We start from the raw sequence: 144,179 nt of genomic DNA, 5'->3' as shown, positions 1-144,179 counted from the left end.
TATCGTATCATATCATATTAATAAAATTCCCATTGTACCAATTCAGAAACTGATTCTCCCAAAAATATAGGCAAAAATTTAGTAGGCTATAGATTGAAATAAATTTTCTCAATCCCTCATTTCAAATTTACATATATCGTTTTCAATTTCCTGAAATATCTTGCTATAGATCACAGTTCCCCATTCAACACATTAAAAATGCCTTGCATATACCGTGCAGCATTTCACTGATTGAAGGGTCGCATCCCAGTCAGACCACCAGCTTTCAAAAGTCAATGTTCAGGGCGGGGCTGTGTCAGACAAAGTTCGATGAGAGGAGACATCTCTGTAATGAGGCTTGTACACAGTCACTGGGCATTGTGGAAGTTGAGCATCATGTTTTGTTAGGCACAGGAGGAGAAGACTGTTGCTCTGCGGCTTTTGACCTTTGATCTCTGCCACATCCATTCAGACGCTGTCTGCAATGTGGATCCGATGACACATTTTCGGTCCTTCCAGGCGCTCACCTCAACCAACGAATGCACCCGGCCGATCCAATGCACTACAATGCCAGACTGAGGAAATGGGATCACAGCAAGACAGTTCACTTCCTGCTTTCTCAAAAATGTTTCGTAAAAAAAAAAACAGCCTTTTTTATTTTTATTTGTTTTCAATACCCCTTCCAAATAGCTACTAGCAATACTTGCAAATACAACGTATCAGCAGCTGGAGCGCATCCCGTTCGCAGTTTGTAATCAGTGAAGGCCATCAAACCCTCATCTGCCTTGGAACTCAAACATCAGTTTCTGAAATGACACACTCAGAGAAAAAACAAATATTAAAAATCATTATCATTATGTCAATTTCAAAAACATTTATAACTTCTTATTCAACTATCTTACTTCTAGCCACAGCTGTACAGATGTAGGCATAACCATGTCAACTCAACATAGCTCAAACAAAATACCATTATTTTATCATTATTCTTTATTAATTTGTCCCGAAAAGGGAAAGTTAACAAATTAACCATCTTCATCAATCATTAAAGTGTAAAGACTATTGGCTCAGTCACTATAAAAAAATCAAATCAAAAAATAAAACACTAATTTAATATTCTTCTACAAAAACTCAACAATATCTTTCAAATACTATTACTTATTTTTTTATTGTTTATCATTCCTCTCTTACCATTTTGACAAAGAAAAAATCCCATTACGAGGACACATTATGCTCTAACCCACAGCCCCCTCCTTTTCTTCCAACCTAGAAACGGGGGGAGAAATCTTAACATTATACATCGCAAAACCTATTTTATCACATTCCCATTAATAAAACAAACGCCACTATCACAACAGTCTCATCTCACACAAAAACAACACTAAACTTAGTTAAAAATATTGAAGAAAAACAAACAAAATCACCATATGCACATTTCTCACTCACAATCACAATAATAGCCCCCACCTTTTAGAAGCTAGGTCACACACTCAAATACATACGCACACACTCTTTAATCATTAGAAAATAATAAACGGTTTTATTCTACCAATTCGTTGTCTACAAATCTTATGGCATTTAAACCGCAGTTTTGTACGGTGATTTCAGAACAAACCACCCGTAAACTGCTCCACAAATGCTGGAGTCATTTTAGCATCAAATTCAGCCACTACATCATTACCAACAAAGAAAATACAAAAGTCTGACGTACCATTTTGTCCAGCGAAAACTTTTCATACAATCGATCCATAGTTTGTTTTTTCATTTTATATCGACGTTTTTATTTTTCCGCACGGCTGCGACTCACAAGTACAAGTCCCGACTATAAACCGGAAGCGCATTCAGGACAAACCATTCTGTATCCGGGTCGAAATCGCCTCCATTTTGTTTATAGGCTATTTTTTACTTTCGGTTTCTATTCTACGCAAGTAGTATTAATATTTATCAATACAGTGACGTCTCACTTTTAGTATAATAGTTCAATAGGTTAACACATATGGCCACACAACAGACACACATAAGAATCACGTGACCTCTCGTTTATACACAGCGGTTATCCAATCCCGCTGAGCTAAACTGTTCTCCATATATTGCAAAATTTTTGCAAGGCTCTCATTTTCAAAATAACTTGTCACGCGCTATCGAATTAAACCGTAGAACAAAAGGAATTCATACGGTAATCCTGACCCCAAAACTACAATCGTAGGAGCGCCAAAAAATAAAATAAAATTCACGTAATCTCTCGATTGCAAATACAGTAACACAAATCCAATTATTACTGTAATCAACCTGGACCCCTTGATACTGTTCAATTTCAAACAGGCGCTTTTTCAAAAAACATATTACGTGTAAATGGACGTTCTCACCAAGAGTCATGAGCAAATATGATACTAGTCCCCTAATCGGCCAAACTGCCAAAAAAGACAGAGCGCATACCATAATCTTCGCGATACTTAGTAAAAAGAAATACTTCTTACGTCATCCGGCAAACCCTTTTATTCAATATATATTATGGTCTAAGGATTCTTCGTAGCGTGACGAGAAACAAAACAAATTAAAAAATCAAATTCGCTACTTCATCCCATATAAAAAAAAGCTTCATCTCTTTGAGTCTGCATTTACGTCACTTCTAAATGCACCACCCCACGACGTGTTTAGTTCAATATCGTAGGAATTATCCCAACTATAACGACATCAAACTACAACTTGTTCTCACAGATCTCATTTAAAATTTAGACAATTTGGAAGACGAAAAACCAGTTGCAGCGGACCCAAACAGACAGAACCTCCCTACGTGGATAAAAGTCTCCACTTACCGTACTTTATTTATTTAGGCCTAGAAGTTCCGCCTGTCCGTGAACGCCGCAGCTTGCTCTACGTCAGAATACCACCATCCGTTAGAATTCAGCGGAGGAGGTCACCATTCGTTATAATTCAGCGTCGGGGATCACCATTTGTTAGAGTAGAGAATATTTATATTCTACTCTTTGCGTGTTCAATTAACTGAATGGTGAGATTCTGGTGAAGAAGTCCCTTTGCAAAGGTATCAAAAGCTTTTGATGACAACAATTGAACTCTCTCAAACAGTGTGTTCAGATTGTGTCTCCTCTACTCCGGCACATCATTATTTATTGAAAAGTGGGTGAATACGAAAAGTCTCCTCCCATCAGCCCACATTACATTTGTTTACAACTCAGTGAATACAAGATAATCCCTCTCTCCTCCCTCAGCGAGTTCAACAAGTTCCCATAGGTATAAATCAGATTAGAGAAAAACAATCATACATCAGCCTGTCTCTTCCGACAGGTACCAGACTACATACACTCCCTTCTTTTCTCAGGAGAGTGAGACAGATACAATAGACAATCCCATTCATTGAGCTACACAGCTATAACTAAATCCAAAACGGCTAAAATATAAATTGAAACTGAAAAACAATGTTAATAACTCATCATTACTCACCAAGCCTGGCCGCGGGGCATGACTTCCGAGCAGAAACCAGTTATTCGCTGCTCTCTCGTGAAGGTCCACTGCCGACCAGCCTCCGCGGGTATTGGAGGGAGGGGTTAAAAATTGTAAGGGTGGAGTTCGCTCTGAGCTAGTGACATATAAAACCGATCTGCTGAAGCAGCTCGTTTGAGAGTGCTGTTTAAGCTGTGTTGACACATACTGCCATAGACAAGGGAAACATGGGTCGTTTTCCTTACAACTCTGGGGACTTAGTCAGGGTGGGGGAATGCATATTATGACCTAAAACCTAAAAAAAAATGCAATTTTCATTTCAGGTCTCCTTTTTTTTGGTGACAGATTAGACCTTCCACATTATAAGAAAACAGGGCATTAAATAGTTCATCTGAGAATATGCAGTCTTCTGGTCGTTACTTTTATTATAATATCGCAAGCATTAAAGATAAAAATGACCCGGTGAAAGTTCACCCAGAACTTTTCAATTGGTGCCGTGACCCAGATTTGAGACCTAACTAAACAAAAAGTAAACAATGCTGATTATTTGTTTCGCTGTCAAAGAAAGATGTTTCAGTGCAGTTTTAACAATAAATGAACATTTATAATACATTTGTAGCGTGAGCATCATATATAAGATTGGGCAGGTTTGCGTGTCAATATGTGCACATCATGCAAAACAATGAAACATTAGGGGTTTGGATTTGGCGATAAAGTGAATATTAAAGTTTTGAAATTGCTTAGTAGTGTCATATGCTTATGCGCACACGATGACACAAGACTGACATGAAGCAGGAAGTGTTCAGTCAAACGCAGACAGTGCTGATTGTGCAGCCCGCCGCAACTTGTCTCCGTCTTCCTGAAGGCCATCAGAGATCATATGCCGAAGATCTCGCCCATCCTGTACCGACACATGGACGCAGTCGCGCTCAGACAGCATGGGCTCTAGAGTAAGGTAAATTGATCTCGTTACTCCTCCACTCTCCAAATCATGATTTGAAAAAAAAGATGTCCTTGTTGGGGTTTTTGTCACTTCCTCTCATTTCTGAAAGTTTCCTGCAGCGATGACACTGCACACAATAAATGACAGAAAGTCAAACAGAATGTGTTTCTCATAGGCAACCATACATCATTTGAGTGTTTGCATTGCAATTCCATTCAAACCTACAAATGTAAATATATTGATATACTGTTCATTTGCCTGAGAGAAACGACATTCCATTGTCAAATAAATGTCCTTTTGAGACCATATTTGGTATGATGGGTTCTCTTCTGTCTTTGTTTGCACAGACAAAATCCTGAGCGAGCGTTCAACGTATTTTTTGAGGCAACATATCCTATAGCCAGAGACAAAGGTGAGTCGTGGAACTAGTCAGCCGCAGAAACTGTTCCTCAGACTTTTTATTTTTCTTTAGAGGACAGTGACTGCATACATGCTGGTAAATGTAAAGCATCAATAGCTGAACAACTGCCTGAAATGGATGATATGAACACAATCTGTAAGAATGGGTACTTCCCGTTCTGTGGTTTGAAAACCACAACACTTATGCTGTCACTTTAAAGCAGAAGGTAACATGAATGTGATCTGTTTCCTAGTATGACCCTAAACCTTCTTTTTTATTAATTAACATGTAACATTTATTTACAATATGTTTTATTTCCTGTTTATTAAAGTTGTCATGATCTTGGAAATACAAAAGGTGCCAGTCAGACAGACAACAGGTTCCCATCTCTACCAGATTTTGCCTTTCAAGAACCAACCAGCCAAATGCAGGGCACATATACATAAACAATCATTAACATGCACCAACTTAAGTGTTCAAGTAACCCATTAAATAGCTTGCATGTTTTTGAGTTGTAGGAGAAAGTCAGAGTAAAAGAAGGTCAGAGCCGAAATTCGAAACCCAAACCTGCTGAATGCGAAACAGATATGCCAACTAACCACTCTTCAAGCTATTCTTCCTGTATACTGACCTCATAAATGTACCACTGGTTGCAACAATAACAACAAAATCCACAGCAAGCCTCCAACATCTTGAAAATCTTCCTGTAAGCGTACATGTTACAAAGGGCTCAAACATCATTTTTGTTTTCATATGCATATATGAATTAACTTTTGACACTGCCTGCAACCATATTAGATGCACTGCAAAAACTGAAATCTTAAGTAAGATATAATTTCTTAAATTTAATCTAAATTTGCTCATATTTTTCCTTAAAATAAAAAATTCTGGCAAAATCATTGTGCTTATTTTAAGAAACTTATTACCTAATTATTTTTATTTGATCAAGCAGTCTTGGCATTGAATGTTAACAGCCAGTTTTAAGTACAGTGAGGATTAAAACAAGCATTTCCCACATTTTAAGATGACAACTAAACAACATCAAAGGCCCTGAACTGGGGTTTCATAAATTGTCTTATTTTAGGATTGTGCATAATCTTAGTAATAAGATAAATGGAAAAATACAAGTTGGAAAACAGATGAGTGCAATATGGTTCATTTCGTTTTATATTTACTAAAATCATTTTTCCTTCTTTCAGTACCAGGGCAGTGGTCTAGTGGTAATGTGCCTACCCCCAAACTTGAAGGTTGTGGGTTCAATTCCTGGCTGGGTCATGACAAAGAAAAGGGGACATGTTACTTCCCTGCTTGACACTCAGGCTAAATTATCCAAGCGTAAAAAAAATACTCATGTATTATAAGAAAATAGTTCTATTTATTACAGCTTGAAAAAAGTCGACATTACTTGTTTTTAGTCTGAAAATACTATTTTCAAGACCGCAGTGTTTGATATGGGCTTAGTACTATTTTCTTATTTTTATTTTTTTAAATCTTACAGGTAAATTTAAGTAAAAATTTCTTGTTCTATTAGCAGATAATTGTGCTTATTTAAAGTAATAATTTTCTCATTTTTCTTTTTTTTTTTTCTTAAATTTTCTACAGTCCTTTTTGCAGTGTGTGGTTGTTGAAAAGGGTGGGGTGGGGTTGCAGGGGGGGTTGCATCACCTCCATCCGCCAAGTGTGCAAAACACCTAAGAATAAATTGATCTAGACCTTTTCTTTTTTTAATTGACATCTTATTATCGATTACTCTTGTGTTTGTGTTGAACGTGGATATCTGCTCAGGGCATGGCAGATTTGTTCTAGTGGGATACAGAGCTGTGGGCCACCCCAAATCATGAAAAGTCCCAAACTGTTAGGGTGTTAATGACATTTTTTAAAACAGCCAAAATAACAATAATATAATTGCTTTAATTGATTGGTTCGAGTGCGTTTAATAAAGTTTGTCACTGTCAAAGTGGCCCTTGCATCCTTCAAGTTTTCTCTATGTGACCCTTGAAGGAAACATTTTGGACACCAACTGTAGGTGTTATGGCCAGGTGTCCCAATTAATTACCCATAAATCCTTAGTGTGGTGGTCCGACAAAATACTCTCAAATAGAAATTTAAAAAAAATTAAGTATATACACACACACATAGTTGAATTAGTTGAATACAGCAGTGATTCTCAACTAGGTATGCCGTGTAAGATCATGTGCTGGAGAAAATAATAAATTTTCAGTGTATTTGTCAGATTTTTTTCTCAATTACATGTATATGATTACAATCATATACAATATATTTATTTATCTATCTATGCCAGTGACATATAGTGACAGGCAGAATGCTCTTCTATTAGGTGGCAGAAGGTACAAAAGATCTGTGTATCCACCTGTTGCCATTCACACCAGAGAATAATTCAAAGCTTCTTGTGAGTATATCAGGTTTGCGTTCAACTTAAGGAGGCCTAGATTTCAAACGGAATCAATCAACTTTTTGTGACATTTTTGCTTGGAGGATGCTTAAGATTTTTCTCAGGACTGATAAAGGATAAGGTGATAGGCAGAGTCCGACTTCCACTGTCCGCTGACAAAGTGTCTTGAGGCATGACACACATTTGCTCCCAGCGGGCCTGGCAGCTCCCTGCACTTTATGCACCATATGGCGTAGATAAAGCGCTACACTGTGTGAGTGCCCTCTCTCGCATTAATACAGAAAATGTATGTATTGTGTTACAGATCCCGGTGTGGGTCTACAGTTTCCAGAGGACTTCAGAGAAGAGGTACGCTCTGTACTGTACAGTACTGCACACATCCATCGACTGTCAACTTTGAATCACATGCTTATCACACAAAAATAATGATCTGCTTGTAGGAGTCTTGTCAATCATTATCCAGGTTCTGCTTCCCTTACGACATACAAGGGTAAGTTTTCCATCATAATTACTTTGGCCAAAAGGTGTGCTTTGTTAGTCAGAAAGATACTACACAGCAAACAGAAACTATATTTACATTATATTTACACTATGTTAGCATTTTCTCATTTTGTCTTTGGTAGTTTTGTGTGGCCTCACAATAATGAGGTGCTGGATATAACCGTTACATTTGCGGAAAAAATAATCACACCTGTCATAAAATTTCTCACATACCCAAAAATTCACAATAACACAAATACTCTCACATTAAGCCCCCCAAAAAACTCTCAACACCAATTTACAACAACAACTCTTACATCAAAAAAGTGATCTTAGTCACTAAAAACTACTTTTCAGTGAGAATCAAAATTTGCATGCATGCGTGTGTGTGAGTGTCTGAAATGAAGCTGAAAACTGAAAACCGAAGCAGTCTCAAATCTTGAATGCTGAATGTCTGTACTGTGCGTTCAGACATGTTGCCCGTTTTGGCTCTCATACACAAAAGATTTGATTTTCACTTTGACAAAAAAAGGTCTCACATCAACTACAAAAATTATCTCATAGTAAAATTGCTTGATATGTGTGAGAGGTCGTTTGGTGAGTTTTTGTGAGTGAGATTATTTCTGGTGAGTGTGTTTTTTAGTGTGAGTATGATGTTATTTGCCGTAGGTGAGTGTTTGTGTGTGTTTGAGTTTTTCAGGGTGCAAATTAATTTGGGGGTTTATTTGAGAGTTTTTTTTTTCATGTGAGTGAAAGTTTAGTGAGTTTCCAGGAACGTTTTTTTAATTAAATTTATATATATATATATATATATATATATATAACCTCAAATTATCAGACTCAGCAAAAACAAAACAAAAAATGTATAATAATAATTATTTATATATAAATAATAAAAATGTATATATAAATGTATATATAATATATATATATATATATATATATTATATTATATTATACATTATATATATATATATATATATATATATATTATTGTGTGTTTTTGCTGGGTTAATTTGAGTTTTTTGGGATGAAGTGAGAGTTATTTGGTGAGTGTGAGAGCTTTTTTGGTGCACATAAGATGTAAACGTTGTTTGCTTGTTTGTTTGTGGCTTATACAGTAATGAAGCCCCGTCCATCGTCATCTAGACTACTACCCTGTTTTTGTCAGACTACAAGCCACTAAAAGCAGAAGCTGCATTTTGTTACAATCTGATAGGGCAAACAAATGATGTCCGTCTGCATTTTTGTTTTTTGGGCCAACTTTTTCAGCTTGGTCATGGATTGCACACTGTATTCCTAAGAATTTTTATTTTTTTTCAGGGGGAGGGAGGAAGTAGCTGTGCAGCACTTTACATTTGTTCTGACTGATATTGATGGATGCCAACGCTTTGGCTTCTGCCGCCTCACCAACAGTGCTCAGATGTGCCTTTGCATCCTCAGGTATGAACATATCAGGGAAAATGCCAGGTTAAATCATTCTGTTTATGACACTCTGATTGTATTCACAGTTACCTTCCATGGTTTGAGGTCTTCTATAAATGTCTCAATACCCTTGCTGACTACATCAATAAAGGGCAGGTGAGTTTGTATTGAAGTCAAGTATGGAATGTTCCAAATAAACATGATTACATTTTTTTGTCTGCTGAATAGACCAATGAGATGAAAGTGATGCTCACTGCACTTTACAAGCAACCCATACCACCAGCAGATGGATCTATCACACTGCAGATGGTAAGTCTCTGTTAGTCATCCTTATATACCGTATCAATACATTTTTGATCATTTTATTAGCCCATCCAGTTAGACATCCCGAGGGACAAAAGGTGGTTAAACCATGACAGTTTATGATGTCACTTGCAATTGTAGCCGAGAGCAACTAATGAAAGTACCTGTTAAGTGAAAATACTTTCTTTTAAATTTGAGTGCAAAACTATCACATTTGAATGGCTTAAAAAATAAATAAATACAAAAAAGCCAAAGAACATAACATGAAGCTTCAAAAGAGAGACCTCTTCCCAGCTGTCAAATGCACTGAAAATGTGTCCCACTAAACTTCAGCTGTCACTTAAATGCGTTCGTTTCATACAGACTCAACTGTCTGGAATGTATGCCACTGGGTTACAGTTTATTTGGAGTGTCTTTTATGTGGACGCTCACAACACACAGAGCAAGGCAGTGACAATTGACACCACTGCCGGTCCACTCGCTAACTTGCTAGCCTGCAAGCCAGTGAGTTGCATTAACGTGCGGTAGTGGCGGGGGTGGGGGGGGGGGTTGGTTTAGAGAGAGCGGGCTGGATTGACATTTAAGGCGCGAGCCGAAAAAAATGGGGGTATTTTCATTATTAATTTAAATATTAAATATTATTTAAATATTATTTTATACCACTGTGTAGGTATCAAATTAAAGCGGACATATTCAGGACTGACGCAGGTTGATGCACACACACAGTGTAATGTAACCAGCTCCGTGGTGAGTTAAATGACCACAATCACATGTCCACAAATTTGCCAATACGTTAGAATTTGGTCTCAATTCAGGAGAGGAAAACAATCAACAATTTGCTAAGCCGTGGACAGCCAGCGAGCCATTTATGTTTCTCGTACATCCTGGTTTGAAAGTGACGGATGACATTCTTCCCCGTTTTTGTGATCACTATTTCAGGAGTAGTGGCCACTGGTGAAATGAAGGCATTCAGTAGGCCTACTTATAGTGGAAGAAGTGAGGGGACTCAAGCCAGAAAACCCAAGTGTGTAGCATTTCAGCTACGCCCAAAAACTTATCAGCATTTATCTTCAAACAAACAGTATATAATTTACCAAGTTTAGAAAAATTGGACTTAAATGACATTGCTGCATATTTATTTAGGGTCTCCTGAAACCAACCCTTGGACCTTTTTTCATTCTACCTGTCACCTCAAACTGTATCATTTCCTAAATTGTTGAATCCTGCTCAGGTTCCATACTTCATTGCTCCGGATCCCAGAGGTCTCCCGTCTATTCCTGAAAACGTGAGTATTTTCGATCAAACCTAGCGTCCGAAGTTTTACTTGCTAACAACTCTGCTTTCTTTACATTTACACGTGTGTGTGGGTGTGTGTGTGTGTGTGTGTGTGTGTGCGTGCGTACACCAGAGGAACTTGACAGAGCTGATTGTGGCTGTAGATGTGACGAACATTCTGCAGCTCTATGCCAGCATGCTTTTTGAGAGACGTATCCTCATATTTGCTTGCAAACTCAGCACTGTGCGTATTATTTATTTTATATTGTACATTACGTTTTATAAACTTCACACACATATACATACAACGTGTGTGCTTCTGTGTTGCATATAGCTGACGTCTTGTGTACACGCACTTGGGGCTCTGTTATACCCAATGCACTGGCAGCACATCTTCATCCCAGTCCTGCCCCCTCACCTTCTGGACTATTGCTGGTAAGCCTGTCTGTTAGTCTGTCCTCTGTCATCCGTATTTCTATGTGTCACATCTGGTATTCCCTTTTCCAGTGCACCTATGCCGTACCTTATAGGGGTTCACAGCAGCCTAACCGAGGTACGAAATTGTTTAAAATGGAACAAATGTATGAACGCGCCGACTTAATCAAATCTTGGGTCGAGCAGAAGGTGAGGAGACAAGGGTTGGAGGAAGTTGTCATTTTGAATGTGGATACAAACACATTGGAGACACCCTTCAATGACCTGAAGAAGATACCTTCAGATGTGGTAAGATATATTTTGTGTGTGTGTGAATGTATTTACCTAGCTCGTAGCTGTCCTTCAGTTGGTGTGCGATCATTTCCTACACAATCGCCGTTACGTGGTAGACGGTACACTCCCCTACAAAAGTACTGGCACAGTCAGGACAATTCCTTGAAGCTTGACATCAAAAGATTAATTTCAGGAAAAAAAAAGCTTAACAATTCAGCTTTATTTGCAGGTGGTATACGCAACTTAGACATTCTCTTGGGCGGCCACTCTTTTTTTGCACCACGGACCACATAAGGATATATTTTAGACCGTTGAAGCCGCTCCACAGCAACATGGAGATAATTGTCAAAGCGAAAAGCTCTCCTGCACACGTTTGGCCAACTCATGGCAAAAGTAGCGAATAGTCAAGCCAGCCGTGACAACAGTTGTTGTTGGCTTCTGTGCAACTTGCCGCGAGGGTTAACTTTGACATAAAAGTAAAACAAGTAATAATGTACTGTACATGGATAGCAGTGGCTTATCGACATTTTATTTGAAGTCCGGATTGATCGTTGAAGTTGGTCTCACCTACCCTGTAGTGCGCAGAAGCGCACAGACATACTTGGAACTGGAGCACAATATTCTTCTCAGCCATGTTGTTTGCTTGCTATGTTGTGAAAATAATAATAGAATAATATTTAAATAGCACTGTACCAGCGCCAAATGTCAGATAGCCAGTCCAGCCTGGATGTCAGAAAAACGTCAGGGTTCTGCTAGAAAGCAAAAACAATATCAAGAGAAGCCTACCAAAACATCTGACATCTTTTTGGGGTTTGCTGACTCCCATTTAACACGAATTTGAATGTGACTGATTCTGAACCAGCCACATCCCATTTATAAGAGGGTGTGCAATCATAATATTTCAGTTACTTTCAGATTCCCTCTTTCTTAGATTTTTTTTTCCAATAGAGCACAAATTATAAATCACATTAAGGTGGAAAACGTTTTGCATATCTCGGTCTCTTGCATATCACAAACATCATTTTTGGACTTTTGAAATCTTGCATGTCCTTCATGTCACCAGTTTTGAATGTACAGTATATCCGTCTGCAGATGTCTGGGCTGAAAGTATGTTTGAAGCGTCAGGCAGTTTCTGCTGGTTGTGGGGTCTCACGGGCCTTTCTCAGGGCCCAGTCAGTCCTGTTTGGAGGGTACAAGGATGCTCTGCAGAATCACCAGGTCGGTTTCTTATTAACATTTGGCTTGGAGTGCACGCAAATGTTTTCATAATTATAATAAAGGTTCTAGACAATAGTCTATGCAGTTAGATTTTTTTTTTTTTTTTACGTATCCATCACTGTACTTTCAATGTATTATTTTTTTTTAATACATTTTTATCCTCAATGTGAAATTCAATTTCTTATTATGTTGTATATTGTTGTTGTATGTTGCTGTTGTTGTTTGTTGATGTTAATATTGACATATTGTAATAATTTCTGTGATTTTCCAGAGGGGTGAAGTATGCTTCAGTAAGGATTTGTTTCTAGATCACAAGTCACCCAGTATGAGGCGGTTTCTCCAGAGTGCCATTCATTTACAGTTTTTCAAACAGGTACTGTAAGCGTCTGCTGCTCTCTACTGGACAAAAATATTTAACACTGTACTGTATAAACACTTTGAAAAAAGTCCTCGGGTACAAAATATTTTGCACATTGCAATACCTTTGATTTTATCTTTGCTACTTGTTGTGTACATTAATATAGTTCAATATAAGTAGTCACAATACATATATATATTTATATTTCATTCATGGTCGTATTTCTGTGCGAGGTGTTCACGCCGTACCTGTGTTTTGCATGGGTTTAAAGCCACATCATACATGTGGCTTTATTGAAGACTAAAATGTGAGTGTGAATGATTGTTTTTCTATTTGGTGACTGACCAGTCCAGAGTGCTCTGATAGGCTTAAGCTCACCAGTAAACCTAATGAGCAGTCTAGAAAATGGATGGCTGGTTGGATATTTCATGCAAGATCATGTTTCTTACTGTTCGGTATTACTACTTGACACACACTGAAATAATTGCTTTACATGTTCATTTTGGTGCTTTACTTAGCAGGACAATAGTAATGCATGCACCTATCTATATCAGTAAATATTGAACGTCCATGTGGTAATAGCGTACATGTTGATTCTGGAGAACAGGTGCAGGGCGACATCCGCTCAGCACCTTGTATCTGTGTTTGCAGTATACAAGTACTGTACTGTACATACTGACTTTGTCTTTTGAGGGACAGAATGGCCCCCTATGAATGTGATTCAAAGACAGAGCCATCCTTGATATAATGTATGACATTAGTATTTTGGGAAATATTTTCAGTTTATAGATGGACGCCTGGATATTCTGAACAGAGGGAAAGTACCACAGGACCTCTTTGAAGAGGAGATCCTTGAGTGTGAAACAACAGGTGCAGTGTGTACAGTTTGTTGTAACATAATGTGATCGTGGAAGCTGTCACTTATCTCCTTGTTGGTGTTTTTTCCCCCAGGAAAAAGTAAATCTTACCTGCAGCTAGTTGATCATTTAAAGGTAAGTTATACGTTAGTACTAGTTATGAAGATTTTTTTTTTTTAATTATTGCACAATTCAGGATGCCCTTGTGCCGTTGACAGAGAGGGGGAGGAGCATTGATCCTCAACATGAAGTCCAAAACAAATAACATACGGGTGAGTGTAAGCCGGGGAGTATCAACACTTGAACTACTTACTGTTTATATACAATAATGATCTTTGTCTTTAAAAGGCAAAAGGTGTCACAACTTCAGGTTTGAAAAGCAGGTTGAAACATAAGGTGAGCTAGTGTAGTGGTCGCATTAAAACTTGGGTACATATCTCTGGCATCGGGCCAAAAAATTGTACCTCCAAAATCGTCACTTTTCAGGAGACCCGAAAAATGTCATGTAACACTTAATCATCAAAGAAAATTTTTTTCAACACTAAACATTGATTAATAAAAAAAAGAAAAACATAATTTAAAAAAAAATCCAATTTGCCAAGTATGTTTCGGCCCGGCGGCAGTGATATGGTGTGATACTTTTGTAGCTCCACCAACAAGTGTGTATATGCGTGTGTGGGTGTGTGTAAGGCAGGCTTTCAGTCAAACCCAGGCCATTCAGAGAGATGGATCTGTATCATGCCATTGTGCTCAGTCGGACTCCCTGCAGAATCGTCTGCCAATCACTCAACACTTTGGAATGGTAACAATAACAGCCACAATATTTCATACAAAATTGATGTCTTTCATTGGAAATCCTTGATATCTAGCTGAAGGACGGTGTACTTATTAGTACGCTATTCATCTTCAATTGTAAGACAATTCAGCGCCTACTACCATAGAATGACTGTGTCTGATTCGTTATGTTTTCCACTAAGAGTGCCACTTTCGGCCTACTAGCACAATTTTAAACCTTATTAGTAAACTACTGTTCTGCACAAGTAATGGCTGGATCAGTCAACAAGAGTTTAGCCCCGTTATTGGCCTGTCTTGCAAAAAGTTTTCCAGACCGAGCCCAACATTGTTTGTCAGGAATAATAAAACTCCTTATAGTGTAACATAATCCACGTTTAAAGATTTTGCGTCAGTAAACCTCGCTATTGCCAAAATGAAATATCTTACGTTTGATTTTTATGGATAATCTTCCATGTAGCGTGACATATCAATGCGAACCCTGCGACATAGAACCTTGATGTCAGCCAATAGGATTGCATCTTGCCACGGTGTTGTCATTTACTCACATGCACCATGGCGAAGAGGGATGAGTGGAACAACGAAATGGAAGAAAAGCTGGTGGACATTCCAGAACAGGATATGGCAGACCGAGCTCGCTCATGTCATCCAAAATCACGATCTTCGGTATGAAATCAAACATAGTTGCACGGTTGAAATGGATTTATGTTATTATGGATTGGACACTTAGATTTTACAGTCACTTCCTGAAGACCATGGATCATTTCTAACAGCGTTGTCTCCATGTCAGCTTGGAAGATTACCGATCTAACTTGAGTGTTCTCGCCAAATTCCAAGCCTGAGAGCATTGAATATTTTGTCGTCAAGAGTGAGCTGCGTTGGGTCGGCCATATGATTGGATTGGGCAACACCTGACATCCCAATATACATATTTTTATTTTGAGCTGATCAAAGGAAGGGTTGAAGAAAACTTTCAAAGACCGTCTCAAGTCCAAATTCAAAATGTACTCCATCGACTGTTACTGAAATAACGGGGACGAGCTGGCCAAAGAACATGTCGGCTGAAAGCAGCTGATCCACCAAGGTGACCTGAGAATTGAGACAAATGGGGACAGCATCCAAGAAAAATACATTTACCAATCAAGCCACATGTAAAATTAATGAAGCCTTCTTTTAAACTGGATTTCAAGGATATGGAAAAAGTGCTCACATGTCTTTCCATACTTGTCAGTTGCATGAGAGAAAAGTAGAGCACAACATCCAATGCCTTAAACTAATGTGTCTGTCAAACCTTGCTTTTTTGTTCGATGCTGGTGATTGTTTTATTTCCACGTTGCATGTCAGCCACGTCCACGTCGACCTGGTTACAAACTTGGTGTCGCCCGAGGCCAGGAAACCAAGGCAGCTTGGAACGGGTGAGAGATGTAAACCTGTTGACAAGTAACGAGATCTGTTACTTTACCAACTCATTAGTGATGGGAAAATGAAGCTTCATGAAACACTTGTGATTTTTTTTACTCCTCTAGATGGTGCTCTTGGTTTATAGGGTTATAGGGATAGTGTAATGGAAATTGATTAAATTATCACTGCATCTTTATACCAACAGTGCCATCTAGGGGAGTAAAAACAAATCACAGGTGCTTCTTGAAGCTTCATTTTCACATCACTACAATTCATTAACCATTTAGCTTACCAATACATATTGGACACAGTAGTTTTGTATTGTGGGAATAGTTTAGGTCAAGTCCTGATTTCATTTTGATTAAACACCTTTGGGATAAACTAGAACAAAGGTGAGTCTGAGTCATCAGGCCCTCTCACAGGATCTAACACTGATCTCACAAACACAGACACACTCCCAAACTGTGTAAAAAAGAAAAAATCCCCAGGTGACTTGAAGGAATAAATGGATGGATTGAAGGATGGATGGATAGGTAGGTAGGTAGATAGATACATAGATAAATAATACTGAAAAGACTGCACAGTGTTCCTTCCCCCTCCTCTCCTCTGTGTCATGTTGTACAGTCGTATGGCTCTGGGAAGCAGCAAAGACCTGCCGCATCTTTTGCACTTGCAGTTCAGTGAGATCAGCCTGTCACTAAAACTGCTCCTCTGCCCCACCACCAGCTTGTGGAGTGGGTGGCTGCTGTTGTCCATGACAGAGAGCGGTTTAAATAGTGCTCTCCGGTCTGCCACCGATGCCAGCTCCACACCAGTAATGGACGAGGCCTTAATGATCCGTTTCTCCAGTCACTGAGTGTCCTTCTGTTTGGCGTTCCCACCCACCCCATAAAAAAGTGCACTCGCCACCACCGAATGATAAAACATCTGCAGCATCCTTTTGCAGACGTTACAAGATGCCAGTTATCTAAGAAAGTACAGCCTGCTCTGTACCTTTCTGTACACTGAGTCACAGTTGGCAGAGTTTATTGTCTAGCTGCAGGCCTAAGTACTTACAAGAGGTGACCAACTCAATCTCCTCACCACAGATGGCGACAGGCAGGGGAGATGTACGGACCGGTGCCTCCTAAAGTCCAGTACCATCTCCTTTGTTTTTGAGGTGTTGAGCTGCAAATAGTTCAAATGACTCCAGGAGGTAAAATCCTTTACAAGGGCCCTGTACTCCCTCTCATCATTCCCCCTGATGAAGGTGTCGTCAAAAAACTTCTGCACATGACACAGTTTGGCGTTCTACGTGAAGTCAGCTGTGTACAGAGTGAAGAGGAGGGGGTGAGCACAGTCCCCTGTGGTGCCCCCGTGTTGCAGGTCACAATGTCTGATGTTACAGACCCTAATCTAGCAAATTGAGGTCTGTCAGTGAGATAGTCTGTGATCCAGGATACAAGGGGTGGGTCAACCTGCATGGTGGTGAGTTTTCCCTACAAGGCGTTGAGGGTGTATGGTGTTAAAGGCGCTTGAGAAATCTATTTAAAAAAAAAGAATTTTCACATAGCCATTCTCTCTGTCCAGGAATGTGTGCAGAAGGTACCACATCCTTAACTCCCACATTCTTCCTGTAGCCAAATTGAAGAGTGTTCTGAGCTTGCTGCACCTGTGGTTTTTAGGGCATTCATCACCAGCCGCTCCCAAATTTTCATCAAATGAGAAATGAGGGCAACAGGTCTGAAGTCCTTCAAATCACTGGGCCGTCCATTCTTTGGTATCGGAATGATACATGATGTTTTCCAGAGGGTGGGTAGGCTCTGGTTGACAATGTACTTCAGGGGTTCAGCCAGTTCTGAAGCGCAGGCCTTTAGCATCCTCAGACACAACCTACCCTCAGACACAGACCAGCTGCCTTCTTGGGGTGGAGTCTCCTGAGCTCCCCCTGGCCTGGTCCACGGTGAACGAGATGGAAGAAGTCGAGGAGTCAGAGCAGTTGAGGGGTAGAGAAGGAGGATGAGTTAGAGGAGGACTGTATAGGGAGGCTAGGGGTGTGTGTGTGTGTGTGTGTGTGGAGGGGGGGGGGCTGAGTGGATGGGCAGGTGTTGAGTCAAACCGATTAAAAAATATGTTAAATTTGTTTGCTTTCTCTACACCCCCCTTCCTCTACCCCAACTTCACTCGCTTACTTTCATTTTCACTTCCTGTTGATGTAATGATGTAATGTACCCCTTAAATACTGCGGCAGAACATGAACGTTTTGTGTACATTCTTGTTTGGCCCTTTGTATCAAGGCCAATATCCAGGCAAGGGGTCAAGGCCGACTCTGAGCTTGAAAAGGATGAAGAGGAGGAGGAAGACTCGCTGTGTGATCTAGAGGAAATGGATCTTCTAAGCGAGATCTTTGACACACTCAGCAGCCGCAGCTCACACGACCGGGGCCTGTTATATGGCACACGCAGCCTGGATCTGTTTGGGCCAGACAGTCATGACTACATTACAAAGGTATGAACATAAAACTGACATACATAATTCCACACCGCAGAAATTAAATCTAACTACAGTATATTATTATTTATTTTTTTTCATCTTAATTAGAATGCATGAAAAAAATCAGGAGATGGCTGCGGACAGCATTATGATTATTATTATTATTATTATAATTTTTTGCAAATCTATCGTATTGGATTACATTGTCCCTTCGTCTTATCCACTTGTGCAGGTCGACCAAGTGTAAATTTGATTAACTACTTGCGTTGTGTTTAGCTTGGTCGAGCCAATCCCAGCCAGGAGAGTCTCTCCCTGTCCACGAGTGGCAGTGGCAGCCTTCACAGCTGGAATCCGGAGCAGTCAGAGGCGGAAACGCTGACTGAGAATTCGGATTGGCTGAGCCGTGACTCATACAAGACTGTCGCCGATGCGTCCGAAATTGTAAGAGAACAAGAAGAGCTGCTGAGAGGCGTTGCAGATAAACAGGAGAAAATTAAGGTTGCGATAAATATGGAACATGGCGTTGAAATCCATAACAGAAATAATTCAAAGGAAGTGAAGTTTGAGGCAGAAAAATGGGAGAATGAACCAGAAAGGAAAGTGAATTTAAAACAAGGTCCTGGGGAGGAAACAGCTGAGCAACGTGAGGAGAAATTGAAAAAGACGGAAGATGGTGCAAATATGAGACAGAATGAGAAGCAATGTGATGAAAGCACATCCACTGCAATACAGACTGATGCAAACGAGGAGGGAAGTGGAAACCTGCTGGAGAAAAGTGAAGAGGAGGTTTTCCAATCTCATGTGTCCAGCGAAGACTACTTGGAGAACTCATGGAACAAGGACTTGGCCGAGACTGACAGAGCAGGCAACAGCAGTGACATTGTTCAAACAGATCAGTCGTATTATTTAAGGGCCCATTCGGATGCTAACAGCACCATCAAGCATGAGCAGGGAGGCGCATCTCCTGTCAAGGTGTCAGAACTCAAAAAGATGTTTGAAGCTTAATAAAGCGGTCACACTGGCTGACCGACTGGGAGACACTTTGTTTCCTCTCGACCATAAGGAAGTCAGCAATGGTGTGCGTATATTCTTTATTTATGTACACGTTATTTTTTCCATACAAAAGTGAATATAATAAAAGTGCATCAGTTATTGCCAGTGTCAATTAGTAACCTTCATGAGTGCAATACATAGTTCATATATTATGTACATATACAGTGTGTGTGTATATAAATAGACAAAATAATTTGAGTGCAGTAAAAACCATCAAACATTTGTTTAAATACACAGCAAAGTTCAGTTCCCTCATGTGGCAGACTGTGGACAACTTCAGATGATAGACTTCACCATGGAACAAAACTTCTGCAGTCAAATGACACGCATTCCTTTTTTTTTTAATGCAGTGAAACTGCTGACAGATTTTAATTAAAAAGATGAATACAAATGAAGAAGTGTATTGTGTGTCAGAAGATTTCTGGTGCAAAACCTATAATAAATCACCAGAACTGAGTGGGCATATTCATCTAAACGGTTGATCAGTGGTGGAGTTCAACATAATGTGGTGGAATCATATGAGGCGTTCTTCTTTGGGCAAAGGAAAAGGCAGGCCATTCTTTTGGGATCCAGCTGCTCCGACCTGTTTCCTCTCTTCTGCGCTGGGACGGTAGGTTCCCTCCATTCGCCTCTTCTTCTTTATGACGCACAGCAGAAGTAGCAGAGGCAAGCCAAGGAGCAGAACCACAGTGGAGATGAGTGCAGACACCGTGGCGGGGAAGGATACCTGCATTGTCATGGTACTGGACAGCTGTGAAAAGGTTTTGAAAATGTTAAGGGAAGAAAAAAAATATTTTCGAATTTTCAGCATTAATTTTGAATGTATACTGCATGATCCTTGCATGATTTAAAAAAAAAATTGTTTAATGGAAGCTACATCGCTAACACTGTCAACAGCACAGAGTGTGCAACAAACCTTAATATATATATATTTTTTTTTTACCTGACACAAACTCAAATGATAACTATGGAATAGTGAATCTGCCTGTGTGAGTGAAGAGAGGTCTAATTAACCAGGAATTAAGTTTCACATGGATGTTACCTCTCTCGGTAATGTGGGATTGGAAGCACAGTCATTTTAATGAGAAGCTATTAGCATAAAGGCCTAGATACACCAATCCGGTCACATTCCCTGTGGCGTCGGCACGTCGCGTAGAAAAATGACGTAAATACACAACGCACCGACCCCGACTATTACATACTTTCAACGCATGCCTGAAGTAATTCCCCTCCATACCATCGGCGGCGGTAGTCATTATTCCTAAAGGCAACCGAAAACTTCTTTAAGGGGGCGGGATATAAAAAAACGTAAGCAATGCGTAAACAAACATGAAGTATAGTTTGTAATTAGTAAATATAATTACTTTTAATTATATTTACTAATTACAAACTATACTTCTCAAGTATAAAGGTAAATCCTACCATAGTTTGGCTTTCATACCTTTGTCGGCATACCCTTTTATCAGCAATATCATACATCTCATCATCATCTTTCTTGAACCAAAGAGACAAAGTAATTTTCCCGATCTTCTGTCCAGACAGACATTGTACGTTCAAATGCGGAGGGTACAGCAAGGGTGACGATGCGCAAAAAGAGCGGGGACAAAAATGGTCCTGGCTTTCTATCAGTACTGTTTATCCGCATTTGTCACTTCCTCTTCTTGCCCAGTGTGCTGATTCGCTAGCTAACAGCCAATCACAGTGATCAAATGCCCCGACGCTGATTCAATATGTCAAATTTACTGAACATGCAATTCAAATTCATTAACAATTTTAGGAAAATTATGTCTCTAAAGTTAAACCATTAACACGTGTAAACAAATCTCCTCAGACTTGCCTTTGACTTTTTCTTTGGCTTTTTGTGGTGACACCTGGCAAATGAAATACTTACTGAGGAAATTACTGTGAGGTAGGAAAAGTTCTGGCTGCACAAAGCAAAACTTTACAGTTACTAAATATCAAATACATACAACGGTTGGTAGGTTTAATCATTCTTCTTTTGACGTTATTTTTCTGTTGAAATTTTCAAAATGGACTATGGTCGACTATGTCCCCAGAACAGAATGCTGTATTTATTACCATACATAAATGCAGAGGTACAGTTCAAAATAGAAGCATGGCTTTGAGGAAAACTCAGTCGGGCTTTGGCATAGAAAACAACATAATTCCACATGGTTAAATGGTCAGAACTTGTAACGTATTAATATCATAGGATCACATCATACTATGTTGTTCCAAGAAACTTCCTTGGGTAATTATGAGAAACTGCAAGATAAGGGGAAAAGAAACAAACACATTTTAGACAATGTGACAATGTTTTACCTCCCCAAAGAAAGGAAAGACACTTTGAGGTCTAGGGCGGCCTTGGACTTTACATTGGAGCCAACAAGCATCAGCTTTTATCATGCAGAATCTGCCAAAAAAAAAAAAGAAGAGCACAACTGGTCAGATGAAAATGACCAGAACCAGCATGTCATTATGTTCTGTATGTATGTATTAGGGCTGGGTGTTCCCAACAACCTAATGATACAATGCGTATCATGATAGGGGGGGGGACGATACCATACGTATAGCTACTTAACGTACATTTGTATCAAAACAGTCATACATATACCCAAATGATATTTTTATGATGCTGAATGGCAAAATTGCTATCTTCTTCTATGTTAGCAGCACTTCCTCCTCCTCTTTACGTGTGTAAAAGCTTATGTTGCCATCCTCCACAAATTTTGCTAAACACCAGCATCAGGCCTGCTAAATTCCAACATTGCCAACACAATGACTAGACTAGAACACTAGAAGCCCATGTATAGAGAATTTACCAATCAGAGGAAAGCTGTTTTCTACATCAAATTAAAGAGAACTGGACCAAATTGTAATTCATTTAAAAATACAATACAATACAATATATACATTGGCAAGCATTCCTATATCCGATAAGTAGAGAAAAACAATGAAAAGACAATGATATTTGGATGAATTTAACCTTCCCTAAAAATGTGAATGCACATGTCCAAATATTCAGTGTTTCGGTATTTTTTACACAGCAGCTTGCTGTTCTCTAATAAAGAAATGGATGGCAAAATTCATGGTGGATCCATGAATCCACTATAGTAAATGTCTACTATTGTGTGTTGGACCAATTCTACATTCACATTTTTACATCCTCACGTTCACATTGATTGAATTATCATTTGGATTGCACCATCCCCGACCTCCGAAATGATCACAAACACCGCTTGATACAGTATCTGTTTTCATATGTAGAGTGGGAAAGTAAAAATCGGGTCCGAGGAACACTCAAGTTGAGCACTGAAACTAAGAAGGCCTAAAGTAACAGTAGATGTGCTGCCCACCACTATAAGATTTTTGCCTTTGCTAGGCCGATATGTGCTGAGTGGCAGATCGGGATGCGGTTCTGCGGCCAGGAAGGAATGCAGCCCGTCCTGATCCACCTGTTCGCTCGGCTGACTGTTGCTGGGAGCCGCCACAAGCAGTAGGAGGAACCGAATTGAGAGCCCTCACCAACACTCGGCTTCTTAGCCGCAGTTAACATTAAGACCTACGACGTTACTTGAGAGAAAAATTACCTGTCCAAGATCCGGGAACCTGTCCAGGTGAAATGAAGCACGTCGTTTGGGAATGCCCCAGCTTAAAGACAGCGAGACATCGACGTGCCCTCAGCACAACCGAAACTATTTGGTACAACACTACCTGTCTGTCTGTATGGAAATAAAGCAGGTCACGTGAATCATATCGACCAATCAGAAGCGTCTCTCATTATCGGTCGAGGAGCCGTTAAAAAACTTTTTGTTTGTTTTACACACCTGGATAATTTTATTAATATAACGTGCGTGCACAACAACTGTTCTAAATAGTAATGATTTAAAAAAGTTTAACAATAAACAACTACAAATATTTAATTGATAAGAGCTATTTCAAACATTTTTTACATTCTAAAAAACGGCTACCAACTAATTTATACCTGCTTTCAAATGTGTTCTGTTCTTTTCTGTGTGTAATTTGCATGTTCTCCCATTTGTAAATTTTGTCCAAGTATTCCTGCTTCCTCCCATATTCTAAACATGCATGTTAGGTTCATTGAAGACGCTAAATCAGGTCTTAAACATACGGCCTGGGGGCCATTTGCGGCCCCCATCTTGACATCAAAGTTTACTGTTAGTGAAGGCTGCAGCCCCCCACATTTTCGTTGTCCTGGGCATTTTGTATGTATGTGTGTTTTTAAATCTCTTGTGGCCGACTTCTGAAGTGGCTCCAGGTGGAATGAAAAGTCACCCACGAGTCCCAATCATGTCTTTTTTTTTTTTAACTGCAGGGAAGAGAAAGGTTGTTGACAAGAACAATTAATTTCAAGCAAAAAGGGGATAAGGAATGATTTTTTTTTTTTAGCATAGGCATGTTTTAAATGCACAGAAAGAGTTGCAGACGTCATGAGAAATGTTGAACTGTAGGCTCTGCAAAAGTAAAATGAAGATGAGAGAGAGGGTTGTATATGCTCTCAGGACTGATTGACTGACCATTTGTAAAATAACCCCAGAATTGGGCCTGCCTAAGGATTTGGCTAGACAGATAGAAGGTAGAGGAGACAAAGATATATATTCACACAAATAAATTTGTGATTTTCACGTGTTTTTCAGATCCACAAACGTATCCGCGATTTTAAACGAGAAACAGAAAGGGCACGTTCCTGTTCAATGGAGACAGTAACACTGTCTCCCCGTGGACGGGGGAGGAACGGGACGGGCACTTAGACTCGTGAATATCTGAGAGCTTGTGTGTGTGAATATCTCGAAACAGCGTGATGTTTGTCTAAAACATAAATGCACGTAATAAAAGAAAAAAAATAAATAAAATAAATGCTCGCACAAAATTCAAAAAGACGTGAAAATCGCGTATACATTTGTGGATCTGAAAAACACATGTGAAAATCAGAAATGTATTTGTGTGTATATTTTTTAGACAAATCTCTCCCCATATCTCTCTGGCGACATCAGCTGATAGTAGGAGGCTGGCAGTGTTTTCTTTTTTTGTGCACTCACTCACACAAACACACACACACACATACATGCATACACGGTCCCGGTTTTAGGATTGACTGCCTTGCAGCAGAATTCTTTATATTATTCTGGGATATTGTTGCTGGTGGCAAGAGAAATATAACTGGTCTCGTTGATCCTGTCACAGTGTGTGTTAACATGATTAAATCTAGACTCCATATTGATTTTAAGTGTTACAAAACCGCTGCAATTTGAAGCTGTGCTCATGAGAATGAATGATTTATTTATTGATAATGTGAGTGGGTTAAATATGTAATTCATTTGTTTTGTTCATGAAAAGAGCAGCAAATAAAGCAAAACATTTAAAAAAAAAATCTCTTTCACTCGCTAGGAGTGGCAGACTGTTTTTTTCTTTAATTCACACAAAGTGAAGTTTTCATTATTTCCTTTCAAGTTTAAACAAAAGGTTCATATAAATAAAAAGTTGAATTGCATTGATCTGAAAAGGTACTTTGTCTGAAAATTGGTCACCATGATGTTGTTTTAGTAAAGATGCCCCAGTTGCAACTTGTTAAATACATCGGTAATCACAATCAGTTAGTTATCACTGCTATACCAGAATGATAATGAACATAATTTAAATTTGTATTTTAATAAACAGAATTTAATGACCAAGTTGATCAATAGAGCCATTTTGAGAAAATCAGTCAAAGGCCATTACATTTACCAAGCACAAGTTTGTCATCGGGGAAATTTCCATGCTGTTGAAACTCCTCAAATGTTTGTCAGTGATTACACAACTTGAACCTTGTGTGCTTGGGCATGTGCAAAAGACATATCGACCCAACAGGCTCAGAAAATGAACATGACTGTATCAACAAAAAAAAGATGCACTTTTGTATATCAGAAAATGTTCATTGGATGTGCGGCTTTTTATTCACTAATGGGAAATTTAGATTAACCTTAATAGCATGTCATTGGGAGGTGGGGAAAAGTCGGAATACCTGGAGAAAACCAACACAACGCGTGTCAACTCCACACATTGTAGATGCTAACGGAATTGTTCATTAAATAGAAATGATGAAAATTATAAATGTACATTTGAGATTCATCCAATCATCTAAACACCTTTGTTTATTTGTGTGTTGTTCTAGACATAGATAAAAGCGCAATATAAGTGCACTCCATTTACCACGTGTGTATTTATGAACCCTTTTCATCAAAAAGAAAGTCAGTTCAACTTTATCTTTCGTGGACCTTGCCAATTTCAGCAGTTTAGCAACTGCTTACGGGAAATGATGTTGCCTACTTTATGTGGACCCAATGGGAGGAGATTGGTCGCGGGGAATATAAAAGTGGAGCGTTGCGGAGCTGAACTCTAAATCGACAGCAGCTCAGGATCAGGGGAACCATGTGTACTCCTCTGTGGCTGCTGGCCTCACTGGCCTTTGCCTATTTGTCTTCTGTGGTTGATGGTGTTCCGCTGTAAGTAGACTTTACACACGCCTTCCAACACTTTCAACAGGATCTGCTTGTACTATCTACAGCAGGGATGGGTAATGTCAACGCTGGAGGGGGCCACAATTTTTCATCAGTGCTACTCGGGGGGCCACATAGGGCCACGTACTTCCTAACAATCAATGGCAAAAATGCCTTTGAAATATGGACAAAATATGTGCAATTGTGCAAGCGTGCACCTTTCTTTACTGAAGGGGTCAATTGGGGCTAGAAGCAGGTTCTTAAATGACCGTCACTCCATTAGTTTCATTACACGTACGTCCGCTAGCAAGCTTCATGATGCTTCCGTCTGCTCCCTCGGTTTCAGGATATTGACCAAATAAATGTGTTCAAGAAAATTTCCATTTTAGCCTCTTATACGTCCGTTTGGATCTTTCTTTTCTGCCTGGAAATTGGGAAGAGTGAACGGAGGTTTACAAGCGTACACTTCAGTCTTCTCGAGCTTTGCAATGGTGTTTTTTTTTTTTTGCCTATAAACTCCATTAGGACAGTTAAAAATGACACCAAGTGCATTTGTTATTTTGTCACTTAAGGCTGAACAACGCTTGCAAGCTTTAAGGAGTGCGGTTACACAAACACTTTCAGCACTCCATTGGCCGCCAAATCAAATGACGGCTTTGTTTGGTAGCAAGTTTTTTTTTAACTTGATTTTCACGCATGCGCAAACGTAATGCGCACTTCCCTTATTAATAACATGAAAGAACTGTAAACATTGGCTTTGCCCACTCGCATAATGATTAGCATACCAGTAGTTTGCAGTTTCACAAGTCAAGGTAATTTGATCAATATGGCCAGTCGTTAGTAGTCGTTAGTCTTTATTTGTGTCGTTACATCAAACACGGTAAACAGTGCAGTGGTGAAATGTAGACTACTTATCAAATGCTGGATTTTAGTCCTTATAATCAATAGTTGACTCATTGTTTGCAGAGTCCGTGTAAGGGCGGGGGCATCTGAGGTTATCTTGAGACACAACATGATGGTGTGTTCAGATCATGGTCGTGACATGATCTAAATAATCAGAGAGGGAGAGAAAAAAAGCTTCTTTTTTTTTTAACTGTTCACTCTAAAAAAATAAAAATAAAAATAAAAAGATTAAACAAATAAGCAATTCCAGTAAATCTGTCCTTTAAAAAAGTATTAGTAACAACATGTTGTTTCTAATATTTTGTGCAATTATAAAGTATATATATATACAGTATAGCCCTGCACCTGCTACTGAGAGTCATTATATTGTGTTGGTGTACCTAATGATGTGACTAGCTTCTAATGAGTCTCACTCTAATGTGCTGCAGGAAGGTGATGTCTTCCCCCAACCTGTTGCGGGTAGGAACAGCAGAAAACATTTTTGTGGAATGTCAAGACTGCACTGGGGGTGACATAAAAGTGGACATAAACGTGATGAACCATCCGACCAAAACCAAAAAGCTTGGGTTGGGTGCGTCTGTGACCCTGACTAGTGCTAACAACTTCCAAGGCTTTGGACAAATTACGGTAAAACAGAGACACTATGATTATACTTTGGATGTCTCTGAACACTTGAATACAACACATCCGTCTTTGTCCTAGATACCGGCAAAGGACTTTAGCACAGACCCCACCATGAAGCAGTATGTGTACCTGCAAGCTCAATTCCCTGACCGGCTGTTGGAGAAAGTTGTGTTAGTCTCCTTCCAGTCTGGATACATCTTCATCCAGACGGACAAGAATCTCTACACCCCCGACAGCACGGGTGCGCAACGGGTGGCGTTATTATCAGCCACGTAGCTCAAAACAACTTATCGCAAATAAAATGTGTCTTGCTGTCTTTCAGTGAACTACAGGATGTTTGGACTGACGCCTAGCATGATACCTATCGAGAAAGATGACCAAAATCAAGATGATGATGCTGCCGCCGTAATCATTGAGATGATGGTTAGCATTTTTATCTCAAATGTTCCCAGCCGGTAGACAGTAGGTGAAAGTGAGGTCATTAGTAGCTAGTAATTCACATCAAATGAAACACTAAAACGAAGAAAAAAAAGATATAATAATTGCGAGTAACATTTATCATACGGAAGTATTAGTATTAGTATGGCGTTTGGATAGAAAAAGCTGACAGCAGAATTGAGGTTGATATTGTTCAACAACAAATGAATTGTTCATCTCATAAGACACATTTCTACATGTTCTGTGTAAACAAATTCAACAGATTTATATTGTTAGGTCTCAACACGCTTAGGAGCTGATCTGTTGTTTAACTAATATGAGCTAATGATGTGTGATCAGTTTTTTGGGTGCTTGGTGGCACTGGGGAAAAACTGGGGTCACTTCTTTACAGGTACCACCTCTTTTGTGACAGATACACATTCAAACCCATCACTATCAGTTGTTTTGTTTTTTAATATCCTCCTCCTCTGACTTGTTATTGCAGTGTGTTGTTCCAATTGTATTGTTGGTAAGGAGCAAATAAGGGGCCCTACGCAAGAGATGAAGTCGTAATAGTGCTTTTTGTCATTGACATGGGCAAATGTCAGGCCGTCTCTTGCCTTCAACTCAGGGCCCGAAACAATTGCCTGGGTTGACCGCCCTGTTGTGGCGTCTTCGCAGCCTATTATGGAGTGGTTCTAATACATGATCAGAAAGAAACGTCAGGCTGATGATGATTTGTTCAATATTCTTTATCCTTAGACCCCTGAAGACATAATTTTACCTCTTGAGTCAGTCTTTTTGAAGGCTGGGATCTACAGTGGAAACTTCAAACTTGCTGAGATAGTCAGGTGATTATGTTTTTTATTTTTACATCATTCTGCTTGTTTTCTTTGACTCAAATATTGAGGAAACTTTGTTTGTTTATCAATGCAAGGTAAATCCTATTTAAAAAAAAAAAAAAAAAAAAAACAAGAGTGTGACCTCTCCCCAGAGTATATTTTTCAAATGAATTTTAAAACCTTGTTTGCATTTCTGTGTAGTCCTGGACTCTGGAAAATAGTGGCCAAGTTCCAAAGTCACCCACAGCAGAGCTACTTTGCAGAGTTTGAGGTCAAAGAGTATGGTGAGAGCCGACCATATTGTAAATCGTTTCACACAAAAGTCTGTTACTTTTTATCCAATTAAAAAAATGAAATGTTTTCATTGCTTTCAGTGCTCCCCAGTTTTGAAGTCAAATTAAAACCTTTGGTCTCCTTCTTCTATCACGATAGTCAAGAGTTCACTGTTGACATCGCAGCCAGGTAAGTGAAAGTCATTTTGGTGCAGAAAAGCGAGTGTCTGTGCTCTACGTTCGTTTATAATCATTGTGAGAATTTCACTTCCTTTCCATGCGATTTAGATATCTATTTGGTAAAGAGGTAGATGGGACGGCCTTTGTGGTGTTTGGGTTTATCAAGGATGGCGAAAAGAGCAGCTTTTCTGAATCTCTTCAGAGAGTGCCTGTAAGTGCATGCAAGACCGCACACCATGATGTACTTTATGTTAGTTCATACATAAATAACTTAATGAGGACAATCACTGATCTACTAATCGGTTGGGGTTTTTGTAACATTATTCCTGTATGAATTAACAGCTAAAAAATACTATGGATAATGTCTTTTCACAGATGTATTCATCTTAAACATACCCTTTTTGCAACAATCGTTTCAACAATTAAATATTGAATATTTTGTTTAAAAAAGGCAAAGAATGAGAAACAAAATAAAAACACAGTGAAGGAAATTATATATATATATATATATATGTGTGTGTGTGTGTGTGTATTTGTGATTTGGACTTTTAGATCGAGAAAGGCCATGGAGTGGCCACACTCAAGAGAGCGCAGATCATCACACCAGCAGTCCCAAACATTAATATATTGATGGGAAGTCACATATTTGTGTCTGCCAGCGTAATGACGTTGAGTGGTAAGAAAATGTTCTGAATGATTGATTTGTCATGTGAGAATTTGTTATGTAACAAATTACAATATCCAACAATCATCAACAACATCATGATACAATAAATATCACAATATGAACCTCAAAATATGAAAATGTTCACGATATTGTGGGGAGGCTATATATATATATATATATATATATATATATATATTTCAGCTCATGATATTGTAAGAAAAAAGAAAATATTGTAAGAAAAAAGAAAACATCTTGGAAAATAATAACAGCAGTGACAAAGAAGTAACTGTCATGTGCTCCGATTGGCTAAGTGGTGTAAAGTATCATTTGTCTATATGTAGTTCACAATGACTACGTTTACATTGGGTTATTGCCTGCATGTAAACATAGTCAATGCTGTGTTCGGCTGAAACAGGCAAAATGTAATGTTATTTGATGGAGATGTTCAAAAATATTTGATGGTATGACTGATTTATTAGAGTGATAATCACCGCAGTGGCTAAAACATTCGTAATTACAAATAAACTGCACTGAAAACTAACCACAAGAGGGTGCTAGAATTGCACAAATGGAATACAACCTCGCTTGTTTAACAGATGTGCTACTTTTAAGATCGTGACATGAAGACGATGATATCGTGACAATTTTAATATCACGATATTGCCATTATTGTTACATCCCTAGTAAGGATTTATTTCTGCTGCCACAGATAATAATTAATTAGTTGCACATACATAGGTATAAAAGTGCATTGTCATGCGTGTTCAATTTGTGTTTACAGGTAGTGAAATGGTGGAAGCAGAGTTGCGAGGCATCCAGATTGTCACATCTCCATACACCATCCAATTCACGAAGACACCCAAATATTACAAACCTGGAATGTCCTTTCATGTTACGGTAAAGAGCATACATACGTAGATGCCTACAATAAAACAATAAGAAAGAAAATTCCAAATAATTTTGATGGCTTCTAAAAGGGGGAATTCATTTTACATTGTTGTACAGGAGGCTTAATAAAAAACAAAACATTTTCACATTGTTTAAATGCTGACCAGTACCTACACATTACCTAATACCGTCCTAGGGGTTGGGGAAAAAAATAATAGAGTAACTGATTTATAGTACTTTCCATACACAACGTAACTGAATATGCGTCACTTACTTTAAAAAAAAGTTAAAAGCAGAGTAAATAAAAATAAATTAAAAATAGCTTGTTAAAATTACTAAAACAGCATGATTTTTGAAAACGTGATTTTAAAAACACACACAGGTACAGGGAAAAAACTGCTTTTTAAGGGTGATTTGGGCTGGGACGTATCATACAGTGGTGCGTGTCATTCACGGGATTTAACGGTAAAACTTGGCTTATGATAATAATATAGAATGAAAAAGTTGAATGTTTGCTGACGAATCAGTTTTTTGTGTCTTGGGAGGCAGTTTAAGGTTATGAATCCTGATGAAACTCCAGCACAAGAAATTCCTGTGGTGGTGAACCCAGACGAGGTGGTCGGCTTCACCGGAAAGAACGGCGTTGCCAAGCTCACTGTCAATACAGCAAACAATCCAAATGCCAATTTGAAGATCAATGTAAGTCTCTTTTATGTTTTAAGTGTGGGTGATCTTAGCAAAGGACATGGACAAAACAGTGCATGTCGGCCTCTGGCCTGTTTGAAATTTCACATAGTTTGTCAACTTATCGTGCAAAATCAACTTCTTCTTTTTTTCTTTTTTTTTAGCTTTTAGCCATATTACAATACTAAATCCTCAACCAAAGTAAGGCTAGATGATTAATCAAAATGTTATCATGATTTCGGTTTTGGCTTCTCTCAATCTTTAAAACGAAATAATAAAATAAATAATAAATAAAAACGATTAATGTGCTTCACGCTGCGGTGTGTTTACAAGTTCCCTTCGTTGTGAAAATACCCTGAATGCACCGCTACCATGTTGCTTGTAGCAACTTAGCCCGGAGCAAATAAATTTGATTCTGCCGTCCCGAAGTGTCCTTTATAGGAGAACTCAACAGGAAAACAGACTCTTGCTCTACCCCTCACTAAGATTTGAAAATGGCGCTCAAAGGGGTTTTTGCCTGGAGGACCGTTGGGTTGCAAATAGGGAGAGGGTAGGGCGTGGTCTGGCTGTGATCGATAACAATTTGCGAAGAAGCCGTTTAAGGAGGCGTGTACGAGAATGAGCCGGTGGACTAGTGGACGGCGGGGGCGGCTACGTCATGCGGAACAAGTGACGTCGTACGTATTGTCTCGTGTAATGCGAGGACAAACAGTCAAATTGCGTTTATCCCAGTGTGTTGCCTGAATATGGCGCCAAACACACGGTTTTAGCCCCAAATTCAAGCTTTCAACAAAAATGCACTAAAATGTCAAAGTAATGACCAGCACATGTAGACAGCATTTGTAGACACCAGTTTATCAGAAAAAAAAGTTGATTTGGTTTTGAGTTATCCTTTAGGCTGTTTAATGATACCCTAGTTGGAGCTAACTGTAAAACTAAACACAGGACAAGAAGAACTACATCAACTGTCTATTTGAATACAAAACATTCTTCATGTTTATAACATCGCTCGCGAGTTATTTTAATATAATTCTTCTTTTCTCATTGTATGTGAGCGTACTCCATGGATGATGCATGGCCCCACACTGCCCCTAAGTGGCCAAAATGCACAGGAACACAAAGTATTTATTTTCTAATGTTATTTTAGTAACTTTGTTACTAATTTTATTTATTGCTGTCCTTTTAAGAAATATTTGAAGCTAAGTTTTCAAGGATTCAATATTTATTTCCTATACCTATTCAAGGACACAAATATCTTAGGATTTGTGTTTATTTTTGTCATACCAACACACATTTCCACATGACAAAGCACAAAATACAATCTGAGGTCCCAGGTTACCCCACTAAGTCCCCAGACTTGTGAAAATAACATAAGATAAAATAAATATAATAAAGAGAGTAATGCAATGCTTAAGTTTGAAAATGAAGATTGAAAATACAAGAGGCTTAAATTTCATATGATAATTACAAGGTGATTTTATACTTGACAAAAGGAATAATGTTCAAAAATAAAGTGTTCAACGTAAAGGGATGAATGGGCGTAAGGCTATGACCATAGTTGTGAGTAGTTTAGTTTTAGTAGTTGAAAAAAATTATTGATTTAAATTCAATAATCGTTTTATTAATTGTGATTTCAATCCAAAGCACCCCCAAAGTGGTGTATTCCTCCATTCACGCATCTCTGAGCATTCCTGCTCTCCAAGCACCAGCCTCTCACAACCCAAGAAAATGACTGGGTTTTACTTCGCGATGTAGAAAAATAACACCCACCCACTTTTATCTGAGCAGCCTGCGGACACCAGACAAGTGTATCCGGGAAAGAGGTGCTATGACCCGGCCTCCCCGGCATTTGTCGCCTGGCGAACCTTGGCCAGTTCCATTACGCATTGGCCGGAGAAATTAAACCTTAAAACTGGCGCATTTACCACAATTAAACCTGACGGGAGTAAATCAGTAAATCAAATCCCTAACTAGATGATGACATCATATTAACATTAAAGTGCTAATGTTAGCTTTGTTGCATAAAAAAATTAACTTACTTGACACAGATTAGCATGTGCATGGATGAATAGTACATCAATGCCGTTTAAAGACTGCCACTTGACTCTGGATCGAGGAACCAGCAGATGTCTTGGGGACAACATTATGAAAGGGGCGTGACAGCCACATGGGGAGAGGCGGGGTTTTAGTGGACTATAATAACAATAATAATGCATCAGGTGTCTTACTTCTGGGGTTGGTGAAAGATTCTGGTTGGTAACCCGGAGGGTAGTAGGTGATGTCTGGTCGGTGCTGGATTTCACTTTTCTTTCTCTTCTTTGATCGTTCCTCGGGTCTCCTGACAACTTTACGACTCTAGCTGGATTCTGAAGTATTTCAAATGTTTATTCAAGAATGAATGGCTTGCGTGACCAAACGCAGAGCTCTAGCAGCCCGTGAAATTTAGAGTCCATTTTAAAAATCGGCTTAAAACCTATCTGTATGTTTCGAGGCCGTTGCGCGAAGCAGCCGGCTCGGACGACGTCATGGGAGGGGCGTGGCAGCCACAGGGGGAGAGGCGGGGTTTTACTGAACCGAACGTTTGACTTCCGGGTAAGAAAAATAGCCACCGAAATAACTCATATTTCATAAGAAATTACATCGCTATTGTGTCAAAGGTAAGATTTCATCATTAAATGTCTATAGTTAACTGTGGAAGGGCTTAAAATACTATGGTGTAGTCCCTTTAAATGTAGAAAGGCTTAAAACAGCGTGATGTGGGTCCTTTAAAAAGATTCACCATAGTCTGCTTGTGTGTCTTCAACAGGTACGGACCAATGACCCAAAAATTACCAGAGAAAGGCAAGCATTTGCTGAAATGGAAGTGTTACCATATAACACCAAAAGCAACAACTACATTCACATCGGTAACAGGACGCGCCGTCATTATTCTATGTACTACATAGCAGAAGCTATTTCAGTATGTCATCTTCATTCAAAGTGTGACTTTTGCAGATGTGGACACAGCTGAACTAGATTTGGGAGGCAACCTAAAATTCAACCTCGTTCTAAACAAGGCACCAACTCAAGATACTGACATCACATACTTGGTGAGAGGTGTTTTCTACCAGTGTGTGTGTGTGTGTGTGTGTGTGTGTGTGTGTGTGTGTGTGTGTGTGTGTGTGTGTGTGTGTGTGTGTGTGTGTGTGTGTGTGTGTGTGTGTGTGTGTGTGTGTTTGATCGTCATTTTCAAAGCTCAACGCCTGACGCTTGCCTCTTCAGGTCATTGGCAGGGGACAACTGGTGAAATATGGCCGTCACAGGATGATAGGCCAATCTTTTATCGCCGTCAATATTCCCATCACCAAAGATATGCTCCCATCATTCCGTATCGTAGCTTACTTCCGTCCAGATAACAGTGAGGTGGTGTCAGACTCTGTTTGGGTGGATGTCAAGGACTCCTGCATGGGAACGGTAAATTCACAGTTAAGCTATCACAGTTCTCACCCATAATTGTGACGTTTTATTCTCAGTATAAAAGATGAAGTGATTTCATGAATTGAAAACATAGATCTGTTTCTCATCATTTATTTAGCTCAAACTGGAACCATCCAGACCGGTACCATCCTATGAACCTCGCAAGATGTTTGGACTAAAGGTCACTGGAGACCCAGGGGCCACTGTGGGCCTGGTGGCAGTTGATAAAGGGGTTTTTGTTCTGAACAAGAAGCACCGTCTGACCCAGAAAAAGGTAAACACTTTTGACTTCTTTGTTTGGTGCTCATTAGGATCAATATGCTTCCAGATGAGAATTCGTTTTGCACAAGTAACTGATCATTTTCATTATTATAATAAATAATCATTGACACAACAATCATACAAATACCGTGCAAAGTAGAAAATGATCAAGCTTCAAATTATAGTAGGTTTGTTAGCTAATTTTAGGTCTATTAACTACCAATTGCTTAACAGGTGTGGGAAACCGTGGAGAAGGACGACCCAGGCTGCACACCAGGTGGAGGCAAGGATGCAATGGGTGTGTTCTATGATGCTGGGCTGGTGTTTGAGACCAGCGCTGGCGATGGAACCCCTTACCGACAAGGTGACAGATTGGGGTGTTTTTCTGTCTAAAGTGCTGCCTCACCTTTGGCAGCACGCTTGGAGCGTGTTTCAGAACACACCTATGATGAGAAACGGGGATTTTAGGGTGACAAGCGTTCTTATGTTTAGTTTTTGTAAAACAAATTTCCTCTCCCCCAATTATTATTTTTTGATTGGGCTCACTTAGAAAGAATGAAAATAGCAAGAAAACTGAAAAATAATGAGGTAAAACTGCAATAGAAGAAGTTATGGTCACAAATGAAAATCCGTAGTAGAGTGAATCTGCAACAACCGAATTGTGAAGTAGTGAGGGAAAACTGTATTACTTTACTTACTTATTCACTTCATGTGAATGGGAAAAAAAGAGCTTCAACAGAATGGGCTGTTTTCTCATTCAGGCAAAAGGACAGGTGCTTATTGATCATTTGCACTGATGTCATGTGATCACGTGACTGACCTATGACGGACGGCGGACGGAAATGATTGTTGAATAGAAGTGGGCGTGACCCGGAGCGACTTAGCGACTTAGCGATTGCTGTTTTACAAATTAAAAGTTATTATTGCCCATTGAGACATGGAATCTACTACTTCAACCGAAGGTCGCCTGTCATCGAAGTTGCACATTTAGTCGGGACTCAGAGAGCGCGATATTTACTTTAGTTGGAGATCGCTAGTTTGAAAACAGCCCCTTACCTTTGGTTACGTGCTGTTTTTACCAAGTTAATCAAATCGTCGACTTTTCCGGAATTCACAGCGTATCATATGTAGTCAATGCCGTCTCTTCTACTTACACTGGGGCTGATTCAAAAGCTTGTCGCTGGGACGAGATGCTACGCTCACACCGGGGGACAATATACCTCGTAATGCAAAGGCAAAACTTGTTTATCATGCTAATTGACTTATTTTTACACAGTCCGTTCTATATTGAAACGCTGTGATGATGTTATGTGACTATGTTTACTAGCATGGAACAAATGACTATCGTAGTGGCAAGCAATGCAGTAATTTCATGAATATGACTCCGGCTCCAGAGTGAAAAAACTCCAAGAAATCCCCCATTAATAAACAGTCAAATGCACTTAATAGTTTTAAAGAAGGTCCATTTAAAAAAACTAAGCTGTGTGTTCGTGCAGTTGGAGTGGACTCTAACTATCTGGCTCGTTAATGTGATTTGAAACACGCAATTCGACACCTCTATAACAATCTTTGTTAGAGCGTACGTTTAGAAGTAATGTATGAACATTTATCTACTAAATCCAACATTTATCTACTAAATCCAACATTTATCTACTAACCTCGCAAAAAATGATTGCTGCAATTCCGTGAATACTTTGTGGGCTGCCAGTCCTTTCTGTTGATTGCTGCTATCAATCAACTTCGTCCTGTCTTCATTAGTAGGTATGCGATAAAAAGCAACATTTGGTTTACTCCTTTGTTTGTCTGTACAACCGACCGCACACCAAGATATGACCATTTTATAAGATAATCGATTGGATAAAGGACTTTACGCTGTACGAGATTCAATGGTTACAATACAGGCAAGTGGCTCTTTTGCCGTCCAGCGTCCCGTAGGGGGCGTTCCCATGAGGGCTGTGTGACATCACGTGCAAAAGGTCAATAGCTTGGTAAGCCACACCCACTTTCTTGAACAAAAGAAAGTTGGTCTGCTCACTCACATTTGTTTATTTGCTGTGAAGTATTCGTCGTGAGCAATGTCACTCTTCGGCGCCTAAAGTCTATCATCACATGAATCATCAAGTTTTTACCACGGCGACAACATAAGTTATTCACTACTATAGTTGCAGTTATTATTTATTTATTTATTTTATAAAGGTTGACTATTGTCTCCTAATTGATTGACTAATATGTTGCCTAACAATGCAGATAACCAACATTTAACCAACAGAGCTAATCTGTATCTGAGTTGTTTTTATGATTAAACTGTGCTACATTTCCAGAGCTGAAATGTCCAACGCCCAGCAGGGGGAAACGGGCTACAACTCTATTACAGCTTACTACAACCTTAGGTAAAGATATCTCTACACTTCTAGTCGACGTATGCCTAACGACTGCGAAACAAAAAAACACTGGCATCAGACATATACCATAAAGATATTGACTGTGGCCTCCGATATTTCGCATTTCCTTGTTTTCAGCGGGTAAATACCGAGGGCAACAGAAGGAATGTTGTTTGGATGGCATGGCGGAAACTCGTCTCTCATACACTTGTGAAACACGCAGCGAGTACATTACTGACGGCGCAAAGTGTGTCGAAGCCTTCTTGTATTGCTGCAAGGAGTTGGAAGGCCAGCGAGCTGAGATGAAGCACGACACCCTTCAAATAGCTCGGAGTAAGAGATGGACACATTTGACATTACGCATAGCCCACTGAAATCATTTTCTCATGTGACTCTTTAAATCTCTTTTTAAGGTGAGAAAAACGACCACATTTACATGGACAACATTGAAATTGTTACCCGCACAAATTTCCCTGAAAGCTGGCTTTGGTCTGAAATCACAATGCCTGCTTGCCCTCAACAAACGCCTAACTGGTAAGGAAACTGATCTATATGCTGTCAACATATACTGAGTAGGTACAACTGCACCTCAAATAAGATCCAACACAAGAGCTGTTTACAAAAAAAAAAACTTCAGATATAATTGACACTTAAGAGAGTTGTTCATTTAACATAGCATTTGGCTTTAGTTTATTATAAGTTCGTAAAGTCCAATTATTTTCCATATAGCACTGAGATATACATACAAAATGCAAAATTGTTGCATGTTTTCTTTGTTTCAGTGACCCCACATCACATTTGAGTTATGTTCCCATGCAAGACTCCATAACAACATGGCAGTTCATGGGTATTAGTCTATCCAAAACACATGGTGAGCAGCCACTCATTTCAAATTCTCCTTAAAACCAAAAGCTGCTACTGTTTAATGTTCTGCTAGCTCTGAATGCTCCTTCCCATTGAACCTTCTTTTTTTTCTATGTGTGCTATCTTTTAGGAATCTGTGTCAGTGAACCTTTAGAAGTGATAGTAAGGAAAGAGTTCTTCATTGACCTCAAGCTTCCTTATTCGGCTGTGCGTGGAGAGCAGATTGAAATCAAGGCGATCCTCCACAACGACAGCCCTGATGAACTCACAGTAAGTCTATGTGTGTGTTCACGTTGCTGTTTTAGAAGAAGAACCCATATTTAAAAGCATAGACATTCTGTTGTTGGCTGTAACAATGTGTGGACACCATAAAACGTGACCATCCTTCAGTTCCCTTCTCCATCTCTGTGTTTGAGGTGCGTGTGGATCTGTTTGAGACGCCGCATGTGTGCAGTTCAGCCTACAAGCGCTCAAAGTTCAGCCAGGAGGTTGACATGGGGCCCCAAACTACGCTAGCTGTGCCCTATATCATCATTCCCATGCATAAAGGAACGTTTGCCATCGAGGTCAAAGCAGCCGTGAGAGGCTCACATCTCTCTGATGGAATAATGAAGCAGCTGAAAGTGGTGGTAAAAGAACATTTAAGAGCGGCCAGTTGGGCTGGGGAAAAAGTCGACCAACTCAGTTGTGCCGACCACTGATATTGGCCATTTTAATGCACGACATACACTTCTCATGCGGGGGTGAGCATGGGACACTTGAACACTCAGTTTCCCCTGAGGCACTCTAAAGCAGCCATGCTAGCCCCAAGTTTCTGTCCGCAAGCTGGCTGTCAAGTCAAATTTGTATGAAGGGAAAAAAGGCTTTATGTCAGCAATCCAAACATATTATAAAATGTATAATGTACTATATTTATATTATAGATTCTCACTGAAGGCATCAAAACTAAGAATGAACACATGTGGAATTATGTACTTAACAAAAAAAAAGGTGAAATAACTGAAAACATGTTTTATATTCTAGTTTCCTCAAAATAGCCACCCATTGCTCTGGTTACTGCTTTGCACACTCTTGGCATTCTCACCTCTTGGAACACCTTCAACACTGTTGGAAAAACATTTCAAGTGACTACTCTTGAAGCTCATCGAGGGAATGCCAAGAGTGTGCACAAATAAAAAAAATCATCAGAGCAAAGAGTGCCTATTTTGAAGAGATAAGTATGTAAAACGTGTTTTCGATTATTTCACCTTTTTTAAGTACATAATTCCACATGTGTTCATTCATAGTTTTGATGCCTTCAGTGAGAATATACAATGTAAATAGTAGTGATGGGAAAATGAAGCTTCGTGAAGCACTTTTTTTAAACTCCTCTAGATGGTGCTCTTGATGTAAAGATAAAGGCTAGGGCAATTGAAATTGATTACATTATCACTCCATCTTTATACCAAGAGTGCCATCTAGGGGAGTAAGAAAAAAAATCACAAAGCTTCATTTTCACATCACTAGAAATTGTAATGCGAATAAACCAATTAACACATTGAGTGTGTCTAAACTTTTGGCCTGTACTCAATGTATGTTTTTAGTTTTAATTTTCTTTTTTTTCCTTTTTTCTTTTCCAGCCTGAAGGCGTCCTGGTTAAGTCTCCCCAGATAATAGAACTTAACCCTGCTAAAAAGGGAATAAGTGAGTTTCCACATTCCACGACTACACTCTGTGGCAAGAAGATTGTAATTGTGTAATATTTGAATAATTTGGCGCCTAATCCTCAAACTTGTGTGTGTACATTGTAGATGGAAAACAAGAAGTCACTATCAACAGTCAAATTCCCACAAAAGATGTGGTACCAGGCACAGAATCTGTCACACAAATCTCTGTGATAGGTGAGCTATTTTGGTTTGATCCAGCCATCTACAAAAACGTGCTGAAACATGAATAAAATATAGAGTTGTATAACAAAATGTGCAACAACAATACAATATGTGTTGGTGATTATTAAACTGTGTATATCTGTGTGCATGCAGGTAGAGAACAAGTTAGTGTACTGGTGGAGAATGCCATTGCTGGGACATCAATGGGTAGTTTGATTCGACAGCCTGGAGGTTGTGGAGAGCAGAACATGATTGGCATGACCCTGCCTGTAATTGCAACCATCTATTTGGACAAAACCAACCAGTGGGAGGCTGTGGGCTTTAAGAAACGTGATGAAGCCCTGCAACACATACAGACTGGTAGGTTTACAATATATTGTTCAAGGAACAGGCGTTAAATAAAATGAGTACAAATCTTAATTACTGTACACCGAGACTGTAACTGGATGTCAACTGTTTTTGGCACAGGCTTCAAAAATCAGCTTGCTTACCGGAGGAAAGATGGTTCTTTTGCTGTGTGGGCCAATAAGGGTAGTAGTAGCAGCTGGTGAGTCAGACGAATAAAAAAAACGATGTATCTGTCATTATTCCTAAATAATAAAGTCAGACTCTTGCATACGCAAATGAATGGAACTTAAGTGTGCCCACTCGTCCTTCAGGCTGACAGCCTATGTTGCCAAAGTGTTTGCCATGGCTGAACAGCTGGTGGCAGTGCCAAGAGATGTGATCTGTGATGCTGTCAAGTTTCTTATTCTCCATGCACAGCAACCTGATGGCATGTTTAGGGAAGTAGGCAATGTAATTCACAGCGAAATGAATGTAAGGGCGATCGTTTTTCATTGCTGTGAATTGATGTTTTTGCCAATGATTCTGATGCTAACGCAGCTTTATCTACATTTCGTGTGCGCGTGCATGTGTGCATGCATGTAGGGTGACGTGAAGGGTGCAGACACAGACGCCTCTATGACGGCCTTCAATCTCATTACAATACAGGAGTCAAGAGCACTTTGTGCTGCCACTGTTAATGTGAGTACCGAACCCAATTTACTTGACATTATTTTTTAACTACTGGCCTCAGGGAGTGACTTCAAAAATGTGATGGACACAAAAATGCTGCATCATATGATTGATAAGGTCATCCTCTCTCTCTTTTTTTTTATCCCCTTTTTGGTTATAAGGATAATCCTTTATTGTCCCAGTGTAGGGAAAAGGTCGCCAACCTTATTAAAATTAAAAGCTACTTTTTGGATCCTGATTAATGCAATGGGCTGCCAGTTTGATACAAACTTCTGAAATAAATTTGCTAAAATTATTAATATTATTAATGATATTCATTTATGTGAAAACGCTGATCATGTTAAAGATGAATGATTACAACGGCGTATTAGGGCCACACACACACACACACACACACACACACACACACACACACACCCCCACACACACACACACACACACACACACACACGTACATATATATATATATATATATATATATTTTTTTTTTTTTTTTTTCAAAGGGGGTGGTAATATTCTAAGAAAAAGTTTCAAATTTGCCACTTTATAAACTCACAAATTTTGCACTTTATAAATTGGCAAATTTGGGAGTTTTTTAGCTAGCTACATAGCTAGTTCATACTATTCAGTACATTGCTATGCCAAGCTCAGTGAAACGAAAGTTACAAATGTAACTACGGTTAAATTCTCTCGGAAAACCTCTGGTGATACCGGAACTTATACCCGTCCTGGGTCATCCACATTCAGTGCTTTTGGGCGATCCTTCCGAATCTGACCAGGACCCGACCACCGCAAAAAAAGACAGTTGGCCCTCACCCATTCACACATTGGCTAATTTAGCATAAAGACTCCTTGTGATGTGAACTATGTGAGCCTGTATCGCACTCAGATGCATTTATGAAAATAAAGACAAAAAATGGGATTATATAGAAAGGCAGGACTCACTCCCATTCATTTGAATGTAACCGATATAGTACGTATGTCGCTTGCCTATATTTTTACCACAAGCTTCGCTATTTCATCTACAGGGTATACATATGAAATTATAAATATGGTTAAGTATTGTTGTAAAACACAAAATATGTACTGTTTATATTGAATTTCTATCGCTTGGCAGTGTGTGTGGCCAGTGGCTTTGTCTTACTCGTTGATAACCTGGAAATTGATTTTGTGCGTTGGTGAAAGCGTTCATGCAGTTTGATTGGCTATAATTGCGACGTTGAAACATCATGCACCTGCGATTGAAATTTAGCAAAACCAGTGACGAGTTGCGTCCACTCGTGAAATTTTGTGGCAGAACTCCACACGATGTATACAAGAATGGATTCTTCCTTGCGCTAGTTAGAAACAAAAAAGGCTTTATATGTTCCAAAAAACATATGCAGTACATTAAATGCTACATTAAACAAAAATAGGTCTCATTTGTCACTTGCTTATAACACTCTTTCCAAGAGTTTTGCACAAAGGTGCTCACCGAAGTGAACAAACTTCTCCACCTTTTTGTATTATGATCTTTTAGCCAAGTCATTTAACTATAATTAAATGACTATTGAGTCATTGGTAGTAGGTAACATCATGATCCCTTTACTTATTTTCTCCTCCCTTTCTCTTCAGAGTTTGGAAGACAGTGAAGCTAAAGCTCTGTCTTACCTTGAAAAAAGTCTGCCCAGCCTCACCAACCCTTATGCTGTAGCCATGACATCATATGCTTTAGCGAATAAGAATAAGCTGAACAAGGAGATCCTCTTCAAGTTCGCTTCCCCAGGTGAATCCTAAAACAGCTTTCATTTGACTCTTTTCTATCATATATTCAAAAGTAACAGATTATCATATAATATATATATATATATATATATATATATATATATATATATATATATATATATATATATATATATATATATATATATATATATATATATATGATAATCTGTTACTTTTGAATATATGATAGAAAAGAGTCAAAGTGTAAATTTGACTCTGTTTAAGTGGGACCAAATAGACTCTGTTTGGAGTAATATTTACCGAATTTACTGTGTATGATCAAACATAAACAGAAAAGAAAACTATTATACAAATTCCATGTCTCCTTTGCAGAGTTGAGCCATTGGCAGGTGCCGAGAGGACATATGTATACACTAGAGGCTACAGCCTATGCTCTTCTGGCTTTGGTTAAGGCTGGGGTAAGTTACTGAGATTAATAGTGGCTACAGAAAAAAAATAGGGACATTTTCTAGAAATAAACTGTGTTTGAGACTGACCTTGTCACCACGTGTATGTCAAAATCAATGTAAAACTTCACTATAATGCACAGGTTTACCATATTGTCCATGCACTATTCAGAATACCACCTTTGACAGTATTGTAGTTGATAGTTCCTACATTTGCTTTGCATCGTTTTTCTTTTCATCTGTTCATAAAGGCCTATGAGGATGCAAGACCACTGGTGAGTTGGTTAAAAAAACAGGGGTTCGTGGGCGGCGGCTATGGATCGACGCAGGTGAGAAAAGATTTTACGGCAATAGTCGTGTCATCTGGGCTCAACTAAAACTTTTTCCTCATTTTCCTCTGTGTAGGCTACAATCATGGTGTATCAAGCCATATCGGAATACTGGGCCAATGCCAAAGAGCCAGACTACGATCTGAAAGTGGACATTGAGGCGCCGGGCAGAGATAAACCACTCAAATATAGCTTTAACAGGCAAAACCAACATGCCACAAGAACATCTAATGTAAGCGTGCCTAATGTTGCATTAAGTAAGCATTCCTGCTACAGTCCAAATTCGTTGATATATAAAGGCCTTTGTGTGCATTTTTAACCCTTAGATGAAGAGTATTAACCAAGATGTGACAGTGATAGCCGAAGGTAGTGGAGAAGCAACATTTACAGTAAGTCAACACATTTTTCATGTTCTGGTAAGCTTGTTGTTAACAGCTACAGTATAGGCCTACTGTAGATTAAAAAAAAAAGATTTTTTTTTTAATTCATACAATAACCATTTTTTGGGATCAGATTTGGGCCATTGCGATTGGCTGGTGACTGATTTAGGGTGTCGCCAGCCCCTTGTCCAAATTCATCTGGGATAGGCTCCAGCTCACCTGCAACCCTAGTTATAAGTTCTGTACTGTTTACAAAAAAGGTTACACAAGAAGAAATCCTTATATGGGAAAAATTCATGTTCATCCCTTTCAAATGAGTTCCATCACATAATTAGCTGTTGTCAATTTAACAGATGGTGTCGTTGTATTATGCCCTGCCTTCTGAAAAAGAAAGTGACTGTAAGAACTTTAACATGTGGGTGCAACTTATCCCAGGTAATTTAAATACTTGACATTAAAACAATTTTTATATTTAATATTGTAATGTGCACATCTGCCTGAATATTTGCATGAACATCTGTGTATGATGTGTTTGTAGAAAAAAATGATCAAGAACAGAAGATATACATGCTAAAAATAGAGATCATGTAAGTACCACGAGAAAAATAAGACTAGCAACTGTAAGGTTGGAAATTTGATCCTTGTCCCCTGCCTTCCCGTTGAAAATATAACAAATAAAATCTGATTCTGTTTTCGTTTCTCATGAAATAATGTGATGTTTTGTGTCTGAGCAGATATATGAGCAGAGAGCATGATGCATCCATGACAATCTTGGACATTGGCTTGTTGACCGGCTTCCGTGTTGATGAGAGAGATCTGGCCTTGGTGCGAGCCCTCACAGACAAACCTTACATTGTTAATAGAGCTTCGGAGAGTTTCTGATTGTATGTTTCCATGTAGCTGTCCAAAGGACACGCCCCCATCATTTCAAAGTATGAGATGAACACAGTCTTGTCAGAGAAGGGCTCTCTCATCATCTACCTGGACAAAGTAAGACGGACAGACATCTCTTCACCTTGCCTGACACTTATGTCCCTTTTGCTCATTTAGAGCTGCTTCCCTTTTGTTTCTTACCTTCTCCACAGGTCTCTCATACGCGTCGTGAAGAAATCAGCTTTCGGATCATCCGAACCCTGAAAGTTGGCATCTTACAACCGGCTGCTGTGTCCGTTTATGAATACTATGATCGTGAGTCACAAAGTCACTCCTGCCTCAGACTGTGGTTTATATTAGTTTGGTTTATGGTTTTATTGAACATATAAACATAAAGAAAACACATTACAAGTCTAAAATATAAATTGAAGTAAAAAAGACGACAAGAATAGGAAGAAAGAAAATAGTTTATGTGTTCAAAAGGGGTTGGAGGAAGTTAAAAACCTATCTAGCCCTACCCCTTATTTGTTTTATGTTGATAAAATGATAAGATAATGTATTTCAACACAAGGAAATGTATAAACCTAATCATATATACAAGCGCACTTTAACATACGCACATCTGCCAGCGACATATGTACATGAAATTCATAGACATATACCATAATACATTTATAAATCATATCCTCATACTCACATATACAATATTCATTGCAGCATATATACATTTTTAACAGCTCATGACTGATGTAAATAGTTTTTATTTATTTTGCTTTTAAACATTTTTCTTTAATTCAGCAAGTGACTGACATCTTTTCAGGTCAGTTCCAAAATAATTCCACAAATTAACACATTTTACAGAAACACACCTTTGCTTAATATTTGTTCTTGTTTTATTATTTTTGTAGACACTTGTACCCCTTAAGTTATAAGGACTCTCTCTAATTTCAAACAGCTTCTGAGTACTGGGGCAAAGTAGATTATTGTGTACTTTATACATTATTTGTACTATTTTAAATTCAACTAAGTCGTAGAATTTCATTGTACAGTATTACAGTAGCAGTACAGTATTGGTTAATCTTTTTCTACTATAAATAGATACATTTTAAAAATGTGGAGTTAATCTAACTTTTTGAAATATTTTAGAGTCTGGGGTTTTTGTCTATTGACATCCATAGATCCAGATGAACTTGAGAATTTGTGAGGTCACTTATGTAATCAATGCACTTATAAATGTTGTTCTAGTTATATCATGTTTGTTCATCTGCACCAAATGAGAATGCTTTTGTGGACTTTGCCTTGTGTATTGGGAACAGAAGAAGGCCTTCCCCAAACAATTGCCACAAAGTTGGAAGCATAGACTTTTCCTAAATGTGTTGATAAGATGAAGAAGAGTCAGGGAGAACTAATTGGTCTTGTCAAATCAGGTTTAATAATTAAATAAGAACGGACTCTTAGTACTTTGGTCCATATACCACAACTTTCTTAACACCACAATTCACAGATAAACAAGACAATAAAAACTGAATATTTGTATTAGATCAACAAAAACTGCTTGTCTATTTGTAGAGACGCATTGTGTGAAATTCTACCATCCCGAGAGGAAAGCTGGTGAGCTGCTGAGACTATGTACAAAGAATGAATGCACCTGTGCTGAAGGTAAGATGGAAGGCAACCTCCAGTTCACTCAGACTGTATCAAGTGAATTTTCTGAGAAATACAGTAAGAACAAATAGGTTCCATGTTTGTACAGATTTACATTTGATATTGAAATCTGGTAAAGTTGTTGCATTAAAACGTTTTTGTAAAGCATTGTTCACATATACGCCATCTAACAATGAGCCACACACGAGTGAACAGCAATTAAATATGTTTTCTCCATGTATAATTTAAATGACCACTACTATATGAACAGTATATTATATGTTACCAAGCAGCTGTAAGATCCTGCTGGACTGGGCAAAAATACATCTTGACTACTAGCAGCATTAACACATCATTATGTCAACTTACCCCCCCCCCCCACCCCCCCCCCCCCCCCCCCACCCCACCACCACCCAGAGAACTGTAGTCTTCAAAAGAAGGGTGAAGTCAGTAATGATTTGCGCATTGAAAAGTCTTGTGAGAGTACCCCAACCAGCAAGATAGACTATGGTAAGATAAATGTACAGTATATTGATTTCATTTGTCGTATTCGAGGATTAACTTAAAGGATAATGTATAACTTGTCTGACCTCAGTGTACCGCATACAATTGGAAGAACTCAAAGATGGCCTGTCAACTGACATCTATGAAGCGCGGGTGACCGAAGTCATCAAAGAAGGTGGGATTTGATGTCCAATGACCTAGGAAATATATTTTCTGTCTTGCATATTCACTGGTGTCAGAAAGATTCCTAGCAGGAAACAAACAAAAAAACAACTTGTTGAGCCACTAATGTTACACCATTAAAGAAAGCAAACTCGTTTCAACACGTTCAACTGGTCAATGAATTGTAAAAATAACAAACCCACATGGGAACTTGCCAATTGCATGGATTTGTAGAAAAATTTGAAAATTGGACATAGGAGCAGGGCTTAAAGTACTCCGGCACGGTACCGGATTTCCGATGTAAGAGCCACTAGCGCAATGACAAATCCAGCAAAGTAAACAGTTTACATGTGGGGAATATTTGACAGGCTGGCAAAACACCGCCAATGCGGAGAGAAGGCCAACTTCAAAATAAATCTTCCCATACCAAGTAATGTGTGGAGCGTGTTAGAAAACGATTTTTTGTTTTCCCGTGTTCACAATGTTGATTATCAAACTCAGACAATGAGATCGGTGAAATCAGGATTTATTTTCACATAAGCTTATGGACACATGAAGTTCGGCCAACGGCGCCATTGTTTCCCCGCATGTGTGTCGCTCCTCCTCCGAGCAAGTCACCAGTATCCTTTCGTGATTCTTCAAACCCCTCCCCTGACTTCTTCGTCCAATCCTCAGCCGTTCTTCTCCTTCCCAGACAGTCACATGATACATCAATACACTCACCAAACTTCCCCCTCCTACAATGATGTTGTTTTCAGAGCCGACCTAGATGTCCCCTCCAACTCCCACAATGATGTTGTGCAGAGATCAGATAAGAATTTGAGTTGTTTTTCAAAGCAGACCTGCTGGCCCCATTTTAAACAAAGAGATCTAATTAACACATTCGCTCTGCTCTCAGTAATGTGAAGAGAAAACCCCCCCTCTTGCTCAACTGGTTTTGTAAAGACAAAGGAATCTATTTAACACATTCGCTTCACACCCCCACATCATCTTAAATTCTCCCACAGTGACATACTGAGTAAATTAAAGCAATTTTGTCCACTTCTAAATAGTAATATTATAAATCAAACAGTTATAATTAAATTAATTCATTTCAAGCGCAATGCCAAGAAACACTTTTATTTTGAAGTTTTCCCCGGGAGAGTTTTGCCAGTTGCGGCACATTGGATGACTTGACTCGTCTTGTGGAACGTGTGTCTGCCAATCTTATTGCCGGCGTAAATTATTGCGACCAAAGTCAACAAAACAACTTTGTACTAAAATCACGTTTGATTGCCAATTAAAGGCACTAAAAGCATTAATTACGCTGACATTGTATTGCACGGTGCCTGTTGCCAGTGTTTAGGGCGTCTACAGTGTTAGCATGCTAACGGTGCTTGCGGCTGCAGCTAGAACCATCGGACTACTTTTCAAAGGCAGTCTAATCGACGTGATGATTTGCACACTTTGATGCTGACAACCGGATACAGTTGCCGTTCCTAGAGATCAGTTTAATAAACTGAGCTCACTCACTGGTGCAGTTGACGGTCGGCAAAATCACAACTGTACTTCTGACGTCACTTTGTCTCACAGACAAAAACTACTCAACTCGGAATTTGATTTCATACAAAATAACACCAAATAAATTAATCATTATCTTATAAAATAACACAAGTAAGTAAGTAAATAAAATTAATTAATTAATAACAAAATACATCAAGCACCATAAAACATCGAAACAATGATGACTCTCATGAGTCAAACGCCAAAGAACAAAGATGTGTTTTAAGAGTATGTAGACAGGGAGGTTTCCTAATATTTAACAAGGTTATTCCAAAATCCATGGGGAGAGATTTGTCGAAAATCTCCTAAACTTTCTAGAGAGGAAAAAATGTGCTTTTAAGCACAATTTAAATTTAAGTTTAAAAAAAAAAGTTGATTATCTAGAAATGAAAGTTGGTCGATCATTATTAAGTGTAAATATATTTTTTATGTCTTCTGTATTCATAATTGTTCTTTCGCCATGCGAAAATATTATTTTTATCCAAATACCTGATTATTCAATAGAATTTTCCGTAGGATATTTGAATACTAAAATATTCGATAACTGCAGCACTATAAAAATACTAATAATAATGCATCGGATTCATATAGCGCTTTTCTAAACACTCAAAGACGCTTTACAATGGAATGCATTACATTATTGAAGCACTCACACATTCACACTGTGGTGGCGGTAAGCTACTCAAGTAGCCACAGCTACGGCCCCTCCAACCACCACCAAACATTCGCACCTTCCATACACCAGTATGAGTAGCACTGGAGGCAATGTGTGTGAAGTGCCTTGCCCAAGGACACAACAACACATGACTCGAGGAGAGCAGGGATCAAACATCGTCTCCACACCCTGAGCAACGACCGCCACTAGAGGGAACTGCAACCCACAGTGCTATAATGTACTTACTATACATAATATAAATGGATAATGAAAGAGATGACCTGACACGTGGGGAGGACTGGCCATCGGGAATTTCATGAGTTTCCCAAAAATGCCAAGTCCATCCACAGCGACGAATCGAATCGTAACGGCTTGATGTTGGTCGAACAACGAATCGCCGCTCCCCAGAAAAAGTTCAGGCTCAGGATTTTTTTTTTAAGCCCTGTAGGAGGTTTTGGCCTGACACTGACAATATTGATGCTCTCATACTGATACTTCTTCCTTCAACGTATTTTCTTTCTTCTCCCGTGCTGCCATTACAGGAAATAAAGATATGGGCGCCCAAGGCAAACTGCGCACATTCCTCAGTTATCCACACTGCAGAGATGCTTTAAAATTGGAGATAGGCAAATCCTATTTAATCATGGGCGCATCAAGAGATATTCACAGAGATAACCAGCGACAAACGTGAGTCTCTAGATGTGTACTGTCTGTGAACGCCCTAAATAGATTGCCTTTTTTGCATCAAGGCTGGTTTTGTAAGGTGTACTTGAAACATGAAATTGTTTTCACCCGTTTGTCTTCAGGTTCCAATATATTCTTGGAGAGTATACCTGGATCGAATACTGGCCTACACCTGCGGAGTGTCAAACCCCAAACCACAGACCAACTTGCTTAGGGATGGAGTTACTGAAAAGCAAATATGAAGGTTTTGGATGCGAGCAATAGTCAAACTCAAGCATATACAATAATTGTTTTTGTTGTTGTTGCAATTTCCATCATGTAAATCCATTCCTTTTATTTCATGAAATGTTATACCGCACTAAATAAAATTAAATGGTTACTAATCTCACTGTGTCTGTTTAACTTTGTAATGAATTAGAAATAGAAAGTCAGTTTGACTAGTGATAAAATTTAAGGGTAGTCTGGAGCCATGCAACTGATTCTTTAGCGTAGTGGTCACCAACCTTTTTATCACTATGGACCAATCAACACTTGACAATTTTACCACGGGCCGTTGGGGGACGTAGAGATTGCTAAACGGGAATCCACTGTGTACTCCTATGCAACTTTATTAGCAGCAGCATTCTCGTAACATTGCGCCAACAACATAACATGAAAGCATGTATTTAACATCAAAGTCTTGGTTAACATCCTCTCTGCCCCCTGAACAAATTACATATTGCTGGTGTTGGACCAAAACCTTGTACCTTCAAAACTTTCACTCTTCAGGAGACCCCAAAAACGACACATTTTTTCAACCATTAACATTGCATCATCAAAAAGAACAAGAAATGTTCATCACTTTAGATGCCACCCACATGTGGACAGATCAAAAGTATTATTTTTTGAAAAAATACCAAATTTACCAAATTGTGACTTACGAGGTTTCAACCCAACGGCAATGATTAAAAAAAAAAAAGTGGAAAAAAAATAAAGAATAAGAACCAGCAATTCCATAGTTCTTTCTCTATTATTAAACACTCCATTAATGTTAATTTTCAACAGCTGAAATAAAGTTGTCAGTTTCAACAATCTCCTCTCCCCTTTTCTCTCACCCACCTTTGTTGGCTACCACTGCCCTCTAACACTCTCTGACTCTGGTCACTATGGTAACATTAAGCATACCTTCAAAATAACATACAGATACACCACAAAAATAACTCAACTCATTTTTTTTTATGAAGCACTTTAAAACAACCATTGCTGCATACAAAGTGCTGTACGTGGAATAGAATTCAGCCATGCAATAAATACAAGTGAAACAAAATAACAAAATAAAATAATTATAAGTAGGTAAAAGCACACAAGTAAATGAAATGAATACATTAATAACAAGTGGGTAAGTGAATAATAATATTAATGCATTGGAATTATATAGCGCTTTTCTAGACACCCAAAGACTCTTTACAATGGAATGGATACATTATTATACATTATTTTATTTTATTTATTTATTTTTTTAGCTGTGATCAATTTTGTACTCACTGAAAGTGAAAGTGACATAGCAGGTGGTGCATCTGCTTTAAACTGTACTACTTTGCACTTTACAGAATTATTAGAAACTGGAGGTTTACTGTGACAATACTTAGCCTGGGGCAATAATATGTTAACTTGTTGCTAACTACTAACAGCAATTGCAGCAGGACACTTACCTGTGAGTGAGTCAATCACGGGCCTCATCACATTGCAAATTTTGTTTTCCCTTCGGCGCCACCTCGGTGTATCAACAAAAGAAAACTCATACGATGTCATCTCACCGCACAGTCGCTTCTTTTTCTTTTAAATTACTGGTGGATCCCATTTCTATGGTGTATACCGCCACGTACTGTGACACTCAATATTTGCAAAAGAACAGATGGAAACGTGCATACGTTGAATGTCCGTTATGCACATTTTCAGTAAAGTAAGTGCTTTAAAATTTTGAAACAGTTGGATGGAAACCCAGCTATAGACAACACTTCGTGAAGAGAACAAAGGGGGTGAAGCAAGGCAGGCCAAATACGGAAAAATAGCCAATTTACGGCAGGCCAAGAATTCCTCACTCAGCGATTAAAAATTCTGAGCCGTTTTTTGTGTCCTTATCTTTCTTTGCCTTGGCAAAACTTTCACTGGTAAAACACAAAACTACCGTATGGATTAAAATCATGACGTTTCATAGTATGTACATGACCACATATCACATATAATGAGCTGTGGGCTCACAGTTTCCTTTAGTGCAGTGCCTCTGTTATTAAAAAAAATTTTTTGTTACATCCCACAGCAAGAAGAACATTTTTCACGCCCCAACCCCCCCATGGTCCGCTGCGACTATAATGTTTGTCTATAATTATTGTTTGTTCAAACTGATAGCCTCTGTTAAACTTAAACAACAACAACAAAAACACACAAAGAGAAGTTTATTTTGTAGTGTCAAAATATCACATCAACCTACCTCAAAATCAGTTGTTTTGATTGCCAGCATCATTGTTTCAATGATAGGTAAAGTTTAACAATGCCGCTTTAGTCCAAGGAAGCAGCTGAGATGAAAATGTGTTTCATCTAGTGGTCAGGAAGAGAATTATGGACGTGGGGCGTCTTACCTAAGGGGGGAAGGTATGAGCCACGCTGCTCTTTTCTATAAGTTGTTATAACTAGAAATGCAACCAAATCTGGTCAAAACTATTAGAAACTGTCAAATTAAAATGACATATCCGTTAGTAAGGGGAGTAAAAATAAAAAAGTTGTCTGAAAAATAAATACTCAAGTTCAAAGTAGTGGTAGTAGTAGTAGTAGTAGTAGTAAAAGTACAATAACAGTATGTTAACATTACAGAAGCAACAAATCCACTTCGGGAAAGACAAGGCCTTTCGGGATAATTAAGTAAAACTTTATTGGAATGATGATATTCATGTTGTAAAATATTACACTCACATTTTTTATGTTGTATGTGTGGCGGGGGTTAACACCAGAGTCTCTCATTTCCTTAGAAGTGTGACAACATACCAGCATTGTGCCTGCTTTGAGTAGAAGTGTCACTGCAGAAACATCGATCAGACACAATATTGTTGGATCATACATGAATTCAAACTTCATTTTGTCCATGTTAGTCAACATTAAATGTGACGTAGATGGGATACAGAAAGTGTGACGCCTTCACAAGTGGGTTACAACAGTACATAAACAAATAGCAATGATTGATTGCTGATGTGGACTTGACATCAGATTCATTAGTCAATAATTCCTCCTCTCTTTATAAAAGAAAAAGTACTGCTCAGTAAGTGAGCAATTGTTGTTTTAGTGTATTGTTCGATAAGCCTCGGTCATTTCATTAGGATACACCGCTTTTGATGAATCATCTCGTTTCAGGGATAGATAAATAAATAAATACATACATAAAGAAAGAAAATAGTGCATGCTGCATGAAAGTGATAGAAATTAGTAAAAAAAAGTAAGAAAAAAAAGTAGTGTACTAAACCTGGGGACACATCCTTTGAGTCATCATGCAGACATTGAAAGGAATCCTGTAGGGGCCAAGACTAAGAATGAAATCATCACAGGGCAATTTCAAATGCGGCACTGAGCCCATACCAGGTGTACGAAAGTCAGCCATGTGAACTACTACCAATCACCCCTTTCCTTTCCCCTCCACATTCATTGTCAAATTCATTAAAAAAAACATAAACTTTATACAAACTACTGCAGATGAAGTGCCTTACAGCACACAACTTTTTGTGTGAAATTCGACTAAAATATTGAGAACTAGTAAGGGAGACAAGGGCTTGCTGTCATACGGGTTAAGTTGTCACATAGCAATTATTTTCTCCACCAGAGGGCGCAACTAAAAAGTGGAATACCCTGTCTGAAAAGAATATAGCACATTATGAACCGGAAGAAGCGGCAGTTAACTATTTTGCAAGGAAAATATTTCAACCTAATATATCGTTGGCATCAGTCCGAAATATTCTACCTCCAAAATAGACACTTTTCAGGAGACCCCCAAAACGGTATGTTTGTTCAACCATTAATATTGCACCATCAACGAGAGCAAAACATTTTTGACACTTTAGCTTGGTCAATGATTTGTATATAAAAAATATATATATAAAAAATAAAATAAATAATATTAAGCAGTTTGGAAAATGGATGGATAACAATAATAATAAATAAATGAATAAATAAATAACACCCACACATGACCAATAGTACAGATTTTTTGAGAAATATAAAATTGACCAACTTGTGACATAAGGTTTCAGCCCAACACATTTTGTACACATTCTAGCAGAAATTCACGTGGACTCGTTAGAGGGAAGGTTCAGAAATCGTTTCATGCCTCAGTCATTTGTCTGTTTTAAGCTAACTTTAACCTAGAGCTGGTATTAGCCAACATCTTAGTTTGAAGCAACATGTCATTTTTTGGGTTAGTTGTCAGACATCCAAAGAATGGGCCAATGAAAAATGCTCTGCTGGCAAACCGGTTTATGCCAGAATTGAATTTTGGATGATAAATCTGACGAGTAAGGAAATTGGTTTGTCAGAGTGTTTAAAAAAATGGATCGCCCAGTTATTGTTGTAACTATGTCCACATTTCAGGACTGGTTTAAGTTTCATGATGAAGCAGCGCTTTCTTTTTGTAATTCAATTTAATCTTGAATTTTCAATCAAAGGAAGGCAAAACTGGCCTTTGAGGCTAAGAGCCATGACCTACATGCCAGCTGTTCCTAAGGACTTGCAAAATGACAAATGTTCAACACATTTTTCAATGTAATTATGAAAATGTTATTTAGCTGACGTAAAAGCTCACTTTCAAGTAAAACAAAAACAATACTTTTGCCCTTGTTTTATTACAAAATACAATGTGCCATTTTACCCCATAGAGTGAGACAACCGACCCGATGGCGGGGCTGCATGTCACATGTTCACACTCGATATTTGATTGCTTATAACTCTGCACTGACACACAATATGAAAATGACATGAATACAAAATATATACCTGATAATTTGGTCTTTCATCTGGTATACATTTTGTTGTACATATGTGATGTATTGATTCCAAAAATATGTAAAAAGTGTAACATCAAGCTCCAGTCTCCCCTAAATGGCGGTGCATCAAAATGTACAGAAGCTATAAAATTACACTAAAAGGCTTTGATGGTTGTTTTGTTTTAGAATGTTTCAAATCTGTTGTCAAAACACTTGCTGTCATAGCTTAAGGAGTGACTGACCACATGTATACACTACACTAAGAACCATGTTAGCCTCTCCAACAGCTAGCTGCAGATGCTTTCGCTTTTCCTGGCCAGCTCAATGCTATGCTCGTTTTTTGTTTTTTTTGTGTGAAACATTACTCCATGGAATAAAACATAAAAAAGAGGTGATGGCTTGAGCTGAGTCGTAGGATATTAAAACACACACACACAAATAAGACCAGCAGCATCAATGACAGATGATCAAAGTGCTCTGATAACACAGAAGCAGTTTTCCTCAGATGGTCCCTTTCAGTTTAAAAACATGCACAGCAGGTGCGATCTGACCGCAGATGACACAACTTTTGTCCACAAAACCAAATGGAAGGGCAAAAACGTGTGGAAGACACGAATCTAAATATCGACAAATTCCCTTTTGTTCCTTTTGAATTCTGACCAGAACTTGACATTTCTCATTCAACATGTTAGCTATGTTTAATCAAATGTCCCCACCGAGTGATATGTTCAAACCTGAGATACCATTACTGTATGTAACATTATGTGTTCCTTCACCAAACTGAGCTCGTTTGTGTTAGTTAGCGTGACATGATTTCACTAAGACACATTTAAACATTTAAAATGGTCGTGAAGATTGATAAAGTTGCCAAGTCGCAATGAGACTAAATACTGACACACACAAGTCATCAAAAAAAGAAGAAAAGCCTATCAAGCCGAATGTGTATCATGTGTGACATGTCTGCAAACCAGCCAATTTATCAACGTAAATTTAGAATTCAGTGCAGACTTGAGCTGGTCCTTATGCAGTGGTCCTCACACATGACCGACAGATGATTCTGACCAATGCATTTGCCTCTCTTGGGCTGCAAACGTGAAAGATGACACCATACCAGCAGGGAGGAAACTGTAGAAGAGATTCTAAACAACCTTTGAATCTGAAGCACACCTTCATTATAAAGGGATCCATAAATGAGACCGAATCATAAAGAAAAGAGAACAGAAAAAGGCAACACTGCTGGTTCTCAGTCTGCTCGCTCGATCCCTTTTCTCTCTTTTTGCAGCTGGTGCTGGTGATTGTGACAGGAGACGGTACGCTCCCCACTTGACCAGCCAAGCTGCGACTCCCCCGGCTTCCTTTTCGACGCCCTCCCTCATTCACTCACTCTAGAACTCAGCAAACTCCTTGGCACATTTCTCATTGAAGGAAATGCGGATCTCCTCTTCCTCGTAGTCGTCAAAGTTGCTGGTGTCGCCTGGCCCCTTAAACTTGGGGACGAATGGAGCTTCCACCTGTTGGTGGACAAAAAAAAAGAAGACATTTCGCCTGCATCTGCACACAGAAATATACAAAACACGGAAAACATACATACTTTTTTCTGATAAATAGCAATCCAATCAGTAGTTGAAAACCACTTGTGTCCCTTAATGTCATTGACCCCGTTCTTCAGGTTTCCATAGCGTTTAGTGAGATCAACCTGAGAATGAGACCAATACATTCCTCCATTAGAAAACAAACACACACACACACACACACACACACAAAAGTGCTTTAGCTGCAACGTTTTACCTGTAGCAGATTTCTCAGGAGATCCTTCAGGTCAGAGCTGAAGTGAGACGGGAAACGCACCTAAGGCAGATAACAAAGTGCTTGCTTTTCTCAAGCCATCACAATTTGTCTTTCTAAAGTTGACCAAGATTGATCTTCACCCTTTAAAGTTGTGTGCCTCACTTGCACAGAGCAAAAAAAATAAAAAAAATAAGATACAAATAAATATTTGTATATATATATATTTAAAAAATAAAATAAAATATTAAGAACACAAGAAAGTGAACAAAAGCATTTCTTGTCGTATTTGCCAAACCAGTCATGACTTGGTATTGGGTGCGCTGCAATTCGACTTTTGAATACTAGAAGGCAGCAAACGTATTCAGTTTGAGACCGTGTAAATTTAAAAGAAGAGCGAAACTATATATAACTATATATATATATGTATATATATTTTATTATGGGGGAATTTACACTTCCATTAAGCCATCAACCCCTCAATGAAAAACATTGTTGTATAACTGCGTAGGTTGTTTTTTTCGGAATAGATCAAATTACAATTCCTACTCAATAATCAGCCGACAGTGATGAATATATACAGTAAGAATCAGTCGGACAGTGAATCATACCTTCCCCGATACAATCTTCTCATAGATCTGAATAGGCTGGTCAGCAAAGAAAGGGGGGTAACCGGCAGCCATCTCATAGACCAATACGCCCAGCGCCCACCAGTCCACTGCCTTGTTGTATCCCTAATTAGGATGACAATATGGTCATGAGGCATCTCATAAACATGCTCATAAATTAAAGTATCAACATTTTCAACTTTAATTTATTAAACACACCAAAATCTGTCACTCATGCAATTGTGCATTATTTATGTGTTACAATTACTTTGAAAAAATATTGTTTTGTAAAATGTGATGAGGCAAATAGTTTGATTTTTCCCCCAAAATATTTATTACATTAAAATAGATGGCATATGGTTTCATTAAATGCTGAGGAACATGACTTGGCTAACATCATTGCATCTTTCTTCTTCTTCTAAATAATAATAATAATAGCTTTACCACCATTCAAGTGAAACAAGGATACATTGTTTTTTATGTCTTAATTAATATATTTGAACAGTTTATGACATTGATAAAAAAAAAAAAGTGTAATACAGCCAGAAGTTCCGATATTAGTTGATATAAAAGATGTAAAAAGAGGAAAACAATGGTTTACCTTGCTAAGGATGATTTCAGGGGCCAGATATTCTGGGGTGCCACACAGTGTCCAGGTCCTGCCCTTTACACGTTTGGCAAAGCCAAAATCTGTCACCTGTGAAGGAAAAAGACCAATGACCCAATGTCCCAGTACTTGTGCTTCCGCCTTTGTGCCCCTCGGTTGCACGTTCCCGTCGCATTTCAGATAGCCAAGACGCCCTCTCGCCGATGAGCAGGAGCGCACAGTTGGGGGGGGGGGGTGTCGAGGGGTGGTGGTGCGAGTGTTGGAACGCGGCCCTGATGTGTAAAACCCGGAAGTCGGAAGTCCGTGGCATCTACCCCATATTGCACTCTAAAACAGTTCGGTCAAAAATAACCCAACTCTAGGTCAAAAATGGACCGATCCTCTACTTGACCCAATTTTGAGTCAAGAAATGGGTCTTTTAGTGTAAAAAAAACTCATAAATATTGGTCAGATCCTTTACTTGGGTCAACAAATTGGGTGATTTTCTATAAAACAACCCAGAAAGCTGGGTGAAATTGACCCATAAAGTGGATCGGTCCATTTTTATTATTATCCCTAATTGGGTTACTTTTGACCCAATTGTTTTTAGAGTGTGTGACCTCTTGCAGCGCACAGGTAGAATAACATAAACCTCCTGACTGCAGACCAGACAATCAAAGAAATTCACACACAAAAAAAGTCAAAAATGCATGACAAAAAAAAAACATTCATAGACACAATTCCTTCAGATTTAACTTTTAAAAAGATGTTAAATACTTCCTTATGTTAGGCACGTTTTGTCCCAACTCTCAGGAATCAGTGATATAATAACACATCATCACAATGTCGCACTTCCTTTAGTATAGTACAAGGGTGGGCTAAATGTACCTGTATGTAGCCCTGTTGATCTATGAGAAGATTTTCCGGCTTCAGATCTCTGTAGATCAAGTCCAAAGCATGAAGGTACTCGAAGGTCAGAACAATTTGAGCAGCGTAGAACCGAGCATGAGGCTCACTGCAAACATAGGCCCACAAACACAGGAGTGCAAATTTGCAGATTAACAATTTTCCGTATGCACCCACCCCCACCCCCCAAATAAAATGCTTCATGTCAACTACATGCTAACCTAAATCTGCCAATTCTCCGTAGATGGGAGAACATCTCTCCACCTGGCACATACTCCATCACCATGTAGAGGTTGGTGTTGTCCTATAGAGGAGGGAGAGTGAAACATGGTCTGTTAATACAAATAAATCTATAACTACTTTTCAAATCATTAAAACAAAAAAAAGGCCTAAAAGTGTGGCTAACCAACAACAATATCATGGTTTGAAAGTTTAGCATTCACATTTATTTTTTTTAATATACATAAATGACAACCTGTTTCTGTATGTAACAACAAACTTTTTTTCACCTCTCCGGGAATACTGGGTTCATTGAGCTTGGGAGTATTGAACTTTGACATCACTAATGTGAAAATCAAGAAGGCATACTTTCAATGCCATTAAAACACTGACTGACATCTTTGATTAAGCGCAGCCCCTATAATGTAGTCCCAGAAATGTGCCACTAGAGGTCACTCGCCACAAAAAGCAGCTAAAATGAAATGCGACTGCAGCAGTCCAGCACCAAAGAAATACGGCAAGTGGATTGATCCAACTGCAGATCATTATTGATATCTTTGCAATCTACAACCATTCTCATTCCATATGCCGCTTATTTGTGTGAAATCTCAGGGAGGCATAAAAAACAGACACTGGGCAAGCCTGCTCTTAATAGGTTTATCTGAGGCATCAAAGTATTCAACCCTGGGGCATTTAAGGTTCATCCAAACAGCTTAAATGGATGAAGCCTTAAGTGAAGAATAGCCAGCTGGGGAACAGGTACAGCGTCAGACAGGCCTGCTGTCGAGGTGTTCCCACATGGCAACAACACACAACCATACGCAACTGTGTCAATAAACACAGACAATCAATATCGCCTTACCTTGAACGAGTACTCTAACCGTACAAGAAAAGGGAAGTTGACGGCCTGGAGAATTCGCTTTTCATTTAGAGTGTGTTCTATCTGCTTGAGCTTCACCACCTAAAATTGGGAGAAAGAGCCGAGTTTAATAGCCTAACAATGAAATAATAGTACATTTGCTTCGTAGTTATGAATTTGGGGTTTGAATCTGGGCTTTGGCCTTCCTGTGTGGAATTTTCAAGTTCTAAGCAATCTTGTGTCTTCCTACCTGTTTGTTTGTTTGTTTGCATGTAGTGTTCAAACTGAGATACCACAGTGGCAAACTTGTATTGAAACGCTGGTTAAATAGTAACAAATAAATAAATAAAATAAAATACTATATATAAATGTGATGGACACTTTGCATACATGCTGCTTTGTTGAGAACATTATGTGCTGCAGAATCATCGACATAAACTGAAAACTCAAGAAAAATGATGGGAATGTGCTTTTTGTTACATCTTCTTAATTACAATCAATCTTAACATTCTACAAAGCTTCCAGTATTAGTGGTCGTGGAATGGATTGCCCATTATTGCTGTAAACATACTAAATATTCAATTAGATTTTATAATGAACCCACGGGCCCGCAAAAAAAAAAAGCATGCAAAAAAAGTAACTATACAGAAGTAATCGTTTCTTAAAGCGTGAAATAATACAGAATACAATACTAAATATGACACAATCATTTTACTGTATTATGCATAATCCTTGTACCGCCAAAATTATCACTTTTCAGAAGACTCCAAAAAACGCATATTTGTTCAATTATTTACATTCCATCATCAAAGAAAGAAGGCCATTTTCAAACGCTCAAGATTGGTGAATAATTTGTAAAATAAATAAATAGATCAATAAATAAAATAACACACATATATGGGAGTCATTGGGGACTGACTAATAGTATAGCTTTTGAAAAAACATGAAATTGATCGAATTGTCACATACATTATGAGGTACAGTTGTGCTTGCATGTATGTAAATGTAAGAGTGCACTGTCTGGTGAGAAAAAGGCTTGGTGCCCATAAAATCCAAAATATGGTGGCAACTGTTTTGATATTTTCGGAGGTTGGAATTGACATGACCAGATATGTGCATGTGAATTTTGGTGACGATTCATAGCAGTTTTGTGTCATTAAGCGACGCTTAACTTTTGTACATTTTCAGTTGTGCTTATAAGTTGACATTCCCCAAGGGTATGTTGGACTGTATCAGCCCAACGGCAGCGATACGCAGGGTCAGTGCTGGTTTTAGCTTGTGTTGGCCCAATAGTGTCGGACGATAATGTAGAAAACCCTGCCAATGCCATAGGAAGGGGCACCCACATTGCCTAACTCATTCACTGCCATTGACGGCTATAGACGTCAAAAATTCATTTGAACTATTTCTATTAGTTTAACGTTTTTTTCCCATTTTTGTTAACAAGAGTATGAAAACCTAGACTTTTTTTTATTGAACATTTAGAACAGATATAAAATGTGTGATTAATTGTGAGTTAACTAGTGAAGTCATGCGATTAATTATGATTAAAAAAATGAATCGCCTGACGCTCCTAATTTTTAATAATCTTTTCCTTTTTCTTATTTAAAAAAAAGAAGAAAAGATTAAAAACAAAAAATATAAATACAATTACTTTTTTTTAAAGAAGATTATTAAAAATTAACGGCGTCAGGCGATTAATTTTTTCACAATTAATCGCATGACTTCATTAGTTAACTCACGATTAATCACAAATTTTATATCTGTTCTAAATGTATTTTTGTCTAGGTTTTCATACTCTTGTTAACAAAAGTGGAACAAAATGTTAAACTAATAGAAATAGTTCAAATGATTTTTTTTACGTCTATAGCCGTCAATGGCAGTGAATGAGTTAATGATTGCAATGTTTTTTGTGCACTTCCAAACACAACATCACCTGTTTGTAAATTGGCATTGTGGCACAGCGTGTACCTTGATCTCCGGCCCGGACTGACCTTCTGCTTGTTGAGGATCTTCATGGCATAATGCTGTCCCGTTTCTCTGTGCCTCACCAGCATAACACGACCAAATGAGCCTGTGCCCAGAGTTTTCAACCTCTCAAACTGCTCCAGGCCAGCAGTGTTCTGAATGAACACAAACACAGAGCTGTCAGTTCGGTCCGTTTTTCTACGACAAAGCGTTTCAAGTATTAAGGTTTGCCAGGGAACTTCCTTTTTCTCATCTATCTGATGAGAGAGGTCTACACTTTTAGCAGACAGCAACAACATTGACAAAATATGAATTACTGTACTACAAAATGTTAAACTATGTCTCATACCGCAATTTGTAATACATTTAGCAGCATTCATTTCAAAGCAGGGCACGGGCTCCCTCCCATGGGAACGGGGATTCCGTTCCCTAACCATGTTGATGGCAGTGAACAAGTTCTGGTTGGATTTGAAACTTCCGCTTCCAATTATAGAAAAGATTTGAATCATAAGGAGTCGAATCATAATAAATCTTTGAATATTGTCGCACGCACTCAATTTCAGAAGGTGGCAATAATGCATCAAAACATTTTAGCAACTGACAAAAGAAAGTACAATAAGAAATAGAAGAAGTGGAATAAGAAGAAGAAGGAAAAATGGAAGAAGAATAAGAAGTAGTCATGGCTACTAATGTGTGACATAGGTCGGTAGTTTGCTGCCGCCTCTCATGGCAACACACGAAAGGACCATTTCACCAGCTAGCTTGCTAGTTTAGCATGCGGCATCCGCTACAACAAGGATTTACTATTTGCAGCACCAAAAGACAAGTAAGGATGAGCGATACTGTATCGGTATCAGTGTTGATACCAGCGAACCATCGGTTCTCGTGACTTTTATGGCCGTTGTATGATCAGGAAGTAGAAAAATTAGTAATGAGAAAAATACAAATTGCCATTCATTTCTAGCCATTTTAACAAAAACTGTTATATTGAGATATATTTAACCTTATTTAACCAATTTTTGCAGCATTTGTGAGCTCACCAACCCCCGAGAATCCATCTTGTACTGAGCCTGCAGTTTCTGCAGCATTGCCCACAGCGAGAGGTGCTTTATGCATTTTTAGCTGGTTAAGATGTTAGTACTTCTTTTCTTTCTTTTTTTACCTACAATGACGATGACGACATTTTCATCTGTTGCCGTGTTTGGTCAAAACAAACGTTTTGTAAGCTCATTGCCCAATCAGCTCGAAGTATTGCACTGAATGTCCCGCCTTTCCCGAGCAGATCACTGGAGAAGTCCCAGATTGATATTCTGGAGAATTTATATGAGTGTTTCACATTATAAACCTGGCTCTTAGTTATTCTTTAAAATTATCTACAGTGTTTTGGAGGGAATTTTATGTACTAATGGTATCGGTTTTTGGTAACGGTGACTACTCAAAGTTAAGTACTCGCACTGTTATCAGTCTGGGGGAAAAATGGTATTGAAAATCCCAATTGATGTATTTTCTTTTTGGCCACAATGCCATGCAACATTCTAATTAAGGTAAGTCATTTAAACTAAAAAGAAAAATGTTTCCGTAGCTTTTGGGTCTAAAAAGGGAAATCTAACATTTATCTATTATTTTGAACTAAAGCAAAGCTTTAAGCATACACAGTAAATTCAGCAGAGTAAATTTGACTCTATTTAGAGTGGGACCAAATAGACTCTGTTTTAGAGTAATATTTACACTTGGAAGAGAGTAAAATGAAGAATTGAGGAAATAAAAATAAAAATAAGTGACTCAACGTTTGAGGAACGATCTCACGACCTTCAGCTTGGAAGAGGGCTACACTACCACCTGAGCTATGCGACTTATACTGTTTGCGGAACTCCAAGAGGTAAAAACTATCGTTTTTTGCTCTTAAAACTCGTTTTTGCTCTTGGAGTTAGGAAGATTCCAGCTGACAGGAACGATATACTCAAATACAGCAGGAGCTGCGTGGCTCAGGGAGTAGATCGGCTGTCTCCCAAGCTGAAGGTTGTGAGTTCGTTCCTCAACCCTTGAGTGACTTTCTTCATTTTACTCTCTTCCGAGTGTAAACATGACTTTAAAGCTGAGTCTATTTGGTCCCACTCTAAATAGAATTGACTGTGTATGCCACTGAGTTACTTGATAAGACAACATTTTGACACGTTTGGACCCATGAAATAGAAAATAAATAAATAAATAAATACATTCCATCTTCCATCCCGGACAACTTCTCGATGTACTGTATGGCGGTTTCTCTCACCTGTTCAGGGCTCTCCCACTTCTTCAGGAAGTCCTCTTTGGCTTTAGCAAGGAACTCCTTGACTGTAGAAGACAGCAATGCTTTATTTATTTACAGTACGTATTTTATTAAGTAAAAAGGTTCAAGGAAAGTCTCATAGTAAACGTACTAAAAGGTGTCATAGTAACTCAATAAACATACTATAAAATGTCATAGCATGCATAATGCAAAAATATTAGGTGCTCGTCCCCATCTTCCCCATCCCCTCACACTGAATGCCAAGTTGTACAGTTTGATAGCACGGGGATATACAGTATCTCATCTCTGTGCTCTTGAGCAAGGCAGTAATCCATCAAATCAAATACCTGCTCAAAGTAACATAGTGAACAGTGGACAGCCCCGTATCCCTATATGACAAATCTTCATATCACAAATCACTATCGTGCTATTTCAATTAAAAAATATATATATATTTAGATTGACTTTGTCATGAAATGTATTTCATGCAATTGCAGAGTGCGAGCTTAGCCAAGTAAACACGCAACAAAGCAAAAGCAATCAATCAGTCACACTAAGCTTTAGTCGCATTCCCCAAACAAGTTGCTCAACAGGCTCCAATAACTTGGAAAACATCAACACACATTGATTTAATTTGTGTTTTAGTGCACTTCAAGATGTCAATATGCTGGGATCTTGTAGTTGAAAATGTAGAAGTAAAGTGTAGTAGTAAATCGTGTTGGACTTAACCACTAACACGTGCACTGTATGTGCACACTGCACAGTCACCGGGCATAAGATTATTACTTACACAATCAAATAAGTGCCAAAAATGGGGAATATTAACATATTGGTGTTTACAATGAGAGTCAGCTTGATTTTTAATGAGCAATATATATTTAGAACATGGGTGGCAAATTTATTTCTGTCGCACACATTGTAGTTATGATTTCCAATCTTCTTTTTTTTATCTCCCACTTCTGCTTACTAGTGTTGAGGGTTACATTCTGGTCACCATCCAATCACAGGCCACTTGTAGACAAAGAACCACTGGACAATTTAAGAGTTTTCAAGTAACCTAGGAAGCATGTTTTTGGAATGTGGGAGGAAGCCAGAGTACCCGGAGAAAAATGGAGGCCTGGAGACAATTTTCAAACCCATAGAAATGTTTAAACGCATCATCATATTATTGTATTACATATTCACAATATGGATAACTAATCATAATTCAATATAAGTAGTTTAAAGGTGCATTATGAAGTTTAAAATGTTAATGCTAAAGCTTTTTCAACACCATTACTCAGTTGAGTACAAAAAGCCATGACTTTTTAATTTTGACTGCGCCTATCAGCTTGTATCTTCCCTTCAGTACATTTTCAGCAGCAAAATCCACCTTTTTTTATCCATCTCAGGAGGCGGCCATTTTGCCACTTGCGTTTGACTGAAAATGACATCACATCACGGTTATTCTGGGATCAGGCTATGACCAATCACGGTTCAGCTTCAGAAAACACGTAATTGGTCATTGCCTGGGCCCTGAGCAACTGTGATGTAATTTTCAGTCGACAGTAAGTGGCAAAATGGCCGCCCCCTGAGATGGATAAAAAAAGGTAGATTTTGCTGTTTTTGTTTTTTTGTGCAGTTTCTTGGGGTGGGGAAGGGTGGAGTGGTGGAAGGTGTTTGTCCTTGTAGTGTTGTGTTAGCGAGCGTACGACACAATTGGGATGAAAATTGAAAAAACAACAACAAGAGGCTGGCTTCGAGCACATCCCAAAATCCATCTTAGACTCCGAGAAAATCGGGAAAAAAAAGAGAAGAAGTTTATTCGAGCACACGTACTCGCAAGCGTCCCATGCACACGTTTGTTACAGAGACTGCAGTTACGCTTTTGGCCAGAGGTGGCAGTTGCGAGTAAGAAAAAAAGTGACCAATTACAAAGCAGTTATAAAAAGCGGAGGTCAATGCAAAAAAATTAATAATACAATTATATGTTCTATGCAGTCTCAGTCGTCTAAACACAGCATCCTGATTCATATTGTGTTTGTAGAATATGAATTAAACAGCAAAATCCACCTTTTTTATCCATCTCAAGGGGCGGCCCTTTTGCCACTGCTGCTGGGCAGGCAATGACCAATTACGGCTCACCTGTTTTCTGAAGCTGAGCCGTGATTGGTCATGACCTGAGCCTAGAATAACTGTGATGTGATGTAATTTTCAGTCGAACACAAGTGGCAAAATGGCCGCCTCCTGAGTTGGATAAAAACAGGTGGATTTTGCTGCTGAAAGTGTACCTCCAGAGTAACATTTCGAGGCTGGGGAAACGGAGCATATATTTTAGAGTTTGAAAAATACCTGGTGTTCACATTTTTGTGTCTAGTCTTACCTTTGTCAAATAATTTGGCTTGTTAATTTTAATACTCGTCACCATGTTTGGGGTTGATGTGAGAGGTCATCACTCGCACCCATTAGTTATTGTTGAGTGAGATTTCCCCTTTAAATATTGCTCAATTTATTTAAAAAAAGGTTTGATGATGAAATACTTGCAATAGCTAATTGTTATTCAAAGTGATGACAAGTAACACAATGCCGACACATGTTTTGCTTTCACGTGCCACATAAAATGATCAGATCTGGCCTACGCACCTTGAGTTAGACTGTGATTTCAAAAGATGTTTACTACTGTGGCTGGCACTTGAAGTGCTGTGCTGTGCGGTTCTGATGGTTTCATTATTATAATCACCATTGCAAACACAAACCACGTCATCGACACACTACTACACGACCTACATTATGTACAGCTCAGATTGTACAGCCGGCTGTGTGTAGCTACTATACATATTAGCAAAGTTTGATGTGGCTCATAATAAATAAATTTTAAGGCCTCCAACGCTGATAGGAAGGCTGGTGCCGGCCAGGTGATGCTCAGGTGTGAAGCGTGCTGCGTTGCTCAACTCACCGCTTTCCATCTCGCTGCCTTTCCTGGCCGTGGGTGCGTTGCCCATGATGACAACCTGTCAACGGGCTCCGCCGAGCAGGTCGATTAGGACTAGTATTTCCTAAATCCAAACAAGGCGTTGATCTTGAACCGAGCCGATAGCCGATATTGAGGCACAATCTCGGGTAGCGGAGGAGCCAGTCTTCTCCTCTGCCTCCTTGCGAGGAGGCCCCCTTGAATTCCCACCGTCACCCCAGCTTCCCCTTACCCAAAAAAAAAAAAAAAAAAAAAAAAAAACAACGGACAGGACGCTGATGCTGTGTTGTCAGTCGAAAGCCTTCGCGCTGGCACCCTGCGGCTTTTTAAAATCAACTGTCCACCAACCGCGACGGGAATTCGCCCAAATCAACATTGGCCCCCTGTAGCCCCGGAGATGAGCTAGATGACGGAACTACAGCCCATTGAACGTCCCGCCCACTCAACTGAATCCGACTTGATTGACAGCTGGGTCTCGGCTCCCCATTGGTCAACGCTCGACAGCGACGTCTGACTCTCCGCTGTGATTGGTATTCAGCAACCCATCGGCAATATCCCACCGCCCTACTAAACTAAGGTGGGGTGGTGGGTGGTATGGGGGTAACGTCACCGATATTTTCCTCTGTCGCTGACCTGGTGTGACAGGACCGTTACAATATTAGGGAGTGCGAGGCTGTCGTTTTGACTGCTGCTGGTACCGCAAATCTTAAATCCCTCCAAAACCGAGCTCCACACTCCTCAGTAGTCTCCCCCCCCCCCCATTCCCCCGCCCTCACCACCGCCGCTAAGCGACTCATACACGTTTCGCCGAGTGACGTCAACCACGAGCTATTTTTAGTAATGTTGGTCAGAATGGAACGCACGCGCGGCGCGGTCTGGCCAGCTTGGCAGGACGCGGCATGGCAGACGGACGCGGGAGGGAGAGAGCGCAGTTTCTGCAGCAACCACCACCAAAATGGAAGCGTCTCATCGGCTACTATATACCTGTGTTCTTCTCATAGACGAACGTGCAAAATCAGTAGGTATATAATGAAGAAATGTATCGTGTACTACGAGGATACATGCAGCTCTGGAAAAAAACAACATACATACAACAAAAAATCACAGACCAAAAGAAAAAGCTGTTCATTTTAGTCAAAGAAACACAAACATCCTGCAGCTGAATCGCAAAGTCAGAGAAATTGATAATTTTGCAGTGGAGGGAGCATATGTGGTCAAATTGCACTTTTAAACAATGAGAGCTTCTTAAGGGGTGTCAACACTTTCATTGATAACATCGTTGTTTCCCTCAGAGGGCTGTTATGACAGTAAAACTCAGAGGTTACTAACCTTTTTAAAACAGAGCGTACTAATAATGCAAATGGCTACAGCTTGATGTGATTTCCGTGTTCATGTTATTACCAGTAATTCACGCTATTCGTCTACGATTCTACATGAAGATACTTACCATCTTAATGATTACACAATCATTACCAACAATTATTTAACAAGGTAGGAAACAGAAAAATATAAAACACTATTTCTATAAATCTCTGCAAGGATTAGCATGACGAAAATGATCCCATATACAACATTTCTAAATCACACCCCATCACTGCTGAGCTATTTTTAGAAAAGGGCTGCGGGCACCATGCTGCTGACCCCTGGATCACCATCATATGACTCTGCCCCTCTATTTCATTAATTGTTTATATATATATATATATATATATATATTGTACACCTGTAAATATTTAGAAATTAGAAATAGAAAATAGTGACAATGAGACTACCCTTCCTAATCCTTTTAATTAAACAATTACATGCGTGAAAGAAAGTTTCCCTCTCCCTGATTCCAACGACCCCACGCCTCTCTCTCTCTCTCTTTATTTATTTTTTTTGCTGCTGTTGCCTAGCAACTTTAGGCCAGAGTGAAAATGGAGTGGCGAGTGATGCTGCATTTTATGAATGAAATATAGAAAAGCAAGGAGGTAGGGGAAGTGAGTGAGCTGACTCTCATTGCATGTCACAGAGCTTCTTTCTGGCCTTACTCGTTAGTAATCAGAAGACCAGCTTTAATCAGCAAATTATGACTTATGTTAGCAAATTTACAATATGTTTAGTTTTAAAATAATATGATTTGATGCATCATTTACCACTTATCAAACTGACTTTCTATTTCTAATTTATTATTTAATTAGAAATGTGTAAAACAGACAGTGAGATTCATAACCATTTCATTTCAATCAGCATGGTGTAACATTTATTGACATAAAGGGAGAAGAATTACACGATGAGAATAGTGAAAAGGTATTTTCGATGACTGCTTGACTTTGACTATTGCTCGCATGCAAAATATTCATGTTTCTTAATCAGGAACTCCATTCCTAAGCAAGTATGACTGTATTCTGGGGTTTGACACTCTGCGGGTGTAGGCCAGTATTCGATCCAGGTTTTCGCTCCAAGTATATAGTTGAACCTGAAGAGAAGCGGGTGAAAACGTCGTCATGTTTCAAGTATACAGTGTTCCCCCGCTATAACGCGGTTCACCTTTCGCGGCCTGTCTGATCGCAGTTTTTTTTAATCGTAATTTTGCATGCATTTTTTTTATTTATAGTAATGTAACTATTTTTTTTATATTTATGAAGGTTTGATTATTGAGAATGTTTAAACAAGGGAACATTTTGAAAAAATGTAAATGCCTCAATTAGAAAAGTGTATAAACTGTGTGGTGAGTTTTTTTATTTATTTATAATAAATGTAAAACATAAAGCTAACTACTGCGGATTTCATTTATTGTGGGTATTTTTTTGGAACCTAACCCCAGCGTAAAACGAGGGAACACCGTACCTGACAAAGCCTTGATACAAATAAAGACAATCAACTTGGGTCTTGCACACACAGGGTGCAAATCCAGAGACTCACGTTTGTGTCTGGTCATCTCTGTCAGTGTGAATATCTTTTGATGCGCCCATGATTAAATAGGATTTGCCTATGTCCAATTCTAACGCATCCCAGCAGTGAGGGTAACTGAGGAATGTGCGCAGTTTCCCTTCGGCACCCATATCAATATTTCCTGTAATGGCAACATGGGAGAAGAAAGAAAATATGTTTATGTATATTTATTAGAGCATCAATATTCTCTGGAAGATATCGTCAGTGTCAGGCCAAACCCTTCTATGTCCAAATTTAATATTTTTCCACAAATCTTTGCAATTGGTCAGTTCCCACATGGGTACGTAAAACATGTACGTAAAAGTGTTGAAACTGGTTTGCTTTCGATGATGATGCAACATTAGTGGCTCAACAAACATGTTTTTTTTTTTTGTTTCCTGCAAAGTGATGGTTTTGGAGATGTGATCGTTCTACCTGACACCAGTGATATGCATGTCAGAAAATATATTTCCTAGATCACTGAAATCAATCAAATCTCACCTTCTTTGATGACTTTGGTCACCCGTGCTGTATGGATGTCAGTTGATCGATTGTTTGGAATTTGTTCCATTTGTATGCGGTACACTGAAGACAGAGTTACACCTACACGTTATCCTTTTACTTACTCTTCTCTCCATCTCGTCCATGGGCCAAAGTAAAAAATGTCACTTATCGGTACCACTCAACGTGGGGAGGCATTTTGCGATTTGGTCTAGTTAATTCACTGCAATTGACGACTATAGACGTCAAAAATTCATGTGAACTATTTCTATTAGTTTAATAATTTTTCATTTCATAATTTTTTTTATGAAAACCTATATTTTTTATTGTACATTAATACGATTAATTATGATTAAACGGCCCTTATTTTTAATATATTTTTTAATTAGGCCTATCAGGCGATTATTTCTTTTTAATTGTAATTAATTACATGACTTCACTAATTAACTAACAATTAATCACAAATTTTATATCTGTTCTAAATCTACAATAAAAAAGATTTCTAGGTTTTCATACTCTTGTTAGCAAAAGTGGAATTTTTTAAAACTAATAGAAATAGTTCAAATGAATTTTTGACGTCTATAGCCGTCAATGGCAGTGAATGAGTTAAGAGTGAAAAAATCAGCACAGCTGATAATGAGTTACGCACAGAGCCATCCATCATCCATCCATCCATCCATTCATCCAGCCATCCATCTGGATGCCAGCCAATCGCAGGGCACACAGAGACGAACAACCATCCACACTCACAATCACACCTAGAGCCAATGATGGTTGAATTAACTTAAATAGCGCGAGACGCACAGTATGATCCGTCCGCTCACCCATGATGAGAAGGTTCATAAAACGAAACATGTACGTAACTAGAGGCATATTTTTGACCAAAATTTTATTTCTAACTTGAAAAGTTTGTAAAATGGGTCGTTTGTAACTTGAGGTTCCACTGTATTTAACCATTCTTTAACTATCATGAAGTCTCTGCAGCTCAACAATTTTTTCGAAGTACAGGCGGGACACCCTACAAGAGTATCGGGGCAAGAGGCGCTACGAAGGAAGCCACCTTGGCTGAGGAGCTGAGCTCCGCGTGTTACAGAGTTAAAATGTACTTAATTTCTTATTTTTCATCCCTCTTAAAATGTTTGCATTTGAATTATTATTTGCTGGTTATTTTTGTCTATTATATATATATTATTTAATCTCAATGAGACATTTAAAAAAATGTATCAGTGTTTGTCAATTTTTGGGTTATCTGCGCACTGTGCTTCCATTCAGCCTCCGTAACCATTTCTGTTTCCCCTCACATTGCACTGCTCTTTTGTTCCTTTATTTTTATTTTTTTAAGAATTGAGCCATTTATGTTGGTGCTACCGTTAAATGTTGTGCAAAGTGATATGTTGCTACGATGTTAAGATCTTTTGTGCTAATTTAATCGACGGTGGAGGTTTTGTGGACAACTTTTATGCTGCATTCACACCAAAACCGAAAACGGCAATTTGGAACGCTTCCTTTGCTAGTGTTTCACCGCGTGGAACTTTTTTGGAACGATTCATTTATGCATTCGCGCATACCGGAGAGGAGGAGGCGTGTCCCTCGGTGAACATAGAACAGTTTAGCGGGTCAACAAAAAAGAGAGCAACGCCGACTACTTCCACTTCTTTCCTGGGACTATACAGCCAGGGCGCTATTTTCTCCAGCAGTGCCTTTTTTTTCAGGTACGCGATAGCACTTCCGCTATTTTAGTGGCAATCCGGCGGTCGGCAGTTGCGCTAAATAGCTTTGGCATGGATGGTAAACACTGCTGCCACCTCGGTACAGTTCAACAGCAAGTAAATACACTTACCAGCACTTGTATGCTACTTCCTTGCTTTTTTATGTTTAGGAAGCAGATCTGCAGATGACGAATAAGACAAACTGTGACCCATTTTGTCTTCTACAAGTATGTTTTATTTGATTGCCATTAGTATGTTTGCCGTTGCTTGTTGCGTGCTCCACCCAGTGCACTTTAGCCAATGGGTGGCATTGTTTTCCCATTTATGGGTCCTTTTTCTTTGGGAAGTTGAAACAAAATATACAAAAACTGTGTTTTCTGTGATTAACTCTGCATAAATTACTGTGTTTACGATACCTTTCCCTTTTTATAAGAATATATGTTATTCTTCTTGGAAAATAAATGCATATAGACATTGCGACACTACTTGCAGTGGGAAGCAGATGTGCAGATGACGAGTTAAAATACTGTGATCCAGGTCCTTTAAAGGAATACAAGACTTATGAAAAACTAACCAGCTATTCTGTGAAATGATAAATTTAAACTCTTCCCTGGAAAAAAATTCAATTTATGTTGAGCAATTATGATTTTATAGCACTTTTTGTGAATATTTTTGCATTAAGTACAGTATCGGCCATTTTGGACAGTCGTGTCGCGTGCGTAAAACATGCATATATGACATGGCCGTTAATGACAACAAAGACACTCGACAGGAATTATTGCGTCCCACGGCGAACATCAAAAGTGGAATTGCACCCTATTGACCATTTGCACCGACGTCACGTGATCACGTGACTGCCCTATGACGGACGACGTAAGGAAATGATTGTTGAATGGAAGTGGACGTGACCCGGAGCGACTTAGCGACTGCTATTTTACAAATTAAAAGTTATTATTGCACATAGAGCCATGGAATCTACTACTTCAAACGAAGGTCGCCTGTCAGTCGAAGTTGCACATTTAGTCGGGGACTCATAGAGCGCGATATAAGTTGGAGATCGCTAGTTTGAAAACAGCCCCTTATCTTCTGTTGCCTGCTGTTTTTACCAAGTTAATCAAATCGCCGACTTTGCCGGAATTCACAGCGCACGACATATATCGTTACGGAGTCAATGCCGTCTCTCCTCCTTACACCGGGACTGATTCAAAAGCTTGTCGCTGGAACGAGATGCTAAGCTCTTCTTTTCTTTTAAGGCGGTCACCCGGAAAGTGCAGGGTCATGGGTACGTATCCCGCTCTGTTTTTTTTAAATTTTCACTATAAATTCTTGATCAGTCTATATGCTCCGAAGGTTATAGTTAGGGTAAGGCTGGTAACACAGATAGCAGCCTATCTTCGGTGGCAAAACAAATTGAAAACTTAGTAAACAGACACAGAATGGGTTGAAGCGAGGAATGAACCCCTCCCAGTGCATGACTTGGTCTGGCGATTGACCAATCAGAGGTGTTCACGGCAAAATGGCCCTAGGAGAGTTGTTGGTCATGGCAAAATATCCACTGCCATTTACATATGGTCTGATAAAGCAGTACACCCGCAAAAGGCTCCGCGAACAAAGTTACAGTTTGGGTGTTTTCAGGGAATAGTCACGTGACGTCCGGATCTCATGACATGTACCTTTTGAAATATTGTTACTAGATTTTGCCACCCTGAGTGGTACCAAATTCTGGTTTGGCCCATGGAATAATCATCTAATACGACAAATGAAATCAATTGAAATCAATATACTGTACAACATTCTCTTACCAAAGTCTATCTTGCTGGTTGAGGTATTCTCACAAGACTTGTCGCTGCGCAAACCAAAACTGATGTTCCTTTGAAGACTGCAGTTCTCTGGGTGTGGGGAAAAAAAGAGAATATTTGAGATGATGAGTCAGGGTTTTACGACGGCGCATTAGGGCCACTTATAAGCATATATTTTTTTAGAGGGCGGGGGGCAATATTTTGAGAAAAAGCCTCGTAAATTTGTAAAGTGTCAAATTTGTGACTTTATAAAGTGGCAGAGAAAAAAACTCAAAAACATACGAGAAATACACGTCGCATACTACTCGGATGTTTATGCCGATACTTTTCGGTCGAGTTTTCAAATAAGGAGATAGTAATGGCTTTAACCATATCATGTTAAACATTCACACTACAAGATGCCTCTCTTCGCGAAGGTCCACACCCTGAGGATCAAGCATTTAAGTTAATTTGTTAAAATAAATATGTGCTTGTAAATTTACGTTTCCAGAATTATTATTTACACATTTATACATTTTGGTATTTTTTTTCTACAAGTAGCTAAGTTGATGTGTCGAATCTGCTGCTCTCCGTCATTCACTTGCGTTTTCCTTAAGTATGCTAGCTTAGTTAATGTTTAGTCAGCTGACAGGGGATCAGCAAGTGTTGTCGCTCTAGCTGCCGTGTATGGCGAGTAAAGTTTAAAGTAAGAATGAATCCGTCTCCATCCTGGCTTGTGTCCCATTAACCACTAAAGAATCCTCACATTAGACTGAGTTTTTTTCTCTCACAAATCTGCCACTTTTTAATTTAGCAAAATTGCCACTTTATAAACTTGCGAATTTGCCACTTTATAAACTCGCAAATTGACAATTGTTTTCTCTCGCAAATTTACGAGTTTATAAAGTGGCAACTTTGTGAGTTTTTTTCTGGGAATATTGCCCCCGCTCAACCCCAACATTTTTTTTTAATTATATGTGGCCCTAATACGCCGTCGTAGGTTTTTTTTTTGTCCAGTCCAACAGGATTTTACAGCTAGCTGCTTGGGGAGATATAATATACTGGCAATTGAAATAATACATGGAGAAAAAATATTTTATCGAACACTGTTGCTGTTCACTCGTGTGGCTCATCGATAGATGGCGTATGTGAACAATGCTTTACAAAAATCTTTTAATGCAACTACTTTACCAGAATTCAATATCAAAAGTGAATAAATTCACTTGATGCAGTCTGAACTGGAAGTTTCCTTCCATCTTACCGTCAGCACAGTCACATACATCGTTTGTACATCGTCTCAGCAGCTGACCAGCTCTCCTCTCGGGATGGTAGAATTTCACACAATGCGTCTCTACAAGTAGACAAGTCGTTTTTAGTGGTCTAACAGACTTGTACAGTTTTTATTGTCTTGTTCATCTGTGAAATATGTAATAATAATAATAATAATAATAATAATAATAATAATAATAATAATAATGAAACTGTCACAATGATTTGTCCGAAAGGAAAAATTAACAAATAATAATAATAATAATAAAAAAGGAGTCGTGTAGAAAGCCTGCTCTATATTAACCAAAGTACGACTTACTTATTATTATTATTAACCCAGATTTGACAAGACCAATTAGTTCCTCTTTACACTTCATCTTATCAGGACACGTAGGACAAGTCTGTGCTTACAACTTGGTGGAAAAAATTTGGGGAAGACAAAGTCCACAAAAGCATTCTTACTTGAATTCAGTGCAGAAGAACTTCAGAGCAAAACATGCGAGATGAACTAGAACAGTGATTATAAGTGCAACATTAGTAACCTTTGACCTCACAAATTCTCAAGTTCATCTGGATCTTTAGATGTCAGTGGACAAAAACCGCACACTCAAAAATCTTGCAGAAAGTTAGGTCAACTCGATCTATAGTAGAAAAATATGTTCTCATTCTCTGCACCAGAGGACCACAGTCTGAGGCAAAAGTGACTTTGTGACTCACGGTCAAAGTATTCATAAACAGACACAGCAGCGGGTTGTAAGATGTCAACTTTCAGGATCTGGATGATCCTAAAACTGATTTCCTCAGGATGCTTATGAGAGACCTGTGGAGGTGGTAAGAAATCAGAACGAGAGAAATATGTCAGAGCAAGGTGAAGAAATGTCTGTCCGTCTAATGCCTTGGTCAGACTACAAGAAAATAGCCCGATTTTGACCCGACAGACGTGTCGCAGACAAACGGGGCATGTCGTAAAGATTTTGAGTTGTCTTGACGCAGCGTGACTCGTGTAGTGTAACCCGTTCAACGATTTGTTGTCTGGGACGGCTCACGATCATCACGACGAAAGTCTAGCATGTCAGAATTTTTGCTCTTCTTCTTTTAAATTACTGGTGGATCACATCTCTATGGTGTATACCGCCACCTACAGCGGTGGAGTCCCATCTCAATATTCGCAACAAAAAAAACTGATGGAAAGGGGCATAAATCGTATGTCCGTTTTGCGCATTATTAGTAAATTTGCTTACAAAAATGAGAAACAATTGGATGGAAACCTGACTATTTAATAAAATAATAAAGCAATACCATCCCCAAATTAATTAACAAAATAAGCTATATTACCCCGACGCATGTAAATACAGTTCTAATTGGCTACTAAATCATATTTTATACACTACTGGGCCGGGAGCGCAAACAATGCTTTTATGTTTTTATACAGTGTGGCACAGCCGCATGCTCCATTCACAGAAATGCTTCCTGTCCTGCCTCTTTTTTTTTGTTCCGCCTCCCTGACAACCAGTGCCGACGCGGTGCTCTTGGCATTAGAGCACGCGATAATCCAATGGTGTCTTGTCGGTTTCACACTTGTAGTGTGACTACACGTCCGGTCCACGACACAGACCAAATGTATCGAGTAATCTGTCGTGAAAGACAAAAAAAGTTGTGTAGTTTGAGCTTAGCCTTACCTTGTCCAGGTAGATGATGAGAGAGCTCTTCTCTGACAAGACTGTGTTCATCTCATACTTTGAAATGGTGGTGGCGTGTCCTTTGGACAGCTACATGGAAACATACAATCAGAAACTCTCCGAAGCTCTATTGACAATGTAAGGTTTGTCTGTGAGGGCTCGTACCGAGGCCAGATCTCTCTCGTCAGCACGGAAGCCGGTCAACAAGCCAATGTCCAAAATTGTCATGGTTGCATCATGCGCTTTGCTCAGATGCCTGCTCAGACACCACACATCACATTATTTCATGATAAACTGAAACAGAATCAGATTTTATTTGTTATATTTTCAGTGGGACTCAGGGAGGGGGCAGGAGGATCAAACTTTCAACTTTAAAGTTGCCAGTCTTCTTGTTCTCATTGTACTTACATGACCTCTATTTTGAGCTTGTATATGTTCGCATCCTCGTCAATCTTTTCTACAAACACATCACACAGAGATGAGCAGATTCATGTTTTCATGCAAACATTCAGGCAGATGAGCACATGATTACATATATTTTTTAATAAAAAAGTATTAAAATTACCTGGGATGAGTTGCACCGACAAGTTAAAGTTCTGACAGTCACTTTCTTTTTGGGCAGGCAGGCCATAATACGACGACACCATCTGTCAGATTGACAACAGCTAAATGATGGCACTCATTTTAAAGGGATGTGAACATTCATCCCTTTCCTCTTATAAAGACATGAACAAATATTCTGGATGTCATATACGCACACATTTATTAAATGCTTTACTTTAATGCATGCAGTTATGTTTGTTGCTCAAACACAACCTGTGCTACCTTTAATGTAACCATCGGCTCTCAGCCTGTCAAGCTAAAGGATCATCTGCGGTCAAAATTAATAGAGTGATTAATCTGTGTTAATACATAATGAATGCGATCATTTTTGGGGATTAATCAATGAGTTAACGCTTTAACTTTGACAGCACATATATATGTGTGTGTGGTCTTGTTTTTATTACACAGGGGGACCAACATTTCGGGATTTCACAGAGTTGTGGGGCCCGCCCGTCCATGTGGGGCCATTTTGGTGGGCCCCGCAAGTTTAGACCTCTTTTTGAGGATCAAGACTTGGTTTTAGAGTTTAGGTTTGAATTGGGTTATGGTTGAGGTTAGGGTAAGGAATAGGGGTAGGCAATCATTTTTGATGGTTGGGGTTAGGGGGAGGGGCTAGGAAATGCATTATGTCAATGAGATGGCCGCACAAAGATAGTAAAACAAACTTGTGTGTGTGTGCGGGCGTGTCTGTATGTACAGTTGCTACTTGACATTGACTTTTCGAGGTGCTGCCCTGCCCGAAGTCACTGCTGCAACCAACAGATGTCTGTACTGTAATATTTTTGGAACACAAATGCGCACTGAGACAACCGAATCTGGCGCGCACATGACTGTCATCAGTGTGCATGTGCACCTCCACCTGTTAATGTGCAGGCCCTGACTATAGCTGTTAACAACAGCTGACCGGAATATGGATAATTAATTGACTTACTGTCAGTGTTGCTTCTCCACTACCTTGGGCTTTCACTGTCACATCTTGGTTAATACTCTTCATCTAAGGGTTCAAAATGCAAACAAAGGCTTTCATATCTTACACAATGTGGACAGTAGCAGGATTGCTTAGTTAATGCAATATTAGGCACTCTTACTTTAAATGTTCTTGTAACATGTTGGTTTTGTCTGTTGAACATAAATTTGAGTGGTATTAGTCTGCCGGGTATCTCAATTTCCACTTCCAGGTCAAAGTTGAGCTCTTTGGCATTGGTGCAGTATTCCAATAAAGCTTGATACACCATTATTGTAACCTAAACAGAGGAAATGGGGGAAAAGTTGCAGCTGAGTCCAGATGACTTTGCCGTAAAATATTTTCTCACCTGCGTTGATCCATAGCCTCCGTCCACAAACGCCTGCTCTCTGAGCCATCTCACCACTGGTCTGGCATCCTCAAAAGCCTTTATGAACACATTAAAAGATTATTTTTATTTTACTGGATGTAAAGTTGGCCTTTTTGTAGGAATAGTGGACAATTTGTTAAACGTTTGCTTAATGTAAAATTTGACATTGATTTTGACATAGTTGTTGTGACAAGGTATGTGTGGGTTTTTTTATTATTTAATTTTAACATCTCTTTAATTCCAAATAGCTTTCATCACTCTGTATAAGTAACGTTATCTTCTTTTTCTATAGCCCATATTAATCAAATTAACTTACCCCAGCTTTCACCAAAGCCAGAAGAGCATAGGCTGTAGCCTCCAGTGTATACATTCGTCCTCGAGGCACAGGCCAATGGGTGAACTCTGCAAAGCAGACATGCAATTTGTCAAATACTTTTCAGTTACCGGTAATATTTAACTCATTTACTGCCATTGACGGCTATAGACGTCAAAAATCCATTTGAACTATTTCTATTAGTTTAACATTTTTTCCACTTTTGTTATCAAGAGTATGAAAACCTAGATTTTTTTCATTGTACATTTAGAACAGATGTAAAATTTGTGATTAATCGTGCGTTAACTAGTGAAGTCATTTGATTAATTACAATTAAAACTTTTAATTGCCTGACGCCCCTAATTTTTTAATAATCTTTTCTTCTTTTTTTAAATGAAGGACTACAGAAATCAGTCACAGTTGATATGCTGAAATCAGAGGATTTGGACAGTTTTACATTTTAAAAAATGTTTCCAAATGATTACTTGATTCTATATATATATATATAAGATTATTAAGAAATGAGGGGTGTCAGGCCATTAAAATGACTTCACTAGTTAATCGCAAATTTTATATCTGTTCTAAATGTATAAAAAAAAAAATCTAGGTTTTAATACTCTTCTTAAAAGTGGAAAAAAATGTTAAACTAATAGAAATAGTTCAAATGGATTTTTGACGTCTATAGCCGTCAATGGCAGTGAATGAGTTAATCATACATAATTATCTACAATACAATAAAACATGGAATTTCATTATAGTCATTCATTATTAGACTGATCAGACGATCTGATCTAATTGGCTTAATCGTGATTGGATGATATTTGGCATTTTATGCAGAATTGGTGATCGACTGTAATGTCGTATTTTGCGTGATCAATCAATTACATCATTGATCGAATCCATTACAACAAAAACAAGTCGCAAGTCGAGTCGTTCTGTGCTGTTCTGTGATAGTGTATATGTGAACCCGAACGCGGATTTATTTTTAGCCTTGTTGCACATCGTGGGACCGGAACCCAATCACAAAGTAATAGCCTTTGTGATGTTTTTTTTCTTCTTCTTTTTTGACCGGGAAAAAGTCAGAGAACCATTTTATAAAATAACTAGCTCCAGTATGCATGTTATTTGTTTAACTTCAACATCTCTTTAATTCCAAATAGCTTTCATTGCTCAGTGTAAATAGCATTAACTTCTGGCCACACACATTCAGCCAACGAGAGGCAACTAGCAGACAGGCGTGTTGTTTGAAACCCAACACGGAAACACATGGAAATACGGACACACTAAACTTTTGCTAAAAGAGGATAGGAGATAAACTATGGTCATATCAAACATTAAGTTGAGCAATTCTCGCGATGAGATCACTTAGAAAGTCAATACAGGTTGCGTAGATAGGGATGAATCTCCACTGAAGCCAAACCAAACGCTTTCACGCAGCGTCCTGTGCAGATAAAACGTGGACAATGTAACACAACCCGTTTCCAATACAAGCCAAAAAGGAGCGGAATGTGGAGCCATGTAGCTGTAAGTAGGTGCATGGACTTGTTGACAAATGTTGAACCAAGAGAGCAATAGTAGCATTAGTTTTAGCAAAAACCCCGGCCACCTGAATGACTGGCGATCATCATGCATTTTTTCCCCATTAATGTCAGAAAAGGAGATGTAGACATATTCAACATTACATGTTGTATTTAATGTTTATAATCGTTATTTTGGTTTGTTTTTATCTTGAGTGTATTTTCCCCCCAATGCAATTCAATGGGCATCAATTATATATGGATTTTTATTTAGGCAGGGGGGAGACTCGTAAATGTACAATTTGTTAAAATGTATATATTTCTCCATTTTCTGATTGAATTGGAGATTGAGTATCATTTTTTCTCAAACTCGCTGATTGACCCTGAAATGCTTGATTATGTAAAGCCTTTTTTTATTTTTTATTTTTTATTTTTTTATACATACAGTAAATAAGTTATTTAAATAAACATATTGCTCCATCTTCTGATCGGATTTGGTTTATTTATTTAACTTTCTGACCGGCGATCTGTGATCGGCTCCAAAAGTCCAGATTGTGTAAAGCCTATTAATTATTGATTTTCTTATAGTGTATCGCTTTTTTCTCTCCATAGTCTCATTATTACGGGTACAGTGTGTCAATTGACATTATCCTTTATGAAGTTAACATCATGCCAAAACCCCACAAACACACAAAACGTGATTTACTTACACCCAGCAAACAAACTCAGTGTGTTTTGCAAATACAAAACATTCATAAACGAATGCATTTTGTTTTGCACATAAGAACTGTAACTATCAAACAAATACAGCATGTTTTACAAATGTCTCCTGTTGGCGATTCAAGGGGAAAGTCATGTTAGCCTTAAACTGATTCAACATCGCCCCCTGCTGTAAAGTTTACTGGCATTTACGTGTGGATCACTGGGCATTTGTGTGTGTGAATCTGCTAGTCGGAATATTAGTGCCAAAAGTCACGTGACCGTTATCCAGGCCCGGCTTGAGAAGGCGGGACATGCAGGCAGTTTCCCGGTGGGCCACCAGAGTTCGCTATTTTGCTCATTTCAAAATCAGCCAATAACGTGCTTTTGGTAAACCTTGACAGCCGCAGAGTGACGAAGTTGGAACAGCGTGAATTTTCCCACTTGGTTGGCCTGATTTATGGAAAGCAGGCCGACCGAGAGGCATGGCCCATTTGGGCCGCTGGCTCGTGCAGCATGAATGAAGCAAGCATTCGCTAAGCAAGCGTCTTCTGTCTGTCTGTTTCTCTGTCTCCCTTTCTCTTTCTCTCTCTCTCTGTATCGTTTGCACGCTGCTCAAATGGCATCCCCACCCCACCTCCCACCGCTCCTTGCTCATTGGCTGACAACAACCAATCAGTATGCTTTGCAAGGAGTTTGAGAAGAGTGCATTCGCTAATCATTGCTTCTGTAATGTCAACTAATAGCTTAGCTTGAACGACTTAATTGCTTAGCTTGACACAACCACGGGAGAGACACACTCAGAAATAAACACGTTAAGATGGAACGCAGAAAGAGTGGCGCCGAAAAGGCTAGAATAAAAGAAAAAAGAGCTTCAGAGGCTGACATTTGCCAAACTTGAATGTTTTTTTTTGTTTTTTTTAATTGTCAGAGTCCTGAAGCGTGAACACTTGACAGGGACGACACGGGTAATATTAATTTGGTTAGAATTGTTCACTTTAACTACAGGGTGACACCAAAAAAACGGGAACTTTTTAACAATCCAATAAAATCATGAGTGACGGAAGAAAAGTATTTTATTCATAGTAATTGAAACCTTATAACAAGCCATTTACAATCAAACAATCCCAACTATCCCAGCTGAGATGTTGCAGCGGTCGATGAGGAATCTCAACAGCAGATTTCAATGGATTGATACAGGAGCATGTCATGTACAGGACATGATAAAAAAAATAAAAAAAAGACAATTCAAACATTGTTTCTTAAATGGAATGTTTTAAGGTTTCAATTACTATGAATCAAATATTTTTCTTCCATCAGTCTTGGATTGTTAAAAGTTCCCGTTTTTTTGTGTCACCCTGTATTTGTTGATCGTTCAAATAAACATTGATTGTGATCTAGGGACGGCATTCAGTTGTTATTTCAATTTTTGATCAAATATACTATAAATATCAATGTGTGAATGTCAAGCTATTTTAGATTGATACACTAATATGCAAAACAAAGTATACATCTTCATTAAAATGATATGAACTCAAATGAAAATGAGCCTGACGTTATCCATAGCTGTAGAATTGCTTTTTTTTTTGGTACTAACGTTTTTCTGGTCTTGCACTTGAAGGATATTCATTTGTAATTGAAGAAATGTCTTTATATGTGTAAAACATGCTGTGTTTGTTTGATAGTTACAGTTCTCATGTACAAAACAAAATGCATTAGCTTGTGAATGGCGTTTTGTACTTTATTTGCAAAACACACAAAAAAAAAGGTGAATTGCTGGGTGTGAGTAAAACATGTGTTGCGTGGTTTTGGGGTTTTGCCATGGTTTTAACTCCATAATCATTTTCTCTATTTTTTTAATAATCTACTATTTACTTTTGAATATATGATACCAAAGACAAAGAGTAAAATAAACGCTGTTTTAGAATTCACCTGTGGAAGCGAACGTGTAGAGGAACTCCTTGTTCAGCTTATTCTCATTCGCTAAAGCATATGATGTCATGGCGACAGCGAAAGGATTGGTGAGGCTGGGCAGTCGTCTTTCAAGGTAAGCAACAGCTTTGGCTTTGCCGTTTTCCAAACTCTGGAGAGAAAGAGAGGAGAAAGTAAAAAGGGGGACCGTGATTGGTACCAGTATTACAGTTAAATGAGTAGGCTAGATGGTCATAATACAAAAATGTGTCTAAGTTCACTTATGTGAGCACCTTTGTGCAAAACTCTGGGAAAGAGTGCTGACAGATGAGAACTATTTTTGTTTAATGTTGTAATTTTATAAACTGTATTTTGTGCATTTTTGGTAGATATAAAGCCACTTGTGTTTATCACTGGCATCAAGATGAATGCAATCTTAATTATTTGTACTTTTATGTGATCCTAATTCAAATGTTTGCTTTCTGGTCATGTCAATAATAAATGTTAGGTATAAATCCGGTGCAGCCAGTCTTCCAGAATCTTCTTGCGTGAACACAGATAATGCGGGATTTATACAACCTAACAGTAGTTATATTTGTAACTTTAATTTCACTGAGCTTGACACTGCAATGTACTGGGTAGCTTTAACTACCGGTAGATATTGTTAAGTTATTAACATTGTTTTTCAGTTTCCATTTATATTTTAGCCGTTTTGGATTTAGTTATAGCTGTGGAGCTCAATGAATGGGATTGTCTATTGTATCTGTCTCACTCTCCTGAGAAAATAAGGGAGTGTATGTAGTCTGGTACCTGTCTCTGTCGGAAGGGAGGCACAGGCTGATTATTGTTTTTCTCTAATCTGATTTATAGCTATGGGAACTTGCAGAAGGGAGGAGAGAGGAATTCTCTTGTATTTACTGAGTTGTAAACAAATGTATTGTGGGCTGATGGGAGGAGACTTTTCGTATTCACCCACTTTTCAATAAATAATGATGTGCCGGAGTAGACGAGACACAATCTGACCAGAACACGGCTTCTGTGTCGTCAGTCTTTGTCATCAGAAGCTTCTGATAATTATAATACCTTTGCAAAGGGACTTCTTCACCAGAATCTCACCATTCAGTTAATTGAACACGCAAAGAGTACAATATTTAATATTGTCGACTCTAACAATATGTAGCACGCATAACTGGAACACTATAGCAATGACATTGCTAAGGCATAGAGACTTGCTCTTGAAACTGCACCATCAATTACATCATCATCAGTCTCATTAAATTAAGACAATAAAGGATTATCCTTATACGCAAAATGTGGATTTGAAAAAAAGAAAAAAAAGAGGGTGACCTGGTCAATCATATGATGTAGCATTTTTATTTCCATCACATTTTGAAGGTACTTTCTGAGGCCACTAGTTAAAAACATGTTGCCAAGTAAATTGGGTTCACTACTCACATTAACAGTAGTGGCAGCACAATGTGCTCTTGACTCCTGCATTGCAATGAGATTGAAGGCTGTCATGGACACGTCCGAGTCTACACCCTGCACACGTACACACGCGCACACAACATGTAGATAAAGCTGCGTTAGCATCAGAATCATTGGCAAAAAGATCAATTCACAGCAATGAAAAACGATCGCCCTTACCATCATCTCGCCGTGAATTCGCTTGCCTACTTCCCTAAACATGCCATCAGGTAGCTGTGTACGGAGAATAAGAAACTTGACAGCATCACAGATCACATGATTTGGCATTGCCACCAGCTGTTTGGACATGGCAAGCACTTTGGCAACATAGGCTGTCAGCCTGAGGACGAGAGGGCACACCACTTAAGTCCTATTCATTTGCATACGCAAAATTCTGACTTTATTATTGAAAGAATGACAGATACGTTGTTTTTTAATTTGTTTGACTCACCAGCTGCTACAAGTAACCCAATTGGCAAAGGCAGCAAAAGAACCATCTATCCTCCGGAGAGCAAGCAGATTTGTGTAGCCTGTGCCCAAACAGACTTTTTAACCACCTTGACATCCAATTACAGTGTCTTTCATCATTGGCAGTTTGAAGACTCCTTAGTGTACAGTATTTAAGATTTGTATTTTATTTACGGTATTTAATGCCTGTACCTTGAACAAAACCTACCTGTCTTTATGTGTTGAAGGGCTTCATTACGTTTCTCAAAGCCCACACTTTCCCATTGGTTGGTTTTGTCCAAATAAGTGGTTGCAATTACATTCAGGGCCATGTGGATCATGTTCTCCTCTCCTGAGCCTTCAGGCTGTCGAATCAAACTACCCATTGATGTCCCAGCAATGACACACTCCACCACTTGTTCTCGACCTGTATGTACACGAATACACACAGTTTAAAAGCACCAGGACATATTGTATTACTGTTGCACATTGTGTTGCACAACTCCATATGTAACTGCCACATTGTCATTTTTGGGAATTTTGTTTTCTTTGCTTTGGGTGTTTGTCGCCACCCACAGCAGAGAGGGCGCTGTAGCGTGGTGGGTGGGTGTATGTTAGCGAGATGAGGAAGAGCTTAGGAAGGAGAGTAAACGATTACAGACAGAGCGAGACTCACACGATGTTAAGTTCGTCTCAGAGAAACCGAAAAACGAAGACAGAAGAAAACAAGCCTGGTTCCCTTTTTGGACATTGCACACAGCCAACGAGGTTAGTTTATTTTGTGTCTGCCAATACTTTTGTGTAAATTAATCTAAATTGTCTATATTTTCTTTATGCTAATTGTTGTTTGTATGTGTGTTTTGCTCCAGTTTCATGGTGGATTTATTGTTGTCAAGAAGTAATAAATTAAGCAGTCAAAAGAAAACTACGTGCGTCTGTGGCTATTACGTGCAACTAATATTAATTTATTTATAGAAAATGTAGATGGCTGGATACAAAATGTCTCACCTTTCAAAAAAATATGTGTGACAGATTTTGATCCTGGTACCACATCTTTCTTGGGAATTTGACTGTTGATAATGACTTCTTGTTTACCATCTACAGTGCACACACACACAAATTTGAGGATTAAATGCCAAACTTTTAAAACATTACACAATTATAATGTTCTTGCTACAGAGTGTAGTGGAATGTGGAAACTCACGTATTCCTTTTTCAGATGGGTTAAGGATTATTAACAGAGGAGATTTAATCAGGATGCCTTCAGGCTGGAAAAAAATAAAAAATAAAAATAAAAACAATCATTTGTAACATGTATTTTTAATATTTTAATATCATTGGATTACTGACATCAAGAAAAAATGTTTTCCCATGTATCTTATTCCTTTTCTTAAAGCTGAATTTTGTAGCACTCAACTGTAGAGATTTGAGGCCCTATTTTCATGTCCGGCGCAAATCTAGCACAAAGCATAGTCTTAAGTGATCGCAAGGGCGAAATTTTCTTTCTTTTGGTATTTTGCTGGACTAGCGCAGGTAGAAGAGGGCGTTTTACACGGATATGCACCGTTGGAGGGAGGGAGCGCAGCCGATTCCAGGCCAATCGAAGCGGCTCCCCTCATTCATCCATTTAAATGCAGCAGAGAAAGGCGCGTGTGCAGTCAACATGTAGAAGGAGTTGCTGATGTCTATGCAAGATCTCCACTTGCAAATGACATCATCAGCCGCGCTTGTGACGCGTGTCGCATTTGGGGCTGGCATGGCTGTTTTAGAGTGCCTCAAGGGAAACAGAGAGTTTAAGCACGCCGGGTCCCATTCTCCCCTTGTCTCTTAACCGCCCGCCCCTGCATGAGGAGTGTGTCACTCTTAAATGTTCTTTTACCACCACTTTCAGCTGCTTCATTATTCCATCAGAGAGATGTGAGCCTCTCACGGTTGCTTTGACCTCGATGGCAAACGTTCCTTTATGCATGGGAATGATGATATAGGGCACAGCTAGCGTAGTTTGGGGCCCCATGTCAACCTCCTGGCTGAACTTTGAGCGCTTGGAGGCTGAACTGCACACAAGCGGCGTCTCAAACAGATCCACACGCACCTCAAACACAGAGATGGAGAAGGGAACTGAAGGATGGTCACATTTTATGGTGTCCACACATTGTTACAGCCAACAACAGAATGTCTATGCTTTTAAATATTGGTTCTTCTTCTAAAACAGCAACGTGAACACACACATAGACTTACTGTGAGTTCATCAGGGCTGTCGTTGTGGAGGATCGCCTTGATTTCAATCTGCTCTCCACGCACAGCCGAATAAGGAAGCTTGAGGTCAATGAAGAACTCTTTCCTTACTATCACTTCTAAAGGTTCACTGACACAGATTCCTAAAAGATAGCACACATAGAAAAAAAAGAAGGTTCAATGGGAAGGAGCATTCAGAGCGAGCAGAACATTAAACAGTAGCAGCTTTTGGTTTTAAGGAGAATTTGAAATGAGTGGCTGCTCACCATGTGTTTTGGATAGACTAATACCCATGAACTGCCATGTTGTTATGGAGTCTTGCATGGGAACATAACTCAAATGTGATGTGGGGTCACTGAAACAAAGACAATTTTTTTTTTTTATTCACAGGGTGTATGTATATCTCTGTGCTATATGGAAAATAATAGGACTTTACGAACTTATAATAAACTAAAGCCAAATGCTATGTTAAATAAACAACTTTCTGAAGTGTCAATTATATCTGAAGTTGTTTTTTTTTTGTAAACAGCTCTTGTATTTTGATCTTTTGCGATGTGCAAGTGTACCTACTCAGTATATGTTGACAGCATATAGACCAGTTTCCTTACCAGTTAGGCATTTGTCCAGGGCAAGCAGGCAATGTGATTTCAGACCAAAGCCAGCTTTCAGGGAAACGCGTGCGGGACACAGTTTCCATGCTGTCCATGTACCAGTCATTGTCATCATTCGCCCCACCTTAAAAAGATATTTAAAGGGTCATGAGAGACGTTGATTTTGGTGGCATTGAGACTGCGTGTCCACAAATGAGATAAATTAGCGTTTAGTACAGTCACTATTTTGATTAACTATTTTTTTAAGACAAAAATATTAAGGTTTGTTGCACACTCTGTTCAGTGTTATGACAGGGTAGCTTTAATAACACTGTCAAAAAAATGCAGAAGGTCCCCGCATTTAATCTCACTTTTTTTTTCTAAATAAACAATATACATTATAAATGTTGAGTTTTACCATTACAACATGTCAAGTAAATAAGGCTGATTTTATTTGAGAAATTATTAAAACACACAGACTGCTAACGTAGTAACAGTGCTGGAGGCTAGCTAGTCACAGTTATTGTTATTTTAATGAAAATAACTTGGGGGAAAAACGTAAACTCATGACTTCAGTTGACCAATTAGAATTACATTTTATTCACTATGGAATGTTGTTTCAACTTTCTGCATTGTAACACTCAGATTTTTGGGTATGGGAGAGGGAACTTAAATTGGAAAAGTCAATGTTGAGAAAAATTACATTATCAAGCTAAGTTTGTCAAGTTATGCCAACTTGAATTTTGTTTTAAGCCTACCAACAGTAAACTTTGAGTGTACATAATGACTTGCTAAGTCAAGTTGATGTAATTAACAACAGTAGAATGGACCCAATGTGTCCATCTCTTACTCCGACGTATTCGAAGGGTTTCTCGCTTCATCCGAGCTCGCTGGCCTTCCAGCTCCTTGCAGCAATGCAGGAAGGCCTCGACACACTCTTTGCCATTCGTATTGTACTCGCTGCGTGTTTCACAAGTGTATGAGCGACGTGTTTCCGCCATGCCATCCAAACAGCATTCCATCTCTTGCCCTTGATATTTACCCGCTGTAAACAAGGAAACATGAAAGACCAGGGGCCACAGTCAATATCTTGATCAAATGATGGCTAATGCCAGTGTCTGTTTTTTCCCCCAGTTGTTTGTCATACAATGCCTACAAGTGTCGAGATATCCTTACCTAAGGTGGTATCGACCCGAGTTAAATCTCGTTTGCTCCTGCTGAGCGATGGACATTTCGGCTCTGGAAATGTAGCACAGTTTAATTATAGATACAGACGATACAGATACAGCTCTAGAAAATATTCAACAACATTCAACATTTATATTAAAAAAAGATCAATAAAATGACAACAACAACAAAAAATGTAATAATAATAATAATAATATCAATGAGACAAGTGTAATGCAAGAAACCGAGAAAGCTTACTCGTGAGCCAGGTGCATCTTGATTATTATTATTTTTTTTTTTCATCCATCCATTTTCTGAACCGCTTGTCCTCACAAGGGTCGCTGGAGCCTATCCCAGCTGGCTTGGGCAGTAGGCGGGGTACACCCTGAACTGGTTGCCAACCAATCGCAGGGCACACAGAGACAAACAACCATCCACACTCACAATCACACCTATGGACAATTTGGAGTGTTCAATTAACCTGCCACGCATGTCTTTAGAATGTGGGAGGAAACCGGAGTACCCAGAGACGGGGAGAACATGCAAACTCCACCCAGGAAGGCCGAAGCCCGGACTCGACTTCACGCCCTCAGCACTGGGAGGCGGACGTGCTAACCAGTCATCGTCACCATGCCGCACTATAATAATAATAATATGTCACCTTCCTTGGTTTTCTTTGGTCCCCTCGGGTCTCCTGACGGCGGTGTTCGGTTTAGGTGAACGGTATGGGATTTTTTCTAATAGGTTTTTGGTGAGCTAACAAATACACGCACGCACGCACGCACACACGCACGCACGCACACACGCACGCACATACACATACTCACCCACATACAATTTTTTTTTTATATATATATATATATATATATAAATAAAAAAATAAAGAGCAATGATGATGACATTTCCGAATGAACAATACTGAGCTCTTTATAAGAATAAAAAAATAAATAATAATAATAATGATAATTATTATTATTATTATTATTGTCAGTCAATCAATTAGTAGACAGTATTCAACTTTATATAAAAATAGATAAATAATAACAATAATAATAATAACTCCGAACACAGCCTGAAAAGGTGATGTGGGTCCCCCTTCCCACGGGATCACCACCCATGGGAGGGGCAGAAGGGGTCGGGTGCGCAGTGAGCTGGGCGGCAGCCAAAGGCGGGGACCTTGGCAGTCCGAGCCCCGGCTACTGAAGCTAGCTCTGGGGACATGGAATGTCACCTCTCTGGTAGGAAAGGAGCCTGGAGCCTGACCTGGTGTGCGAGGCCAAGAAGTTCCGACTAGATATGCAGAGTATTCACATGACATCACAGACCCCCACCTATCGACCCAGCAGGCCTTTGGTGTGGCAAATGGCCAGCAAGACAACGCAAGCAAATGCTGAGGAGCGCTCGTGATGCTTATTGCAAGTCACTTTGATTCATTCATTTTGTTCATTTATTCTGGATTTTCACAAATTGCTTCACAATGGTGCACACGTATGGCTTCATTTGTGCAAAATTGGTCGAACAAAAATGTGAAATGAAACTTCTAGATAGTAATCACATGCTGTCATTTGCCCCAGATTGTGTGCCGATCCATGGAAAACGAAACGACAAATTGTCTGAAATTGCAAAGATACATCAATAGGATTTCCAACCAACAAAGTCTACCAAAGTGTGTTCTGACCATTTTGATTAAGGTAAGTGTCATTGTAAGATAGTGAAAATGCTTTTGCCATAATGCGATCGTGATATATGTGAGCCGCTAGCCGTGGCTTGCTCTGTCTAAAAATAGGTGGTCAAGATGTTTGATTTTGAGATCTCTCCAAATACACTCCTTAAGGTCTGTTATTGTTCTTTCCCAGCAGCCCAAAAGTTGAAATTGTTATTAAAGTGTACAAAAATAAGTGATGAATCAACAATGTTATTGTTGTAACATGCTAGCGTAAAAAATTATGAGAGCTCAGCTTTGTTTTCTCTCTCTCTCTCTCTCTCTCTCTCTCTCTCTCTCTCTCTCTCTCTCTCTCTCTCTCTCTCTCTCTCTCTCTCTCTCTCTCTCTCTCTCTCTCTCTCTCTCTCTCTCTCTCTCTCTCTCTCTCTCATTAATTCACCTGAAACCTGTTAAAAATCCTATACCCTGAACCAAATACTTCAGAATCCCGCTAGAGTCGTGAAATTGTCAGGGGACCAGAGGAAGGATCAAAGAAAAGAAAGATAAAACAAAGTGAAATCCAGCACCAAGCAGACACCACCTACTACCCACAGAGTTACAAACCTGAATCTTTCACCAACCCCAGAAACATCTGAATTCCAACAAATTAGGGAGCCCTCAAGAGACCAAAGGAAAGACTGAGGAAAGGAAGGAAGGATAGATGAAGCAGTGTGAGATCCACAAACACCAGCCTCCACCGATTCAGCAACCAGAGGTGGAAGCAAATTCTGTTTGAATTTCAGTAGATGCTTGTGTGGTGGAATAACCTTGCCCCGCAAGATGAATTCTCACGGTATTTGTGAGTTTCGCAAACTCCCGAGAATACATCTTGTACCGAGCCCGTTGATTTCCACCGATCTGAACCACTGGTGGTTCCGACCAATCACAGAGCAACATTGTGTGGGGGGCGTGATATGTAGCTCAGCTGTGACGAAACCAGGAAGGCAGCGCCGACGCCAGGGCAAATAAACAAACCTAACATGGACGCTGCAATTAATTCTGTTCTTGCAGAATTACTCACCGTTTCCTTGTTGAATGTTGAACAGCGAGAGGAGCTTTGTGCATTTTTAGCTGGTAAGGTAAAGATGTTTGTATATATATATATATATATATATATATATATATAATATTTTAAAAATATATATACGTACTGTGTTTGAGTATCTGAGAAGCATTTGAGTTCTTGTGAGAATTTTGAAACCCTGCTTGAAGTGAATATGTAAAGTGATAGACAGAAAAACACCCCAATCTGTCACCTTGTCGGAAAGGGGTTCCTTGCCCAGCGCTGGTCTCAAACACCAGCCCAGCATCATAGAACACACCCATTGCATCCTTGCCTCCACCTGGTGTGCAGCCTGGGTCGTCCTTCTCCACGGTTTCCCACACCTGTTAAGCAATTGGTAGTTAATAGACCTAAAATTAGCTAACAAACCTACTACAATTTGAAGCTTGATCATTTTCTACTTTGCACGATATTTGTATGATTGTTGTGTCAATGATTATTTATTATGATAATGAAAATGATCAGTTACTTGTGCAAAACGAATTCTCATCTGGAAGCATATTGATCCTAATGAGCAACAAACAAAGAAGTCAAAAGTGTTTACCTTTTTCTGGGTCAGACGGTGCTTCTTGTTCAGAACAAAAACCCCTTTATCAACTGCCACCAGGCCCACAGTGGCCCCTGGGTCTCCAGTGACCTTTAGTCTAAACATCTTGCGAGGTTCATAGGATAGTACCGGTCTGGATGGTTCCAGTTTGAGCTAAATAAATGATGAGAAACAGATCTATGTTTTCAATTCATGAAATCACTTCATCTTTTATACTGAGAATAAAACGTCACAATTATGGGTGAGAACTGTGATAGCTTAACTGTGAATTTACCGTTCCCATGCAGGAGTCCTTGACATCCACCCAAACAGAGTCTGACACCACCTCACTGTTATCTGGACGGTAGTAAGCTACGATACGGAATGATGGGAGCATATCTTTGGTGATGGGAATATTGACGGCGATAAAAGATTGGCCTATCATCCTGTGACGGCCATATTTCACCAGTTGTCCCCTGCCAATGACCTGAAGAGGCAAGCGTCAGGCGTTGAGCTTTGAAAATGACGATCAAACACACACACACACACACACACACACACACACACACACACACACACACACACACACACACACACACACACACACACACACACACACTGGTAGAAAACACCTCTCACCAAGTATGTGATGTCAGTATCTTGAGTTGGCGCCTTGTTTAGAACGAGGTAGAATTTTAGGTTGCCTCCTAAATCTAGTTCAGCTGTGTCCACATCTGCAAAAGTCACACTTTGAATGAAGATGACATACTGAAATAGCTTCTGCAATGTAGTACATAGAATAATGACGGCGCGTCCTGTTACCGATGTGAATGTAGTTGTTGCTTTTGGTGTTATATGGTAACACTTCCATTTCAGCAAATGCTTGCCTTTCTCTGGTAATTTTTGGGTCATTGGTCCGTACCTGTTGAAGACACACAAGCAGACTATGGTGAATCTTTTTAAAGGACCCACATCACGCTGTTTTAAGCCTTTCTACATTTAAAGGGACTACACCATAGTATTTTAAGCCCTTCCACAGTTAACTATAGACATTTAATGATGAAATCTTACCTTTGACACAATAGCGATGTAATCTCTTATGAAATATGAGTTATTTCGGTGGCTATTTTTCTTACCCGGAAGTCAAACGTTCGGTTCAGTAAAACCCCGCCTCTCCCCCTGTGGCTGCCACGCCCCTCCCATGACGTCGTTCGAGCCGGCTGCTTCGCGCAACGGCCACGAAACATACAGATAGGTTTTAAGCCGATTTTTAAAATGGACTCTAAATTTCACGGGCTGCTAGAGCTCTGCGTTTGGTCACGCAAGCCATTCATTCTTGAATAAACATTTGAAATACTTCAGAATCCAGCTAGAGTCGTAAAGTTGTCAGGAGACCCGAGGAACGATCAAAGAAGAGAAAGAAAAGTGAAATCCAGCACCGACCAGACATCACCTACTACCCTCCGGGTTACCAACCAGAATCTTTCACCAACCCCAGAAGTAAGACACCTGATGCATTATTATTGTTATTATAGTCCACTAAAACCCCGCCTCTCCCCATGTGGCTGTCACGCCCCTTTCATAATGTTGTCCCCAAGACATCTGCTGGTTCCTCGATCCAGAGTCAAGTGGCAGTCTTTAAACGGCATTGATGTACTATTCATCCATGCACATGCTAATCTGTGTCAAGTAAGTTAATTTTTTTATGCAACAAAGCTAACATTAGCACTTTAATGTTAATATGATGTCATCATTTAGTTAGGGGTTTGATTTACTGATTTACTCCCGTTAGGTTTAATTGTGGTAAATGCTCCAGTTTTAAGGTTTAATTTCTCCGGCCAATGCGTAATGGTACTGGCCAAGGTTCGCCAGGCGACAAATGCCGGGGAGGCCGGGTCATAGCACCTCTTTCCCGGATACACTTGTCTGGTGTCCGCAGGCTGCTCAGATAAAAGTGGGTGGGTGTTATTTTTCTACATCGCGAAGTAAAACCCAGTCATTTTCTTGGGTTGTGAGAGGCTGGTGCTTGGAGAGCAGGAATGCTCAGAGATGCGTGAATGGAGGAATACACCACTTTGGGGGTGCTTTGGATTAGGGCTGGATGATTATGTAAACAACAATAATCAATCATTTTGATTGTGATTGAAATCACAATTAATAAAACGATTATTGAATTTAAATCAATAATTTTTTTCAACTACTAAAACTAAACTACTCACAACTATGGTCATAGCCTTACGCCCATTCATCCCTTTACGTTGAACACTTTATTTTTGAACATTATTCCTTTTGTCAAGTATAAAATCACCTTGTAATTATCATATGAAATTTAAGCCTCTTGTATTTTCATTCTTCATTTTCAAACTTAAGCATTGCATTACTCTCTTTATTATATTTATTTTATCTTATGTTATTTTCACAAGTCTGGGGACTTAGTGGGGTAACCTGGGACCTCAGATTGTATTTTGTGCTTTGTCATGTGGAAATGTGTGTTGGTATGACAAAAATAAACACAAATCCTAAGATATTTGTGTCCTTGAATAGGTATAGGAAATAAATATTGAATCCTTGAAAACTTAGCTTCAAATATTTCTTAAAAGGACAGCAATAAATAAAATTAGTAACAAAGTTACTAAAATAACATTAGAAAATAAATACTGTGTGTTCCTGTGCATTTTGGCCACTTAGGGGCAGTGTGGGGCCATGCATCATCCATGGAGTACGCTCACATACAATGAGAACAGAAGAATTATATTAAAATAACTCGCGAGCGATGTTATAAACATGAAGAATGTTTTGTATTCAAATAGACAGTTGATGTAGTTCTTCTTGTCCTGTGTTTAGTTTTACAGTTAGCTCCAACTAGGGTATCATTAAACAGCCTAAAGGATAACTCAAAACCAAATCAACTTTTTTTTCTGATAAACTGGTGTCTACAAATGCTGTCTACATGTGCTGGTCATTACTTTGACATTTTAGTGCATTTTTGTTGAAAGCTTGAATTTGGGGCTAAAACCGTGTGTTTGGCGCCATATTCAGGCAACACACTGGGATAAACGCAATTTGACTGTTTGTCCTCGCATTACACGAGACAATACGTACGACGTCACTTGTTCCGCATGACGTAGCCGCCCCCGCCGTCCACTAGTCCACCGGCTCATTCTCGTACACGCCTCCTTAAACGGCTTCTTCGCAAATTGTTATCGATCACAGCCAGACCACGCCCTACCCTCTCCCTATTTGCAACCCAACGGTCCTCCAGGCAAAACCCCCTTTGAGCGCCATTTTCAAATCTTAGTGAGGGGTAGAGCAAGAGTCTGTTTTCCTGTTGAGTTCTCCTATAAAGGACACTTCGGGACGGCAGAATCAAATTTATTTGCTCCGGGCTAAGTTGCTACAAGCAACATGGTAGCGGTGCATTCAGGGTATTTTCACAACGTAGGGAACTTGTAAACACACCGCAGCGTGAAGCACATTAATCGTTTTTATTTTAGTTTTTATTTTATTATTTCGTTTTAAAGATTGAGAGAAGCCAAAATCGAAATCATGATAACATTTTGATTAATCATCTAGCCTTACTTTGGTTGAGAATTTAGTATTGTAATATGGCTAAAAGCTAAAAAAAGAAGTAAAGAAGAAGTTGATTTTGCACGATAAGTTGACAAACTATGTGAAATTTCAAACAGGCCAGAGGCCGACATGCACTGTTTTGTCCATGTCCTTTGCTAAGATCACCCACACTTAAAACATAAAAGAGACTTACATTGATCTTCAAATTGGCATTTGGATTGTTTGCTGTATTGACAGTGAGCTTGGCAACGCCGTTCTTTCCGGTGAAGCCGACCACCTTGTCTGGGTTCATCACCACAGGAATTTCTTGTGCTGGAGTTTCATCAGGATTCATAACCTTAAACTGCCTCCCAAGACACAAAAAACTGATTCGTCAGCAAACATTCAACTTTTTCATTCTATATTATTATCATAAGCCAAGTTTTACCGTTAAATCCCGTGAATGACACGCACCACTGTATGATACGTCCCAGCCCAAATCACCCTTAAAAAGCAGTTTTTTCCCTGTACCTGTGTGTGTTTTTAAAATCACGTTTTCAAAAATCATGCTGTTTTAGTAATTTTAACAAGCTATTTTTAATTTATTTTTATTTACTCTGCTTTTAACTTTTTTTAAAGTAAGTGAAGCATATTCAGTTACGTTGTGTATGGAAAGCACTATAAATCAGTTACTCTATTATTTTTTTCCCCCAACCCCTAGGACGGTATTAGGTAATGTGTAGGTACTGGTCAGCATTTAAACAATGTGAAAATGTTTTGTTTTTTATTAAGCCTCCTGTACAACAATGTAAAATAAATTCCCCCTTTTAGAAGCCATCAAAATTATTTGGAATTTTCTTTCTTATTGTTTTATTGTAGGCATCTACGTATGTATGCTCTTTACCGTAACATGAAAGGACATTCCAGGTTTGTAATATTTGGGTGTCTTCGTGAATTGGATGGTGTATGGAGATGTGACAATCTGGATGCCTCGCAACTCTGCTTCCACCATTTCACTACCTGTAAACACAAATTGAACACACATGACAATGCACTTTTATACCTATGTAAGTGCAACTAATTAATTATTATCTGTGGCAGCAGAAATTAATCCTTACTAGGGATGTAACAATAATGGCAATATCGTGATATTAAAATTGTCACGATATCATCGTCTTCATGTCACGATCTTAAAAGTAGCACATCTGTTAAACAAGCGAGGTTGTATTCCATTTGTGCAGTTCTAGCACCCTCTTGTGGTTAGTTTTCAGTGCAGTTTATTTGTAATTACGAATGTTTTAGCCACTGCGGTGATTATCACTCTAATAAATCAGTCATACCATCAAATATTTTTGAACATCTCCATCAAATAACATTACATTTTGCCTGTTTCAGCCGAACACAGCATTGACTATGTTTACATGCAGGCAATAACCCAATGTAAACGTAGTCATTGTGAACTACATATAGACAAATGATACTTTACACCACTTAGCCAATCGGAGCACATGACAGTTACTTCTTTGTCACTGCTGTTATTATTTTCCAAGATGTTTTCTTTTTTCTTACAATATCATGAGCTGAAATATATATATATATATATATATATATATATATATATATATATATATATATATATATATATATATATATATATATATATAGCCTCCCCACAATATCGTGAACATTTTCATATTTTGAGGTTCATATTGTGATAGTTATTGTATCATGATGTTGTTGATGATTGTTGGATATTGTAATTTGTTACATAACAAATTCTCACATGACAAATCAATCATTCAGAACATTTTCTTACCACTCAACGTCATTACGCTGGCAGACACAAATATGTGACTTCCCATCAATATATTAATGTTTGGGACTGCTGGTGTGATGATCTGCGCTCTCTTGAGTGTGGCCACTCCATGGCCTTTCTCGATCTAAAAGTCCAAATCACAAATACACACACACACACATATATATATATATATATAATTTCCTTCACTGTGTTTTTATTTTGTTTCTCATTCTTTGCCTTTTTTAAACAAAATATTCAATATTTAATTGTTGAAACGATTGTTGCAAAAAGGGTATGTTTAAGATGAATACATCTGTGAAAAGACATTATCCATAGTATTTTTTAGCTGTTAATTCATACAGGAATAATGTTACTAAAACCCCAACCGATTAGTAGATCAGTGATTGTCCTCATTAAGTTATTTATGTATGAACTAACATAAAGTACATCATGGTGTGCGGTCTTGCATGCACTTACAGGCACTCTCTGAAGAGATTCAGAAAAGCTGCTCTTTTCGCCATCCTTGATAAACCCAAACACCACAAAGGCCGTCCCATCTACCTCTTTACCAAATAGATATCTAAATCGCATGGAAAGGAAGTGAAATTCTCACAATGATTATAAACGAACGTAGAGCACAGACACTTGCTTTTCTGCACCAAATGACTTTCACTTACGTGGCTGTGATGTCAACAGTGAACTCTTGACTATCGTGATAGAAGAAGGAGACCAAAGGTTTTAATTTGACTTCAAAACTGGGGAGCACTGAAAGCAATGAAAACATTTCATTTTTTTAATTGGATAAAAAGTAACAGACTTTTGTGTGAAACGATTTACAATATGGTCGGCTCTCACCATACTCTTTGACCTCAAACTCTGCAAAGTAGCTCTGCTGTGGGTGACTTTGGAACTTGGCCACTATTTTCCAGAGTCCAGGACTACACAGAAATGCAAACAAGGTTTTAAAATTCATTTGAAAAATATACTCTGGGGAGAGGTCACACTCTTGTTTTTTGTTTTTGTTTTTTTTCAAATAGGATTTACCTTGCATTGATAAACAAACAAGGTTTCCTCAATATTTGAGTCAAAGAAAACAAGCAGAATGATGTAAAAATAAAAAACATAATCACCTGACTATCTCAGCAAGTTTGAAGTTTCCACTGTAGATCCCAGCCTTCAAAAAGACTGACTCAAGAGGTAAAATTATGTCTTCAGGGGTCTAAGGATAAAGAATATTGAACAAATCATCATCAGCCTGACGTTTCTTTCTGATCATGTATTAGGCTGCGAAGACGCCACAACAGGGCGGTCAACCCAGGCAATTGTTTCGGGCCCTGAGTTGAAGGCAAGAGACGGCCTGACATTTGCCCATGTCAATGAAAAAAAGCACTATTACGACTTCATCTCTTGCGTAGGGCCCCTTATTTGCTCCTTACCAACAATACAATTGGAACAACACACTGCAATAACAAGTCAGAGGAGGAGGATATTAAAAAACAAAACAACTGATAGTGATGGGTTTGAATGTGTATCTGTCACAAAAGAGGTGGTACCTGTAAAGAAGTGACCCCACTTTTTCCCCAGTGCCACCAAGCACCCAAAAAGTTGATCACACATCATTAGCTCATATTAGTTAAACAACAGATCAGCTCCTAAGCGTGTTGAGACCTAACAATATAAATCTGTTGAATTTGTTTACACAGAACATGTAGAAATGTGTCTTATGAGATGAACAATTCATTTGTTGTTGAACAATATCAACCTCAATTCTGCTGTCAGATTTTTCTATCCAAACGCCATACTAATACTAATACTTCCGTATGATAAATGTTACTCGCAATTATTATATATTTTTTTTCTTCGTTTTAGTGTTTCATTTGATGTGAATTACTAGCTACTAATGACCTCACTTTCACCTACTGTCTACCGGCTGGGAACATTTGAGATAAAAATGCTAACCATCATCTCAATGATTACGGTGGCAGCATCATCATCTTGATTTTGGTCATCTTTCTCGATAGGTATCATGCTAGGCGTCAGTCCAAACATCCTGTAGTTCACTGAAAGACAGCAAGACACATTTTATTTGCGATAAGTTGTTTTGAGCTACGTGGCTGATAATAACGCCACCCGTTGCGCACCCGTGCTGTCGGGGGTGTAGAGATTCTTGTCCGTCTGGATGAAGATGTATCCAGACTGGAAGGAGACTAACACAACTTTCTCCAACAGCCGGTCAGGGAATTGAGCTTGCAGGTACACATACTGCTTCATGGTGGGGTCTGTGCTAAAGTCCTTTGCCGGTATCTAGGACAAAGACGGATGTGTTGTATTCAAGTGTTCAGAGACATCCAAAGTATAATCATAGTGTCTCTGTTTTACCGTAATTTGTCCAAAGCCTTGGAAGTTGTTAGCACTAGTCAGGGTCACAGACGCACCCAACCCAAGCTTTTTGGTTTTGGTCGGATGGTTCATCACGTTTATGTCCACTTTTATGTCACCCCCAGTGCAGTCTTGACATTCCACAAAAATGTTTTCTGCTGTTCCTACCCGCAACAGGTTGGGGGAAGACATCACCTTCCTGCAGCACATTAGAGTGAGACTCATTAGAAGCTATACGGATCTTCAGTCTTGGTCACAAGATTAGGTTCAGCAGCACAATACTGACGCTCAGTAGCAGAGCTGTATTTAAAAAATAAGATGCTGCTAATTTTAAAATTGCACTAAATATTACAAACAACATATTGTTACGATTGATTTTCATTGCATACTGTAGTACTTTGTGAAGACAAAAACATGTTCTATGCAGCCCCACTAGTCTAAATATGGCATTCTTGCGTTCGTGGAATATGAGTTAAGCAGCAAAATCCAGCCGTTTTTATCCATCTCGGGGGACGGCCATTTTACCACTTGCTGTTGACTGAAAATGACATCAATGTTGCTCAGGTGGTCTCAGGTAACAACCAATCACAGCACAGCTTCAGAAAACAGGTGATTTGTGATTGGTCGTTGTCTGAGCACTGAGCAACATTGACATCATCTTCAGTCGACAGCAAGTGGCAAAATGGCCGCCCCCTGAGATGGATTTAGCTTCATAACTAATATTCCACATATGTAATATTAATCAGAATGTCATGTTTACACTAGTCAGCTCACATATAACATATTATTGTCAAGAAATGTTTAAGGTTGACTTCCACTTTAAGCAAATTGTGGATATGTGCAAATATACGTCTCTTTATGCAAGTATTTATACACAAGTGACGTCTGTATTTGCATGTTACGTGTATAGGCACATCTATGTATACGTCAAAAGGTACACTTTCAGTATGTATGACAAAAGCAAACTCAAATTATGGCTTTGGGAAAAAAAAGCTTGTTTTTGACTTCCACTAAACATCCATTTTATTAACATCCTTTACATTCGACTATAAATTCATGATGATGATGACCCTGCAGCCATCCAAGAGGCCCTGAGCACGTTTGCTTCGTTTCACCCAGCACTGTTTACTGTGTTTGATAGAATGAAACAAATAAAGGCTGCCTGGCCGTATTTGACCAAATTACCTTGACTTGTGGAACTGCAAACGAGTGGTCTGCTAATCATTATGCGAGTGGGCTATGCCAAAGTTTACAGTTCATGAAAAATAGACAAGCAGGCAGGCAGGGTAAATAACATTGTTACATTTAGAGCTATGGCATTGTACTGCCCAAAATATAGCTTTTAGACATTATGTGCAGCTAGGACTTGTTGTCACATGGGTAAGTTGTCACATTGCAATTATCTTCTCCACCAGAGGGCACATCTAAAAAGCAGAATACCAGTTTTCTTCCTTTATATGGTAATGTCCTAACTGAGAAGATAACAGCACATTGTGAGCCGAGATGAGCGCCAATTGAATATTTGACACAACCCCAAGTAATATCTATACAGGGAGTCCTCAAGTTACGGCGGAGTTCCGTTCCAACGCTGCCGAATTTCGACTTAAATCGGATTTCCCCGTTAAAGTTGACATTTACATTAAAATACTTACAGTAATTAAAAAAAAAAAACATATTTGCGTGACCCGGAAGAGCCGTAACCAATATTTCATGTTTCTGCACGGACATTCATTGCTGACGGATGGCAGAATGGAGCTAATTCAAACTTAAACACAGATTTGTGACGCGCCTGATGGCGAGCCGACCTGCTGATGGACATCCGTTGCAAGAGGTAATAACAACACAACTTTAAATAACTTTAAAATGGCGTGATTACTGTGGGAAATTAACGAAAAAGAAGATGCTACCGACGAGGCACGGGCGCCGTAAAGTCGAAACGACTTCAGTCGTGTACGACGTAACACGAGGACTCCCTGTACATATATACGTATATGTTTTGAAACCAGCGTCTTGTAGATAATAATCTTAGCAGTGATAGATGTGGGCTTGTTAGAGGAGAGGCTAAGGCATCTTGTCATACCTCAGTTATTGTTTTGGTTTAAGCTAACTTTAAACTAGAGCTAGTATTAGCAAATATGGAAGTTTTGTGTCTGTCATTTTGGGTTATCATGTGACATGCAAAGTATGAATGAAACAATAAAAAATATGAACCCCTGTCAAATTGGTTAAGTATGCCAAAATTGTCATTTAAATAATGAGTCTGAAAGCGAGGAAATTCATTTGTCAGGTTTTGTTTGAGTGTTTACAAATGGATCTTCCAGTTGTTGTCCACATTTCAGGACTGGTTATTGAATTTAATTGTGATTTTCCAGTGTAGTCCTTTAATGCACGATTTATGATAACCTACATCAGGATTCTTGAGGAATATATATTTTTTTTTTTCAAAGATTCATTTACATAGGCTGGAGGCGTTAAGGAAGGTAAAACAAACATTTGAGGCTGAGAGTCCTGGCCTACATTCAAGCAGTTTCTAAGGACTTTAATCCAGTGGTTGTTGCATAATATTTTATGTTATAGATTGTTCAAAAGGCTCTTTGAATTAAATGTTATTTGGCTGAAATCAATTTTAACTTTTAAATAAATAAATAAAAGGAGAACAGCAATAATTGTGTCCTTGTTTTATTGAATCCAGTGTGACATCTTACCCCATATAGTGAGACAACCTAACTATGGTGGGGGCAACATATCACATGTTCACCCTCTTTATTTGATTGCTTATAACTCTACACTGACACAAAATATATAAATGAAATTAATAAAAAATATATACCTGAGAATATTTTTGTTCATCTGGTACTCATTTTGTTAATATATGAAGTATTGATTCCAAGAAATACCTAAAAGTGTACAAATGTGACCAAGCCCTGGTCTCCCTATACTTTTATCTTAGTCACAAACACCTAATGGTTTCAGGCATTAAAATGAAGAAGAAATTGAAGAAAAAGTCTACTTACAGTGGAACACCATCAACCACAGAAGACAAATAGGGAAAGGCCAGTGAGGCCAGCAGCCACAGAGGAGTTGGACACATGGTTTCCCCGATCCTGAACTGAGTTCAGGACTGCAACGCTCCCCTTTTATATTCCACGCAGCCAATCTCCTCCCATAAAGTTGGTAACACAACATCATAATTTCACGTATAAGCAGTTGGCAAACTGCTGAAATTGGCAAAGGTCTACGGAAGAGACATTGAGAAATCAATGGCTTGTTTAACGGACTTTCTTTTTGATGAAAAGGATAAATCAATACAAAAATGTCCAGAACAATGCACAAACAAACAAATGTAACTCTTTGGATGATTTGATGAAATATGAAATGTAACATATTCGATTACACATTATTTCTATCACACAACAACAATTCAGTTGTGAAAGATATACATGTGTGCGGAGTTTACACATTTGCGTTGGTTTTCTCCAGGTATTCCCACTTTTTCCCACCGCCCAAAGACATGCTTCTTTGGTTATTAAGCCTGAACCGTGAAATAATTGACACAATGGAGCCACATGCCCAGAATTTTCTGAGTGTCTTTATCGTTTGTGTTTACTGGCTTTCCATCTTTTTGTACACTGTAGTGTACAAGTTTGTATCCTTTGCAATTTCATACAGCATTTTGAAATACATGTACGGTGTGCAATCAAGCCTTTCCTCAGTCTTCTTTACTTTTCCACTAATCTTTTCTTTTGGCCCCTTGCTGGCCAGTTGTGTCCTCTTTCTCATCTTTACTATTATCTATAATTTCATCTACTTGCAGAAGGGTTCATTCCTCCCCTTCACGATCATCTTCATATAACTGCTCAACCCCACTTGAAATTTCATCCATAATCATTTTTTAAAGCATCGCCAATGTTGAATTTTTTTTTTTTTGCCATCTTAACTCACATACTGATGCACACAGACAAACAGGTTATTGTCTATTTTTTCCCTGAAATTTGTGATATTTATGAGTGAAAATCAGAAAACAAAAGTAACTTACTAGCAGATATACTATAGCAACACTAACGAGCAATCAGTCATAATACAACAAATTGCATGTCTACTTTTTTGCTGTTGAATCTAATTTAAATATTTTAGTAGTTAACTTAATTTTTTTTTACTTTCTCTTCTTCAAAATTTGACAGTTATTCTTCAAAATCAGGTGTCTCTCTTTTCTGAAATATGCCAACGTTACATGGAAGCCATCTGATGGAGAATTACTGCTCTCTATAGGATGATCAGTGAAATGCATTTAAAGCTTTTAAAGTGAAAAACTATATATACTCATGAAATAGAGGGCTCAAAATGACATGTAGTATATATGATACCTTTCGTTATAGGGTATTCATCTAAATTCCCCATAGTCAATGTAAATAAAGAGTCACGGATCCAATGAAGACGATAAAAGTAATTCGTTATTATTACTATTTTATTTTTTGGTACAGTCAAAGTTCATTTTGTTAGCTTGCTGAGTCAAGTTTGGGTTGACCAATCATGACTGAAAATGACATCAATGTTGCTCAGGTGGTCTCAGGTAACAACCAATCACAGCGCAGCTTCAGAAAACTGGTGAGCCGAGATTGGTTGTTACCTGCGCCCCGAGCAACTGTGATGTCATTTTCAGAAGAAAGCAAGTGACAAAAATGGCCGCCCCCTCAGATGGATAATAACGGGTGGATTTTGCTGCTTAACTCTAATTCCATAAATGCAATATTAATCAGAATACAGTGTTTAGACTAGTGGGGAGCACATGATGCAACATTATTGTAAAAAAAATAAAATTATATATATATATATATATATATATGGGTTGACTTGCTCTTTTTAAGTAATATCGGGCTGCACTACTGGACAGATTAGCAGCGTACATGCTGAACTCAAATTGAAGGAGGGGGAGGGAGTAACATACACAAACTTGGGAGCAGTGCAGCTAAGGAAAACGCTACGAAATAGAGGTTAGACTGTTGGGAATAAATTAATAAAATGTCATGGAACAAATATTAGAATTTAGGTTGTAATTGTAGGTCAGTGTTTCTGTTTAGATCAACATATGGAATTGTGGGTGTCAACAATTGAGACTAGTGGGGCTGCATAATATTATTGTCAAGGAAATATTAACTTCCCCTTTACAGTTCTGTACTCCCTGCAAAACATTTTTTTAAGTGTCAGTAGCATGCAATTTTCTCCGATGACAAACGTTGTGTGTGTAAGCATACCATCCAGTATATTGAACCGATACTCCAATTGCAAGTTGACATGCTTATTACCCTATAAATCTGAGAAGTATTAACATGTCAACAGTTGAAATCAGGTAAAAAATTGTTGGCTTCAACCTCAAAACAATTATGAAGATCCCATTAAGCTTATAATTCATCTCCTGAGGCATCGTCTGCTAAACGTTACTTATTTTATTGTTGCTTTAGGACACGACGTGGCAGATTTAGGACTCAGATATAGCAGTTTGAGGCCAAGGCAGATATTTATTCAACAAAAAAACTCCTCGTTTCGAGGAAAAAACAAAGGCTATTAAATGTTAAACTAAAGGCGCTCCAAAAGGGAGGATGTCTAAACTACAAACAAAACAATATCACTCCTTAACTAAAACTATACTGTGGCCATACAAAGTTACAAACCAAAGTTCACACAAGAGACAGGACAACAAGGCTGAGGACTGTGACTGGCTTGAGTGGCTCTGACGAAAACACCCTAAGACAGGGGAGACGCAGACCAGTTAACACGTGAGGGTAATGGGAAACAGGTGGACGCAATCAGGAATCAGGGTTGACACTGACGCCACATGAAGAAGGGCAAGTGACCTGAAACGAAAGGAGTCAAAATTTTCAAAATAAAACAGGAAATGACAAGACAACCTCAACGCGGTGTGACACTTTATGCTTGGGTGTTTTTTTTTAAATTAAGTCCAAATTATCGCACTGACAAGTTGATTTTAGAATTTGGTGTCAATTAAAAGATTATTTGCCATTTATTATGGCCTCTGACAAGAAAGTTGATCGATATTTTATCATGAATGTATCTCAAATGCATTTGTCCACATAAAAAAAAGAAAAATGGTTTAATGGTTCACAATTTCATTTTTACCCCATTTTTTTTCATTGCTTACTTAAGGAACGCGTCAACACTTACTAGGCTACTTTCGCCCCCTCTGATGATGGTTTTGCAGCATAAAGGTCCTCATCTCCGACAGTGTTGCCGCCTGCGGAACAGAATGCCCCCCTTCCCCTCTCATCTCTTGAGCGTCTATTCTCCACCACCACGCGGCGCACACGCAACCCGCCGCGCGTATCGTGCGTCAGTCTTTGTGTATCCACCGTGGACCCAACACGATGACACGGCGAACAAAGAACGCGGCTGTGATGCCGCTGTGATGCGCCAAAAGCGAGACAATTCCACCTTAAATGCCGTCGCGAGCGCCATTTTCGGTCCACCTTAAGCGCACATTGTGGCGGACCACCGAACGCCAAAGTACCGAGCGGGCTTCCGTAGCGGTCCTCCAGCCGGGGAGTCGCACGTACTCCGCTTCCAGCTTTGACACAGCAGCGCCACTTGAGGAAACAACAACACACGCTCTTGGGCCGAACCCCAAGGAGAACATGTCGGGCGGACCCAACAAGTACCGAGAGTGGATCCTGGAAACAATCGACTCTCTTCGCTCGCGAAAAGCGCGTCCGGATCTGGAGAGAATTTGTCGAATGGTCCGGAGGCGACACGGGTCAGACCCGGATCGCACCAGGGCAGAACTGGAAAAACTGATCCAAGAGCAGACTGTGCTGAAAGTTAGCTACAAGGGCTCGATCTCCTACCGGAACGCAGCCAAGGTCCAGAGGAAAAGCAGAAAGAAGAGTGAAGACCTCGTGAACAACAACAACGGCGACAGCGCGCTCAGCTTCACCGACCAGGAGGACGACTCGGAGCCCAGCCCGTCTCAGCAGAAGCGCGGAAACGGGAGCATCGGCGGCGACGGGCCGGCGGCGGCCCGCCTTGTCGTGCAAGAGAAAGCAAGTGCGGCCAAGGGAGCACAGGAAGTCCGGCCTGGCCGCGACGAGGCACTCGTGCGAGAGAAGCAGCCGGGTCCGTCCGGGGATGACACCCGCGACCAAACTTGCGCAGGAGGCGCCAGCACACGCAAGCACACAGTGGTCCAGCAGCCCAAACTTCCAGTGGAGGGAGGGGGCACCGGATGCAACTCGGACCTGAGCGACCGGCTGGTGGCTTCAGTCTGGAGCCTGTCCGAGATTAATCACAGGGGGGGCGCCGTCGCCGGCGGCGGAAAAGGCCCCGTGAAGCCGCTGGGGCTCAAGGAGGTTTTGGGCTATTTGAGCAGCCAGGACGAGCGCCTCTCCGAAGAGAAGCTGACCAAGGGGAAAGTCAAAGTGGTCATGGAGCGAGAGGTGGCCAGGGGCAGGCTGCGCAGGACCCGCTGCGGGAACATTACTCTTCCTCACAGGGGGATGACGACGACGGAGACGTCCGCCGTGAGTCTTGCAAAGAGCGCGCCGCAGCCCGCGATAAAGGTGGGCGACACTAACTTAATATTTGCAACACGTCCGGACCCGCACGGCGTAGCGAAGCGCTGTCTGCTGTTAAATTAATGAAAGCTGGCCGAGATCGCGCACGTTGCAACGTAATGCACTTCCTCCATCTTAAAAATATACTGAATCATGTAAAAATGTTCGTTTCTCGGTTATTAGTGGGACGCGTACATGGGACAGGCGTAGCCTATTTTCCCGTCTTTGCGTGTGTTTAAAGCACAAAAGCTGCAGGTTACAGTTCAGGAGCGGCTCCCGAAAAAAAAGGGGAGGGGGGACGCGCGCGCATGTTGTGAGCGCGTTTCTGCATGGCGCGTGCACGAACGAGATCTTCTTCGGACGTTTCCTTTTGGCTCTCGAGATCGGTGGTCGTGGTTCTGACAACCCTATCCTGTCCCTCGACGCTCCCTCATTTGCATAAACTAACTTCACACTTGGCCTGTTTTTTTATTTTATTTTATTTTGTATTTTTTTATTTTATTTTATTTTGTATTTTTTTATTTTATTTTATTTTGTGTTTTTTTATTTTATTTTATTTTATTTTTTATTTATTTTATTTTATTTTATTATTTTATTTGATTTTTAATTTGATTTTTAATTAGATTTTTTGTAAATGACCCAAGTTCCTATCATCATTCAGTCCTTTGTATCGCCCTTCTTCTCCTCTCTCTCCGCCCACATGCGTGACGTTGGCACATTGGTAAACGATGAAGTTACAGAATTTGAATATGAAAATAAAAACGAAACAACAATAGACAATTAAGACGAAAACAAAGAGATGTCAAGATGGCTATATTTCGGTAATCATTTTAATCATGCAAGTCACCAGGCAACCTAAGGGCAATGACTGGTACTTAGCCCAGGTGTCACATGTGGGTGGCTCTTTAGTCCCTCTACTGTGGCTCCCTGTACATCTGAAAGAAAAAAAAAAGAAGTAGAAATTAATATTTTTTGTACATATTCATTTTTTATATTTTTAGGTAAAATATTCTTTAAATTCATTAATGGTTGAATAAAAAAGAAAATTTTTATATTTTTTTAAAAACATGTAAAGAGTCAAAAAAAATTAAGTTGGTCACAGAAACAGACGGAAGGTAGATGAAAAAGGAAAAAATTTCAAAAAGTGACCATAAAATGTCCAAAAAGGAAGAAGAAAAGCAGACAATTTGCATAAAAATGTCTATTAAATTGCCAGGAATGCCAGAGAAATTATTTTTTTTAAAAGGCAGAAAAGAAAAAAATCAAAAAGTAACCGTAAAATGTCCACAAAATTGCCAAAAATGTCAGAAAATTCATAGCAAAAAAGGCAGAAAAAATGTCTAAAAAAGAAAGAAGTGAGGTAGAAAATTAGTATTATTATTGCCCACCCAAAAAAATCAGGATTTTGACAGAAAAGCAGAAAAGTCTAAAAATGTATGAAAAATTACCCCAAAAAAGTAAAAAATTAAACGGAAGATCAATGGTAGAAGAAAATGAAGCTCTACATAACGTGGCGGCCGTGGCTGGGGGTGTAGAGCCGGTCGTCCAGTAACCGGAAGGTTGGTTCGTTGATCCTTGCTCTCCCCAAATCATGTGTTGTCAATGTCTTCACACACATTGCCTCCAGTGCCACTCACACTTGTGTCTGAAAGGTGCGAATGTTTGGTGGTGGTCGGAAGGGCTGTAGGCACACATTGGCAGCCACGCTTCCATCAGCCTGCCCCAGAGCAGCTTTGGCTACTTAAGTGGTTTACCGCCACCACAGTGTGAATGTGTGAGTGCATGAATAATGCATCCACTGTGAAGCATCTTTGAGTGTCCAAAAAAAGCGCTATATAATTCTAATGCATTATTATTATTATTATTATTATTATATTGGATGCTGCATATTTTTCTGTTCTGGTGCAGCACTAATTAGCTCTCGGGCTCTCAGTACATGAAACTAACAATAATAACTGTTTTGTTCATCACGATGTTCAAATGTTATGCGGCTCAAGACAGATTTTTTTTTTTGTTGGCCTAAAATGACTCTAAAGACAGGAAATGTTTCTGACTCCTGACTTTGCCTAACATGTTTTTTGAGGTGGGGAGGGGGGTGAATGTGAGAAGAATGCTGAACTGAGATTCAAAACCCGACCATCAGAACTCTAAGGCTACTGTAGACAGGTGCAAATGTTAAGAAATAAAAGCAAAATGTACAAAGTGAACACACCCCTGTTAAATAACCATAAACCATTTTTTTAAACATCTTTCCAAACTCTATATGTCCTCGCTGCATTTGCCGTCTCTTCAGGAGAGCGAGCCGATGGACGAAGCCGGCGATGAGGATGGTGTGCAGGAGGACAGTGAGGAAGAGGAGGATCCCAGGAGTTCTAATGAGGAAGGAGGACCATCCCTGATCGCCATGACAACCGCAGCAGCCCTGATCGGGAAAGCCAGCGAAGAAGGCGAGATCCGGAAAGCGTCGGACGAGGAGAGCCTCTGTTATAGGCCGCATCGTGACGAAGGTGTGCGATGGTCAGGGTTCGAGAAGAATTCATTTCACGTTTAATATGTTTAGTACTGTAACCGCGCCGCATGTTGAGATGCTTCAGGTATTTGTGTACGTAAAGCTATCAAACTACTAAACAATACACATATTGGGTCTCATTAGATTCTGCTGGTGTACCTAATATTGTGGCCGGCGAATAACAGTTGAAACTGTTTGATGTATGTGGCCAATGTTTATTTACGAATCTTCCCTATATGTGCTGATACCTTCTCAGTCGTGGATCTCTTCAGTACGACTGGATGTTCCCCTCCTTTGTGCCCTCCTCCATCTATGTGCATCAAGGCAAATGGAGACGAAAGTCCCGGCACACCTGATCAATCACTTATGGATGTGCAGGTAAACTGCTATTTCTAAAATGATTTATCAAAATAAAACCATTCAATATTGTCATGACTGTTTCACCACTTGGTGACTGTGTCAATGTCTATGTGACTGTGAATGATTGTCAGTTTCTCTTTGTGCCCTGTGATTTTCTGGCAACCAGTCCAAGGTGTAGTCTACCTTTTGACCTTTCAACATTTCAAAAGCGTGAAAGTTAGGTTCATTCAAGCTGAAGCCCAAAATAATAGTGCGGCTATTCGAACATACGATGAAAAAGAAAATACTTATCAATATTAGAGGTTTCTGTTTTAGTAGATAACTTTGTTGTGTATGGGAGCTTTAATGGTTTAAGTAAGAATATTTTTGGGTATGTGTGAGAGGCTTTTGGTGTGACAGTGAGTTTTTTTTCAGTACTTGTGAAAGTTTTTTGTTGTTGTTGTGTGTAAGGTAAATTTGTGTCTGTGCGGCACCTGCAACATTGTGATTTTCTAAAAATGTTGTAGAAGTGATTTTTTTGGAAAATGTAAACATTTGTACTGGTAGACATGATTGGAATTGAACTGTTCCATTTTAATAAAACTGTTTCCTAATTAACTCATTCACTGCCATTGACGGCTATAGACGTCAAAAATTCATTGTAACTATTTTTAGATTAACATTAAAAAAATAATAATAATTTTGCTAACTAAGAGTATGAAAACCTAGAAAAAAAATATTGTAAATTTAGAACAGATATAAAATTTGTGATTAATTAGTTAGTTAACTAGTGACGTCATGTGATTAATTACAATTAAAAAAGTGTGGTCCAAATTGTGTTTTTTTATTATTAAAAATAAGGGCCGTTTAATCGTAATTAATCGCATGATAATTTTATATCTGTTATTAATGTACAATTTAAAAAAAGGTTTTCATAAAAAATGAAATGAAATGAAAAATTATTTAACTAATAAAAATAGTTCACATTAATTTTTGACGTTTATAGTCGTCAATGGCAGTGAATGAGTTAATGTGAGAAAGCATTAACATAAATGACTCTTTGCATAAATTAACAATTCATTAAAAACATTATTAAAGGGGATACTTGACTCATTTTCAGCAGTAAAACGTTAATGTTTTGTCTATACTTAAATGTGGTAACTTCCTTATTTTTCATGTACAATTAATACCTTTAAAATAAAAAAAATTCTACTTGCTGTCGACTAAAGATGACCTCACCTGTGCTGAAGAAACAGGTAAAGACCAATCCTGGCTCAGTTTACTGACCAAACCCAGAAAACAGGTGAGCCATGATTGGTCATTACCTACTTCCACAGCACAGGTGATGTCATCATCAGTTGACAGCAAGTGGAAGACTGTGTTTTTAATTAAAGGTATTAATTGTACATTAAAAATAATGAAGTTATCAAATTAATTCTAGACAAAATGCTAACTTTTCACTGCTGAAAATGACTCAATGAGTCAAGTATCCCTTTAAAGGTAATTTGAGCAAATTTCAGAAGTTTATATTAAACTGGTAGCCTTTCGCAATAACCAGTACCCAAGAAGTAGCTCAGAGCTTCAAAAAGGTTGTTTTACACCTGCTTAACTCATTCACTGCCATTGACGGCTATAGACAGTTTTTATTAGTTTAACATGTTTTTCCCACTTTTGTTAACAAGAGTTTGAAAACCTAGAATTGTTTTTATTGTATTAAAACAGATATAAAAATTGGGATTAATCGTGAGTTAACTAGTGAAGTCATGCGATTAATTACGATTAAAAATTGTAATTGCCTGACGCCCCTAATTTTTAATCATATTTTCTTTAAAAAAAAAGTTTATAATTTTTTTGTTTTTATTTTTTTAAAGAAAAGATTATTAAATATTAGCGGCATCAGGCAATAAAAATTTGTAATCGTAATTAATCGCATGACTTCACTAGTTAACTCACGATTAATCACAAATTTTACATCTATTCTAAATGTACAAAAAAATTCGAGGTTTTCATACTCTTGTTAACAAAAATGGGGGGAAAATGTTAAATAGAAATAGTTTTAATAGAAAATGTGTTGACGTCTATAGCCGTCATTGGCAGCGAAAGAGTTAAGGTTATCATAAGGCGGTTACGCTCAGGTGGTTTAGCATCATTTCAACTGTTAACAAAATGTTCTTTTTTTTGTTTACATGCAGGGTCAGATCCACACCCAGTCGGGCCTTAACGGTGAATTCCTCTTCTTATAGTGTGTATGTGTGTACACTGATGTTAGCAACAAGAAGAGGGAACCAAACTGTCTTTTTTGGGCAGGTGTTGAATGTAAGACAGAAGAAGGCGTGTCCTCATGCCTGCTCACACCCACTGCCTCCCCGAGTGACACCAGCCTGTCAGAAGAACAAGGGATGAACGGCGGAGTCAATAATGGAGGGTGAGCATACTCTCATCTATCTATCCATCCGTCCATCCATTTTCCACCACATATCCCATTTAGGGACACGGGTACTGTAAAAACTGACATAAAAAAATGAAGGCTTAAGAATTCGTAATAGGAGGAGCTTGAACAATGAACAACACATTTTCAATTTCTAGGTTTATAAAGATAGAAGGTGCCAGGGGGAGCCCAGTGGACTGGACAGTGTCTGATGTGGTCACTTATTTTACCATCGCTGGTTTCCCTGAGCAGGCCGCTGCCTTCGGGACACAGGTAAGGATGCAGCTCCTGTTTTTACCACCAGGTGGCGGTGCAGACGAGCCCAACAGTTCCACATTTGATTCACTTCTGTGGCATGGCCTTACTCTCTTTAGGAAATCGATGGGAAATCTCTTCTCCTCATGCAGCGAAATGACGTTTTGACTGGCCTGTCAATCAGGCTTGGCCCCGCCCTCAAGATATACGAGCGCCACGTGAAGGTTTTGCAAAAAACGCACTTTGAGGATGAAGACTGTACATGAAGTAGACATAATGTAACAATTGCACGAAACAACTATATATGCACTTGGACACACATACACACTTTACTTCGTGATTTAAAAAAAGAACAAAAAAAAAACTAAATTTCTATCAATCAGTGTACAAAGCATCTAACAGTAGTCAGGTTTCCATCCAAATGTTTCAAAATTGTTATGCACATTTTGTGAAAATGCGCAAAACGGACATGCGACTTATGCTCGTTTCCATCCGCTCTTCTTTTGTGAATAAGCGAAGTGCGCATTATGTTTGTGCATGCGTGAAAATCAAGAAAAAAAAAAAAACTTGCTACCACACAAAGCTGTCATTTGAATGGCGCCGAATGGAGTGCCGAAAGTGTTTGCGTAACTGCACACCTTAAAGCGTGCAAAAATTGTTTAAACGACTTTCAGCCGTAAGTGACAAAACGACAGGTGAACTTGTGACCATTCTTAACTGTCTAATGGAGTTTATCAGCAACAACAACAAAAAACACCATTGTAAAGCTCGAGAAGACGGAAGTGTACGCTTATAAACCTTCGTTCACTCTTCCCAATTTCCAGACAGAAAAGAAAGATTCAAACGGACGTATAGGAGGCTAAAATTGATTTTTTTTTTTTAAACACATTTATTTTGTCAATATCCTGAAAGCTATGGAACAGACGGAAGCATCACGAAGCTTGCTAGCGGACGTACGTGTAACGAAACTAACGGAGTGACGGTCATTTGAGAACCTGATTCTAGCCCCAATTGACCCCTTCAGTAAAGAAAGATTCTACCCGTCTCTTGATCGCGTTTTGTGTCCTCGGTCCAACTCCCGGTAAAGTGCACACATTCAATCAAATAATAAGCACTGTCAGCAATGACATGCTATTCATGTTTAAAATACATTCAATAAAAAACATCAACTTTCCAACGGTTGAAATGGTCCAAATCAGCGCTTCCCCCGTTAGACTCCATTAGTTTTCAATGACAAGTTGGGAGCAGGCTACCAGCCGGCCTACCCATAATCCACCGCGCTGCCGAGATGCCGTTGTAGTGACGGAACTTTGGGACAATGGGGAGTTCCAGGTGGGAATGTTGGTTTTGACGGACTGAACGGAAGTCGTTTGTTTTGTTGGCGTCCCTCCCGCATGAAGTGTGTCATTACATTGAAAGCTGATGTTAATAAAGCCATCTAAAATTGCATTAATCTTTTTTTTCTTTAAATAATTATAAAAATAATTGTGTTTCTTCGTCTCCCCAAACATATCTTACTTTATCATCCGCCATTTATTGTGACTACAAACGTGCGTGTGACGTAATATCGGTCAAAACGTGCGACGTATATACGGTCTTGTAGTCGCTTATTCGCAAAACAAGTTTCCATCGCCAAAATGGGCATTTTCCTTTTTTCGATACGCTTCAAAAAACACCCCCTCCGAGCGTAAAAACTTTTTTGCGAATGTTGGGCCTTTTTGCGAATTTTTGCCGTTTTCATTCAGTTTCTTTTTCGCAATTCTTGAAAATTCGAATAAAAATAGTTGGATGGAAACCCACCTAGTGTCTCCTTATCAGAATCATCTTTATTGGCCAAGTATGTAAAAAATCACACACAAAAAAATTGTCTTCGCAGTGGCAACTTGCCCAAGAAACAAGCCTGGCAGTTTGCTAATTAGCGCCCCAAGTTTCTTAGATGGGAAAAAATACAAATTAAGGGGAGAGGAAGCGAGATGAGGAATTACAATGACAAGTAACCCCCCCGCCCCCCCAAAAACATTTTTTGTTGACAATAATATTTGTATGCAGCCCCACTAGTCTAAATATGGTATTCTGGTTAGTATTGCGTTAGTGGAATATGAGTTAAGCAGCAAAATCCAGCTGTTTTTTTTAATCAATATCAGAAGGCGGCCATTTTGCCACTTCTGTCGACTGAAGATGACATCAATGTTGCTCAGGTTCGGTTTCAGAAAACAGGTGAACTGTGATTGGTCAGTGCTTGAGCAACTGTGATGTCATCTTCAGTCGACGGCAAGTGGCAAAATGGTCGCCCCCTGAGATGGCTAAAAACGACTTTGCTTCATAACTTATATTCCACAAATTTAATACTAATCAGAATGTCATGTTTAGACAAGTAAAGTCACATATAACATATTATTGTCAAGAATCCCCCTTTATAAACAATTTCTCTGCCAAACTACCACATGTTTTGCTTATGCTTGGACACAGGTTATCAACCCATCTATTTTCTATGCTACTTGTCTCGAGTCAAGATTCGAACCCTGAACCTCATCAAATGATGTGCTGACCACTTATGTATACAGTTGAAAGTTAAAGTACCACTGATTGTCACACACACGCCTCAGTGGGGTGAAATTTGCTCTGCACGTCCGTGAGGGAACGGTGAGCAGCCAGTTGCTTGTTTATGTCACACAAGGAAAAAGGTCATGTTATTATCTGGTTTGTGTACGCAATGTCATGCTCTTATTGTGGGTGGGGTAGTCAATACCATAATATTCATCAAAGATGATTACGATTAATATTAGGTAAGATTGGTTGTGGTTGGTTTGGTCGGGGACTCCCCTCAGTTGAATGGCTATTTATCTACGCCTATTACATGCATCAAGAGTTTTGAGACAATCCAATCATAACATTGAGGATTTCTGTGGTTTCAATTTGAACTTATACGTCACAGGGCACAGTGCTAATTTGAGTTTAATAAGAGGCACAGACTATCATCATACATACATATAAATATGTTAACAACTTGTAAATGTGTAAATGCGTTCAAGCCTCGTTGTCAAGAATTTGTAAATAACATAATCATTTGAATGGCGCAGGTTCAAATCAATCAGCTGCTGTCATACAAGCAGCCTTTAACCCAAAACTCTCACACGTGATCAGCATTCCAGCGTCTCCAATTTTACAGCATATGAATGTTTATTTTGTCATTGAAACACAGTTGATATATTTGGCTCCATTTTATAAATGCTGTCCTCCACGAGCATGACTACCTCCTTCTTTTGTCTTAGTGGCCACTTTCAACTGTCACACTTTCACTTTTATGTCGAGGCATTTAATGAACCTTTTCCATACAGTATCGCAAAGTGTTAAACACATTTGTTTGTCCTACTTGCTTTTGTTGTTTGCTTACTTTTAGTAATAAATCTTGAACAAAAAAATGCTCTCTCGTGTGTCGCTTCTGTGTGTGTATATTTCATGCTCTGCTCTCAGCGCTCTGTCATGTTGAAAACAGTAATAACCGTGCGCGCACACTGATGCAATAAAGGCGTCGAAGCAGGTACACGCAGTGCGGTGGAAACATGTTAAGTCATGGCTACTTATAAAGAGAGGGAGGGAAAAAAGCACAGAGGAAGAAGAACCTGATACTGTTGGCACTGATTAGAGCAGAAGGCAGATCATACCCGACTATTACAGTCTGACTGGACCCAGACGTACGAGTGGAAAGGAAATGTTTTCATTTGAAGAAGCTTCTGTGGGAAAACAGTGAGTTAAGTAGCAAATAAAGGACAACCTCAATTTGCCCGATACTGAATAATCTCATCTAATATTTGCCGCACTTCAGATTTTGAACAAAATTTCATTTTGCAGATAGAAGTTCTCAATAATTTTGTTGAGCGATGCTATTTCCGAGTGTTCGTAAATGCATCACGCGACTCACGGGATGGGGTGAGCGCAAGAGAGGTAGGTTGGGAGGCGAGTTGCTCGTGTGTCTTCTTTCTCACACTGTTATCCTGTTTTGACGTCGACTGCGGTCCACCTTGTTTGTGTTTTAAAAATGAAAAGTGATAAACTGGCGCCTGACGTCACCCGTCTGAGAGACAGTATGTACCCCAAAAAAATGTAGGACTGAGCCCTGTAAACCTAAGGCAGTAGGCCTAGTGCTTGATACTCACCCAAATAGTTTTTTTTAAATTGCCCATAGATGCCACAAGATAGCAGCAAAACACCTTTTTCCCGTTAGATAAGACAATTGCCTAACAAAATGAATCTTACTGCATCATTGTTGCTTGTCCCCAAGATGCTAAAATTTTGCACCAAGACAATACAGGATAACTTGGATATGTGCAAAAAAGATTGGGTTTTTGAAGTGAATGACGACAGATTCAGGTTCAAAATCAGCAAATTGATGAACTGTGAATGCATGTGGTTTCACTTGTGCAGTAGTGAGATTAAAAACTCCCACAAAATGTTGCTTATATTTCAGTACTTGTGTAAAAGGAAAATCTTTCACCTAATAGCGTGTACTATTAATGTGTGGAAGCTCAGTATGCAACAGAGGCATTCCAAATAACGAAATAGTGAACTTTAATATTTTTACCTTGTAAATATTCTGATACGTGTCAGTCACAATAATGTTATTTTCAGGCACATCCGACATTGTATACATTAAATATTTCACTGTACAAAAGTGCTTTAAATGTACTTAATTCATACATGACCATCAGTTGCGCAATTCGATAAGAGGGGAAATTATTTCAGGTTACTACATTTTAATTATGCGCAACTGATGTACAAAGTACATGCTAACTTTTTTCCCCAATGTACAGTCCACATAAATACAGTAAATATTTGCATTAGTTGTAATGAAACACCAAATTATTAGGTGAGCAAGAGATATATTCTGGATGCTAGAGATTTTTCTTTGTAACGTACAGTAGGTCTTTGATGCTAAATGAAGTAGGGTAAAAAGTAAAATTATGATCTGAATTTATTATTGACTATCAAAGGATAACATGCTGAGGTTATCCAGATAAACGGCGCTTCCTCTCAAAGACACTACAGGCTCTCTTTTTTTTAATTGGGGGTGTTTAATTACTGGCATACAAAGAGGAGAGTCATGGTGTTACGCACGCCTCTTTGTGTTTGTTCCTCAATTGTCACCCACAAGAAGGCAACTATCCAGGAAAAATTTAAGGGGAAAAAAGCCCCCAGGACGCGTGCGCTGGCACCTTCATGACTAAAATACACACGGAATGAGTCATCAAGCAAAGTATTACAGACATGACAGGCAACAGGTGGACAATTCTCCGCCATGTATTCTTATTCTATCTTTGTAATGGAACATTTTGCTCACTTCCCTGCATCTCTCTTTCTCATAGTTGCCATCACACACCAGCGGGTCTGCCAGCAGCCTTCTGTCTATATCGCGTCACAGAAGCTTGTTCCAGAGTGACAGGTCTGCCAGCAGCCTTGTTAGGCCTTGCGCAAACCGACCAAATATGATTGAATGTGACTGAACTGTCGCTTGGTCTGCCGTGCAGGCAACTAGTATTCATGAGTGGCTGACCATTGGCTTCCAGTTTTGCTACAATTTGAAATATTTAATCCAAAGTGAAAGGTGTCGCAAATGCCTCCCGCACACGGAGCACCACGGCTGAATGCAACTAAGCTGGATCATTGGGAAAAATACACTTTGCAACTCACACCAACTCACCAGGTGATTGAGCCTTGCACACGTAGCCAAATCACTGAAACACAAAAATGTTTTGAGGTGTAAGATTTATTACTGTATAGTTTTTGTTTGTTTGTGTGTGAACCATAAACAGAATGGCCTGTCAAGGAAGAGAGAAAAGGGACAAAAAATTAAAGGGGCATGTTGATAGTTGAAAGCTTATTGGCTCTCATTCATGACAGAGGCTGCCCACGCTTCGCTTTTTAGCTAGTACAGCTTGGTAGCGGTGAGCTGAATCTCGTTCTTATACCCATAAACTTTTTTAAATTTTTTAATTTTATGCTGAAGATTATGTGAAAAGAACACATGACTTACGATTGGCTGTTACGTATGCAATGTTCAATGTCATTCACCAATGATTTCAGATTGCAGGAAAACTATTATCAGACGGCAGACCAGTTATGATAACTTTAAGCAAAACATTTCATTTCGCCTGGTGTGCGGTGGGCCCAAGATGCTGATCTGTGGCCGTGAAGGCTGAAGGAAAAAGAGAGGAAACCGAGTATCCCAGTGAGATTATGAGAGTGAGTGAGACGCCTTGCATCATCGCAGGTTTAAACTTGGGAGATTCTGACTGGTGTATGTCTCAGCTGAAATATAATCAATCCACTACTCAACACAGACTCAAGCTGTGTATGCCTGCCTGGTACAGAGGAAGATGAAAAAGTTCCCTAAAGGGCGTCTGTGAGTTTTGTAACTTTCAGCCTTTGTAGTGGGAAAACACACAAAGTATATCCTGTATAAATATTCATCATAAATTATTCAAACATTATTTTCACTTTTTTTCTCTTTGTTGGATGAAGACGTTTACTTCATTGCAGAGACCAGGACGCAATACTGTAAATGAGTGGAAACATTTATGGTTTATTAGTCACATTATATCTAGTCATATGGAGAAGAAATAGCCCCGCACATCACAGACAAAGATTCACTGGTGATTGTGGTGTCAGGAAACAAAAATTCTGGAAAACGAAAGAGGTCCAATGCACACAGTTAAAAATTGAGCCACAATTTATTGACTTACACAACGCGTTTTACCGAGGGCTTGAACAGCCATCCATCCATCCATTTACTACCGCTTATCCGAGGTCGGGTCGCGCGGGGCCAGCAGCTTTAGGAGGGAAGTCCAGACTTCGATGTCCCCAGCCACTTCAACCAGCTCCTACGGCGGGATCCCAAGGCGTTCCCAGGCCAGCAGAGAGGCACAGTCTCTCCAACGTGTCCTGGGTCGTCCCAGAGGCCTTCTGCCGGTGGGAAATGCCCGGAACACCTCTCCAGGGAGGCATCGAAACCAGATGCCCAAGCCACCTCCAACTGGCTCCTCTCAACAGGGAGGAATAGTGGCTCCTCCCGGATGACCGGCCTTCTCACCCTATTTCTAAGGGAGAGCCTGGACACCCTGCGGAGGAAACTCATTTCAGCCGCTTGTATCTGGGATCTTGTTCTTTCAGTCACCATTGGTGAAGGTAGGAACGTAGATCGACCGGTAAATCGAGAGCTTTGCCTTTCGACTCAGCTCCTTCTTCACCACCACAGACCGATACAGAGCATCACTGCAGACGCTGCACCGATCCTCGATCTCTCGCTCCATCCTGCCCTCACTCGTGGACAAGACCCCAAGATACTTGAACTCCTCCACTTGGGGCGTGATCTCCTCCCCGAGCCGGAGAAAGCACGCCACCCTTTTCCGACTGAGGACCATGGTCTCGGATTTGGAGGTGCTGATCCTCATCCCAACCGCTTCACACTCGGCTGCTAACCGCTCCAGTGAGAGTTGGAGATCACGGCTTGATGAAGCCAACAGTACCACATCATCTGCAAAAAGCAAAGATGCTATACTGAGGCCACCAAACAAAAGTAATGTCTGTTATTGTTTCATTAATTTGTATGTACTGTGTCTTGACAATGACTTTAGTATTTTTGTATGTTTGGGTGACGGTCCATGCAGATACACATTTTTAATGTGGATCTTGAGCTGAATTAAAAAAAAAAGGGGATTTTGAGCTTTAAAAAGTTTGTAATAAAAAAACATAGAACCATGAGGAAATGTTATCCATTCAAATGTGTAATTTGGAAGGTTTTATTTGTTTATTTGATCAAGATTTAAGTGGTTACTTGCCATCAGAGACAAAGACAAGGGAACACCCCATGTAACCAAGAAAAGCCCTGTTGCCTTGATTCAACGTTGACAGACTTCCGGTTCCATGCATTGATGATTTCAAGCTCAAGATTCATATAAAATATTGGGTTCAAATGAATCTAGTTAAACAGTGCAAAATACCTCAAGATATACACAAATGTAGCAGTGTCTTTAAAAAGGCCCATTAAAAATAACATGACGTAAAAACCACATTCAACAGACTATTATTCCAAAAGGATTCCAATTGGCCCCCCAAAAAGCATATGCCTTTAAAATGAATGAATAAAGCATGAAACCTCATAAAATACATGTACAAATTTTGAATGCAACTCTAATTTTCTTATGTCACCATAAAGTTGTGTGCAACAAATAACTTCACAGATTTAGAGCAGCACTAAAATTGCATGAACGGTGTATTTTATTTGGCATAAAGTGCAAACATATTGTATAGTGGAAGAAAACGCACAAATCTCTAATAATAATAATAATAATAATAATAATTATTATTATTATTATTATTATTATTATTATTATTTATTTAGGTTTCCGTACTCGGATAGTAACGTTTGTATTTTTTTAAAGGGGAAGACATTTCTGAAGGACTTGTCAGCTGTTTACTTCCGGTAGAAACGGAAGTGATTCCAGGGACTTGTGTAGGTGACCGAACGGTAGATAGCTGAAGCATTTTGAAAATATTAATCCAGCATTAAAGACTTTCCGATTGAACAAATTAAAGTGTATACTCGATAAAGGACACCATGGGAGCTCACCTTGTGAGGCGGTATGTCACCGAGACCGACACCGAACCAGACCCAAAGAAGAAATTCGACTTCGACCCCATGTTTGGCTTTCCTGAGAGAAAAGAACGAGGTTTGTAGAAATAACTATTTGTGCGCCGTCGAATGATGGCGTTTTGTATATCATGCAACAATTTGATCAATGATAGGCGTAATCTTGCGAGAGCTTGTCATCTCGGCGTGTGCATTTTGAAAGTGCTTCAACTATATAATGGCATTCAACGTAATGAAAATCGATCACTCACGTTCCAATCTTTCCTAGTGAGTGGGACAGTGATTTCTTGTAAATAGTCTGGAAGAATGATGGCTGTTGCATTAGGCATGTTGTGCAGTTGATGATTCGAACACAGTTGTGATCTCGTCATATGTTTCGCAACAAATATAAATTTAATTCAGAATGGTGTGGAACGTTTGCACTAGTCCAGAGTTTTACAGCTTTCAGCACAACCACACCATTTCTCAGCACGAACAGTTTAGCCGCTATCTCGTACATTAGCGACTAATACATTATAACAAGACCGATGATTTGTGGGTCCTTTGCAGAGATGGTTGCGACCCAGGAGCAAATGAGCTTGGCCCAGCTGTCTGTGGAGCAGAGGGACTACTGCGCTCATCACCTCCTGAAGTTCATGAAGTGCAAAAGGGACAGCTGGCCAAACTTCCTTGCCTGCAAACATGAGAGACATGACTGGGACTACTGTGAACATCAGGAGTAAGTGTTTCCATCAAGAGTTAGTGTTTTGTTAATGGTTCTATTGTAGATGCTCGTGACTTGTTTACTCAAGCAACATTTGTATTTCATGTTTGATTTTGTCTCTAGCTACGTTATGCGGATGAAGGAGTACGAGAGGGAGAGGAGGCTCCAGCTGAGGAAGAAAAGAATTGAGGCTAAGGCTGAAGCTGCATAATGCAGCACATTTCTTCTCTCAACGCTGTATATAGGAGTAACCTATGCTGTTCACATTAAACAGTGCTGCTTAATTACATATCACCGTCTTCACTTCTTTTTTTTTGTACTAACATGCACATTTTATGTTCCATCTTTGTGGCCCAGTTTTAAAAATTCTAAAATCTCACCTTGGACTGACTTGCTGCAGTTAAAATGCTGTATTTTTATATCTCAGGAAGTTGGTTGCAAAACAACTAAAGGGTACGAGGATTGAGAAGACGAAAGGCAGAAAGTGAGAGAAATGCCTTGATCGTATGTGAGCAGTAAATAGTCTTTTTTGTTGTTTTGTGTTTTTATGCAGGGGGGGGGGGTGTAATTGATGCTGCTCTGCATAACATGCAAGCTTTGGTGTTTAGTCTCATGACAAACACATGTTTAATTCTGTAAAATTTTCAACCGCTACTTATTGTAGACAGAAACAACAAACAAAACCAGACACAGGTTTGGTTCCTTTTTATTAATAAATTACTTTGATGAATGAATGTGAACAATTTATACATTCCTGAACATCAAAACAAAAACCACACCTGTGTGACCTGTATAGTGTATGTCAGTGCACACAAGCTCATTGGGAGGTCAGAACATCTCTAGCAAAATAATAAAAAAAACAAACAGGCAAAATGGGTTGTTTTGATGCGTTAAACAGTTAGCATTATCTGGATTATGCAAGCAGCACGCAAGCATGTTTTCAGTCAATGTACTTCCAGTTCAGAATTGGGGGCGAAACAAAGGGAGATGATGCTCTTCAGGTCTGGGTAGAGAGGGGGAAGCTGATTCAGATTAAGGAGTGGCCGTCTACAGGACAAAAGGCAGGATGGGTGATCGGAGAGGAGGGTAATCACGGAATTCCTTCAGGTAGCTGCGGTGCTTTCCCTTGGCCCACACGGTCATCTGAATGAAGCCCACCAAAGTGAAGAAGGCCACAGGCAGACACTGAGTCATCAGCGCGAAGCCCAGCCAAGATCCCAACTGCAACAACACACAGGTCAGTAAATGAGTTTGCTAAAATTAAGGCCTTAAATGACATTAAAAAATCATTGAATATGATGTCCAGAGGCATTTACAATTGAAATCTAATTGATATAAAAACATTGTTTGTCGATGCTTCATTTCACATATATTGTGCAAAGGAGTCACACTATCCCACAATTTAGCAATAATAAATGTGATGAAAAAATATATACATAATTGTGGGGATTGGTGACTAGTTGTAATTTACAATGAACAAAACGGCCTGAGCTCTGAGTTGCTTCATGATCCATATGCCAATTGTTCTAAATTTGAAAAGAAAAATGGACTGTTCCTGTTACCAATGTCCAACATGAAACACTAATGCCACCCAGTGGCAGACAAATACCACAACACAAATCTGACTCAATGTTTCACAGTGTTTTTAACTGTTGTGTTTAGTATGTCTTTTTAACTTCAAATAACTGAATGACTTAATATAAAATTACTGTATTAATTAATTAAAAGATACAACCACATTTGTATTTGGTAACCATATTTGACCTCGTTTGTGTTAACAAGTATGAAAAACAAAACAGTTTATTGTACATCTAGAACAGATATAGTGAGTAATAAATTGTGAGTTAAGTACGGAAATCGTGCAATTATGAGTTCAGTAAAAATTGTAATCAATTTTTTGAGCCCTAATATGTTTCCATATTGTGTGCGCATGTGTGTGTATATGCTGTACGATGTGAGCTTTAAATTAGTTTTAAGTTGCATTTAAAATAGCATTAAAATAGCATTCAATAAGATTTTCTGAAATAACTGTTATATAACCATTATTAAGCATTTTAGAATATACTACACTCAGACTTAAGTTAACACCATGAGAGAGAGAGAAGAAAAAAAAACCTCGTAAGTGTAGTTGGGACAGGAGACCAGCAGGAAGATCCAGGTAAAGGGGTTCTTTGTTGGGTAAGGTATCTTCCGGGTCTTGGAACCTGAATAAAAAGGTAGTGAGATCAATTGTTTTTTAAAATTAGATTTATAAAAAATATGTGCACATTTACCTCCAAATAGCATTTTAGAATACAGTTAATTTTATAATAACACCTGTTGAATTTGATCTCCAAGCTAAATTTAGATAGGAGAGTGAAATTAATTCCTGTTTTACTTTTTTTACTTTTCAAAACAGACATTTTACCTTTTATTTATGACTGTATTTTATAGAGATTTGCTAAAATGTCATGTTTTTTTTTCAATTTAATACATTTTAACTTTGCATACATGTTTAGATTCTTACTCAGAAATAATTGCCCCAAATAAAATATCCTTGTGACAGGAATGTGCACGCAACCCATGTTTACAACATTGTCATTAGTAGAGATGTAAAGACATCCAAACATCACGATACAATATTATCACGATATGAAGGTCACGATATGATAATTATCACGATATTGTTGGGAGGTTGACGATGTTAAAAAAACAACAACATATTAAGCTTTTGTAGCAACAACCTACAATATCGAATAACACTATTATTAATATTAATATTGAGGCACTTACTTGCTAATGCAAGCATACATGGACTTCCTCCACATATTGACTCGGTTCACAAGCATATTACGTGCCCCTTCATCTGACCATTAGCATGGATTTTAAACATAGAAGGGTCAAAACATGCCTTATGAAAATTAAACTGCACTAAAACAACTAGCCACCAGAGGGTGCTAGAACTGCACAAACAGAAATCAACCTGACTTTTTTAACATATGTGCTGCTTCTAATATCGTGACATGACGATGACGATATTGTAGCAGTTTTAATATCGCGATATCACGATATTGCCGTTATCGTTATATCCCTAGTCATTAGTGATATACTGTACTTTTTTTGTTTTAATGGTACCAATTTACTCATCTACATTTAGCCAGAATAGAGCCTGTCAAATATACACATTCATTTATTTTACAAAGACGGCACCCCTTAAAACAAACCCCAATTTTCCACTGCATAGTCATGTGGGACAAGAGTACGTGTACCTGGCGGACGGAGGTTGCGAAGCGCGATGTGGATGGAAAAGTTGCCAATTTGACAGAACTGAGAAAGAGAACGTCATTGATCAGAAACATGTTGATCTACGCGGCTGTCACACGTTGAGTGAAAGGATTCTTACCAGGAATAAGATGAGAGCCAGTCTGATCTGTTGCTCACCATAAACTGGAATAAAAAAAACAACAACATACAAACATGGGGAATGAAATTCCAAGGAGACATTTATGGACAGGGTGAGTAATACCGCATGTACTCACTTGGTGGTGTATATAGCGGGTGATTGATGTAATAAGCCATCCATGCCGCAAAGCCCCAATAGTATGTACAATTCTGAAAATATACACATCTTTAAAAGTAGCACTTAAACGTGCCTCAACACACACTACTGTGCATCATCACGCGATATGACGACTGCCCTCATCGGTCACCGGTCTCACCTTGAAGATATTGCGTAGTGGCATGGTTCCGTGAGAAAAGCGATGGACGAACAGCGTCTCCAGCAGCCTCTTGACGTAGTGGAACGAGTGGCACATGCAGGCCAGACTGGGAAAAGAAAAAGCGCACGTTGTCAGAAGATGGAACAGATGAGCTAAAAGTGTCACCGTCAGACGTATTTTGCGAGACACTCACTGTACGACCCAGTGTTTACTGGTGGTGAAATCATATTTGGGAGCGTAGATGAAGGGGACCCTGAAGTAGAACATCAGGTAGATGACAAGAGGTCCGGTGTATTCTGTCAGGAAGACCTGGAAGGCACAAGACAGTCACTTGGTCACGGTGAACTAAGCAAGTATGGACAGCAAGAGCTGTATCTAGAATAAGAAATCACCTTTAGATTGTATAAGTGCATCTAAATGTGGTTGGTGGCTGTATTAAGTCAGAATTAATCAAGCAAGTGTCAAACTCAAACACCAAAACATTTGTTTCTTTTTGCAGGTAAATAACTATCATATCACACCATGACCATTAGTAGGCAAACATTTGGAGCAGATTACATATCACCGATCAGCGATTAACCAATCACAAAATGTATCATAAGATGGAGCGATCTATCAAATCTATTTAAAAACGTGTTTATTTACTATACAACCGAACCCCGCCCGCTACTTGTGGGGGATTGTGATCGGCCTGGTCCATGCATAGCCCAAATTGGCACATAACTGATGCCCACTGAAATGCATTGGAGAAAAAAACATCTTAAAAACACTGATTAAAAACAAAAAACACTCAATTGTTTTAAAATATTGCAGAATAGAAATATATATAAAAAAAAAAAAAGTCAGAGCTTACACCTGTGGCTTTCACACAAACCTAAGTTTATTTGTATACACCTTGAACGCATTAAAAAAAAATCAACAAACAACTGTCGCAGCTGCAGTTATTTTTACCTTCAACACTGGAGCGCAGTTGTAATAACCCGGAGGAATCGAGTGGTAATTTTCAACGTCCCCATTGTCTACAAACAGATATGTCTTAACAATATGACACTGTCGACTAGGGGTGGGAATCTTTGAATGTCTCACGATTCGATTCGATTCAGATTTTTGGGTCTGCGATTCGATTCAGAATCGAATTTTCATTAAGAATGATTTTTGCTTCAAAATGATTTGATTGACAATGATTTTTGCTTCAATCTATAGATTTGCAAGGAATTGTAATAATCTACTCCAGTCCACTCGCGGCACTTTTATCACTCAAAAGAACGGCTCCACGCTGAAAAAAAAACTTTTATTGGAATAACTTGATCATGACTTTTTCCTTCTACTCTCTAATGTGGCTACAACTTAACAGTGTATTAGACCGCGTGGAACCACACTGCCCCTCAGTGGCCAAACCGGGTACAACATGAACAGCGCTCCAAATAAAGGCACACACAGACAAAGGCAAGACAGTATAAAATAATTTAAATAACATCGATTTTGGGACATTTAAAATCCATTCTGAATCATACTAAATGAGAATCTATTTTTTGGCACACCCCTACTGTCGACTAATACCACTGGTTCAAAGTCCTCAGCGTGCCGTCTATCACCGTCATTTATTTCATAACTCCCACAAATCTGTGTCAGCCATCAATGCTCGAATAAAATTCCAGTTAATGCTAAGAGGCCCACGTCACCCTCAAGTGTATATTCTGATGCATTTCTTCGGTTAAGAGACGGAGAATTTGTCAAAACAAAACAAAATGACTGCTTTCCCGGCTGTCAAGTTAAAAGAGCGCTAGAGCGCTCCCGGTTCTAGCAGTAGAAACGCGGTAATGCTAGCTGATATCAGCAGCCTTGGAATCTCTGCAGAAAAACATGAATCAGACTCTCCCTCCAACTCGCAGTAGAGGCAAAACATGAACTGTAATATCATCGCCGAGCTCCACTGGAAGATTATAAACGACGTTGAAATGAGGTATTGCTGCTGAGGTGGCATGTATTTCAGCAACCTTGGCTAGAGGTTACTGTATATGTGCGTGTGGCAGAACATGTACCTACCGTGACCCAGCTGATTTGAGCCCCCAGGTCTCGGAAGTAAAAGGTTGCTGTGGTCCCCACAGGAAGCTGCTGCAGAACGTCCTCATCCTTTAGAGATTTCCCCTCTGAAACACGCACACCGTTACTTAACATTCACTAAACACACGTGAATGGTGGAATCCCTAAATTCCTTGCAATTGTACGTTGAGGAACATTGTTCTTAAACTTTTCTACTATTTTCTCACGCTTTTGTTGAGAAAAGAGGTGAACCTGGTAATCATGGCACCCACATGTTCTCAATTATGGGCTCAGCACACAGGAGGGAGGCGACGTTGCTCGCTCTCAATTCCTTTCCTATGGAAGCCGGGCGACAAGGCGAAAATCGCCTCCCCCCCTCCCCCTGGGCGACACGTGACATTCGTGCATGTGACATTTCTCACTCGTACAAGCGTAAGCTTGCGACACGATACAAGAAAGTTGAAAATTTTTCAACTTTTGTCGCCGTCGCCGGGGGCGACCACCAATTACCGAAGGTTTCAACGATGAGCCAACAAACGCAGGGCATGCTACACAGTGGGCTATCCAGCAAAATGGATGAGCTAATTCTAGCAGTGTCCTGCAATAAAAAAAAACAATAAAAAAAAAACAATCATGTACAATATTTCTCGCAATGATTTCCGTGACGTCAACAAAAAGGCTGGTGCATGAGAGCTTGTTGCCACAGGGTTCATTTGTACGGTAAGTTTTCTTAGCGACCCGTGTGCTGAGACGTGGGAGGCGACCAGGTACGTATTTCGCTGTGGCTTGTCGCCTGCCGTGTGCAGAGCCCATTAGCTTGTTCACCTGTGGGCTGTTCCAAACAGGTGTTTGATGAGCATTCTCAGTATTTTTTTGCCACCTGTACCAGCTTTTTGTAACATAACATGTTGCAGCCATAACATTCTAAGTTAATGATTATTTGCCATCAGTTTGGACATTAGATCAAATCTTGTCTTTTTAGTGTATTCAATCAAATATAGGCTGAACATGATTTGCATATCATTGTATTCTGTTTTTAATTCATGTTTAACACAACGGCTCAACTTTATTGGAATTGGAATTGTATACGTTTGATTATCTTTTATTTCACGGAGAGCTGTGTGACGAGAGAAAAGTGTGTTTTAATACATTTGAATGTGTTTCATGCGCGTGGGGGAATTGAAACTATTTTTTTAAAACATATATGTTCCCTCTATTTTGTGGATTTTCACCAATTACATGTGGACCTGCAATAAACGGCTTCACTGTAGACTTGATTGACTATGTGGCCTGATCAAAGTAATCTCAAACGACTTACTGGGGTCGAGGCGAATGGACTGTCTGGCTGGGTACCACTGAGGATCTAAAACAGACAGACAGCGTGAACATTGGCTTGCTCCTAGTTAGGATGTATGAGGCAATAGCGAGAACACTCACGGCTCTTGTGGAACATAGACTTGATCTCCCCAATGGTGGCATTTGGTTCCACCTACAAATAACAACATGACAAATAAATTGACGTGAGCATACATAGGAATGGACAACAACCCAGTTTTCCATTCATGACAGTGATTAGCGGTAAATTTAGCTCTGGCTGTGCCCACACACCCAATCCAACAGCTGGTATTTGGGTTTCAAGGATCCTATGGCCACAGCCCAAGCACACGGCATCGTGCCGGGCCTGACAGCAACCAGTCGGATAAAATAAAAAACATAGCATACACAAGCACAACAAAAATTGGGGATGACTATACACAAATGAATGGGCATACAATGAGCTGATGTTAGCATACTTCAGGAAAAAAAAATCAAGCAAGCAATAAATCAATCTACAAAACATGTCATTTTTTTACTATCTGCGCCAATATTCAGAATTTTGGCTAATAACGGCATCGACCATTTTGAAGAATGATACGGCCGATAATAGATCCATTTAAAAAAAAGTGTTATCTTCAGGGAAGTAATTACTGGGTAGTTACATTTTTAGAGATGCTGCTGACCCCGAGACTCTCTGCACCTTTTGTTTTTGTTTGAAATTAAAATTGGTAACATTTGAATGCTTGAGATATTTTGAAATGTAAAAAAAAAAAAATGTTACTGTAGAAATCAATAGGGAGCTATTTACTTAAGACATGCTACTGCTCCTGGGAGATACCTGAACTTTTTGTTGGACTTTTAAAACAAAGATGTCTATTGACTAAGATTTTTTTTTAAACTCCCAATATTTCACAAACCCTAAAAGTTGCTTAATAAACATATGCTTAAAAAAATAGAGCTGGTGTTTCTCTTTTTTTAAATGTTGATGCCAATTTTTTCACTTGTAGTGAAAATGAATATTGGCTCCAAATATCTGTTACGGCATCCTTGACTACTAATAATCGGTATTGTATCGGCCCTGACAAATCCATATCGGTCTATTTCTACCTTGTATCGATCAACTGAACAGAATTGAATGTGTACAATGCAATTAAAGTTACATGGTGTATTATCAAAAAAAAAACATAAAATTGCCAATGTAAAGAGAGTTGAGTTTATTTAAGTAATAAGCCTCTTGCCAGTGACAAGATGTGTTTTGCAAAGCCGTCTCATTAAAAGATTGTAGCCCAGCTTTGAAAGACTAGCAAGAGCTCCAATTCTGTCCATGTCATTCTGAAGACCCTGCAGCATTTTCAGCAGAATGACATCGCTTTAAAAAAAAAACTGCCCTTTTCGGATTAAGTGCATACAAACTCTACAACTTTCTGGGCCTCATTAGGTGCTCAGATCACAGCTTTGTCCTATAAACCCTGACTAGACATGATAAACCATTTAAAGAAACAATCCCCTACCACTGCAACGTCCTCCTTTCTATATCTGGCATACACTAGATGGACAAAAGTATTGGGTCATCTTTCCATTACACTGCAGGGAGGTAAATGGCTTTTAAGTGCCTCCAAGATATCAGATTGTAGAAAGCACGTTTGGAAATCCAACCCCAAATGGAATCAACTACACAAGACATTTGGTGATGGAAATTTTTTTACTAAGAAACACCATAGTTTGATTCTGGAAACAACAGAAACCTTATAAAAGGCCAGTCAGCCCCAAGTGACAGGGAAGCCAGTTGTAAACATCGCTAATGTAACTGTACACACACACAGGACCGATTTACAAACCTTACATGTAGGACTAAAATGAGACATGGATAAGAACTGGTTATATATTTAAGTGATACATAATCTACAGGAATGCTTCCTAATTCAAATTAACCCCAGTCTTGAGACGCTGGTTTGACCGTGGGACAATCAAAACCTGTTGATCTGTCACATCAGATATACAGTAATACAGTGATGCTGCCATTGAGGATGAAAGTCCTGCTAAAGTGTTGACACCCACAATTCCTTCTATGTTGGCCTCAAGTTCAACACTAACAGAAGCACTGACCTACGATTACATCCTTCAAAGCTCAGGTAACAACCAATCACGGCTCAGCTTTCAAAAACAGGTGAGCCATGATAAGCGCTACAAAGTAGAGGCCATTGATCTATTGCGGTGCTGTGTGTCCATTGTTTGTGTTGTGTGACACACTGAAAGAAAATGACAAACTGATATTTATGGTGGTTTCTCCGGGCTTTCAACAATATGTTGGGATGTCTGGGAATTTGTGTCTATTAATCCTTCCAGATAAACATGTGCGAGGTCAGAGTCGCCGGTTTTGGGCCTGAGAGAGGATCTAATGACTCACCATCTTTGTTCTAGTTTATCCTCAAGATGTTTGATAGAATAAAAAACAGGATGTTGAAGTTCTTCCACACCAAGCTTACCCAAACAAGCCTTTGTGGACCTTGCTTCTTATATTATGGCACAGTCATGCTAGAATAGAAAACGGTCTTCCCTGAACTGTTCCTACAAAGTTTGAACAATTTGCCAAAATGAAGAGAATTCAGATTTAAATGGTAGATGAAGTGCACTTATATCACAGTGCCCAAGCGCTTTTCAGAGGCCTTTCCTTCACCCATTCATACACCAAGAGGGGCAGTTCCTGCCATGCAAGGTGCTTCATGACCCTACTAATAAAGGTTTAGTGTCTTGCCCAAGGACACTTTGACAGTAGACAGTGGAAGCCGGGATAGAGCTGCCGACCCTTCAGACACCGGATGAGCCACTCGAGTCACTCAGCCTTAGCCGCCAATTTAGAGTTTCTTACTGCCCAATCACTGATTGTTAAAACTGTTTATCAAGAGTGGTGTTAGTGCACTTTCATTCTTAGAGGGCGTCTTCGGTTTACGTTTTGTTGAAGTCACAAATGGCGCGGAATGAATTAGGCACAGGAACATGAAGACATGCTCAGTTACTGCCGTACTTATTGTTTACTTAAATACTTCAAACCAAGAAGTGATTTTCAAACAAATATTTGGAATTCTAACTTCACTACTGCTTTCGTATAGGTTAGTGAGAGGCCGTAGAGTACAAATTTGGGTTATATTGGTGCCGTACCCATAAACTGAGGATCCACTGTATATTGAATCTGCAGAGGTTGTCATTTTACAAAATGTTGCTGGTCCATCATTCGCCAGTGCCCTGGGCAAGCGTCCGTCATCTTCGGTCTGTCAACCCAACTGTAATCGTCAGCCCGTCATTTTATTTTAACCACAGTTCTGTCATCACTGTGCCACCACAATGGCGTAGAAGTCGTACACCTACGCTGTTTTCCGGCATACAGGCCGTGTGCCAATATTTGCCCTTTCACCCTTGTGCCGTTCAATTGCGCAATCCCGTTGATGGGTGTGAGTGTGTAGGGTGTCTCAGTTCTCCGAAGCACTCTGAGACACACTCAGAGAACCGACACACCCTAAAAACACTCACCCCCAAAAATGGGAATTCGCAATTGAGGGGCACAAGGGTGGAAGTGCGAGTATTGGGACACGGCCTATTATGGCGCAACAGTAACCAGATATAGGTGGACATTCTGTCATTCTGTACCCAACGGACAGTCTGTCAGTTGTGACGGAATGCCCACCGCTGTGTATCTGTACTTTTCAAGATTGGGGCCAGGCCACCAAGCAGGCAGAGTTGGGTCACGTGTGAAAGTGTGGGTTTACAGTTGCACACTCTGACGACAACTGAGGCAGCTTCACAATGTTCCAGAAAAGGTTCGACTCACTGACACATTGGGATATGTTCACATTAAAAAAGGATTACCTCATTTGTGTGTCAAAAGCATTGGCATACCCAAGCCATGCAAACAATTAAATATGCAAAGTGTAACACGAGTGTTAGTGAAAATAGTTAAAGATGTTGTTGCTCACCTTGTCCAGGAAGCAGAGCTTGTCCTTAGTCTTGGCATCAAGTATCTCCACCTCAAAGAAAACAACAGCCTTTTTAGCTTTTTTAGCTGGTTTACGTTTGACCGGTGCAGGGGCCAGTGCAGGTGCAGCAGCTGCCCCGTTTGCTGGCTTTTTCCCAATGGCAGCCTCAAGCGCGAGGGCATCCATGTTAACGGTCCAGTTTCTGGACTCACTTTATTCCCTTCTCCCCACCACCCAAGTGTCAAGACTAGAACCACTGTGAACCCAAGAGGATAGTTGCTGCACTCAGCTGTGGAAATAAATCTGTCTCCCCCATGCTTGGTGCTTTGGCAGCCCCTCCCTCTTCCTCCTCTACCTCATCCAACCACCCCGTCCCACCCTTACTGGCTGCCCCTGTCTCATTCCTTCACTTATGGCCAACTGCTTATTTTAACTGCCAGCCGACCCCTGGAGAGTGGACACATGTATGCGCATAGTTGCAGATTGAGAATGACCGTCTGCAAACATCTCGTGGAAGAAAACTTCTCGAGCAGACTCGTGATTATGGAGTTGATTATGCAATGTTCACCCGCCACCTCCAATCTTACGAATAAAAACATTCTGACGCAGCTCAGTCTAGTCTACAGCAAAGTGGTCAGAAGGGAGAGAGGTGTTATGACAACCAACACCGTTCGACCCCATCTCCTCCTCTCCTCCTCTCCCTCTGCGGCTAAATATAAAATCTGCTGCTAACTCTGCACAACCAGCTTGCCACTGACCCCCACCCCATATGTCTACGGGGTGATGTCATTAGATCAGCACTGCCATTTGTGTCTAAAAAACACCTGACTTCTTCACACAGGTTCTGTTGGTTAACTGGTAGCTTCAAACCGTCTTTTCTCTTCTTTCACACACAGAGGGAGTGCCCCTTTCCTGCCAACCAAGGGTGATAATACCACAGATTCTCCTAGCTAAGTTAGGGCATTCCCCCGGTGAAGCCCACCCATGCCTCTCCACCCCTTGATGATCAACAGTTGCTCATACAGTTGTCATTCCTTCACAAAAGAAATAGTTACACCTTGCAACGTGGTGCTTCAGCTCAGACGTGTTTACTGTCGGTTATAAAATGGTCATTGTCAATGAACGTTGAATTTTATTGTGCCAAAGTATTTTCACATCACTCACAAGCTCACAAGTTGTATAATAAAAACAGAATGCTACTCAGTAGAGCGCAGCTATTTGGTATGGTTGACCTGTCAAAGGTGATTCATGGAGCGCCATATTGTTTAATAGTTTGCAGGCTACATTCTGTTTAATGGAGAATGATCTAAATTGTTCAGAGTAGACTATACAGAGTAAATTATATTTACATTCTTCTGAGGCATGGGTGAGCGATTCCATTGAGGTTGTGATCGCAAAAACGAGAAAACTAATTCCTCATTAAGAAGAGAAATAAAATATGGAGCGCTGCATAGTTAGCACGATAGATATTTAGCATGATAGCTAGCTAGCTAGATAGATAGATAGATAGATAGATAGATAGATAGATAGGATAAGTAGCAATATAACTGCAATCTAAAATTAAATATATATATGTAAATGGGAACTTCAAATGCCTCTAAAATCCTCCATAACAAATAAATTAATGAAAAAACTAACTAAAATTCTTCTTCTCATGAATAATGTTTCATTTGTGCTACTGAAATTTACTCCGTGTGAAAAGTCAACTTGGAGAATCCCTGAGAATTTCGCCCCTTAAAACAAAACAATGGGCGAACATTTGCAAAGCTACCAAATGTTGATTTCTTGTCAGGGTTCGTTCAAGGCAGCAATGTTCGCCAAATGTTCTCTAAACGTTCACCAACATGTTTTTTTTCTTGTTGCAAGGAAATTCTGAACATGTTAAAAATGTTCTTGCAACAAGAAAAAACATTAAGCAAACGTTCTTTAAACGCTTGACAACAGTTTGAATGTTTTTGTGTTTTTTTGCCGCATTTTTAACATCTTCAAAATTTTCTTGCAACAAGAAAATCCATTAAAACATTAGGCAAACTTTTAGAGAACGTTGCGATCTTGAACGAACCCTGAGGAGAAATCAAAAATGTTCTAGCTTCGCAAACGTTTGCCCCGTCAGTGGGATAAGGGCTTAAGATCATATTGGTGGATATTTTTAACTGCAAATTGCCAGACCATTCCCGAGTAACAGATGAAACCAAAGGGTCAAGGGGATATGTTGAGAAATGACAAATTGATACTTTTGATAAAAACTTTAACAAGCGTCATACTCAGGTTTACGTGGCTATTCCAACCAAACTCGTAATTTTGACTGTCATTTTGGGAAAATCTTATCACATCGCTAATAAAAGATATTAGTAAATGCCCTACAGGACTGCTATTAGCAATAGAGGAGCAATGGTGGTTTCAACGTAAAAAAAAAGACCCCCCCAAAAAACCAAAACCTTTACCTTTAACTTTTGAATCTAGAGTCATACTAGAATTTAATGGACTCTACCTCAAAATATTTTCCTTCACTCCGCAGTTTTATCAAATTCTGTTCCATAATTAAAAACAAATAAATACCTCTCTCACTATTGCGCTTGGTGGAGGAAGTCATACAGTTAAATCCTTAACACCATGTTTAATGTATTTTGGCCATATGTTTGTCCACAAACTTTTCTGATTACTTCAATTGGTTGTTTTACAAAGTACTAATTACAGAAGACACGATTGTATGTATATTGAAGGAAAGCATTTAAAACGACAAGTTGGGGGCATATGGCCCCATGATACTGTTCTCTGAGCCAAACATCCAGGCATATCCATGGCTACTTTATACCCTACACACCCGCTCATCCTTGTCTATATAAAGGCTCAAGCTAATAGCAACAGCCTGTCAGCCTAAGGCACGGTGAGCTGAGAGGGCGACACGAGGAGAATTGACTAACAGCTCTTGGTACGGTGAACACAATCAAAGACTGACTCATTTGCCAGAACCCTCTGCAAGGTAAGATACTGATTACAAAATCATCATAGTTTGAATGTTCGGAGCCAATTTGGAAGTTTAGGCAACGACAAGAGACAGTTTATCTGTAAGGGTAAAGGAAGGATTCTAGTTAGTTCAGTCAGGGGTAAATTTTACAAAACAAGAATATATATAATTTTTAAAAGATAGGGATTGGCATGATAATAAGTGTGTGTAGAATTGATTGTTGTTTTTCTTATCAGCTGGGTCAAAATGGAGTGTACTAGTTGGCTTCCGCCAGCAGAGGTGCTGTTGGTTAAGCCTCAACTAGAAGAACACGGCGTCAGCTTTAAGAAGTTCTGCTCAATACGACAGTGAGATAGAAACAGTAGCGAAGAGAAAGATTCATAATAAAATAATATTGGAAAACATAATTACATTATACTGATTTTCATTTCAAGAAAGTAGCGATGGGCGATATCGAACAATTTTGATCCAATACAATACTGATTCGTTTTTTGTGTTTGTTGTTGTTGTTTTTTTTTATGTACAAAAAACAATACTTTGTGAGATTTTTTGGTCCTAATAAGACCCATGACAATAACTGACCAATTAACAATCATTGTATGTTTTGTTCATAATATATTAGTGACAATAAACTAAACTATGTTACCTTTTTACTTTCTTTTCATGAACATTTTGTAGAAGAGTAAACCACAGAAGGAACACTTTACATTTTACTTTCTCAAATGAAAAATTAACCTTTGGTGACCAGGCGAACAGATATGAGTTTACGGTTCTAGACAGTACCACAGAAAGTCAAAATGAACTGTACTGCTTTGAATTGTGGCTAATTATCCTCAGTAAAGGACACTAATAATAACAAACCCAATACTACTACCACTAATAACAATAATAATCTCAAATATAAAGCAAATCCGTATTGTTGTCATTTACAACAGTTGAGATACTTCAAATTGCACATCTATTGGCACATTGGTGCAAGTATAATGAAGACCAATAATGTAATATATTATTGAAAACAATCCATAACAACAACTTTTTGGGACTAGCTTGCATTGCTATTCATGTCCAGATAGAGCTTTGCATAGCTGTGCTGATATTTTGGGTACAATTTGGCACTATACATAGTTCAGTAAAATTCAGTGCCATTCTGTACTGCTAACGGCGACCATAATAATAAATATATTGTTAAATGAATACCTTGCATAATATGATAAAATAATTAAAACATTTTTTTACCTATGCTCATCTATAAGGTCAGTCCATTTCCCATTTCCCAAATGTGCTGCTACTTGCCAGGGTTGAATTTAGCCTGAGCTTTGTTATTAATGTATTTATGATGTCTACACATGCAACCTTAACTTGTATCATTCATGTGTTTTCATGTCATTTCCCCCTCAGGTTCATGAACCCACCTATGTCAGGAGACACTGGTTGGGTCAGTTTCTGTCATTCCACTTCATTCCTGTCTGATAAGTTTCGGAGCTCTTGAAACTCAAGGACATTTTTTTTAATCTTTCTGTGCTTGTATTGTTTTGGTCGTGCTTTCCCCCAAGGTCAAATCACGCGAATTGCTTCTTCATTTGCAGAGGTGTGAGTAATCTTCTTCACTGGGCCAATGGGACAGTTGAAACTGGACTGTCTTATCAACTGGATTATTGAGTAATAACATGATAAAACCCGCCATGCGTCATTCCAGCCAGAGATGGCGGTGATGCAGCGCATTATGCTAATCATAAATGGATGTCTTCAGATTACAAATATGTTTAGGGAAATTGCGTATTGAAGAAACGCGACACATCAAACTACGACTCACTAGTTAACAAGAGGGTACATTCAACAATAAAACCGAAACCGGTGATGTCCGCGCATGCTAAGCCACAAAGCTTCGGTCATAGCAATCACAAGCGGTGTAAATTGCCGCGTGCTGTAACTACGCTAACTCTTGTATTGCCCAATATGTACACTTAACAGGGTGTTCGCTGCGATACATTCGCACAAAACACTGGCAACTCATTAAACTGGTCAAATCAATGTAAGCTCCATTGTTAGTTGAGTGATTCTTGGTCACTACTCACCTCGTAGTGCTTCATCTTGTCAGCCCTTTCCTTGGTATCCTAAATGATCGACACTGCAACCTCCAATCAGAGAACTAGGATCCCAGACGCTGAGAGGATATTGGGCGGGCTAAACTATGCCTATTAGCCAATCATGGTTAGTGTAAGCCGGAAGAATACGCTCACAGTGTCTCCTTCGTAGCGAATTGGACTTCAGTAAATTCTGTGGTCTTTGTCGAATTAAACATGTACAATGTGCTCAGAAATGTACTTTATAATGGCGGAATTTGTGAAATGTTGGCTTTTTTGAGGGGGGGGGGGTAACAATGAAACTATGTCATAATTTGATTTATTGCTCTGTATCAAAAGATCGAGCGGTAACCAGACTTTCTCGTTTCCTATTTTGAGTAACGACTATTTACATACCTCACTAGTGTGCAAAAATTTGGGTCACACCTTACTGAACAAAATGTTCAACTCAGCACTTTACATTTTGTTGAGAAAGAACAACCGGTTTAGAGTGTTGCGTATGTGTTAATGTATTACATTGTGTATTCAGTGTTCTATGTTGGCTGTGCAATAAGAACTAGCACACACTACTTTAAATATAGTTTATTTAATGGAGAGACCGAAAAGGGGATGGTGCTTTACTGTACTAGTATATTTCTGACTGTACTTGAAGGCATCATGGAGGTGACGTCAGGGGGCGTGGCTTATTTCAGTCGCCAGACACGCCAACAGTGTAGAATGTACTGGCTTGTTATGGAAATCTCTAGAAGTTTCCATACGGTTTATATTGACAGCGTCTCGGGCGTGTCGCAGATTTGAAACGGGACATTGGAACGGGGACTCTAGGCTCTTCTGACCGTTTTGCATTCAGACGACGGACTGACTGGCTGCCGGCCGGGCGGGTAGGATGGGGAAAGACTACTACGACATTTTGGGAATTAAAAAAGACGCCTCTGAAGAGGACATAAAGAAAGCTTATCGTAAGCAAGCTCTGCGCTACCACCCGGACAAGAACAAATCGCCGGGAGCTGAGGATAAATTCAAGGAAATCGCCGAAGCTTACGATGTCCTGAGCGACCCAAAGAAAAAGGACATTTACGACCGCTTTGGGGAAGAAGGTAAACTTGCTTTTCATTTAAATGTAGATTTTAAGTAGCGAGGCTATTGGTTTCACTTTTGACGTTTGCAGTACACAGACGTCGTCGATTTAAGTTTGGCCGTGAAACTTTTGGCTGGGCCTGGAAACCAAAGTGATCGAGCCTTTTAAAGCAGCAACTACTGTTAATCTTTACTTGTGACGTCACAATTTGACGAACTCGGGAATAGATGCAACTAATGTGCAGATACGCGACGACGTGTAGAAGTGACGCGTCTTCCTAATTTAAGTCAAGCGTCATGCTGTTTTATAATACTGTACTTGGGAATCGGGATAGCAAATATAGTAGAGAGATTAATTTGGAATGTGGGCCACAAATGCACATAGTAGAGAGAGTACGTCAGTACAGATATTATTATGGATATTAATGTTATGAATTTATAACTGGAGAAACGTGTTCGCGGGCCAATGTAATGTTATCATGGCAACGACATACACAGCGCCAAGGTCCCTCGTGGACTGGGTCTAACTTTGTCCCAATGTGAAATATAACACGATTTCTCTTACCTGTCATATACACATTTTAATGAGTAATTTACTCTCATTTTTAAAATAAAAAAAATTAAATAAAACCAAATTTGAACCTCTAATCTATTGCTCTTTGACTGTTGAAGTCTTTACTGACTCAATAATAGGCAAATCCTGATTATAGGACTATTCAATGTTTAATTTGAGTTTATTTGGCAGGCCCATTTTTTCATCATTCTTTTGTATCAACTTCCATAGTTCAAAGCACCAACAAAATGGCTGCGAACAGACGAGGTAGTTTACAAAAGCAGTGTTGGTAAAAAATCAATTAGCAAATGTACCGCCCCCTCTAAGAACTATTTTTCACTATTTTTCAAAAAAGCAACAAGCAACTTTAATAGTCAACATGAATTGAATCATTTTAGCATAGTTGTCCTTATGACAAGAAAACTAGCCCAGTGCAAGGGAATGGTGCTGAACATTGATGCCCATTTATACGTTGCAAAAGCAGTGATTTATTGACATGTTAGAAACCTTTGTTTGCAACACCTGTAATTTATAACTGGAGAAACATGTTCGCTGGCCAATGTAATGTTACCATGGCAACGACATAACCAGCGCCAAGGTCCCTAGTGGACTGGGTCTAACTTTGTCCCAATGTGAAATATAACACCATTTCTCTTACCTGTCATATATGCATTTTAATGAGTTTTTTTTTAGCATTTTTCTTCAATTTTTTCCTCTTCTTCTTTATTTTGGTGGCTTTTGGATGATTTTGGTGCCACCTTCTGGACACCGGCGGTGATGCACCAAAAGTATTTAACTGCCAAAACAGTCAGCAAAGTTGGGGAGTGAGGATTTTAGTTGCCAGTTGGAGCTCTAATTTTAATATATGCAAGTGACTCCTGAGTATAAGTGGCAAACTATGAAAATAACTGTGACTTGTGTGTCATAAAAACGGTGTTGATCAGGGTCAATGTATGCCAGAGTCGGGTCTTTACACAGTGGACTTAAGTTTGAGGACATTCAAACCTTAAAAATAAAAATTTCCACTTGTTTGTTCTTTTGCAAAGCAACATATTTGAAAACTTTTAACTCTAATAGACACACACAAATATGTCATCAGACTAATTTGCTTTCTTCAAATTGAGAGATGATACTTGACTGTCACTACTTTATGTAACTCTGGAATACAACGGGCAATTCATGTGTATTTTTAGCATGGCAAAACAAATATTTTTGCTGTATAAAATGTTTTTGTATCGGTCTTGTGATTGAGATATCGTGTCAGCAATCACCATGTTAACCATATTTATTTTTTCTCTGTCATTCAGGTCTGAAAGGAGGCGGCGCCCCTGGTGGAGGCGGCGCTCCGGGCAACTTCAGCTACACCTTCCAAGGTGACCCACATATCATCTTTTCAGAATTTTTCGGCGGACGAAATCCTTTTGAGCAATTCTTTGGTGGGCGCAATGGCGGCATGGATGAGCATATGGAGACTGATGACACTTTTGGCCGCTTTGGAATGGGTGGCGGCGGCTTCCCCCGCTCCTTCAGCTCTGGTATGGGAGGGTTTGGCGGTCACAGTAGTGTTGTGAAGAAACAACAAGACCCCCCTGTGGTGCATGAGATGCGGGTGACCTTGGAAGAAGTGCTGTCTGGTTGCACAAAGAAAATGAAGATCTCACGCAAAAGGGTCAATCCTGACGGTCGAACGCTGAGGAGAGAAGAGAAGATCCTGGAGGTGAAGATAAAAAAGGGATGGAAGGAAGGCACTAAAATCACTTTTCCTAAAGAGGGGGATGAAACCCCAACAAACATTCCAGCTGATGTGGTTTTTGTGGTAAAGGACAAACCGCATCCTGTGTTCAAGCGTGACAACTCCGATATTGTTTACACAGCCAAGATATCACTCAGAGATGTAAGTTCAGTATCAATACACCTTTTTAATACCCAAATAAGGATTTTTTCCCCGTCTTGATATGTGTAACTCACTTGGATTTTCCTTCTGTCATCAGGCCTTATGTGGCTGCACGGTCAACCCACCTACATTGGAAGGCCACGTTGTCACAGTGACATCAACGGATGTGGTCCAGCCCGGGATGAAGAAACGCATCAGCGGTGAGGGGCTGCCGTATCCTAAGCGCCCCGATCGTCGAGGTGACCTGATTGTGGAATATGAGGTCAAGTTTCCCGAGTGGCTCAGTCAAAGCGCTCGGGACTCCATCGCCCAGGTTCTGCCTCGGTCGTAAACAAGCCAAATTGGACTCGGGCAACCCTACAACAAACCCCACCCCTCCCTTAGGATGACAATTGTATTAACATTTTTGTATATCACTATCTGGGAGACAATTTTGTGTACAGTTGTCACACCATACGTACTGTCACCCAGTCACCTATATTGTAAATGCCTTATTGGAAACTGTAAGATATTACAGTCTAGATTGTAAATATGTTTAGTGTTAAATTTTATGAAATATTATATTTTGCTGAAATATTTGTGTATAAGGCAACCGGAGCTAAGGATTTGTGTTAACAGCAATAAAAAGTTTGAGGATTTGCAATAATAAAAAAAGAGAGGATTTGATTGCTTTTGATGTGTTTACTGAGCTGTTGACTAGACAATTTAACTGTATGGTGAGATTTTGGACTTTAAGCCATTGCAATGTAGTCAAAAATAAACATGCATGGCCTCAAACAAGGTGCCTTATAACAGGTGTCAAACGCATTTTTGTCGCGAACCCAAATAAATGTACAGTAAGATCGCCTTATTACATATACACAACATATAATATATAAATAGTTTTGTAGTTAGAGGCCAGTAAAAAGTGTTTGTTGAACTATTGTTACATTTATTTTAAAAGGATTGGTAATACAAAAAAAATGCTTGCAGTATGAATGTTTTTGTAAATTAAGAAAATTTGCAATTTTGGTATTTCAGCAAGAAACATGAAGTCGATGCACATATTTTTATTTTTGCGGGCCACAAAATGATGTGGCTGGCGAGCTGGGCCTTGAGTTTGACACTTGCCTTAAAATATAAGACAAACCTCTGCACAGTTGTTTAATAATGGGGCTTCACCCATGTGAACAAAGAAAATAGTAAAAACGATGCAACTTCTAATACTGAAAAGTGAAAATACTCTTGATTCATAACGTATTCAAGATGGGTTTAACTAAGTCAATATTAAATATACAGTGTTACTTATGACAATTCAGCAATAGTATGCACATTGTTTAAAATATTTTGACATATTAGTAGTCGTCACTAGTTGACAGAATGTTACGCTAACTAGACTTCTGGTACTTTTTCTTAGCCTGGCAAGCCATACAGGTGATTCGGCACCGGCCGAAAATCTAATTAGTCTATTTACAGATTAGTAAACTATGGGAACAGATTGCTAAACAGTGGGAACAGATTAGTAAACTGGGTACAGATTGCTAAACTG

At 39.2% G+C, this 144,179-nt stretch overlaps 8 protein-coding genes across 10 annotated transcripts; 5 read left to right on the top strand and 3 right to left on the bottom strand.

Moving 5' to 3' along the window:
- Window positions 1–4,235: 4,235 nt before the first annotated feature.
- On the top strand, window positions 4,236–19,648 carry dennd1c (DENN domain containing 1C). The gene is made up of 22 exons (XM_086081776.1): window positions 4,236–4,393; window positions 4,729–4,793; window positions 7,499–7,542; window positions 7,635–7,684; window positions 8,998–9,117; window positions 9,186–9,255; window positions 9,328–9,408; window positions 10,634–10,687; window positions 10,811–10,921; window positions 11,012–11,112; window positions 11,185–11,230; window positions 11,299–11,400; window positions 12,478–12,603; window positions 12,875–12,976; window positions 13,744–13,831; window positions 13,913–13,953; window positions 14,037–14,090; window positions 14,167–14,214; window positions 14,513–14,620; window positions 15,955–16,025; window positions 18,288–18,498; window positions 18,760–19,648. Exons 1-22 carry the CDS (start codon window positions 4,377–4,379, stop codon window positions 19,486–19,488), a joined length of 2,439 nt encoding a protein of 812 aa, XP_085937902.1. The 5' UTR covers window positions 4,236–4,376; the 3' UTR covers window positions 19,489–19,648.
- Window positions 19,649–25,877: 6,229 nt separating this feature from the next.
- LOC147169991 (complement C3-like) lies at window positions 25,878–50,684 on the top strand. Its single transcript, XM_086081775.1, has 43 exons — window positions 25,878–26,039; window positions 27,365–27,563; window positions 27,639–27,801; window positions 27,883–27,983; window positions 28,740–28,828; window positions 29,021–29,103; window positions 29,194–29,281; window positions 29,380–29,482; window positions 29,824–29,947; window positions 30,720–30,835; window positions 31,376–31,525; window positions 34,317–34,416; window positions 34,505–34,599; window positions 34,772–34,963; window positions 35,085–35,240; window positions 35,462–35,591; window positions 37,549–37,617; window positions 37,747–37,941; window positions 38,022–38,142; window positions 38,391–38,479; window positions 38,603–38,742; window positions 38,889–39,101; window positions 40,092–40,155; window positions 40,263–40,352; window positions 40,494–40,700; window positions 40,809–40,887; window positions 41,000–41,159; window positions 41,271–41,366; window positions 42,972–43,122; window positions 43,455–43,540; window positions 43,780–43,857; window positions 43,934–44,089; window positions 44,184–44,246; window positions 44,591–44,672; window positions 44,776–44,824; window positions 44,972–45,062; window positions 45,138–45,227; window positions 45,323–45,425; window positions 46,680–46,769; window positions 47,172–47,264; window positions 47,350–47,433; window positions 50,160–50,304; window positions 50,424–50,684. The coding sequence occupies exons 1-43, from the start codon at window positions 25,966–25,968 to the stop codon at window positions 50,563–50,565; spliced, it is 4,989 nt and encodes a 1,662-aa protein (XP_085937901.1). The 5' UTR covers window positions 25,878–25,965; the 3' UTR covers window positions 50,566–50,684.
- Window positions 50,685–53,184: 2,500 nt separating this feature from the next.
- prkacab (protein kinase, cAMP-dependent, catalytic, alpha, genome duplicate b) lies at window positions 53,185–68,005 on the bottom strand. Its single transcript, XM_086082527.1, has 11 exons — window positions 67,440–68,005; window positions 64,508–64,569; window positions 62,262–62,390; window positions 60,271–60,369; window positions 59,411–59,493; window positions 59,172–59,298; window positions 58,299–58,394; window positions 57,701–57,823; window positions 57,093–57,152; window positions 56,896–57,000; window positions 53,185–56,815 (listed from the first exon to the last, which is right to left on the bottom strand). Exons 1-11 carry the CDS (start codon window positions 67,483–67,485, stop codon window positions 56,690–56,692), a joined length of 1,056 nt encoding a protein of 351 aa, XP_085938653.1. The 5' UTR covers window positions 67,486–68,005; the 3' UTR covers window positions 53,185–56,689.
- A 1,663-nt stretch (window positions 68,006–69,668) lies between these two features.
- Window positions 69,669–103,707, bottom strand: LOC147169989 (complement C3-like). The gene is made up of 43 exons (XM_086083463.1): window positions 103,618–103,707; window positions 100,604–100,802; window positions 100,366–100,528; window positions 100,184–100,284; window positions 99,355–99,443; window positions 99,080–99,162; window positions 98,902–98,989; window positions 98,702–98,804; window positions 98,243–98,366; window positions 97,331–97,446; window positions 96,641–96,790; window positions 93,700–93,799; window positions 93,517–93,611; window positions 93,173–93,364; window positions 92,896–93,051; window positions 92,545–92,674; window positions 89,596–89,658; window positions 89,270–89,464; window positions 88,438–88,564; window positions 88,096–88,184; window positions 87,833–87,972; window positions 87,474–87,686; window positions 86,799–86,862; window positions 86,603–86,692; window positions 85,824–86,021; window positions 85,599–85,677; window positions 85,328–85,487; window positions 85,136–85,222; window positions 83,702–83,852; window positions 79,557–79,642; window positions 79,220–79,297; window positions 78,995–79,150; window positions 78,838–78,900; window positions 77,869–77,950; window positions 77,712–77,760; window positions 77,469–77,559; window positions 77,304–77,393; window positions 76,342–76,444; window positions 75,617–75,706; window positions 74,380–74,466; window positions 70,869–70,952; window positions 70,359–70,509; window positions 69,669–69,912 (listed from the first exon to the last, which is right to left on the bottom strand). Exons 1-43 carry the CDS (start codon window positions 103,692–103,694, stop codon window positions 69,771–69,773), a joined length of 4,974 nt encoding a protein of 1,657 aa, XP_085939589.1. The 5' UTR covers window positions 103,695–103,707; the 3' UTR covers window positions 69,669–69,770.
- Window positions 103,708–106,974: 3,267 nt separating this feature from the next.
- samd1b (sterile alpha motif domain containing 1b) lies at window positions 106,975–117,085 on the top strand. 2 transcript variants are annotated; one of them, XM_086081658.1, is made up of 7 exons: window positions 106,975–108,132; window positions 110,459–110,672; window positions 110,931–111,052; window positions 113,206–113,236; window positions 113,321–113,438; window positions 113,600–113,714; window positions 113,816–117,085. In XM_086081658.1, exons 1-7 carry the CDS (start codon window positions 107,056–107,058, stop codon window positions 113,960–113,962), a joined length of 1,824 nt encoding a protein of 607 aa, XP_085937784.1. In that variant the 5' UTR covers window positions 106,975–107,055; the 3' UTR covers window positions 113,963–117,085. The 2 variants fall into 2 exon arrangements, with proteins under 2 accessions (XP_085937784.1, XP_085937783.1); XM_086081657.1 differs by having other exon boundaries at window positions 106,975–108,171.
- A 5,081-nt stretch (window positions 117,086–122,166) lies between these two features.
- On the top strand, window positions 122,167–123,335 carry ndufb7 (NADH:ubiquinone oxidoreductase subunit B7). Its single transcript, XM_086083106.1, has 3 exons — window positions 122,167–122,422; window positions 122,893–123,061; window positions 123,170–123,335. Exons 1-3 carry the CDS (start codon window positions 122,311–122,313, stop codon window positions 123,255–123,257), a joined length of 369 nt encoding a protein of 122 aa, XP_085939232.1. The 5' UTR covers window positions 122,167–122,310; the 3' UTR covers window positions 123,258–123,335.
- A 401-nt stretch (window positions 123,336–123,736) lies between these two features.
- On the bottom strand, window positions 123,737–139,204 carry tecrb (trans-2,3-enoyl-CoA reductase b). 2 transcript variants are annotated; one of them, XM_086083485.1, is made up of 12 exons: window positions 139,119–139,204; window positions 134,076–134,126; window positions 130,225–130,276; window positions 130,106–130,150; window positions 128,791–128,894; window positions 126,938–127,053; window positions 126,745–126,850; window positions 126,565–126,637; window positions 126,429–126,472; window positions 126,295–126,352; window positions 125,162–125,250; window positions 123,737–124,267 (listed from the first exon to the last, which is right to left on the bottom strand). In XM_086083485.1, exons 1-12 carry the CDS (start codon window positions 139,131–139,133, stop codon window positions 124,094–124,096), a joined length of 927 nt encoding a protein of 308 aa, XP_085939611.1. In that variant the 5' UTR covers window positions 139,134–139,204; the 3' UTR covers window positions 123,737–124,093. The 2 variants fall into 2 exon arrangements, with proteins under 2 accessions (XP_085939611.1, XP_085939610.1); XM_086083484.1 differs by lacking the exon at window positions 139,119–139,204 and having other exon boundaries at window positions 134,076–134,316.
- A 612-nt stretch (window positions 139,205–139,816) lies between these two features.
- Window positions 139,817–143,317, top strand: dnajb1b (DnaJ heat shock protein family (Hsp40) member B1b). Its single transcript, XM_086083387.1, has 3 exons — window positions 139,817–140,224; window positions 142,065–142,651; window positions 142,749–143,317. Exons 1-3 carry the CDS (start codon window positions 140,014–140,016, stop codon window positions 142,980–142,982), a joined length of 1,032 nt encoding a protein of 343 aa, XP_085939513.1. The 5' UTR covers window positions 139,817–140,013; the 3' UTR covers window positions 142,983–143,317.
- Window positions 143,318–144,179: the final 862 nt, after the last annotated feature.

Source organism: Leptonotus elevatus, chromosome 8 (assembly GCF_054856555.1).
Source record: "Leptonotus elevatus isolate MCC_2025b chromosome 8, RoL_Lele_1.0, whole genome shotgun sequence".
Taxonomy (NCBI): domain Eukaryota; kingdom Metazoa; phylum Chordata; class Actinopteri; order Syngnathiformes; family Syngnathidae; genus Leptonotus; species Leptonotus elevatus.
Note: the sequence above shows the minus strand (reverse complement) of the source record. Positions and strands in the feature narration are given on the sequence as shown.

Coding starts and splice junctions, on each gene's coding strand:
- samd1b (XM_086081657.1), top strand. CDS start 107,056: ATGCCGTCGCGAGCGCCATTTTCGGTCCACCTTAAGCGCACATTGTGG. Junction 108,172..110,458: donor CGCCGCAGCCCGCGATAAAG/GTGGGCGACACT, acceptor CCGTCTCTTCAG/GAGAGCGAGCCGATGGACGA. Junction 113,439..113,599: donor GGCGGAGTCAATAATGGAGG/GTGAGCATACTC, acceptor TTCAATTTCTAG/GTTTATAAAGATAGAAGGTG.
- dennd1c (XM_086081776.1), top strand. Junction 13,832..13,912: donor CCTTGAGTGTGAAACAACAG/GTGCAGTGTGTA, acceptor TTTTTCCCCCAG/GAAAAAGTAAATCTTACCTG. Junction 18,499..18,759: donor GTCATGACTACATTACAAAG/GTATGAACATAA, acceptor CGTTGTGTTTAG/CTTGGTCGAGCCAATCCCAG.
- dnajb1b (XM_086083387.1), top strand. CDS start 140,014: ATGGGGAAAGACTACTACGACATTTTGGGAATTAAAAAAGACGCCTCT. Junction 140,225..142,064: donor CGACCGCTTTGGGGAAGAAG/GTAAACTTGCTT, acceptor TCTGTCATTCAG/GTCTGAAAGGAGGCGGCGCC. Junction 142,652..142,748: donor CCAAGATATCACTCAGAGAT/GTAAGTTCAGTA, acceptor TTCTGTCATCAG/GCCTTATGTGGCTGCACGGT.
- ndufb7 (XM_086083106.1), top strand. CDS start 122,311: ATGGGAGCTCACCTTGTGAGGCGGTATGTCACCGAGACCGACACCGAA. Junction 122,423..122,892: donor TCCTGAGAGAAAAGAACGAG/GTTTGTAGAAAT, acceptor GGTCCTTTGCAG/AGATGGTTGCGACCCAGGAG. Junction 123,062..123,169: donor GACTACTGTGAACATCAGGA/GTAAGTGTTTCC, acceptor TTTTGTCTCTAG/CTACGTTATGCGGATGAAGG.
- LOC147169989 (XM_086083463.1), bottom strand. CDS start 103,694: ATGTGTCCAACTCCTCTGTGGCTGCTGGCCTCACTGGCCTTTCCCTAT. Junction 79,298..79,556: donor TGGCTTTGGTGAAAGCTGGG/GTAAGTTAATTT, acceptor GTGTTCATAAAG/GCTTTTGAGGATGCCAGACC. Junction 70,510..70,868: donor GACCAAAGTCATCAAAGAAG/GTGAGATTTGAT, acceptor TTGCCATTACAG/GAAATATTGATATGGGTGCC.
- LOC147169991 (XM_086081775.1), top strand. CDS start 25,966: ATGTGTACTCCTCTGTGGCTGCTGGCCTCACTGGCCTTTGCCTATTTG. Junction 28,829..29,020: donor AAACTTGCTGAGATAGTCAG/GTGATTATGTTT, acceptor ATTTCTGTGTAG/TCCTGGACTCTGGAAAATAG. Junction 35,241..35,461: donor ACCGTCTGACCCAGAAAAAG/GTAAACACTTTT, acceptor ATTGCTTAACAG/GTGTGGGAAACCGTGGAGAA.
- prkacab (XM_086082527.1), bottom strand. CDS start 67,485: ATGGGCAACGCACCCACGGCCAGGAAAGGCAGCGAGATGGAAAGCG. Junction 64,570..67,439: donor AGGCAGCGAGATGGAAAGCG/GTGAGTTGAGCA, acceptor TGTCTTCTACAG/TCAAGGAGTTCCTTGCTAAA. Junction 58,395..59,171: donor ATCAACAGGGCTACATACAG/GTACATTTAGCC, acceptor TTTCCTTCACAG/GTGACAGATTTTGGCTTTGC.
- tecrb (XM_086083484.1), bottom strand. CDS start 134,261: ATGGATGCCCTCGCGCTTGAGGCTGCCATTGGGAAAAAGCCAGCAAAC. Junction 126,851..126,937: donor AGTAAACACTGGGTCGTACA/GTGAGTGTCTCG, acceptor TTCTTTTCCCAG/TCTGGCCTGCATGTGCCACT. Junction 126,638..126,744: donor CACTACGCAATATCTTCAAG/GTGAGACCGGTG, acceptor GTATATTTTCAG/AATTGTACATACTATTGGGG.